Source organism: Lampetra planeri, chromosome 48, assembly GCF_965212315.1.
Source record: "Lampetra planeri chromosome 48, kcLamPlan1.2.h2, whole genome shotgun sequence".
Taxonomy (NCBI): Eukaryota; Metazoa; Chordata; class Hyperoartia; order Petromyzontiformes; family Petromyzontidae; genus Lampetra; species Lampetra planeri.
The window spans coordinates 343,782-482,598 of record NC_136154.1 but is presented as its reverse complement, the minus strand read 5'-3'; the positions used below and the strand labels follow the sequence as shown (position 1 = coordinate 482,598).

Below are 138,817 nucleotides of genomic sequence, written 5' to 3'. Positions count from 1 at the left end.
AACACGGTTTTGTTACTACGCTCGAGATTTTATTAGCCCTTGCTAACCAACCGAGCCACCCGTGTGTGTGTGCGAGCCAGCAAGGCGCTTCTAACCCACACTCTGGTGCCGTGTAGCCCTATTCTATGCTGCGCTCTCTGCCAAACCGCTTTCCTACTCGTCCTTACCCCGAACTAACCCTCTCCCACGGATCCTACTCTCCGCTCTGAGGTGTTGTAAGGCGCGCAACACGATACCGTCTGTAGTCCTTGGTGACCTTGCGGCGCTCAGATCGTCCTGCAGACAATCTAGCGGCTCGCCCGATGACTCCTTCGTCGCTGACCCCGTGTCCAAACTCCAGAAGAAGAGAGTTCCCTACTGCCCCTGCGTTTTCTTTTAAACTATTTACATCAAAGGCTAGGCGCCCCCGTCCCGACCGCCTTGGTCTCTCGACCAATCCTGAGCCCAGGATTTCCCGCTCCCCTGCGATCCCGCCGGCCTTTGAACTTTCGACCAATCAGTCGTCCCGGGTCCTGATCCCAGCTATCTGCCTTGCTGACCCGTGTTTGTGTTTGTATGCGTTTCTAACTGCGGGGCTCTCTGAGCTCGCCGTGGTCGTGCGATCTCAAATCCGCCCACGGCGCCGCAGTGTTACTTGGCCTGGGAAGGGTCCTGTCCAATTCCCTGGCCCTGAGAAACCGTGGGGTAACCCCCCTAGGGGGCCCTCGGGTGAAAACTCAGGGTAGGTGACCCGACCACGAGGCCCTACGTGGGTGCGGGTGCGTGTTTATGTGGGGGGGGGGGTGATGGGGGGCAGTGCGGCGGTGGAAGCCGGGCGGCTCCCTGGCTCGGCCGAGCGGCCCCGTCGCTGTGGCACCACAGGTGCTGATGTGCGGCTCGCTCGCGTGCAACACGCGCCGCCGGCGCCTCACCTGCAAGGTGCGCGGGTGCACACAGTGCGTCCCGGTAACCCCGGGGCCTGCCACGCGCATTCATGGTGCACACAGCACACGGATGTTAGCCTCTCGCCGCACTACCATCATCGTATCGCAGTCATCTACGGTTGGCCACGTACGGTGCGAAAGAAGTTCTATCACCACTGCCATCATTACAAAGATGCTCACCGCCATCGTCGTCAGCCAATTCCTATCGTCCGTCCTCACCACCCCCATGATTAGGCAGCTAATCTCCGTCTCTCATGATTGTCATCCAATGTCAACCATCTGCCGAGACTTGTCATAATCATAACTTCTTTCCCGCCGTACGTAGAACACGTGCTGATCGGGGGTGCGGGGGTTGGACAACAAACTAAATAGGATTGGTTCAAGTGTCGCTCATGTTAACCTTGGCTGAGAATCAAACTTAGGGTCACGGAGTTTTCATGAGTGGTACGTGTTAAATGCTACTGTACTGCTCCACCCAAACAATTACAGCAACAAAACTTATTGAGTTGGTTATTTATGCATGTCGTGATGTTTTAAAGTGAGGTTTGTGTTTATATTATGCTGATAAAACGATAGCGGTATAGAGAACGGATCAGAGAATTATGTCGATTCACTCACGCGCTTTACTTAAGTGTTAATTTCTTCATCGGGATGCTGTCGGTAACTACCCCCAGACCAATATGCTGCCTTGCCCAAATCTTTTTTTCTATCACAGTTGCTTAGCACAGGCCCAAAATTCCCATCGGCCATCAACAAACATCACTCCTGAAGTTGAAAAAAATAATTAATATATTTCTTGCATTGAGCGAGGCTACAAGATCTTGTGAAAGAGACGATGGGAGGGAATGCCGGCATCACGGTCAAAATTTTGGAAATTGTCTGCAAAAAACACTCATTGGGAGAAATGCACAGCAACATCGCCCCCCCACCTTCCCCCGCGAAACTCCTGCGGGTCTGCGAGACAGAGCAAATTCGATTCGATCGTCGCTTATAAATGCTAGCGGATCGCGAGAGGCGAAGGAGTGGCGTTGTGGCACTCTGGCTGCGCTCACCCTGGCGGTTGTAGCAGTCCTCGGCCATGCAGCTGTGCTGCTGCCCGGAAGGGCGCGCGGCACTGTGCGTTTTGGGGCGATGCACGCGCGTGGGGCACACGCCGACCTGGCACTGGTAGCACGGCGATGGCACGCCCATCTGTCCCCAGCCGCTGCTCACAAACAAGCAGAAGCACAATATTTATTTATACCGGAGGAATCCGATGAGCTATGAAGCTCTTTTTCACAGATGTCCAGTTAGGGGCGGGTCAGAACGTTACTGTGGTGCCACAGCGACGGGGCCGCTCTGCCGAGCCAGGGAGCCGCCCGGCTTCCCCCACCGCACTGCCCCCCATCACCCCCCCCCCCCCCACATAAGCACACACCCGCACGCATTTCCCCCCCCCCCCCCCATAGAGCTGGAAGGGAAGGTCACCTGATCGACCGGTTTTTATCCGAGAAACCCTTATCGGGGTTAACTCTCACGGTTTCCGGCGATCAGGGAATTGGACGACCTCCCCCATGCTACGTTGCGCCGCGGCGCTGCGACCAGCCTTAATATGGTGTGGTCGCGGCATGGGGCATTCGGCCACCGCGGTTGAGGCGCATTTTCCCCCCACACACACCCCCACGGGTCGACGAGACAGGCGGAGGGAGGGGACAGCATGAATAGCGGGACCGCAGGGGCTCTTGCGCATAGTCATGGAGGGTTGGGATCATTACGCTTGAGCGCGCAGGCCCCATTGTTAGGAAGGGTAAAGGAGTAATTAGGATTTACGCCGCGCACGCCGCTCACTGATTAGCATATCACAGGTGCCCGGAACCGCCGTGTGCGTGCTCGAGGTGCGCGAGCCCATTGTTCAGCGCAGCATCCTTTTGAGGTAGGGAGGATAAATAGGGGGGGCGGAAAGGGGAAAGCGCGCTCTTCTCTCCAGGCCAGCGGACCAGCAGCAGCTCCAGCCAGCGACCCGGACGTCCGTGCGACGTATCGAGGTACGCTGTTAGCGCAGAGAGCAGCGAACCTCCGCGGGCGCCAAACAGTGAGTGGGGAGGTGAGGTAGGATAATAGCCGATAAATAGGGAATAGGTACCGGTTTAGTGGAATAGGCCAGCCTCGTCGACTCACTGATTCAACATTAGTTACCAGGTAATAAATCATTAATAGCGAAGCGTGGTCTCGCGTGATCTTGTCGTGCAGTGTGAGCGTGTGGGTGCGCGTGTGTACGCAGTGATTCTGTAATGCGGGCGAAAGCGACCTTCCGGATGTGACGTCACGAGGAGGCGGAGCCAGGTGACGTGGGTGAAAGGTAGGGGGTCCTTAAGCGGGTAAACCGGAAGGAGAAGGCAGTCGGGGTGTGAATGGAAAGGTGTGGGGCCACGCGGGCGTACGAGCCGAGGGGGCACCGTCAGAAGCGGGAGCCAACCCTGGGAACAGTAGGGAGCTACTGGGAGGTGTAAAGCTGCAGACAGAGTTAGGCAGTAAGGCTGTGTGTGAGGGGCAGCGAGGTGGCTGCCAAGAGTCGCAGGAGCAACGAGAAGGCGAGACAGCACGAGGCTGTCAGAGCTGCAGCAGGAACAGCCAAGGGAGCTGTGTGAGAGTACAGCAGCGGAGCTGCTGTGGGGCTGCAAGAGCGACAAGAACAGCAGCGGGGCTGCTGATGTGGACTGGAGTGACATCGGAACCAGCACAGAGAGAATAAGAGAGACAGCCGTGTGGGAACGCAGTACGGACCGAATAAAGGACACTGAGCCAGAGATCGTGGTCAAGTCTTTTATTACAATTCTGTAGCGCTGCGGCTCGCCTCGGGGGAGCGCTGCGCAGAGCGGTGCGAGAGTGGGTGTCGCGTGTGTTCACTCCGTGTGTGATACAGGTGCGCGATCATAACGTGAGTGGAGTTGGAGTGCGCGGAGCGGCGTGTGTGTGGGAGTGCGCATACGTTCGTTACGTGTCGGATACGGATGCGCATTGGTAACGTGCCGCACAGGGCTATACTGCGAGCACGGCGTTTGATTGATGATGATGTGCGCACGTATGCTCGCAGCGTGGGAGCGCGGCGTGAGGCTGTAACAGTAGGGGCGTCGCGTTCGAATGCCGGCGAAACCGTAGCGGGTAATAGGGAGGTGGGGTAACGTAAACGAAATAGGGGATGGAGGCGGGAGGGACCTCGGGGGCTAGCGACCCCTACATTACATTTACCTGAGGTGACGTTACCTCCCGCGAGGTAAAGTTACTTCACCTGAGGTAATGTTACCTCGCATGAGGTAAAGTTACCTTCGCCTAACGTTATATTACATCACTTGAGGTAAAGTTACCTCACGTGAGGTAAAGTTATCTCATTTGAGATTAAGTTACCTCTTCCTAATGCAATCTTACTTCACTTGAGGTAAAGTTACTTCTACCTGAAGTAAAGTTATTTCACCTGAGGTAAAGTTATCCGTGTGACTCCGTCTCCGTGACTGCGTCTGACCGTCGTCCGCGTCTCGTCCCTCCGTGTCTCTGCGCCTCAGCAGCAGCAGCAGGAGATGGGCGACTTCCGAGACATCAGAGGCTTCTTCACCAAGGCCGAGTGGAGCGATCTGGCCGAGTGCGAGAAGCGGCGCTACAGGAACATCAAGCAGAACCACGCCGTCCTGCTGAACCTCGGTGGGTACGGCAGGCCGAGCCTCTTCGCAACTAAACTAATTGTCGCAGTAATTATAATGATGAGACCAAGACGTCGTAGCAGAGTGGCATGCATGGGGCGCCACGGTGGCGAGATGTTAACTACCTCGCCTGGTCTACAGGAGGTCGTGGGTTCGATGCCGACTCTGACGATGCCTGTCATATATCTGGAGTCTGCGTGTGTCCCCGATGAGATGTTAACTACCTCTCATGGTCTACAGGAGGTCGTAGGTTCGATGCCGACCCTGACGATGCCTGTCAAATATCTGGAGTCTGCGTGTGTCTCTCCCCGGTGAGATGTTAACTACCTCGCCTGGTCTACAGGAGGTCGTGGGTTCGATGGCGACCCTGACGATGCCAGTCATATATCTGGAGTCTGCGTGTGTCTCTCCCCGGTGAGATGTTAACTTCCTCTCATGGTCTTCAGGAGGTCATGGGTTCGATGCCGACCCTGACGATGCCTGTCATATATCTGGAGTCTGCGTGTGTCTCTTCCCGGTGAGATGTTAACTACCTCGCCTGGTCTACAGGAGGTCATGGGTTCGATCCCGGTCCTCCGTGTTTTCGCTCCACAATGTAGAATCAACATCACGCGTTTAACGTATTTGGCTGCTGCTATAAATGTCCACGTGGTAAGCCACTTGGTTGAGCTATCAAAGACAGCAATTTCTGTAGTGAGGCTGCAACCGAGACACGATTAAGTGGGCATGGAATGATTATTCACCTCCGCGTGTCCGTGAATTGGCACAATTCAGGGTCACAATTTGATCCACGCTGTTTTATGCCATCGTGGTGCACGTTGAATCTATTAGTGGTACCAAACTATCGGGATCCACAGTGTTATAAACAGAAGATATTCGATTCTCACACGCGCAATTATATACGTCCCTTGTGATGCCATTCATCGACATTGACTCTTCAGCTCACAAAAAACGTGCGTCGGATGGCATGTGCGGGAATCGATATTTTTGAACTTGCACACCGTATGTATGTGTAGTGGTGGTATTGACGTGCGCCGACTGTGACAGTGATGGATCACGGGGCGGCGCGGGGTGCGGGGTTGGGCACGCGTTGTGGGCGTGGTGTGGACGCGCGCGCCGGGAGTGACAGATGACGGGGCGGCGCGGCGTGAGTGGTGAGGCACGATGAGATGTGGGAAAAGAGGATCGTAGCCAGCGCCCGGCGATTGGTCGAATAAGTGGGTGCTCGCAGCGACGTCCGCAGGTGGGGTATAAAGGGGGACGCGCGAGAGCACTCGGGGAGAGTTACCCAGTTGAAGACCCGAAGACGGAGCTGAAGACCTAGTGCCACGAGACCCCTAGTCCCGCCGTCCTTGTGGGGACCGGGGCCCTGTGTGGCTCGGAGGCGAGGCTGTGGGACCCGGGGTCCGACGCCCCCGTGGGTCGGGCTGGGGACCCACAGTCGAGACGGATACCCCGGGCAGGGAGTGTCCCGAGTAGCTCAGGGGCGTTAGTCGCCGAGTAGCTAAGTGGATGTTGGTCATCCGAGTAGCTCAGTGGCGTTAGTCGCCGAGTAGCTAAGTGGGTGTTTGTCACCCGAGATACTAAGTGGATGTTGGTCATCCGAGTAGCTCAGTGGGCGTTAGTCGCCAAGTAGCTAAGTGGGTGTTTGTCACCCGAGATACTAAGTGGGTGTTTGTCACCCGAGATACTAAGTGGGTGTTTGTCACCCGAGATACAAAGTAGGTGTTAGTCACCTGTGAACGAGTTTGATAAAATAAAGAGTGTGTTACCCGTGAAGTCGTCTCCCGCCGAGTTACTACATTACAACTGGCGTCAGAAGTAAACCTGTCTTCAAGAAGTATGGACACAAGGAAGACTACCCGTACCCACGAGCGAGGTCGGGATGACGACGGCGTACCGGGGACACCGACCTCGGGAGTAGAGGACGAGGAGTTGCCGCCGATGCAGCACTTCGCGGTGATGGCCGACGCTCCGCTTGCCTCCGACACCAGCCTCCAGGACGCGCACTCCCGGTTGGCGGAGTTGCTACTCGCCGCCGCCGCTGTCTTGGCCGACATCTCCGTTCCGGCGAGCGGAAAAAACGGCTGCGGGGGTCGTGGAGGAAGCGACGTTGGAGGATTCCCGCCAAACGGCGCTTCGCGCCAAAAGTCTGGAAGTTGCCGCCGTTTTTGGGGGGCCGCCACCGATTGGCGGGAAAGACGGACGCCACGTGGCCGGACACCTCCGCGCAGCGCAGCCCACGTCATCAGCGCGCGCCGGAGCCCTCCATTTTGCGCCTGACAACCGAGCCGACATTTTACACAACTCCAGCGGAGCGCGGGAAAATCTCTCCGACGTCGACGACGATCGGGTCCTCCAGCAAAGATTGCCCGCGCTGTCGGCGTTCAAGGCGGATGGGGGCGACTGGGGAGCCTTCCAACGAAGGTTCCTCGCTCATCAGGAGATGTCGGGGTGGTCCGACACCACTGCCCTGCGTGCGTTGCCAGCGATGCTTGACGACGACGCGCTTGCAGCCTTCACATCTGCTGCAAGGTCGTCCCGCTCTACGCTCCAGGCCGCACTACACCTGATGGCGAAGGTGTTCGGGCCGCCCTCCACGTGTCGCCACCAGTTCTACGATCGGCGGAAGGTGGCTGGGGAAACGACGCTAGCCTACCGCACGGCACTACTCGCCTTGGCGGACGCAGCTTTTCCCCGCATGGATAAGGAGGGGAAGGACGCCATGGTGACGGAGCAGCTGCTGGTGTTGGCCCACGAGTTGGGGGTCCCCATCAACGTGGCAGACGAGATGGATATCTGCTCCCTGGCGATCGCCACGAGCATTCACGCGTACGAGGTCCTCAAACACAAGCCGGGGGTCGTCTGCAAATGGGCGGGGAACGCGGCACTGGCCGCCACGATCGCCGAACCTCAGCCAGCTGCGGTGCAGGAGCAGGCCTTCGCTGCATCGCGTCCGGGGGAGTGGAGAACGGGAGGTCGTTCGCCCACACGTTCGCCCCGCAAGCTGGAGCAACCGAAACCTACGACGTCCGTCGTCTGCTACAACTGCGGCCTTCGGGGTCACGTCGCAGCCGGGTGCCGGGCCCCGCGTCAGCGCGCCACAGGACCACATCGGGACGACGACCAGGGCCACAAGTCATCCCAACAAAACCCGGCAAGTCGCGGCACCTCACACGTTCGGTCCACAAACACGGCACATTCGGGTCGCCGCTTCGCGGTGGGGGGTTCGCGGCTGGGTGCCGGGGGTTCAATTCGGCGAGGGGGGTCCGTACGCGGCCCGCAAGCAGTCGAGTGGTCCGAATTGGCCCACAGGATCGTGGCTGCGTCGGCCGGGTCGTCCGTGGTAACGGGGTTCATTGACGGGGTTGAGGTCCGGGTGCTTGTTGACACGGGTGCGTCGGCCACCATCATCTCGGACCTTATTTATAACATTCTTCCCGTCCAAAGTAGACCCCTTCTGCCAGTAGACGTGCCATTTTATGCGGCGAATGGGGGATCCCTGGGGATCATCGGCCAGATTCGGGCGACTATTTGCATTGGTGACATTAAATTAGCGGGCCCTATTTTTGTATCATCATCGCTGGCCGTTCCCTGTTTGCTAGGTACGGACTTTTTGTCCAAAATGCCCATCAAAATTCTTATAGATCAGGCCTGCATAGAGCTTCCGTCAGGTCGGCGGGTTGCGTTCTTGTCGAGCCCTACCAAAGTGCGCACGGTTTGTGCGACGGTGCAGGCGCTGGCGACTCACACTGTACGGGTGCCCCCGGGATCGCAAATGTTAGTACCCCTTCGGTTCAGGAAGCCACTCGAGGTGGGTGCGGAGGCACAGGGGGTGCTGTTGGGGCCGTCAAACAGAGCCAGTAAGGGCCTCGACTTAGCGGTTGCTCAAACCATGGTGAGAGGGGACAGTGAGCCGTTCGTAATGGTCCTGAATACGGGGTCGCGGCCGGCCGTAATTGCGCAGGGAACGGTGCTGGCTCACGCCGCGCCGCTACCCGTTGAGGAACGGCTCGTGGCTCAAGCAGATTTCACTGTCAAGTCGCATCCTCAAAGTGATGAGGGGACTGAGTGGTTGGACTCGCTGTGTGCGGGTTCTGCTAACTTGTCCGGGGTGCAATTGGGAGCATTGAGGGGTTTGCTCATCGAGTTTGCTGACGTGTTCAGCAAACATAAGTACAATATCGGCTGCACTGACCTGTTGCGCCACCACATAGCTACAGGGGACGCGGCCCCTATTCGTCAGAATCCCTTCCGGCTCAGCCCAGCCGAGAAGGAACATGTGCAATCGGCGGTTAATGATATGTTGGCGGCCGATATCATTTCGCCCTCTTCTAGTCCGTGGGGTGCTCCTATTGTCCTAGTAAAGAAACAGGACGGGTCCTTGCGGTTTTGTGTCGATTTCCGCCGCTTAAACAAAATCTCGATGGCGGATGCGTATCCGCTCCCCAGGATGGATGAGTCGCTGGATGCCTTGGCGGGAGCGCAGTTTTTTTCCACACTCGATCTGCTTTCTGGATTTTGGCAATTGCCACTCGATAACGAGTCTAAACCTAAAACTGCTTTCCGGACACCTGGGGGCCTATTTGAATTCAACCGTTTGCCCATGGGCTTACATTCCGCTCCCGCCACGTTCCAGAGACTCATGGAATTGGTTTTGTCGGGCCTCCAATGGGATACCTGTTTGATTTATCTTGACGATATCATCGTCTTTAGTCGGACTTTCGAGGAGCACCTCCAGCGACTGAGAGCGGTGTTCCTCAGGATGCGTTCCGCTAAGCTTAAATTTAAACCGGCTAAATGTTTTCTGCTTCGGGAATCGGTCAGGTATTTGGGCCATATCGTGAGTCGTTCAGGGATCTCGACGGACCCTGCTAAGACGCATTGCGTCAGCTCATGGCCAACGCCAACCTCGGTCACGGAGGTTCGTAGTTTCATTGGTTTTGCCTCCTATTACCGTCGTTTTGTCAAGCAATTTGCCACCATAGCCAAGCCCCTGCACGCTTTGACGGCTAAGGGTGTGAGGTTTCACTGGGGGGCGGAAGAGGAGGCTGCGTTCTGCTCCCTCCGTGACGCCTTGGTGCAGGCTCCCCCCTTGTGTTACCCCGATTTCACACAACCGTTTTTGCTTGACACGGACGCCAGCAATACGGGTATCGGGGGGGTGCTCTCACAGGTGGTCGGGGGGGTTGAACGGGTGGTCGCCTACGGTAGTAGGGTTCTTTCCCCCGCAGAACAACGCTATTGCGTAACTCGTCGTGAATTGTTAGCCATTGTGTTTTTTACACAGCAATTCAGGCCGTATCTTTACGGCCGTCATTTTACGGTCCGGACGGACCATGCGGCTCTACAATACGCTATGCGCGTGGCACAGCCATCGGGCCAATTGTCCCGATGGTTGGAGGTCCTTCAAGACTACCAATTCACGACGATTTACCGCAAGGGGTTGCGACACTCAAACGCGGACGCCTTGTCGCGGTTGCCGCCGTGCACGGACTGCACATGTTTGTTGGGATCGGCGCGGTGCAAACCCCCGGTCGCCGGCACCCCGGGAGTTGCGCTCGCCGCCACTGACACCCCGGGAGAGGACGCCCCCACGAGGAGGGATTCGCTGTTGTCGTTGCCCCTCATTGAGTGGGGCCGCCTCCAGATGTCCGACAGCTCCCTACTTACGCTACGTCGGAAAGTTGGCGCTCCCGAAGAAGGGGAGGCGCGGGTCGGTTCCTGGGTGTGCAGACAGGGCCTTTTGATGAGGTGGGACAACATGTCCCGGCGTCACGTGCTCGTTGTGCCTGTTGCTATGCGGGGTAGGGTTGTTCTGGCAGCTCATGAACGGCTCATGCATCTGGGTTTTCACAAAACGCTCGCCCTAATCCAGCGAGACTATTATTGGCCGGGGATGGGTAACGACGTGGCGAATATTCTTAAGGGATGCGTAGGGTGCGCCAAAAGGAAACCGCCACCATTGGCAGCTAATCCACCGCTGCAATCCATTCAGGTTTCGCGTATAAACGAATTGGTAGCGTTGGACATCTTGGGGCCCTTTCCGGCTACACCAAGGGGAAATAGGTTCCTGCTGGTTGGCGTGGAATACTTCACCCGATGGCCTATGGCATGGCCGCTCGCCAACCAGTCGGCTGCGGCGGTGGCGGACGCCTTTGTCCAGGGTTATGTGTTGGACAAGGGCGCCCCCGAACGCTTGCTGACGGATCAAGGGAAGAATTTTTCGAGCGTTTTGTTGCGCGAGGTGTGCGACCTGTTGGGTACAAAGAAAGTGCGTACTTCCCCCTACCACCCGCAGACTGACGGGATGGTTGAGCGTCTGAACAGGACGATTACGTCTATGTTGTGCCAACAGGTCTGCGACGATCAGGTTGATTGGGACTTACAGGTGCCGGGGGTACTCGCGGCCTATCGAATGGCCCCTCATGCGGCGACGGGGTTTTCCCCATTTTTTCTTATGTATGGGCGGGAGGCCGATCCGGCCATGGACGTCCAACTGGGGATTTCCCAGCCACGTGCAAAATCTAAATTGGCAGACCACATCAAATTTAATATCGCCAAATTGACTGAAGCGCGGGAGGCGGCAAGGTTGAATTCGCGGTCGCGGCAAATTGCAAACGAGAAATTGCATGAGCGGAGGGTGCATACGCATGATTGGAAACCAGGCGATAAGGCCTGGCTGCATTGTCCACATGCACCGTTGGCTACGTCCCCCAAGTTGTTGAGACCTTGGAGGGGACCGGTGGAAATTGTGCGGGTTGCACGACCCCAGAGTATACAGATTAAATGGGGGAAACGCCTTGACAGTGAAATCTGCTTGAGCCACGAGCCGTTCCTCAACGGGTAGCGGCGCGGCGTGAGCCAGCACCGTTCCCTGCGCAATTACGGCCGGCCGCGACCCCGTATTCAGGACCATTACGAACGGCTCACTGTCCCCTCTCACCATGGTTTGAGCAACCGCTAAGTCGAGGCCCTTACTGGCTCTGTTTGACGGCCCCAACAGCACCCCCTGTGCCTCCGCACCCACCTCGAGTGGCTTCCTGAACCGAAGGGGTACTAACATTTGCGATCCCGGGGGCACCCGTACAGTGTGAGTCGCCAGCGCCTGCACCGTCGCACAAACCGTGCGCACTTTGGTAGGGCTCGACAAGAACGCAACCCGCCGACCTGACGGAAGCTCTATGCAGGCCTGATCTATAAGAATTTTGATGGGCATTTTGGACAAAAAGTCCGTACCTAGCAAACAGGGAACGGCCAGCGATGATGATACAAAAATAGGGCCCGCTAATTTAATGTCACCAATGCAAATAGTCGCCCGAATCTGGCCGATGATCCCCAGGGATCCCCCATTCGCCGCATAAAATGGCACGTCTACTGGCAGAAGGGGTCTACTTTGGACGGGAAGAATGTTATAAATAAGGTCCGAGATGATGGTGGCCGACGCACCCGTGTCAACAAGCACCCGGACCTCAACCCCGTCAATGAACCCCGTTACCACGGACGACCCGGCCGACGCAGCCACGATCCTGTGGGCCAATTCGGACCACTCGACTGCTTGCGGGCCGCGTACGGACCCCCCTCGCCGAATTGAACCCCCGGCACCCAGCCGCGAACCCCCCACCGCGAGGCGGCGACCCGAATGTGCCGTGTTTGTGGACCGAACGTGTGAGGTGCCGCGACTTGCCGGGTTTTGTTGGGATGACTTGTGGCCCTGGTCGTCGTCCCGACGTGGTCCTGTGGCGCGCTGACGCGGGGCCCGGCACCCAGCTGCGACGTGACCCCGAAGGCCGCAGTTGTAGCAGACGACGGACGTCGTAGGTTTCGGTTGCTCCAGCTTGCGGGGCGAACGTGTGGGCGAACGACCTCCCGTTCTCCACTCCCCCGGACGCGATGCAGCGAAGGCCTGCTCCTGCACCGCAGCTGGCTGAGGTTCGGCGATCGTGGCGGCCAGTGCCGCGTTCCCCGCCCATTTGCAGACGACCCCCGGCTTGCGTTTGAGGACCTCGTACGCGTGAATGCTCGTGGCGATCGCCAGGGAGCAGATATCCATCTCGTCTGCCACGTTGATGGGGACCCCCAACTCGTGGGCCAACACCAGCAGCTGCTCCGTCACCATGGCGTCCTTCCCCTCCTTATCCATGCGGGGAAAAGCTGCGTCCGCCAAGGCGAGTAGTGCCGTGCGGTAGGCTAGCGTCGTTTCCCCAGCCACCTTCCGCCGATCGTAGAACTGGTGGCGACACGTGGAGGGCGGCCCGAACACCTTCGCCATCAGGTGTAGTGCGGCCTGGAGCGTAGAGCGGGACGACCTTGCAGCAGATGTGAAGGCTGCAAGCGCGTCGTCGTCAAGCATCGCTGGCAACGCACGCAGGGCAGTGGTGTCGGACCACCCCGACATCTCCTGATGAGCGAGGAACCTTCGTTGGAAGGCTCCCCAGTCGCCCCCATCCGCCTTGAACGCCGACAGCGCGGGCAATCTTTGCTGGAGGACCCGATCGTCGTCGACGTCGGAGAGATTTTCCCGCGCTCCGCTGGAGTTGTGTAAAATGTCGGCTCGGTTGTCAGGCGCAAAATGGAGGGCTCCGGCGCGCGCTGATGACGTGGGCTGCGCTGCGCGGAGGTGTCCGGCCACGTGGCGTCCGTCTTTCCCGCCAATCGGTGGCGGCCTCCCAAAAACGGCGGCAACTTCCAGACTTTTGGCGCGAAGCGCCTTTTGGCGGGAATCCTCCAACGTCGCTTCCTCCACGACCCCCGCAGCCGTTTTTTCCGCTCGCCGGAACGGAGATGTCGGCCAAGACAGCGGCGGCGGCGAGTAGCAACTCCGCCAACCGGGAGTGCGCGTCCTGGAGGCTGGTGTCGGAGGCAAGCGGAGCGTCGGCCATCACCGCGAAGTGCTGCATCGGCGGCAACTCCTCGTCCTCTACTCCCGAGGTCGGTGTCCCTGGTACGCCGTCGTCATCCCGACCTCGCTCGTGTGTACGGGTAGTCTTCCTTGTGTCCATACTTCTTGAAGACAGGTTTACTTCTGACGCCAGTTGTAATGTAGTAACTCGGCGGGAGACGACTTCACGGGTAACACACTCTTTATTTTATCAAACTCGTTCACAGGTGACTAACACCTACTTTGTATCTCGGGTGACAACCACCCACTTAGTATCTCGGGTGACAAACACCCACTTAGCTACTTGGCGACTAACGCCCACTGAGCTACTCGGATGACCAACATCCACTTAGTATCTCGGGTGACAAACACCCACTTAGCTACTCGGCGACTAACGCCACTGAGCTACTCGGATGACCAACATCCACTTAGCTACTCGGCGACTCTCCCTGCCCGGGGTATCCGTCTCGACTGTGGGTCCCCAACCCGACCCACGGGGGCGTCGGACCCCGGGTCCCACAGCCTCGCCTCCGAGCCACACAGGGCCCCGGTCCCCACAAGGACGGTGGGACTAGGGGTCTCGGGGCACTAGGTCTTCAGCTCCGTCTTCGGGTCTTCAACTGGGTAACTCTCCCCGAGTGCTCTCGCGCGTCCCCCTTTATACCCCACCTGCGGACGTCGCTGCGAGCACCCACTTATTCGACCAATCGCTGGGCGCTGGCTACGATCCTGTTTTCCCACATCTCATCGTGCCTCACCACTCACGCCGCGCCGCCCCGTCATCTGTCACTCCCGGCGCGCGCGTCCACACCACGCCCACAACGCGTGCCCAACCCCGCACCCCGCGCCGCCCCGTGATCCATCACTGTCACAGTCGGCGCACGTCAATACCACCACTACATATGCATAAAGGCCGTGGTCTCTGTACGATTGTGCGGGTACGGAGGTGTGTGCGTTAACGCCCGGGGAGAGCACTTTTGTGTGTCGGCGTGTGCCCCGCTTGCGTGTGCTCGTTACTTGCGTAAAGTGCGGCGCGGTGGTGGACCTCTGACCCCCGACCCCACGGCTCGAGCGCGTAATCGGCTGCGCATTGTTGTACGGTTTGTCTCGCGCGCACGGCGGCGGCGGCTTGAGTCGTTGTGTCGGCGTGTGCCCCGCTTGCGTGCGCTCGTTACTTGCGTAAGCTCTCGGCGTGCGTAATCGGCGTACCCCAGGTGCGCGATCGTAACGTGAGCGGCCAGCGCGGCGCAGAGCGGCGCAAGAGTGGGTATCGCGTGTGGAGCTGTATGTGTGTGCGCGCACGTTCACGACGTGTGTAACACAGGTGCGCGATCCTAACGTGAGTGGTCAGTGTTGGGTGAGTGCCGTGCAGAGCTGTGTGTGGGTGTGCGCGTACGTGGTTAACTATGCCTGCTACGCGGACCCGCGGTGGAGGGGAATCCTCGGGTGACGGCTCCCACACCATGGGTGAGGAGCTTAGCGGCGGTTCGCTTAGCAGCGGGGGGGCGATTGATGATGTTAGTCCGGCCGTTAGTATTATCGAGGGAGGGATCTCGGGGGCTAGCGACCCCCACAGAAGGCTGTCTCTGGGGTAGACCAATCAGTTTCAAAGACAATGATTAAATATTATCAAAGCATGTTTGTTTGCGTGTTTACCAAAAGTACGCGTGGTTGATGCAGTCACCTGATTCCTTGCAAAAGCTATAATCTATCTGGTGTTTGAACATCTTAACACCTCCTGTTTCATTCCCATGAAGCGTAAAACCTATTCTTATTTTTCATAGTCCCGACGATGTCGCTGTTGCACTTAGATTCAGCAGCCGCGTCCCCCATTCCGAACGTGCGGTGGCGACACCACGAGTCGTATCGAGGAACCGTCCGACCGAGTCTCTAGGGGCACGAGGAGTCCAATCTTGCCACTGGAACCGATCGTCATCAGACTGGGCGCCGCTGTACGGCAACAGACTTCGAAGCTTCGTGTTCAGTGCTGCTCATGTCACGTTCCGTCTTCCCACCGCTTGGGCATCACGACAACTGATTTTGACGCACTACCACCACCACCCCGAAATATCCTTCTGACCGTGGTCGTGAATCGCGAGGAAATTAAATAATTTTTGCCAAAAATGTGCTGCTTATTTCATACAGCGCAACGGTGTACCGCCACTACCTTCATTTATATTATTTGGCTGCTACAACAACACCAAGCAATACAATAAACACGATAGGAGTTATTATGCCGTGTGATATGAAAATCTTTTGTCCATGTTGGAGACGCAACAATTATTTAATTCGTGCATTTAGACCCTGTTCATGCGCTCACCGTCAGAGGGGTAACGATTCAACTGAAGAATTTATTTTGTTAAGTTCTTACATTCCTGTTGAATTGGACACTAGTGGCTGCATGGATCACGTGAGTGCATTACATGCATACATACGGTGTGCAAGTTAGCAGCGGGGGGGGCGATTGATGATGTTAGTCCGGCCGTTAGTATTATCGAGAGATCAGATCATTTTTGGGGCTCGCCACCTATTATCGTCGATTTGTAAAGGGATTCAGCGAGATTGCACGCCCTCTCACCCAACTCACCTCCCCTAAGCACCCCTACCAGTGGACGGGGGCCTGCCAGACGGCCTTCACCACTCTCAAAGATCACCTCACCCACGCCCCCACCCTCGCTTTCCCCGATTTTACCACCGATTTCATTTTGGACACCGACGCCTGCAGCAGCGGGCTGGGCGCGGTGTTGTCACAGGTACAGGAGGGGACGGAACGAGTCATCGCGTACGCCAGCCGGACCCTGAGTGGGGCCGAGCTGAACTATTGCGTGACCCGCCAAGAGTTGTACGCCGTAATTTTCGCATGCAAACAGTTCCGGCCGTATTTGTACGGCAGGAGATGTCGCGTACGCACTGACCATTATGCTCTGCAGTTCCTTCTTACATTCAAGGAGCCGCGGGGGCAGATGGCCCGGTGGTTGGCGCAGTTGCAGGAGTACAACCTGCAAATCGAGTATCGGGCTGGCCGGACGCATGCAAACGCGGACGCCTTGTCGAGGCGACCCACGGTGTTCGCCGAGACGAGGGCGGAGGAGGCCTGCCCGTGTTTCACGGGGGGACGCTGCCGGCAGGCAACGGACCCCCGAGCGGCCGCGGCCACTGACCCCCCCCCAGCGAGAGAGAGTGCAGTGTGCGCCACAGAGACCCTCGCAGGTGGCACCGAGGATCCCGTCGACCGCCCGGCAAGCGCGGGACCCGCAGCTCGGGACCCGATCGGACGGATCCAGGAGGATGTCGGCTGCGCCTTCCCGGGCCTGAACGACGAGCAGCTGAGACAGACCCAGCAGCGAGATCCGGATCTGGCGGCGGTGGAGGCGGCACTGCGAGAGAAGGAGGATGCACTACCAGGGCCCTGGAGCGGTTTGTATGCCCGGTTGTGTGTGGAAAACGGGGTGGTGAGGGAACTGGCCGACGCTGGGCAGCCTGGGTGCATCTGCGTTCCCGCCCATGTGCGACCCCAACTACTACGACTGGTACACGACCACCCGCTCGGGGGCCATGATGGGGAACGGCGCACCCGGGAGACTCTGCGTCGCCAGTATCTCTGGCCTAAATTGGCGCAAGATGTGGCCACCTGGGTGCAGGGCTGCCGGGCCTGTCAGCAGTGTGGGCAAAAGCCGGCGAGGTACCAGGTACCCCTGAGGCCGTTCCGAGTCAGTCGGACGAATCAGTTGGTCGGAATCGACCTGCAGGGGCCCTTTCCACGATCCCACCGGGGCAACCGATATATTCTTGTAGCGGTGGAGTACTTCACCCGCTACCCCGTGGCGGTGGCTATCCCGGATAAAACAGCCCTCGTAGTGGCCCGGGCCTTCGTGGAAAACTACGTACTTAAGTGCGGGATCCCCGAACGAGTCATTACCGACCAGGGTAGTGAATTCGAGGCCGAACTATTCCAGGCGCTGTGCCGAGAGTTCGGGATCCAGAAGGACCGAACCACGGCATATCACCCCCAGGTGAACGGGATGGTAGAGAGGATGAACCAGACTCTGGCCGGGAAGCTTAAACGCATGGCGGCCGCGAATCAACAGGACTGGGACGAACACCTCCCCTATGCCCTGTTCGCCTACACCACCGCCGTTCACACATCTACAGGACAGACCCCGTTCCTAATGATGTTTGGTCGCGAGTCTCGCCTGCCCGCAGATCTGCTGTTCGGTGTCCCTCCGCCGCAACGGGAGGAAGGGAGCCACCCCGTGGAGCACTTGCTGGAGACCCTGCGAGGGGCCAGGGGCCGAGCCTACCCGAACGGAGAGGCCGCGCACCAGCGGCAAGAGCAGGGCGCCCGACCCCGTATGGAGCCCCCCTTCTACACTGCGGGCTCCGAGGTGTGGCTGTACACTCCCCGCGTCGGTGCCGGACAGGTGGGGAAGCTGACCACCTACTGGCGAGGACCCTGGATTGTGAGACGGCAGATCTCACCATGGACGGTGCTGATTCAGGGAGGAGAGAGGGGCCGGGAGATGGTGGTCAACATCCGCCGACTGAAGCCGTGGCGAGCAGCCCCCGAGGGGGGGAGCCCCGCCGTCCAAGTACCCCGAAACCCCGGGGTCCCCCCACCCCCCGTGCCCGGGGGCCTCGCGCAGTATATGGGCCCCACGGAGCCCCGGGCTCCGAGGGGCCCCGGGCGGGGCCGGGGGCGACGAGGACGGCGACCCTTAAACCCCACCGCCTCTGAGTTTGTTCCCCAGCCCGCAAGTGCCAGAGACCGAGGGGAGCCGTTGGAATGGAGGAGGAGACCACCGCCGGAGCCCCAGGAGACGGAGCCGCCACCCCCGAGGCCAGCCACAAGGGCCGGGCGAATCCCGCGGACCCCGCGGCGATACCTCGTGGGGGCAACCCAGGCGAGGTGCTCCAGTCAACCCGGGACGGGGACTGGCACCCCGGGGGGCTATGTGGTGCCACAGCGACGGGGCCGCTCGGCCGAGCCAGGGAGCCGCCCGGCTTCCACCGCCGCACTGCCCCCCATCACCCCCCCCACATAAACACGCACCCGCACCCACGTAGGGCCTCGTGGTCGGGTCACCTACCCTGAGTTTTCACCCGAGGGCCCCCTAGGGGGGTTACCCCACGGTTTCTCAGGGCCAGGGAATTGGACAGGACCCTTCCCAGGCCAAGTAACACTGCGGCGCCGTGGGCGGATTTGAGATCGCACGACCACGGCGAGCTCAGAGAGCCCCGCAGTTAGAAACGCATACAAACACAAACACGGGTCAGCAAGGCAGATAGCTGGGATCAGGACCCGGGACGACTGATTGGTCGAAAGTTCAAAGGCCGGCGGGATCGCAGGGGAGCGGGAAATCCTGGGCTCAGGATTGGTCGAGAGACCAAGGCGGTCGGGACGGGGGCGCCTAGCCTTTGATGTAAATAGTTTAAAAGAAAACGCAGGGGCAGTAGGGAACTCTCTTCTTCTGGAGTTTGGACACGGGGTCAGCGACGAAGGAGTCATCGGGCGAGCCGCTAGATTGTCTGCAGGACGATCTGAGCGCCGCAAGGTCACCAAGGACTACAGACGGTATCGTGTTGCGCGCCTTACAACACCTCAGAGCGGAGAGTAGGATCCGTGGGAGAGGGTTAGTTCGGGGTAAGGACGAGTAGGAAAGCGGTTTGGCAGAGAGCGCAGCATAGAATAGGGCTACACGGCACCAGAGTGTGGGTTAGAAGCGCCTTGCTGGCTCGCACACACACACGGGTGGCTCGGTTGGTTAGCAAGGGCTAATAAAATCTCGAGCGTAGTAACAAAACCGTGTTGTTGGGTGTTTTTGGAACGTGGTATTAGCGTGCACTGCATTCGCGAGTGTGTGGTCGTTCTATGCATAAAGGCCGTGGTCTCTGTACGATTGTGCGGGTACGGAGGTGTGTGCGTTAACGCCCGGGGGGAGCACTTTTGTGTGTTGGCGTGACTACGCAGCCGTGTGAGAGGAGAATCGTCCTTGTACGATATTTGTGTTGACGTGCACGCGCGAGTGGGGGAGGGGACGAGTCGTCGTGTCGGCGTGTGCCCCGCTTGCGTGTGCTCGTTACTTGCGTAAAGTGCGGCGCGGTGGTGGACCCCTGACCCCCGACCCCGCCGCTCGAGCGCGTAATCGGCTGCGCATTGTTGTACGGTTTGTCTCGCGCGCACGGCGGCGGCGGCTTGAGTCGTTGTGTCGGCGTGTGCCCCGCTCGCGTGTGCTCGTTACTTGCGTAAGCTCTCGGCGTGCGTAATCGGCGTACCCCAGGTGCGCGATCGTAACGTGAGCGGCCAGCGTTGGGTGAGTGCCGTGCAGAGCTGTGTGTGGGTGTGCGCGTACGTGGTTAACCATGCCTGCTACGCGGACCCGCGGTGGAGGGGAATCCTCGGGTGACGGCTCCCACACCATGGGTGAGGAGCCTAGCGGCGGTTCGCTTAGCAGCGGGGGGGGCGATTGATGATGTTAGTCCGGCCGTTAGTATTATCGAGGGAGGGATCTCGGGGGCTAGCGACCCCCACACACCCAACAACACGGTTTTGTTACTACGCTCGAGATTTTATTAGCCCTTGCTAACCAACCGAGCCACCCGTGTGTGTGTGCGGGCCAGCAAGGCGCTTCTAACCCGCACTCTGGTGCCGTGTAGCCCTATTCTATGCTGCGCTCTCTGCTAAACCGCTTTCCTACTCGTCCTTACCCCGAACTAACCCTCTCCTACGGATCCTACTCTCCGCTCTGAGGTGTTGTAAGGCGCGCAACACGATACCGTCTGTAGTCCTTGGTGACCTTGCGGCGCTCAGATCGTCCTGCAGACAATCTAGCGGCTCGCCCGATGACTCCTTCGTCGCTGACCCCGTGTCCAAACTCCAGAAGAAGAGACCTCCCTACTGCCCCTGCGTTTTCTTTTAGACTATTCACATCAAAGGCTAGGCGCCCCCGTCCCGACCGCCTTGGTCTCTCGACCAATCCTGAGCCTAGGATTTCCCGCTCTTTTGCGATCCCGCCGGCCTTTGAACTTTCGACCAATCAGTCGTCCCGGGTCCTGATCCCAGCTATCTGCCTTGCTGACCCGTGTTTGTGTTGGTATGCGTTTCTAACTGCGGGGCTCTCTGAGCTCGCCGTGGTCGTGCGATCTCAAATCCGCCCACGGCGCCGCAGTGTTACTTGGCCTGGGAAGGGTCCTGTCCAATTCCCTGGCCCTGAGAAACCGTGGGGTAACCCCCCTAGGGGGCCCTCGGGTGAAAACTCAGGGTAGGTGACCCGACCACGAGGCCCTACGTGGGTGCGGGTGCGTGTTTATGTGGGGGGGGTGATGGGGGGCAGTGCGGCGGTGGAAGCCGGGCGGCTCCCTGGCTCGGCCGAGCGGCCCCGTCGCTGTGGCACCACACTTCTTCATGGCCTAGTATCACCAGTGTCAGACCAGAGAACAACACCAAAAGGCGACCGGTACAAAGACAATGCAGTGTCAAGAGCATTTATAGCTCGGGGTGAACAGCTATATCATGGGACCTTTTTGCCAGTATCAAAGTATGAAAAATAAGAATCGGTTTTACCCTTTCTGGCAATAAAACAGGAGGTGTTAAGATGTTCACACACCAGATACATTATTCCTTTTGCCAAGAATCAAGTTACTGCATTAACCACGCGTACTTGTGGTGAACACGCAAACAAACACGCTCTGATAATAATCACATCGTCAGGACTGTGTTACGAGGACCCGGTGTGTTGCTACGCTGCACCGGTGTACCGCCAATACGTCCAAATAACAATGACCGACTGCCTCCTTGCGCAGGGATGAACCCGGCCCAGCCCGAGTTAATGCGCGCACGCGGCAAGCGCAGGGCGAGGGGGAATGGAGCGGAGTGCGGGCGGTCGAGCGACTCCAACGAGGAGTGGACGGGGAGGAGGAAGAGGAAGGAGGTGGCGATGCACGGAGGACGAAGAGGCGGAGGCAAACGTAAAAGGGCGCTTGCAGACCGTGCAGAGATCCCCTGTAGACTCACGCAGAGACCCCCTGTAGACTCACGCAGAGACCCCCTGTAGACTCACGCAGAGACCCCCTGTAGACTCACGCAGAGACCCCCTGTAGACTCACACAGAGACCCTCTGTAGACTCACGCAGAGACCCCCTGTAGACTCACACAGAGACCCCCTGTAGACTCACACAGAGACCCCTGTAGACTCACACAGAGACCCCCTGTAGACTCAGACAGACCCCTGTAGACTCACACAGAGACCCCCTATAGACTCACACAGAGACCCCATGTAGACTCACACAGAGACCTCCTGGAGACTCACACAGATACCCCCTGTAGACTCACGCAGAGACCCCTGTAGACTCACGCAGAGACCCCCTGTAGACTCACACGGAGCCCCCTGTAGACTCACACAGAGACCCCCTGTAGACTCACACTGAGACCCCCTGTAGACTCAAGCAGAGACCCCCTGTAGACTCACACAGAGACCCCCTGTAGACTCACGCAGAGACCCCCTGTAGACTCACACAGAGACCCCCTGTAGACTCACACAGAGATCCCCTGTAGACTCACACAGACACCCCCTGTAGACTCACAGAGACCCCCTGTAGACTCACACAGAGACCTGTAGACTCACACAGACACCCCTGTAGCCTCACACAGAGACCCCCTGTAGACTCACACAGAGACCCCCTGTAGCCTCACACAGAGACCCCCTGTAGACTCACACAGAGACCCCCTGTAGATTCACACAGAGACCCCTGTAGACTCACACAGAGACCCCTGTAGACTCACACAGACCCCTGTAGACTCACACAGAGACCCCCTATAGACTCACACAGAGACCCCATGTAGACTCACACAGAGACCTCCTGTAGACTCACACAGATACCCCCTGTAGACTCACGCAGAGACCCATGTAGACTCACGCAGAGACCCCCTGTAGACTCACACGGAGCCCCCTGTAGACTCACACAGAGACCCCCTGTAGACTCACACTGAGACCCCCTGTAGACTCAAGCAGAGACCCCCTGTAGACTCACACAGAGACCCCCTGTAGACTCACACAGAGACCCCCTGTAGACTCACACAGAGACCCCCTGTAGACTCACACAGAGATCCCCTGTAGACTCACACAGACACCCCCTGTAGACTCACAGAGACCCCCTGTAGACTCACACAGAGACATGTAGACTCACACAGACACCCCTGTAGCCTCACACAGAGACCCCCTGTAGACTCACACAGAGACCCCCTGTAGACTCACGCAGAGACCCCCTGTAGACTCACGCAGAGACCCCCTGTAGACTCACGCAGAGACCCCCTGTAGACTCACACAGAGACCCTCTGTAGACTCACGCAGAAACCCCCTGTAGACTCACACAGAGACCCCCTGTAGACTCACACAGAGACCCCTGTAGACTCACACAGAGACCCCTGTAGACTCACACAGAGACCCCCTGTAGACTCACACAGAGACCCCCTATTGACTCACACAGAGACCCCATGTAGACTCACACAAAGACCTCCTGTAGACTCACACAGATACCCCCTGTAGACTCACGCAGAGACCCCTGTAGACTCACGCAGAGACCCCCTGTAGACTCACACGGAGCCCCCTGTAGACTCACACAGAGACCCCCTGTAGACTCACACTGAGACCCCCTGTAGACTCAAGCAGAGACCCCCTGTAAACTCACACAGAGACCCCCTGTAGACTCACGCAGAGACCCCCTGTAGACTCACACAGAGACCCCCTGTAGACTCACACAGAGATCCCCTGTAGACTCACACAGACACCCCCTGTAGACTCACAGAGACCCCCTGTAGACTCACACAGAGACCTGTAGACTCACACAGACACCCCTGTAGCCTCACACAGAGACCCCCTGTAGACTCACACAGAGACCCCCTGTAGCCTCACACAGAGACCCCCTGTAGACTCACACAGAGACCCCCTGTAGATTCACACAGAGACCCCTGTAGACTCACACAGAGACCCCTGTAGACTCACACAGACCCCTGTAGACTCACACAGAGACCCCCTATAGACTCACACAGAGACCCCATGTAGACTCACACAGAGACCTCCTGTAGACTCACACAGATACCCCCTGTAGACTCACGCAGAGACCCCTGTAGACTCACGCAGAGACCCCCTGTAGACTCACACGGAGCCCCCTGTAGACTCACACAGAGACCCCCTGTAGACTCACACTGAGACCCCCTGTAGACTCAAGCAGAGACCCCCTGTAGACTCACACAGAGACCCCCTGTAGACTCACGCAGAGACCCCCTGTAGAATCACACAGAGACCCCCTGTAGACTCACACAGAGATCCCCTGTAGACTCACACAGACACCCCCTGTAGACTCACAGAGACCCCCTGTAGACTCACACAGAGACCTGTAGACTCACACAGACACCCCTGTAGCCTCACACAGAGACCCCCTGTAGACTCACACAGAGACCCCCTGTAGCCTCACACAGAGACCCCCTGTAGACTCACACAGAGACCCCCTGTAGATTCACACAGAGACCCCTGTAGACTCACACAGAGACCCCTGTAGACTCACACAGAGACCTCCTGTAGACTCACACAGAGACCTCCTGTAGACTCACACAGAGACCTCCTGTAGACTCACACAGAGACCCCCTCTAGACTCACACAGAGATCCCCTGTAGACTCACACAGAGACCTCTGTAGAATCACACAAAGACCCCCTGTAGACTCACACAGAGACCTCCTGTAGACTCACACAGAGACCCCCTTTAGACTCGCACAGAGACCCTGTAGACTCACACAGAGACCTCCTGTAGACTTACACAGAGACCCCTGTAGACTCACACAGAGACCCCCTGTAGACTCACGCAGAGACCCCCTGTAGACTCACGCAGAGACCCCCTGTAGACTCACACAGAGACCCCCTGTAGACTCACACAGAGACCTCCTGTAGACTCACACAGAGACCCCCTTTAGACTCACACAGAGACCCTGTAGACTCACACAGAGACCTCCTGTAGACTCACACAGAGACCCTTGTAGACTCACACAGAGACCCCCTCTAGATTAACAAAGAGACCCCCTGTACACTCACACAGAGACCCCTGTAGACTCGCTTGATGAAGCTGGTTGTAATCACCAGTAGAACGTCACAGTACCATACTCGAATTGTGAATGTTGTGGGTTTACTGTCCAACACACAACCGGTTAGTGCTGAACTTGTAACTAATTGGCACGTTTTGTTTACCTGACAAACCTTACGGATTGGCTGCGTCGGGTGGTGACGGGTTTAACGATATATTCATATTTACGTGATATACCCCAAAAAAACCTTAATTAATAATAATATTGGTCGCGAAATCCTACATGTATAACCGGTTAGTAATCTGCGCTATGAACCCGGCGACCCAAGTTAGATTCCCGCTCATGGCCAACACCAGTGATGACGATCTGAACCGGTCCTGGGCCTCCCCTATGTCGGTTCAGCCTCAAAATGAGTACCCGGTGCAGTGGTGTGTAGTAAACATCGCCACTGGGGATACAAAGACGGTCGGGCGTGGTGCTAGCCGCCCATCCCCTCGTGTGCCGTGCCGGCCTTCATAGGTGCTCACTAACAGCACTTGCCCCTACAGTCTGTTAAGGCTATACGGGAGATCTTTGTCTTTGCATATGTTCATGCGTGTCTGTGTGTTCACACGTGTGTGCGTGCGTTCACGCGCGTGCGTGTGTTCACGTGTGTGCGTGTGTTCACGTGTGTGCGTGTGTTCACGTGTGTGCATGTTCACGTGTGTGTGTGTTCACGTGCGTGCGTGTGTTCACGTGTGTTCACGTGTGTGCGTGTGTTCACGTGCGTTCGTGTGTTCACGTGTGTTCACGTGTGTGCGTGTGTTCACGTGTGTGCGTGTGTTCACGCAGGAGGAGGCAAGGGGGCTGCTTCACGCTGGGCCACCGTGGGAGAGTCTCACGCGAGGGCAGCTCCCAGCAAGCGCAAGGTCTCTGTGCACAGCGCACGGCACTCCTCTCGTTACAGCTGCTGCTGCTGCTGTTGTTGTCTTTAGTTTGTTGTCCTTCCCCCGTACCTCCCATTAGCGAGGTTGGCTACGTACGGTTCCAAAGAAATTCAACGTACATACATACTACTAAACACTGCTATACCAGGGACGTGCGATCAGGGGAGGCAGGCGAGGCAGAGCCTCACCTGTCATATTCTCCAATGGAAATAGCTGTAAGGGACCGTCCATAAATGACGTCACGTGATTTTTGACGATTTCTGACCCCCCCCCCCCTCGTCACACGGCGTCACAAAAAGTCAGACCCCCCCTCAAATATGACGTCACAAAGCTCTGCCCCCCCCCCCCCCAAAAAAAAAATAAAACATGCTTCAAATCGCTTTAAACTATTGTCATTGTAGTGCGTATTTAATGTGGCGCTGCACTCTTATGTTGTAGGAGAAAACATTTATTTAAAAGTCGATTTAATTAAGTAGAACGTGTTGTCTATATTTATTTAAAGTTGTGCATTTTGATGTGTCGTCATATTTCTCACCCCCCTTTCCCTCTTCACACATCGTCACAAATGTCTGACCACCCCTCCCCCCCAGGTGCGTGACGTCATTTATGGACGGCCCCTTACGAAAGTGAAAAAAATGTTCCACTGATTTGTGTTATAAATGTCATTTCTGTATAATTCCAATCATTACAGAGAGATAGTAACAGGCACGCGCTTATTGCCCGCGCTCCATCCAGTTTCTGAGGGGTTGCGCAATCAGAGGGGAGGCTGAGCTCGTCGCTGCCTCACCTCTCGTCTCCCTGTATTTGCAGCGGAGCTCCGCAAATTTGGCGATTTTGACTATCAAAATGATTGGAATCATACAGAAATAACGTAACACAGATCAATGGAAAAATCTTAATTTTTACTTTATTATTTTGTACTTTTTCCATTGGAGTATAACAGGTGAGACTGTGCCTCCCCTAACTCGCCTCACCATGGGGAGAGAGAAAAAAAGACGAAGACTCCAAATATACAGCAGCAGGCGTCAGGGTTAGGATCGAACCCATGACCTCCTGCGTACCAGGAGAGGTTGTTAACATCTCCTAGCCACCATGCCCCCCTGCATGTCACTCTGGTACAACTGTAATAATCCTTCAGGAGACGGCTTCGGAATCGGTCCTTTTTATTTTCACTTCACGATACACCTTGCTCACTCACTCTCCGTTGCTGGCAGACAACGGAGAGAGGACAGACCACCCACTAAGTCCCCGCCGCGCACGTGGCAACCCCTGGCCCCGTCCGCGCGTGACCCTGCTCTCCTCCTGCTCCAGTCTGCTCCCGATCGTTCTCCTCCCCTCGCTCTTAACACCTCCGTCACGTGGTTCCCCCAGCCAATCATCCATGGACAGCTCCGACCATTCTCGATGGTTCCCTGTCAATCCCGGGACCACGCCCCTCATCCGGCTCCCCATTAGCTGGGGCCCCGAATGGCTAAGCCCATCCCCCTGATGGCCTGTCATGATGACGCATGGGCCATGGTCCCTATCTCAACCCTTATTGGCTACGAGCAGGACCGGCAAGCCAATCCCCACGTGAACCCTCTGTGGCTGTTATTACACAACGTTTGGGCTTATTATTATAATTAGTTTATTAATTAGTTTAGTTGTGAAGAGGCTTGGCCTGCCATACCCACCGAGGTTCAGCATGACGGCATGGTTCTACTTGATGTATGGAATCAGACGTACAGAATCAGAATATCAGAATTAGAATATATATTGTACTGGAGGAAACCGATGAGGTGTCAGGGTCGAGATCGAACCCGCGACCTCCTGCGTACCAGGCAAGGGAGTTAACATCTCCTAGCCACCGCTGGTCACCGCACCAACTCTGCCCCCACACCCCCTCCGCCCCCGCACCCCACCGTCCCCTCCGCTCAGACTAAAGCGGAAGCCCTGGAGCACGTGTGGAGCATCTTGCAGGGCGTGGAGGAGGAGGAGCAGCAGCAGGAGGAGGAGGAGTTCAGGGGATTTGAGCTGAGGGAGGTGCACAAGGCCAGGATGGCGATGTTCAGGCTGGAGCGCAGAGCCACCGCCTGCAAGGAGGCCCTGAGGGTGGCGCTCCAGAGGATACGTGGAGGTGCGTAGCCTGCAGCAGTGATTTCTATTCACACCGCAACTCCACGCTCCCCTCTATTCTCACCGGAACTCCACGCTCCCCTCTATTCTCACCGGAACTCCACACTCCCCTCTATTCTCACCAGAACTCCACGCTCCCCTCTATTCTCACCAGAACTCCACGCTCCCCTCTATTCTCACCGGAACTCCACACTCCCCTCTATTCTCACCGGAACTCCACACTCCCCTCTATTCCCACCGGAACTCCACACTCCCCTCTATTCTCACTAGAACTCCACACTCCCCTCTATTCTCACCGGAACTCCACACTCCCCTCTATTCACACCGGAACTCCACGCTCCCCTCTATTCTCACCAGAACTCCGCAATCTTCTGTTACTGCTGATGGAATTCGCCACTGCTGTTGATGCTACTGCTACATGTGCTCCTGTCAGTGCTGCTGCTGGTACTGATGCAGCCTATAAACTAAACGATGTTAACACCATTGGAACCTCATTTGCCAGTAAAAAATATGATAATTGTTTTTTTACCCTTCTATCTGGCAACAAAACTGACACCTTTTTTTACAAGGAGTCATGTTTGCATAGACCACAATACCTGCAGTTATAATGCAAATAAAAAAACATAACTCTGATAATGTGCACTGTCCTTGAAGTTGATTGGTCCACACCCGAGACAGCTTTCCTTAGAGCCTAGTCTCACATGGGTTGGACCAGATGACGCCAAAAGGCGCACAACTCAAAGACAATGCACCATCAGAGTATGAGAGCTCGGGGTAAGCATTTACACCATTGGAACCTCATTTGCCAGTAAAAGATATGATAATTGTTTTTTCACCCTTCTATCTGGCAACAAGGACAGTGCACATTATCAGAGTTATGTTTTTTGTTTGCATTATGACTGCAGGTATTGTGGTCTATGCAAACATGACTTCTTGTAAAAAAGGTGTCAGTTTTGTTGCCAGATAGAAGGGTAAATAAACAATTATCATAAACGATGTTTATTTTACCAGGGTAAGCCGCACTGAGCTGTGTAGCTGTTCTTCAGAAGCGACCTGGCTATCACAAATGAGAGTTCAACGAAGTGACTTGTCATCATCGTCATTGCGTGGACATTTTTATAGCAGCCAAATACTCTCAACGCGTGACGTTGATTCTAAATGTCGTGGGAAAAAATCGGAGGTCCCGGAGAAAAATCCACGCAACCATGAAAGTTTGCACAAACAAGGAATTTACTATGGCCGGAAGGTGCATACATTCAACATGTAGGAATAAGTGGTATACAGTCTAACTATACTAAAATTACAAAGTCTGACTAATACTAAGGGGCTAAAGTATGTAAAATTGTGAATAAGTGTACAATATAAAATGTAAACTAGCCGTAATATACAATCTAAAAATACAAAAATACAAATAGGGTAACATGTTGTAAACTATACAGTCGGGATGGAACCCACGACCTCCTGTAGACCATGCGAGTGAGTTAACATCTCGCCACGGAGGAGAGAGAGAGACACGCAGACTCCAAATATACAGCAGGCTTCGTCAGGGTCGGGATAAAACCCACGACCTCCCGTATACCAGGAGAGGTAGCCAACATCTCGCCGTGTTTGCCTGCAGGCTCCTCCGTGCCGCCGGCCTCCGCCCAGGCTGTGGCGGTGTCGCGCAGCGCTCGCTCTCGCTACGGCCTGCGTCCGCGCGAGAGGAAAGTTTACACCGAGGTGGAGGAGCCCCAGGACGACGACTTCTTCTGAGACCCCCTGCTCTCTCTCACTCTCTCTCTCACTTTCTCTCACTCTCTCTCTCAACTTCGCCTGCGCGCAAGCGAAGATGGCGGTGTACAGAACGAGGAAAAAGATGCTGGAGGGTGATACTGACGGCTGCTCTGTGCTTCCGGTGTTCAGAGGCCTGCTTAAGGCGCGGCTCCGGCTGGAGCACGCGTACCACACACACGTCGGTGATGTGCACGTATTTTTCGAACGCTGGGGAGCCGGAAAGGCCCTTTGCACCAGCGTGGATGGCACCCCCTCGTGTTCACTTTCTGAAATGCTCGCTCGTCACCGTGACGTGCGCGATGACACCACAACCACGTGACTTTTGTGTTGTGTGCGGTGCTCTCAGCACCACAGCACGTAGATTTGTAACCATTATGTAACGTTTGTTTTCTTTTCGGTTGCTGGTGACTGGTTTTCGTATTGGAGTCGCCTCCGGTGCTTTTTTGCTGTTGGTGGCAATAAAAGTAGTTCAAAAGTCAAAAGTCTCTCACTGTCACTTTCTCACTCTCTCTCACTTTCTCACTCTCTCTCTCACACTGTCACTTTCTCACTCTCTCTCACACTGTCACTTTCTCACACTCTCACTGTCACTTTCTCACACTGTCACTTTCTCTCTCTCTCTCGGTGCATGCTGGGAAGAGGGTGTGTCTACCTGTGCTCCTGGAGAAACATTACCTGCCAGTGAGGGCCTAGTTTCATGTACGCATCCTAGCCCCACCTAACTTCGTTGTTTGCAGTTTCCTGCGACCTCTCTAAATCTCCGAGCACCATCGAGTGCTCATCTTCTCTCCTCCACCTCTGTGAGTGCCTCCAACAACACAGGGTCGTTCTGTCTCACTCTTCTTTATCTCTTCCTCCTCTCATCACACTCGTTTACTCGCCAGGCCTGCGGCCTACTCACAGCTCAGCACCCCATTACCTTTTCCTTCCCCCTCTCTTACATCCTTCCTATTCTTCTGCTTTACTGCAAACATAAAAATCGCTATTTTTTTCTCACCCCTCTCCTCTCTGCTCTGTTCTGAACCTCTCTCTGCACACTGCTGTTCCCTGCCCCCACAGCACCCGTCACGCCACGGGACGCTAGTGACAACACCTGTTCACTGACCCCCCTCTCTCCTGTCTCCACCCTGCGCCCCCCCCCCCCCCACTCTTATTTTATGCCATCTTCTTCTTGTCTTGTTCTCTCCTTTCATCCCTGCAGCTAACGAAGGTTATTTATTTGGTTATTGAACTATTTATTTATTTATTTCGGCAATGCCAAGCCATGCTGTTCCGGAGGTTCCTGGAACCCCCCAACACGGACTGTTCTGCTTCCCGCCACCTGAGATAAAGGTGGACGACGTGATAGAAGCTGCAGAACAGTGTGTGGGGAAGCGGAACGTCATCGCTGCGGCTCCCATGAACCGTGGCTACGTGGTCCTCTTCACCAACGCGGAGATGGTGGCACGTGTCATCGCCACGGGGCTCACCTTCAGGGGGGAGATATTTGTGCAATAGACACACCTCTCCTCCCCCGCGTGAAAAGTGCTCATCTCCAACGCACCACCTTTCCTCAAAACTGCCGACCTACAACGAGATTTTGAGCGGTTCGGCAAAGTTGTGTCCCGAAGAATTCTGCTGCCCTTGTGCACACGGGACACAGAAATGGCGCACGTCTTGTCATTTAAGAGACAAACATTCATGATTTTAAACGGCAACAACACGGAACTCAACGTGAACTTTAAGTACACTGCGGAAGAATACACCTACACCGTGTACGTGTCCACCGCGTTGCCACGCTGCTATGTGTGCGGTGGCTTCGGCCATGCCCGTGCAAACTGCACGGGGAAACCAAAAGGGAAAAACATGCAGCCTGCAGTAAACGCCACGCAACAGCAGCAGCAGCGCCAGCAGCAACAGCAGCAGCGCCAGCAGCAACAGCAGCCACAACAGCCTCAGCAGCGCCGGCAAAAGCAGCTACAGCAGCAGTCGCCGCAGCCCGCGCAGCAGCAGCAGCAGCAACTGCAACAGCAGGAGCAGCAGCAGCCGCAGCAGCAACCGCAGAAGGAGCAGCCGCAGCAGCCGCAGCTGCCACAGCCACAGCAGCAGCAGCCACCACTGCACGAGTGCCAGCTGTTGCAACAGCAGGACGCTGAAGCGGCGGCCAGTTGCACAAAGCCGCCCACCGACAACGAGGATGCTGAGGGCTTCACCCTTGTCACCTCCCGCAAGCGCAGGGTAAAGCCCGCCCTCGGCGGAGGAGGCCACGCGGCCCCTAACCCTAATCGCGCGGCCACCGCCGATCACGAGCCCTACCCAAAACTCGCAGAGCAGGACGACCAACCGCCCCCCTCGAGCGCCATCCCAGACGCCGTTGCAGGGGGTCAATATGAAGACATGCTCGATGATGACCCGCCTGAGGACAGCACGGTGGGACAAGGGCCGCCAACACCCCCGCCGAACGCCGCCACAGCATCCTCAGAGCAAGAGGATGCACCAGACGGTGCGGCGCCTGAAGGCGCCACACTGCGGGAAGGCGAGGAAGGCCGGCTCACCTCACCCGAAGGAAGGGCAAAAGACCCTCCACTACCAGAGGACAGCCACCCTCTTCCTAATGAGGCCCTGCCATCGCCAACGGCAAACGAGGCCTCTGCCGAGTCAGAGTATGACGAGCTGGAGAACTCGGACGACGAGGTGTCAGAGACCGAAGGAGAAGACACCATGAGTGATTCCAGCTGCTCACAAGTCAACAGCAAGTTCGATTGCACACCTGGGGGCATCCAAAAATTCCTCGAGAAAACTTTCAGGAAGCGTAAAGTTAAGGTCGGGGCCCATTTCACTGACCCCGCCGCTTTCCTCACAACGTCCCAACAAACTTGCCGTAACAGCGAGAGTTTGGGTTTCTCAGCTCAGGAATGCTACCGGCTAAAAGCGTTCATGCGCAAGGCGAAGAAGGAGCTTATTTCTGCCCAGAAGTAACCCAACCCCCCGCAACTACTGTTAACACTACCACCATCACCACCACAAAACTACATGATGGCTTCAGCTATTAAGGCTGCTAGTCTGAACTGTAACAGCGCTCGCAGTGACAAGAGGTGGGACCAGATCTGCCGCTTGGTCAGGGAACACAAAGCAGATGTGACTCTCCTCCAGGAAACCCACCTCGACGCCACTCTGGAGGCCCAACGCCAGCCTTTCCTAGGGGGCCGGGCTTTCTTCAGCCATGCCGAGGACAACCTCGCCGGCGTGGCAATTGTGCTCAGTTCGTGGTTTGCACCAGAGAATGTCTCCTTCAAAGAAATCGTCAAAGGTCACTTGATTTCTGTGGAATTCGTCCTGAATAAATCTAGCCTCAGGTGCTTTAACGTGTACTCGCCGAGCAAGGCCCCCGAGAGGAAGCTCTTCTTCGGCGCTCTGCGGGACGCACTCGCGACAGACGACGTGGACGACGTGCTCACCGTCGTGGGGGGAGACTTTAACTGCACCCTCGACCCGGCTCTCGACCGCAACACTGCCGAACCTCACCCTGAATCCGCACGGCCGCTAGCCGACCTCGTGCGGAGACTGGATCTGCGTGACGTGTGGCGACTACAGCATCCAGCCCAGCGGCAGTACTCCTGGTGCCGCTGCGGCTCGCAAGGCAGGATAAGCCTTGCCAGGCTCGACCGACTGTACGTCAACGCCAGCAGCGTTAACCTGCTCGGGGACAGCAAAATCGTACCCTCCGGTTTTTCAGATCACCACCTGGTCTCTGTGCTGCTGCGAATTCCCAGAGCGGAGCAGCACAGCGCCTACTGGAGACTCAACGTACAGCTGCTTGATGACACCGACTTCAGATAAACCTTCAAAGCCTTTTGGGCTCAGTGGCTGCCTGCCAAAGGAAGTTTCAGCTCCCACCAGTTATGGTGGGACAACACAAAGGCACAGGTCAGGGTTCTCTGTCAGCAGTTCATGAGCCAGCATGCCGCCGCCAAGAATGAGGTGGCGCGCCAACTGCAAAACGAGCTGCTGGCACTCGAGGCAGAGCTGAGCTCATCCCACGACACGCAGCTGGGTGAGACGCTACTGGAGAAGCAGTGGCTTTTCCGGTCCATCACAGACGAGCAGGCACATCGTGCTTTTGTGCACAAAAAGATGCAGCACCTGTCGCAGATGGACTCTCCCTCTAAATTTTTCTTCCGCTTAAACAAAACACCGGCCAACACCACAAAAATTTCCAGTTTGCGAACCCCAGATGGACAAACAGCAACATCTGAGAGCGAGATCGCCAAGACCGCCAGGGATTTCTACTCACAACTTTTTGCCGCCGAAACCATACACGACGAGGCTGTCCGGGAGTTACTGGACGGGGGCCCTACCTTAGGAGTCCCCGAGCGGGATCGTCTGGACAGCCCCGTCACCCTGCAGGAGCTCCACACCGCTGTGAAAGGGCTCGCAGCTGGTAAAGCCCCGGGGATTGACGGCCTGCCGGCTGAATTTTATGCGGCCTTCTGGGATGAGCTTGGCCCTCCACTACTACAACTGTTGACTGAGAGCCTGCAGAAGGGTGAACTCCCACAGAGCTGCAGGAGAGCGGTGGTCTCCCTGCTACCTAAGAAGGGGGACCTGCGGCTCGTTGAGAATTGGCGACCCATCTCCCTCTTGTGCGCCGACTACAAAATCTTCTCCAAGGTACTGGCAAACCGTCTCAAGACAGTGCTAGGTCAGCTGATCCTGCCGGAACAGTCGTATTGCATCCCCGGCCGGTGCATATACGACAACATCGGTACGGTCAGAGACATAATCTCCCTTGCAGAAGCGCACAACATGGACTTAGGCCTCCTCTTCTTGGCTTTGGTCAGGCCTTCATCTCGCATGTCAGGCTCCTGTACACAGGCACGTCCAGCCTGTTGAAGATAAACCAGCGGCTCGGCGCCTCTTTCCCTGTGACGAGGGGGGTCAGACAGGGATGCCCCCTCTCGGGGCTGCTGTACACCCTGTCCATTGAGTCACTGCTACGCCACCTGAGACGAAATCTGTCTGGCTTCAAAGTCCCGGGACCTGAGAACACAGTCGTCAAACTCTCGGCTTACGCAGACGACATATGCGTCGTCCTCAACGGCGCACATGACGTATCCACGCTCTGCCAGGCGGTTGCAGTGTACGAGAGGGCCTCCTCCGCCAGGGTCAACTGGCCCAAGTGCGAGGCCCTGTGTTTAGGGCCGCAAGGCGGCATTCGCTCTGTGCTACTCCCAGGAGGAGTCATTTGGCGGGACGATGGAGTCAAGTACCTGGGGATTTACCTGGGGAAACCACATGTTGCTCTGAACAACTGGACCGAGCTAGCCGACACAATCGAAGCTAAATTACTGACATGGGCACGCCTCGCGCCGCAGATGTCATTCAGGGGACGAGTGCTTGTCGCTAACACCCTGGCTGCATCCGTGCTGTGGCACAAGGCCAAGGCCCTCCAGCCTCCTGCTTGGCTACTCGCCAGAGTCAACCGCTCACTCGCTCACTTCGTCTGGCACGGGAAGCACTGGCTCAGGCCGGGCGTTCTCTGCCTGCCGGTGAGCGAGGGCGGCCAGGGTCTGGTGGACGTCACCGCCAGGATCATAAGTTTCAGGCTCATGGCTGTCAGACGGCTGCTGTACGACCGAGAGGATCTACCCTGGAAGTCGCCGGCCCTCGCCCTGCTGAGAAATGCAGGGGGGTGCCTGGGGTACGGAAAGGAGCCTTTCCTGATGGACCTGAGCCTGGTCGACTACACGAGGCTGCCAAGTTATCACCAGAGCCTCTTGGACGCGTGGCGGAGCCTCGAGTGGAGCAGAACACGCGCGCCCTACGACCTCGCGCAGTTCCTGAACGAGCCCTTGTTCTGCTCGCTGGGGAGAAGCTGCTGCGTGACGTACTCCACGCCATGAAGGAGCTGCGCCTTAAGCTGGAAGCACCCGGGGATGGTGGCGGCCCCCCCCCCCACCCTCCTCTTTCCCAGAGTTATGTTTTTCCTGCGCCAAGCCCCATGGTCACAGCGACTCCGGCAAGCTCCTGAAGCTCCGAAGCTGCAGCAACGTGCCCCTCAAGAGTGCCCCAAACACAGCGCTCTACACGTGCTGCGTAAAGGCGATGCATTCCCGGGACCTGGCCGACCTACCGGACACAAAATGGAGAGACCATTTCTCTCCCCTCATAGCAGCCGCCCCTCAGTGGAAACTAATGTACAAGTCTCCCGTAGCCAAACGCTGCGGTGACCTCCAGTGGAGGTTGGCACACTGCACGTTGCCATCGGCCGTGTGGCTCAGCCGAATCTCGCCAGGGGTAACAGACTTGTGCATTTCCTGTGGTGCCAGGGAGGATCTGCCCCACCAATACTTACACTGCCAGCGGCTCAAGCCAATGTTCCGCCTTTTGGGGGACATCTTCAGGAAACTGAGGGTGCCCTTCTACAACAGCAGCTTCGTATATGGAGTGCCTTACCTGGCAAACAAGCGCCATGACCTCGCCAACTTCGCCTGCGCGCAAGCGAAGATGGCGGTGTACAGAACGAGGAAAAAGATGCTGGAGGGTGATACTGACGGCTGCTCTGTGCTTCCAGTGTTCAGAGGCCTGCTTAAGGCGCGGCTCCCGGCTGGAGCACGCGTACCACACACACGTTGGTGATGTGCACGTATTATTTGAACGCTGGGGAGCCGGAAAGGCCCTCTGCACCAGCGTGGACGGCACCCTCGTGTTCACCTTCTAAAGCGCTCGCTCGTCACCGTGGCGTGCGCGATGACACCACAACCACGTGACTTTTTTCTTTTGTGTTGTGTGCAGTGCTTTCAGCACTACAGCACGTGGATTTGTAACGATATGTAACGTTTGTTTTCTTTCGTTTGCTGGTGACTGTATTTCATATTGAAATCGCCTCCGGTGCTTTTGCTGCTGGCGGCAATAAAAGTTGTTTAAAAGTCAAAAAAGTCTGACACTGTCACTTTCTCACACTCTCTTAGGGGCCATCCATTAATGGTGTCACACGATTTTGGACCCCCCCCCCCCCATCGTCACACGGCATCACAAAAAGTCAGACCCCCCCTTAAATGTGATGTCACAAAGCTCTGCACCCCACCCAAAAGAACATTTAATTTGCTTCAAATCGCTTGAAACTATTGTCATCATAGTGCGTATTTAATGGGGCGCTGCACTCTGATGTTGTAGGAGGAAACATTTATTAAAAAGTCTATTTAATTAAGTAGAACGTGTTGTTTATATTTATTTAAAGTTGCGCATTTTGATGTGACGTCACATTTCTCAACCTCCCCCCCCCTCGTCACACATCGTCACAAATGTCTGACCCCCCCCCCCTCCCAGGTGCGTGACGTCATTTATGGACGGCCCCTTACTCTAACTTTCTCACACTCTCTCTCACACAGTCACTTTCTCACACTCTCTTTCTCAATATGTGACACTCTCCCTTTCTCACACTCTCACCTATCTCTCTCTATTGCTCCCACGCTCTCACTCGATATATTCCACTTGCTCCCTCTCACTCTCTCCCCCTTTCTCTCCCTCTCACTTGCTCCCTTTCTCGTACTCTCACTTACCTCTCTCTCTTTTGCTCCCTCACTCAGGGATGCAGGGAGGGAGCAGGGAGGGTGACAGGGATTACATCTCCGATGAGCGAGCTAAAGAAGTTCCCCATGCAGAGAGGGAAGGGAGGGAGGCATCTGTCTGGAGCGCTCCTCACCCTCTCACTCTCTCACACTGCCACTGCTGCTGCTGTTGCTACTGCGTTTCACCCTCCTCCCGCTGCTGCTGTGGCTCTCAGTCTGCGAGCTGTGCAGGGATTTCTACCTGGGGGAGTGCTCCGTGCACGGCCCGCCAGAGTTCATCGCGGACGCGGCCGTGGCCCCGGGAGTGGCCAACAGGGCCCGGCTCAGCCTGCCCCAGGGCCTCACCGTCGGCGCCTCCTCCATCGCCGGCGCCGGCCTCGGGGTGTGGAGCAACAGGAAGAAGCTGCCCAAGGAGGTGATGTTTGGGCCCTACCAGGGAGAGGTGTCTGAGGAGAACCCCATGAGCGAGTACTGCTGGCTGGTGAGCTGCTGCTGCTGCTGCCACTGCCACTGCTGCAGCCTCCTCCTATTCCTACATCATCATCGTGTGTGTGGAGAGGAAGCTCGTGAAGGAGATACAGAGAAACTCATAGCTTCACACAGTCACCCACAGACTCAGGCAGAGACCCAGAGACTCGCACAGAGAGACCCATATACTCACACAGAGGCTCAGGGAATCGCACAGAGAGATCCACAGTCTCACACAGAGACCCATAGATTCGCACAGATACCTTAGAGACTCGCACAGAGACCCAGAGCCCCACACAGAGACCCATAGATTCGTACAGAGACCTAGAGACTCACCCAAAGAATTTCAGAGAGACCCCCAGAATCACAGAGAGACCCAAAAATTAACGTAATTATAATTTCAACTTGTAACACACAGCAAAAACGGTGGTCACCGCATGGCGCGGCGCTTTCAGATGCACTTTTGCAGCCGTCTGGAAGGCTCTTCCTTCCAATGCTAGGAAGCATCTGGGAGCTATGCACTTTTAAATCTTGTAGATTGAAAATGCATTTCTTTAGAACTGCTTTTAGTGTTTAGTTTGTTGTCCTTCCCCCGCACCTCCGATCAGCACGGTTGGCTACGTACGGTACGAAAGAAGTTCAACTTACATTCCAACTCACATTAATTATCCGTGGATCTGCTCGTGTGCTTATGTGTGTTTCAGATTTACAAAAACAAAAAGGATCGTGAATATGTTGATGCTCAGGATGAATCTAAATCAAACTGGATGAGGTGATTTTTGTCTTAAGGACCACTACACAGAGATCAGAACCACTACACAGAGACCAGAACCACTACACACAGAGACCAGAACCACCACACACAGAGACCAGAACCACTACACACAGAGACCAGAACCACCACACACAGAGACCAGAACCACTACACACAGAGACCAGAACCACTACACACAGAGACCAGAACCACTACACACAGAGACCAGAACCACCACACACAGAGACCAGAACCACTACACACAGAGACCAGAACCACTACACACAGAGACCAGAACTACCACACACAGAGACCAGAACCACCACACACAGAGACCAGAACCACTACACACAGAGACCAGAACCACCACACACAGAGACCAGAACCACCACACACAGAGACCAGAACCACTACACACAGAGACCAGAACCACCACACACAGAGACCAGAACCACTACACACAGAGACCAGAACCACCACACACAGAGACCAGAACCACTACACACAGAGACCAGAACCACCACACACAGAGACCAGAACCACTACACAGAGACAAGAACCACCACACACAGAGACCAGAACCACCACACACAGAGACCAGAACCACCACACACAGAGACCAGAACCACTACACACAGAGACCAGAACCACCACACACAGAGACCAGAACCACTACACACAGAGACCAGAACCACCACACACAGAGACCAGAACCACCACACACAGAGACCAGAACCACTACACACAGAGACCAGAACCACCACACACAGAGACCAGAACCACTACACACAGAGACCAGAACCACTACACACAGAGACAAGAACCACTACACACAGAGACCAGAACCACTACACACAGAGACCCGAACCACTACACACAGAGACAAGAACCACTACACACAGAGACCAGAACCACTACACACAGAGACCAGAACCACTACACACAGAGACCAGAACCACTACACACAGAGACCAGAACCACCACACAGAGAGACCAGAACCACTACACACAGAGACCAGAACCACTACACACAGAGACCAGACCCACTACACACAGAGACCAGAACCGCCACACACAGAGACAAGAACCACAACACACAGAGACCAAAACCACCACACACAGAAACCAGAACCACCACACACAGAGACCACGACCACTACACACAGAGACCAGAACCACTACACACAGAGACCAGAACCACTACACACAGAGACCTGAACAACTACACACAGAGACCAGAACCACTACACACAGAGACCAGATCCACCACACACAGAGACCAGAACCACCACACACAGAGACCAGAACCACCACACACAGAGACCAGAACCACCACACACAGAGACCAACCCTGGGCCTCCCCTTGGTCGACTCTGCATCAAATGAGCACCCGGTACGGAGCGTGGTTCCAGCCACACCACCCCCACGTAGCGCCCAGTGCCGGCCCTTAATAGGCGCTCGCTAACGGCGCCCACCCCGCCCCCGCGTCTGCCCGCGCAGGTTCGTCAACTGCGCGAGGAATGAGCAGGAGCAGAACCTGGTGGCCTTCCAGCACCGGGGGCAGATTTACTACCGCACGTTCCGTGCCGTGGGGCCCGGCTCTGAGCTGCTGGTCTGGTACGGCGAGGAGTTCGCCCAGGAGCTGGGCATCGCCTGCGAGGCCGGGCCCTCGCGACGCCGCAGCAGCAGCAGCAACGAGATGGCTCCCAGGGCCACCGCCAGAGACCTGCAGCCCGTGCAGCCTCCACCAAGCGAGGAACACTGTGAGCACCGCTCACCAGAGACTCGCCACTGCTCACCAGACTATAGCCACCACTCACCAGAGATGATAGCCACTACTCACCAGAGATGATAGCCACCACTCACCAAAGATAGAAGCCACTGCTCACCAGAGATGATAGCCACCACTCACCAAAGATGGGAGCCACCACTCACCAGAGACAATAGCCAACACTCACCAGAGATGATAGCCTCCACTCACCAGAGATGATAGCCACCACTCACCAGAGATGATAGCCACCACTCACCAGAGATGATAGCCACCACTCACCAGAGATGACAGCCACCGTTCACCAGAGATGATAACCTCCACTCACCAGATATGACAGCCACCACTCACCAGAGATGATAGCCACCGCTCACCAGAGATGACAGCCACCGTTCACCAGAGATGATAGCCTCCACTCACCAGAGATGATAGCCACCACTCACCAGAGATGATAGCCACCACTCACCAGAGATGATAGCCACCACTCACCAGAGATGACAGCCACCGTTCACCAGAGATGATAGCCTCCACTCACCAGATATGACAGCCACCACTCACCAGAGATGATAGCCACCGCTCACCAGAGATGACAGCCACCGTTCACCAGAGATGATAGCCTCCACTCACCAGAGATGATAGCCACCACTCACCAGAGATGATAGCCACCACTCACAACAGATGATAGCCACCACTCACCAGAAATGATAGCCACCACTCACCAGAGATGATAGGCACCACCCACACTGATAAGGTGCAAATGAGTAACTGGTGTGGTGTGTAGTAGTAAACATCGCCACTGGGGAGACAAATGCGGCCATGTGTGGTGCTGGCCACCCTCCCACTCATGTGCCATGCTGGCTTTCATACAGTGAGGGAAAAAAGGATTTGATCCCTTGCTGATTTTGTACGTTTGCCCACTGACAAAGAAATTATCAGTCTATAATTTTAATGGTAGGTTTATTTGAACAGTGAGAGACAGAATAACAACAACAAAAAATCCAGAAAAACGCATGTCAAAAATGTTATAAATTGATTTGCATTTTTTAAAATCAGCAGGGGATCAAATACTTTTTTCCCTCACTGTAGGTGCCCGATAACAGCACTTGTCCCAAAAGTATATACAGGCTATACGGGGTTTCTTCGTCTTTGTGTGTATATATAATGGAGCCCACTGCACTACGAATCCGGCCACCTGAGTTCGATTCCCACTCACGGCCAACGTCAGTGGTGAATATTTAGGCCTCCCCTAGGCTGACTCAGCCTCAAATGAGTACCTAGCTTAAACGTGGAAACATCGCCACTGGAGAGACAAAGGCGGCCGGGCCTGCTGTTGGCCACCTACTCCCTCGTGTGCCATGCCGGCCTTCATAGGTACTCGCAAACAGCACTTGCCCAACAGTCTGATATGGCTGTTGGGGACCTTTACCTTTGTATGTACACACACACGTGTGCAAGAGAGTTAATGTCTCGGTGTTGGTGTGTGCGCGTTTGTCTTGTTCCTCTGGTATGATGCAGGTGGAGTGGGTGTGGAGGTCACAAGGCTGCCGTGTCCTGCCTGCAACCGTCAGTTCATCTGCCGCTCTAGTCTACAGCATCACGTGCAGAGGAGACACCCCACTAAGCCCAGTAACAAAAGTCATCAGTGTGACCAATGTCCATACAGCACAGACTACAAGGGTAACTTGAAGAAACACCAGAGAACACACACGGGAGAGAAGCCGTTCAAGTGCACCGTGTGTGAGAAGGCGTTTACACTGCTCTCAAATCTTTACAGGCACCAGAGAACACACACGGGAGAGAAGCCGTTCAAGTGCACCGTGTGTGAGAAGGCGTTTGCACATTTACAACATTTTCACAGCCACCAGAGAACACACACGGGAGAGAAGCCGTTCAAGTGCACCGTGTGTGAGAAGGCGTTTGTACAGCTATCAACTCTTCACAGTCACCAGAGAACACACACGGGAGAGAAGCCGTTCAAGTGCACCGTGTGTGAGAAGGCGTTTGCAGACCCATCAACTCTTCGCGGACACCAGAGAACACACACCGGCCAGAATGCATTTTCTCATTCCCGTGGAAACAGAAAAGTCAGCCATCCTGAGCAAAAAGCGCACAGCGCCGAGCTGTGAATTAGTTTTAAACAACAGGCCACGTGATTAGCCGAGGCTGTGCCACTCTTGAAACTGATTTTGAATGTGAACACGGAAACCTACGAACCCTCCTACACCTGCCTCACACTCTGTGGGGGGTGGGAGATTAAACCGACCCGGCCACCCCTCGATTGCAAGTGCGGAGTTCTAGGTTCCAACCACTGCACGTATCCCCCCCACCCCCATCACCTGTGGGTCCCTGTGTGTGTGGAGGCAGTCGCCCTCCGACAACAACGGAGGGCGGAGGAGCGACGCTCACAACAACGAGCGGAGCGCCGGGTGGCTAAAGCACAGCAAGTTGGCACAGTAGGGGGCACAGGTGGTGCATCAGCCAGTCATCTCGGTCATCTCGGTCAGTCGACCCGTGGCACCTGGGTCTGCCCCGTGACCTCCTGCCAGCGGGCGTTCGACACTTCACGTGGCCTCAGGGTGCACATGGCCTGGCACAAGCGTCGTGGTGACGTCACCGCCACTTAGTGGCGAATGGCGGTTGTTGTTGTTGAGTGTGCAGAGTCCCCCGTGCAGAGCTGTACTGTTGTTACCCTAGAGGGGGGCACCGCAGGGTGATCCACCTACAGACACCCCAGTCTGCACGTCTCCCGCCGGTCTCCATGCACACCGCGTGCCGTCTCGTAGCCCTGCCCCGTGAGACGTATGTGGGGGTCGCTAGCCCCCGAAATCCCTCCCTCGATAATGCTAACGGCCGGGCTAACATCATCAATCGCCCCCCCCGCTGCTAAGCGAACCGCTGCTAGGCTCCTCACCCATGGTGTGGGAGCCGTCGCCGGAGGATTCCCCTCCACCGCGAGTCCGCGTAGCAGGCATGGTTAATTACGTACGCGCACACCCACACACAGCTCCACACGCGATACCCACTCTTGCGCCGCTCTGCGCCGCGCTGGCCGCTCACGTTACGATCGCGCACCTGGGGTACGCCGATTACGCACGCCGAGAGCTTACGCAAGTAACGAGCACACGTAAGCGGGGCACACGCCGACACAACGACTCAAGTTGCCGCCGCCGTGCGCGCGAGACAAACCGTACAACAATGCGCAGCCGATTACGCGCTCGAGCCGCGGGGTTGGGGGTCAGGGGCCCACCACCGCGCCGCACTTTACGCAAGTAATGAGCACACGCAAGCGGGGCACACGCCGACACAACGACTCAAGCCGCCGCCGCCGCCGTGCGCGCGAGACAAACCGTACAACAATGCGCAGCCGATTACGCGCTCGAGCCGCGGGGTTGGGGGTCAGGGGCCCACCACCGCGCCGCACTTTACGCAAGTAACGAGCACACGCAAGCTCGCACAAAGCTAACAGCTTCACTGCGCACCGCGGTTTCGCACACGCGAGCGGGGCGCACGCCGACACGACGACTCGTCCCCTCCCGCACTCGCGCGTGCACGTCAACACAAGTATCGTACAAGGACGATTCTCCTCTCACACGGCTGCGTAGGCACGCCAACACACAAAAGTGCTCTCCCCGGGCGTTAACACACACACCTCCGTACCCGCACAATCGTACAGAGACCACGGCCTTTACGCATACAACGACCACACACCCGCGAATGCAGTGCACGCTAATACCACGTTCAAAAACACCCAACAACACGGTTTTGTTACTACGCTCGAGATTTTATTAGCCCTTGTTAACCCACCGAGCCACCCGTGTGTGTGTGCGGGCCAGCAAGGCGCTTCTAACCCACTCTCTGGTGGCGTGCAGCCCTATTCTATGCCGCGCTCTCTGTTAAACCGCTTTCCTACTCGTCCTTACCCCGAACTAACCCTCTCCTACTGATCCTACTCTCCACTCTGAGGTGTTGTAAGGCGCGTAATACGATACCGTCTGTAGTTCTTGGTGACCTTGCGGCGCTCAGATCGTCCTGCAGACAATCTAGCGGCTCGCCCGATGACTCCCTCGTCGCTGACTCCGTGTCAAAACTCCAGAAGAAGAGAGTTCCCTACTGCCCCTGCGTTTTCTTTTAAACTATTCACATCAAAGGCTAGGCGCCCCCGTCCCGACCGCCTTGGTCTCTCGACCAATCCTGAGCCTAGGATTTCCCGCTCTTTTGCGATCCCGCCGGCCTTTGACCTTTCGACCAATCAGTCGCCCCGGGTCCTGATCCCAGCTATCTGCCCTGCTGACCCGTGTTTGTGTTTGTATGCGTTTCTAACTGCGGGGCTCTCTGAGCTCGCCGTGGTCGTGCGATCTCAAATCCGCCCACGGCGCCGCAGTGTTACTTTGCCTGGGAAGGGTCCTGTCCAATTCCCTGGCCCTGAGAAACCGTGGGGTAACCCCCGAGGGGGTCCTCGGGTGAAAACTCAGGGTAGGTGACCCGACCACGAGGCCCTACGTGGGTGCGGGTGCGTGCTTATGTGGGGGGGGGTGATGGGGGGCAGTGCGGTGGTGGAAGCCGGGCGGCTCCCTGGCTCGGCAGAGCGGCCCCGTCGCTGTGGCACCACACGTACGTATAGTACGTACAGTACGTACCCATCCAGCGGTAGACTGAACCGTGGCCGATGACGAAGGTGGCATCCGCTCACAAATCTCCGAACACTCAGTCCAGAGGTCGCAATCAGGTACCCGATACCGGGTACGGGTACCTGTTTACGACGCTGGTGCGGCCGGGTACGGGTAAGGAATCAAAACCCGTTTGCGACCTCTGAATCAGTACCGTAGCCCCGAGCCATCGCTTGCGCGATATTCACTTTGCTGCTGAGAGGAAAGGTACGGGGAGGAGGTGGGGGGGGCTAGGAGAGGACATCTGTGGAACGGCTAGAGATCTGCGAAGAAGAGCTTCATAGCTCATCGGATTCCTGCGGTCTGAAAAAATATTCCGAGGGGGCGTTGGGAGGGGGGTGTAGGTATGAGTGGGGCATCTGCACTTGGATCACCCTGCGTGTTGTTGCTGCCTCCTCCGTTGAAAATGTTCCCAGCGTGAACTTAACCCTTTGCAGTTGCGACGACGCCGCGTGCCGTGCGTGAACGTCGTCGTCGGAACAACAAAACGCAGTAAAAACTAAAGTAACTTTATCGGTACCGAGGCTCCCACAGGGCCACGCGGGGCAGGGAGTGTGGCACAGTTTTGGCGCCGGCTAGCGCAGAGTGGCGGCGGTCGTGTCGCTACGCTTCTCTGCGGTGAGCAACGACGTCTTTATAACAACAACAACAGCAGTGCTGCTGCTGCTGCCACTGCTGCGCCTCTCTAAATAGAATTAACGAGGGCGAGCCGCGCGCTCGATTCGCGGGATTCTGCGGTGAACGGTGACACCCACCCCGTGAACGGTGACACCCACCCCGTGAACGGTGACACCCACCACGTGAACGGTGACACCCACCGACCCTGGAACTCTGCAGACGTCTCGGACGTGGGAAAGGGTTGAGAGATTCTCTGCGTCCCGGTTGCTCGCGTGATGTCGCACGGTGGTGGCGCGCGTTGACTCTTACACGTTTAAGAAAGTTGAGCGTTAGTTTGTGATTCTGTTTACAATTATATATGTACATACTTAAACTAACAAAAATTTTCTTGGGATTTTACCAAATAAGGTCCAACTGGATACGTAGTAGCTCTTTTATCAGACGTGACCACCTGGCCATCACGAATGAAAGCTCAACGAAGTGGCTTATCATTGTGTGGACATTTATAGCGGCCAAATACTTTGACTGCGTGATCTCGATTCTAAATGTCGAGGGAAAACCGGAGGACCTGGAGAAAAATCCACACGACCACGGGGAGAGAGAGAGACGCGCAAACTCAAAATATACAGCAGGCGTCAGGGTCGGAATCGAACCAACGATCTCCTGTATACCAGGAGAGGTAGTTAACATCTCAACATGCGTTCAGAGTATTTGGCTGCAGTGAATGTCACGTGATGAGCCACTTCGGTGCGCTGCTGTCATTTGTGATAGCCAGGTCTCTACTACACAGCTCAGTGGGGGCCTTACCTGGAAAAGTAAAGTGAAGTAAAACTAAAATCTACTATATTCTTGGTTCTTTCGGTAAAGTCACGTAGAAGGGAAATAATAAAATAATAAAAATAAAACATAATAAATTATATTCTAATATTATTTTATGTTATTTGATTATATTATTATTTTATATTACTTTATTATAGTAATCTATTCTATTATTTTATTATTATAATATTAAATATATTATATTATATTTTTTTATTACGTTTTATTTTCATTATTTTATTATTTACCTTCTACGTGACTTTACCGAAAGAACCAAGAAGATGAATCCCTGCAGTCACGAAAGCTTTAAATCGAAATTTTACATAGACTTTGATTGCTTCAACCAGAAAAACTTTAATAATAACCCTAACCCTAAAAATGCTTAAATTGATCAAATTGAGATTCTTACTTCCATTTATACGCTTTTTAGATGTCGATTGAAGTTCGTTGTCGGCTGTTCTCTGTATGGATAATTGCCTTTGAACTTTCACATGGGGCATATTCTGCCCTGGAGAGGGGTATGGTCTGGACCAGTCTAGTTTAAACCCCCGGGGGTATAGTTTAGCCTAGGACACTTTATCCCCCCGGGTATACTCTGGCCTGAGCCAAACTATACCCGGGTTTAATCGGGGCAGGGTTTTTTTTTTAAATCCTTTATATTAAGTTCACTTGCTTGCTTGCTTGCGCACTTACGACCGTGCAAATCTTTCAGTCGTTTTTTAACCCACTTCCCGTGATCCAATCGAGCTGACATTTTGCACACAGACTCGTTGTGCGTGACAATTTATTTTCGTGGAAATTTTTTTCCAAAATTTTACACTTTTTTGGAAAAAAAATTATATTTAATTACCAATTGCTTAATGGTGGCAGGCAATCATCTGACCCATAGGTGGCAGCCATGTCAAGCCAGAGGACGAGAGGACTCTAGCCGCCACGCATATAAAGGATTTATAGTGAAAAACTTTGTTTTTACGGGTTAATTTTTTTTAGCCTGTTACACCGGTATCTCCAGGAGGTCGGAGCGACTTGCTCTGTGGTGACACTTTTCCGTGACAGAGGTTTGGTTTTTGTTGTTGTTGTTGTTGGGTTAGAGATCTCGTGAACATCAACATTGTGTCGTTAACCCACCACCACCCACCACCATCGCCTGACACGGCCATTCAGTCAGGGTTTGTCACGTAAACGAAACGTGCCAATTGGTTACCAACTTCAGCACACACAGCGCTTGTGTGTCGGGGAGAGTGAACCCACAACAGCATTTACAATTGGAGTACCGGTGACGTTTCGCCGGTGATTACAAACAACGGCGACCGGTTTCATCGGGCGATGTGCCAGGATTGTGATCCAACGCCATCTGTGGTGCCACAGCGACGGGGCCGCTCTGCCGAGCCAGGGAGCCGCCCGGCTTCCACCACCGCACTGCCCCCCATCACCCCCCCCACATAAGCACGCACCCGCACCCACGTAGGGCCTCGTGGTCGGGTCACCTACCCTGAGTTTTCACCCGAGGGCCCCCTCGGGGGGTTACCCCACGGTTTCTCAGGGCCAGGGAATTGGGACAGGACCCTTCCCAGGCCAAGTAACACTGCGGCGCCGTGGGCGGATTTGAGATCGCACGACCACGGCGAGCTCAGAGAGCCCCGCAGTTAGAAACGCATACAAACACAAACACGGGTCAGCAGGGCAGATAGCTGGGATCAGGACCCGGGGCGACTGATTGGTCGAAAGGTCAAAGGCCGGCAGGATCGCAAAAGAGCGGGAAATCCTAGGCTCAGGATTGGTCGAGAGACCAAGGCGGTCGGGACGGGGGCGCCTAGCCTTTGATGTGAATAGTTTAAAAGAAAACGCAGGGGCAGTAGGGAACTCTCTTCTTCTGGAGTTTTGACACGGAGTCAGCGACGAGGGAGTCATCGGGCGAGCCGCTAGATTGTCTGCAGGACGATCTGAGCGCCGCAAGGTCACCAAGAACTACAGACGGTATCGTATTACGCGCCTTACAACACCTCAGAGTGGAGAGTAGGATCAGTAGGAGAGGGTTAGTTCGGGGTAAGGACGAGTAGGAAAGCGGTTTAACAGAGAGCGCGGCATAGAATAGGGCTGCACGCCACCAGAGAGTGGGTTAGAAGCGCCTTGCTGGCCCGCACACACACACGGGTGGCTCGGTGGGTTAACAAGGGCTAATAAAATCTCGAGCGTAGTAACAAAACCGTGTTGTTGGGTGTTTTTGAACGTGGTATTAGCGTGCACTGCATTCGCGGGTGTGTGGTCGTTGTATGCGTAAAGGCCGTGGTCTCTGTACGATTGTGTGGGTACGGAGGTGTGTGTGTTAACGCCCGGGGAGAGCACTTTTGTGTGTTGGCGTGCCTACGCAGCCGTGTGAGAGGAGAATCGTCCTTGTACGATACTTGTGTTGACGTGCACGCGCGAGTGCGGGAGGGGACGAGTCGTCGTGTCGGCGTGCGCCCCGCTCGCGTGTGCGAAACCGCGGTGCGCAGTGAAGCTGTTAGCTTTGTGTGAGCTTGCGTGTGCTCGTTACTTGCGTAAAGTGCGGCGCGGTGGTGGGCCCCTGACCCCCAACCCCGCGGCTCGAGCGCGTAATCGGCTGCGCATTGTTGTACGGTTTGTCTCGCACGCATGGCGGCGGCGGCTTGAGTCGTTGTGTCGGCGTGTGCCCCGCTTGCGTGTGCTCGTTACTTGCATAAAGTGCGGCGCTGTGGTGGGCCCCTGACCCCCAACCCCGCGGCTCGAGCGCGTAATCGGCTGCGCATTGTTGTACGGTTTGTCTCGCGCGCACGGCGGCGGCAACTTGAGTCGTTGTGTCGGCGTGTGCCCCGCTTACGTGTGCTCGTTACTTGCGTAAGCTCTCGGCGTGCGTAATCGGCGTACCCCAGGTGCGCGATCGTAACGTGAGCGGCCAGCGCGGCGCAGAGCGGCGCAAGAGTGGGTATCGCGTGTGGAGCTGTGTGTGGGTGTGCGCGTACGTAATTAACCATGCCTGCTACGCGGACCCGCGGTGGAGGGGAATCCTCGGGCGACGGCTCCCACACCATGGGTGAGGAACCTAGCAGCGGTTCGCTTAGCAGCGGGGGGGCGATTGATGATGTTAGCCCGGCCGCTAGCATTATCGAGGGAGGGATCTCGGGGGCTAGCAACCCCCACAGATTGGTGTCAGAAGCGGTACGGACCCCCGCGTTACCTCACGCTAAAATAAGACTAATATTTACCGGCCGGGGGGCCCCTTCGTGGAAGGCATTCGCCCGCAATCTCTTAGGGGCCAAGGAAATTAATGGATAAACGGATGCGCAGGCAGTACGTCAACTTAATATGAATCTTGATGGGCGGGCAGCCGATTTTGTAGAAGCGTTACCCGCGAGCGCACAGACACAGCTAGAGGAGCTGATGCGCCGACTCGATCAGCGTTTTGGCACGCGTGACGAGGAGGAAGCAAAATCGGCCTTAGAGGCGCGCCGTCGTCAACCTGGCGAGGATCTACATGATTACGCCGAGGATGTGCGCCAGTTAACAAAGATCGCACGCCCTGGGTACGCAACTGATGTTATTGTAATGCAGGCGTAAAGGGCTTGGCGGATGTGACGTCATGTGGGGGAGGAGTCAGGGTCACGTGAGAGGGAGATGGTATAGCGGTGAGACAGGAAGAGATCGGGGCAGTCGGGCGAAAACTACGTACTTAAGTGCGGGATCCCCGAACGAGTCATTACCGACCAGGGTAGTGAATTCGAGGCCGAACTATTCCAGGCGCTGTGCCGAGAGTTCGGGATCCAGAAGGACCGAACCACGGCATATCACCCCCAGGCGAACGGGATGGTAGAGAGGATGAACCAGACTCTGGCCGGGAAGCTTAAACGCATGGCGGCCGCGAATCAACAGGACTGGGACGAACACCTCCCCTATGCCCTGTTCGCCTACACCACCGCCGTTCACACATCTACAGGACAGACCCCGTTCCTAATGATGTTTGGTCGCGAGTCTCGCCTGCCCGCAGATCTGCTGTTCGGTGTCCCTCCGCCGCAACGGGAGGAAGGGAGCCACCCCGTGGAGCACTTGCTGGAGACCCTGCGAGGGGCCAGGGGCCGAGCCTACCCGCACGGAGAGGCCGCGCACCAGCGGCAAGAGCAGGGCGCCCGACCCCGTATGGAGCCCCCCTTCTACACTGCGGGCTCCGAGGTGTGGCTGTACACTCCCCGCGTCGGTGCCGGACAGGTGGGGAAGCTGACCACCTTCTGGCGAGGACCCTGGATTGTGAGACGGCAGATCTCACCATGGACGGTGCTGATTCAGGGAGGAGAGAGGGGCCGGGAGATGGTGGTCAACATCCGCCGACTGAAGCCGTGGCGAGCAGCCCCCGAGGGGGGGAGCCCCGCCGTCCAAGTACCCCGAAACCCCGGGGTCCCCCCACCCCCCGTGCCCGGGGGCCTCGCGCAGTATATGGGCCCCACGGAGCCCCGGGCTCCGAGGGGCCCCGGGCGGGGCCGGGGGCGACGAGGACGGCGACCCTTAAACCCCACCGCCTCTGAGTTTGTTCCCCAGCCCGCAGGTGCCAGAGACCGAGGGGAGCCGTTGGAATGGAGGAGGAGACCACCGCCGGAGCCCCAGGAGACGGAGCCGCCACCCCCGAGGCCAGCCACAAGGGCCGGGCGAATCCCGCGGACCCCGCGGCGATACCTCGTGGGGGCAACCCAGGCGAGGTGCTCCAGTCAACCCGGGACGGGGACTGGCACCCCGGGGGGCTATGTGGTGCCACAGCAACGGGGCCGCTCGGCCGAGCCAGGGAGCCGCCCGGCTTCCACCGCCGCACTGCCCCCCATCACCCCCCCCACATAAACACGCACCCGCACCCACGTAGGGCCTCGTGGTCGGGTCACCTACCCTGAGTTTTCACCCGAGGGCCCCCTAGGGGGGTTACCCCACGGTTTCTCAGGGCCAGGGAATTGGACAGGACCCTTCCCAGGCCAAGTAACACTGCGGCGCCGTGGGCGGATTTGAGATCGCACGACCATGGCGAGCTCAGAGAGCCCCGCAGTTAGAAACGCATACAAACACAAACACGGGTCAGCAAGGCAGATAGCTGGGATCAGGACCCGGGACGACTGATTGGTCGAAAGTTCAAAGGCCGGCGGGATCGCAAAAGAGCGGGAAATCCTAGGCTCAGGATTGGTCGAGAGACCAAGGCGGTCGGGACGGGGGCGCCTAGCCTTTGATGTGAATAGTTTAAAAGAAAACGCAGGGGCAGTAGGGAACTCTCTTCTTCTGGAGTTTGGACACGGGGTCAGCGACGAAGGAGTCATCGGGCGAGCCGCTAGATTGTCTGCAGGACGATCTGAGCGCCGCAAGGTCACCAAGGACTACAGACGGTATCGTGTTGCGCGCCTTACAACACCTCAGAGCGGAGGGTAGGATCCGTAGGAGAGGGTTAGTTCGGGGTAAGGACGAGTAGGAAAGCGGTTTAGCAGAGAGCGCAGCATAGAATAGGGCTACACGGCACCAGAGTGTGGGTTAGAAGCGCCTTGCTGTCCCGCACACACACACGGGTGGCTCGGTTGGTTAGCAAGGGCTAATAAAATCTCGAGCGTAGTAACAAAACCGTGTTGTTGGGTGTTTTTGGAACGTGGTATTAGCGTGCACTGCATTCGCGAGTGTGTGGTCGTTGTACGCATAAAGGCCGTGGTCTCTGTACGATTGTGCGGGTACGGAGGTGTGTGCGTTAACGCCCGGGGAGAGCACTTTTGGTGTGTTGGCGTGACTACGCAGCCGTGTGAGAGGAGAATCGTCCTTGTACGATATTTGTGTTGACGTGCACGCGCGAGTGGGGGAGGGGACGAGTCGTCGTGTCGGCGTGTGCCCCGCTTGCGTGCGCTCGTTACTTGCGTAAACTCTCGGCGTGCGTAATCGGCGTGCCCAAGGTGCGCGATCGTAACGTGGGCGGCCAGCGCGGCGCAGAGCGGCGCAGGAGTGGGTATCGCGTGTGGAGCTGTATGCGTGTGTGCGCGCACGTTCACGACGTGTGTAACACAGGTGCGCGATCCTAACGTGAGTGGTCAGGGTTGGGTGAGTGCCGTGCAGAGCTGTGTGTGGGTGTGCGCGTGCGTGGTTATCCATGCCTGCTACGCGGACCCGCGGTGGAGGGGAATCCTCGGGTGACGGCTCCCACACCCTGGGTGAGGAGCCTAGCGGCGGTTCGCTTAGCAGCGGGGGGGCGATTGATGATGTTAGTCCGGCCGTTAGTATTATCGAGGGAGGGATCTCGGGGGCTAGCGACCCCACAAATTGGTGTCAGAAGCGGTACGGACCCCCGCGTTACCTCACGCTAAAATAAGACTAATATTTACCGGCAGGGGGGCCCCTTCGTGGAAGGCATTCGCCCGCAATCTCTTAGGGGCTAAGGAAATTAATGGATGGACGGACGTGCAGGCAGTACGTCAACTTAATATGAATCTTGATGGGCGGGCAGCCGATTTTGTAGAAGCGTTACCCGCGAGCGCACAGACACAGCTAGAGGAGCTGATGCGCCGACTCGATCAGCGTTTTGGCACGCGTGACGAGGAGGAAGCAAAATCGGCCTTAGAGGCGCGCCGTCGCCAACCTGGCGAAGATCTCCGTGATTACGCCGAGGATGTGCGCGAGTTAACAAAGATCGCACGCCCGGGGTACGCAACGGAGGTTATTGAGGAACTGGCTGCCGAGAAAATCCAGCGGTACCTGTCTCGCACGGCGTGGTGGCAGCCAGACCTGAGCTGCCCACGTCTTCCCTTTAACACCCTTGTCTCGCGCGCACGGCGGCGGCGGCTTGAGTCGTTGTGTCGGCGTGTGCCCCGCCCGCGTGTGCTCGTTACTTGCGTAAGCTCTCGGCGTGCGTAATCGGCGTACCCCAGGTGCGCGATCGTAACGTGAGCGGCCAGCGTTGGGTGAGTGCCGTGCAGAGCTGTGTGTGGGTGTGCGCGTACGTGGTTAACCATGCCTGCTACGCGGACCCGCGGTGGAGGGGAATCCTCGGGTGACGGCTCCCACACCATGGGTGAGGAGCCTAGCGGCGGTTCGCTTAGCAGCGGGGGGGCGATTGATGATGTTAGTCCGGCCGTTAGTATTATCGAGGGAGGGATCTCGGGGGCTAGCGACCCCCACACACCCTCAAGCGCCAGGGCCGCACTCTCTACGGCTTCGGAGGCTGAGCGCCCATCTCTCGCACACTAAGCCAACCCAAAGGCTCTTTTCAGAGCCACCCACCTCTTCGAAACTGCTTGCGCCAGTGTTTGCAAACACTTTCTAAATGGAGCACATGTCCTGGGTTGTTGCGCGCCAATTCCTCGTGAGCGTGGTGGACGTTTGCTTGTTGAGTTGGCGAATCTTCATCTGCTTCCACATGAATGAAAGAAATCATGATATTCACGACACGTCACATTTAACAAGGCGTAATTCTTGAACGCGTTAATACAGTACCCATTTCTGGTATTTTTGCGTTAATTATTTCCAGCTGCAGCCGATTCCGATATTACGTGGAGCATTTGGCGCCACAATCTTACAGCACACTCGTCCTAATTGACGTAGCGTGCCGGAATGCTAATCTCCACCTGTACAGCACAACAGCGAAGTTATTTTTCTCCACCGAGCGCTTGTATTTTTCCAAATTGCGTTCATAAAACGCCCGTGCGCCGTATTAGACGAGTGGTGAAACAATCCCTCGTAAGAAACAAAAAAACCCACGCTCAAAACACAATATACTGTATTGGGTATTCTCGTCATCCTTTTTAAAACAAAGGCAATGCCATGGCTGCAATTCACTAATATACATGTTTGGACATTACATTGTGTTATATTTGCAGTAAAAATCGATATTAAAGTGAACATCGCGTCCGCGTTTCTCATTGGACGCTGATGGAGAGGGATGGTACTAAAAGAGCCACTCAGCAGCGCCGCGCACTACGATCCTCTGATTTGCATCTCGCCTCCTATAAAAGGAGCTCAACGCGCGACCGACATCCACATTCGCTTCCCGTCTGTTCTGACCTGAAGCTGCCTACAACGCGTCGACATGCCCGATCCTCCCGCATCAAAGAGCGCTGGGCCGGCCAAGGTTCCTGCTCCCAAGAAGGGCTCCAAGAAGGCTGTGACCAAGGCTACGCGCAAGGATGGCAAGAAGCGACGCCACCGCAGGAAGGAGAGCTACGCCATTTACATCTACAAGGTGATGAAGCAGGTGCACCCCGATACCGGCATCTCGTCCAAGGCAATGAGCATCATGAACTCGTTCGTCAACGACATCTTCGAGCGCATCGCTTCCGAGGCGTCCCGCCTGGCGCACTACAACAAGCGCTCCACCATCACTTCTCGGGAGATCCAGACCGCAGTGCGACTGCTGCTCCCCGGCGAGCTGGCCAAGCACGCCGTGTCGGAGGGCACCAAGGCCGTCACCAAGTACACAAGCTCCAAGTGAAGCCTCGACTCCACCATTAATTACAAAGGCTCTTTTCAGAGCCACCCACCTCAACGAACCTGCTTGTACCAGTCCTAGCAGGAGTACAAAACGAAACTTCCAACAAAGCCCCGGTTCACGCGGGGACATTGTTCGCTCATTGAGTGAAGTGGAGAGATCGAACGCATTTTAACATGTTTCCACGTGAATAAAAGCGATAACAATATTCATGGCACATCATATTCACCAGCAGGCATTTCTTGGACTTGTTTGTCCATTGATTTCATCTGCAGCCCATTCAGATATTACATTGGATGTTTGGCGCCAAAACCTTGCAATGCAATATATTTAATTCGTGGTTGTATTTTCGGGCAGGAACTAACATTTTGCACGTGTACATATATGTAAAAGTAAGCGCCTAGCATGGATGACTCGTGCAGTATAATTGATCATCATCTCAATGCCAAGAGAATATATATCTATTCCTGTGATCACCTCTTTCCGACATTTTTACGTATTACTGTTTCCAATGAAGTGCAGTTTCTTAACACTTTATTTAGATCATGCAGAGCACTGTAAAGTTGTTTTCGGAAAGGTGTTTGCTTGAGAAAATAACATCCGTTAAAGACATCGACGGCGCTCAAAGGGTACTACTGCATCGTGATGCGGCATTCTGAAATGATCCAAACTGTGAACATTTTGTTGATTAAGAAGAGTTGACGACTCGAGATCATTGCACGCTGACAACCAATCAGCACGCTCCCCTTCTTCGCACGTCACGACTCCGCTGACCAGTGAGCGCGCGCTCTGGGCTACATAAGCCGCCTTCTCCCCGCCTGTGAGAATCTTTGCCCTCACCAAGCCATGGCTCGCACCAAGCAGACGGCTCGCAAGTCCACGGGCGGCAAGGCCCCCCGCAAGCAACTCGCCACCAAGGCGGCCCGAAAGAGCGCTCCGGCCACGGGCGGCGTCAAGAAGCCTCACCGCTACAGGCCCGGCACCGTCGCTCTGCGCGAGATCCGCCGCTACCAGAAGTCCACCGAGCTGCTCATCCGCAAACTGCCCTTCCAGCGCCTCGTCAGGGAGATCGCGCAGGACTTCAAGACCGACCTGCGCTTCCAGAGCTCCGCTGTCATGGCTCTGCAGGAGGCCAGCGAAGCGTACCTTGTCGCGCTCTTCGAGGACACCAACCTGTGCGCCATCCACGCCAAGCGCGTCACCATCATGCCCAAGGACATTCAGCTCGCCCGCCGCATTCGTGGCGAGCGCGCTTGAACGCCCAGCTCGGCCCTCAAAGCACAACACAAAGGCTCTTTTCAGAGCCACCACTTACTCATGAAAACGCTTCCATGTGTGTTCTTCAAAGTTCGGGTGCCGGAAACCTTCGTTTGCTGGTCACGGCTCTCACGAGTCGTCAGGCGTAAGCGACAATGAAGTTCATTTTCTATACCCCGCCGCTCATATTTTTCAACATCACACGTTGGTGTCGTATATAAGCGTTGTGAAACCATGCTTACATAATGTTCAACAAAAGGGTTATTTTGGTGAAATATTAACTATTAAACCCAAAGAAATTGGTTTATGTTGTTTCAAGCCCGAGCTGATAAGAAGTTCACATTTTGCAAACTAAGAGACTGAATTATTCACGCACATATATTTTTAGGCATTGCCCGAACAGGCGGTTAAAGGAAAATATATATACACCGTATAGGCACGTGGGCGATCAATCACGAGCTCAAGGCTATCACAATGATTTCTTATAACCAATGCGGTCCCTCAAAATGATTATTATAATCAATAATACATTGATATTTGCGGAATCCGCTTATAAGTTTGACTTGCCAGCACGTGCCCATTAATTAACTCTATCATGCTTAAAACTTGAACCTATTAAGTACGTGTATCGCATTGTTTCATTCATAAGATGCGTGCCCGCATTAAAATATATATGGATACAAATAATTAAAGTCAACATCGAATCCTCGCGTCCCGGCTTTTCATTGGTGGCTCAAGGAGAGGGCGGGACTCGACCGAGAGGAGCCAATCAGCAGCGGCGCGCTCTACGATCCTCGTCTCCGCTATAAAAGCCGCTCCGGTGGTGCGTGTTAACGTCACAAATCGTTCGTACTTTGTCTCCAGTGCGTTTTGCATCCTAGGTCGCTTAACAATGTCTGGACGCGGCAAGACCGGTGGCAAGTCTCGCGCCAAGGCAAAGTCCCGCTCTTCCCGCGCCGGCCTGCAGTTCCCCGTGGGTCGCGTTCACAGGCTGCTCCGCAAGGGCAATTACGCCCAGCGGGTCGGCGCTGGAGCACCCGTCTACCTGGCCGCCGTGCTCGAGTACCTTTCTGCCGAGATCCTCGAGCTGGCTGGCAATGCCGCCCGCGACAACAAGAAGACGAGGATCATCCCCCGACACCTGCAGCTCGCCGTGCGAAACGACGAGGAGCTCAACAAGCTCATGGGCGGCGTGACTATCGCCCAGGGCGGTGTGCTGCCCAACATCCAGGCCGTGCTGCTGCCCAAGAAGACCTCTCAGGCAAAGAAGTGAACGCGCCGCCGCCTCTACCACCACAACAACGGCTCTTTTCAGAGCCACCCACTTACTTGCAAAGAGCTCGGACAGTCGTACACAGGAGTTTTGTTATACTGGTAGGAACGAAGTGGACCAGACCACCAATAGATTAATGTGTCCGTCCGTCAACATCGCCCCCTACTGCAAACATTTGGCATGACCCTACGAAAACCTTGACTCAGTGACGCTATCCTGGCTAAACAAGTGTAACATTCCCTTATAATTCCCTCAGCTTTTAATTAAAACATTTAAATTAATGAGGCTTTCCTGGCTAAACACGTGTAACATTCCCTAATAATTCCCTGAGATAGCTTTTAATTAAAACTTTGAAATTAAATAAAACAACTAACAGCGCCCTAATAATTCCCTGAGATAGCTTTTAATTAAAACTTTGAAATTAAAAAAAAACTCACAGCGCCCTAAAGCCTACAGCTAGGCCTAAAGCCTAGAACTAGGCCTGAAACTCTCCATTCGTGTCGTACCCCCGCGTGTGTGAAAGGGAGTTATGTTTAACAATGTTACATTCCCTCATGTTTTTAAATAGAAACATTTAAATTTAAAGCTTTTACATGAATCATTAAATCATTTAAATTAAAAATTAACTCACAGCGCCCTAAAGCATACAGCTAGGCCTAAAGCCTAGAACTAGGCCTCAATCTCTCCCTTCGTATCGTCCGATTAGGTGTAGCAACATCGCCCCCTACTGCAAACACTTGGCAGGACCCTACAAAAACCTTTTGACTCAGTGGGGCTTTCCTGGCTTAACAAGTGTAATAATACATTATGTTTATATTATTTGGTTATTCGTTCCTACCAGCCCACCCCGCAGGGTCCTGTTTAATAAGGACACCGTCGTCGAGTTGCCCTCGTCCCAAATTGCTCGCAATTAAACGAATGCTCTGCTCATTCCAGATACCCTTTATGTCTAATTTAGGAACGGTATTTGAGCAGCATTCCAACATTGCATCAATCATGGAACATGGTTTAGAATAAATTGGGATGCCTATTGGAAGAAAGAATCGTGTTTTTTAAAGAATAAAACTCGCTCTTTTTGAGCGGTCAGAAAAGGGATCAAATGAGCACATCAGCTCAGGGTTGTGGCCGGTGTTAGCTGATAGTAAGCAAAAAAGTACTGGTAAACGCTGGGGATGTCAACACTCGGTAAAGTATAATATTACTTGTCAAATAAGATGGTACAAATATGTGTAGTTAAATATTTTTTACATGGTTAATAACATCTTTCCAATGATTACTCATTCGTGTTACTTAGTGCAGTAAATACGTGTTACTTATTGCAGTAAAAACAACCCATCGGATGAACCATCCTGCGCTCCTAGAATATCAACTCTGTCGGTGCATTAAACGTAAGATTATATATTTTCTTTAAACATTCGACTGCAGAGTCACTTGAGTTGAATTTGAGTGGTGATGATTGTGCACCGTGCCTCGATCTTGTTCAAGGCGCGCGACCCTTCTGCAGTGCGTGAGCTACTCACCTCTTGCCACGTAAAATGTTAAACTTTCTATTTAATGTCGGTTAATTTTGAGTAAATTTCTTCAGTTTGTTGTCCATCTGAAAATCCATATATTTATTCATTTCAAAGTTCGATTAAAACGTCCAGTTAAAAGTTCGGTGACAAGGGACTGTTGACATGGCGCGCAGTCCTCACCATAGCGCGAGAGGAGGAATCGCGAGCGCGCGAGGCAAAACTTAAATAGAAAATATTTCGTTGGAATTAAATATGAGTAGTCTGTTGAAGCATCTTGTCTTGCAAAAAATTCGAGTGCGTTTTAAATAGTGTTCATCAGTAACACTTTTGAAAACCGACAATCGTCATAGCATGCCCTGACCGAACAATGTCTCCCAAATGTTGGTTGTTCACTTGTTTTGAATTATAATTTATATCGTGAGCATTGTCGTATATTGCATAAGTAACGTACATTAAAGAAGTGATCTTCGTGATAATGTATCAACTAGATGCATGTAAGTATGAACGTTACGGGAGTAATCGAGCCCAAAGGCAGGCGTGATAAACACAGTGAGTATGGTGGCAACTCCCTCACCAGAGCTGAGTTCTGGATGATCTCAGCGACGTCCGCATTCAGTACGCCGCTTCTATAATAACCTCGGGCCTGGAGAACACTCGTTTCGAATTCGTGAGAGCGCTGATTTCGATTTCAAAGAGGCGAGGCGATAAAAGCGACGTCTTGAGATGGCGGAAACTGCTCCTGCTCAACCACCAGCTGCGGCTACTTCAGCGCCTAAAAGCCCCAAGAAGAAGCGCGCCGCTCCAAAGGCCAAGAAGGTCGGCCCCAGCGTGTCCGAGCTCATCCTCAAGGCTCTGGCCAGCAGCAAGGAGAGGAACGGCGTGTCTCTTCCTGCGCTCAAAAAGTCGCTTGCTGCCGGAGGATACGACGTGGAGAAGAACAATGCCCGCGTGAAGTTGGCCATCAAGAAGCTCGTGGCCAAAGACGCCGTGGCGCAAGTGAAGGGCAGCGGCGCGTCTGGCTCTTTCAAACTCAACAAGGAAAAGGCTGCCGCAAAGGCGAAGCCCAAGTCGTCAACGGCAAAGCCCGCAGCTAAAAAGCCCGCGGCAGCCAAGAAGGTGAAGAAGCCCGCGGCAGCCAAGAAGACCGCGCCCAAGAAGTCTCCCAAGAAAGCAAAGAAGCCCGCGGCTGCCAAGGCGGCCAAGAGCCCCAAAAAGGTGAAGTTGGCTGTTAAGCCCAAGAAGGCGGCGAAGAGCCCAGCCAAGCCCAAGGCTGCGAAGCCCAAGGTCGCTAAGCCCAAGACCGTCAAGGCCAAGGCCGCCAAACCCAAGGTGGCCAAGCCCAAGAAGGCCGCGGCCAAGCCCAAGAAGACTGCGCCAAAGAAGTGAATCCGATCGGACGACGCTCGATTCACTCCACCTCAACGGCTCTTTTCAGAGCCACCCACTTAGTTAAAAAAGTGAACCAGATGCTGCTGCGCTTCCATTAGTTCATCGGTAACACATGACAGTGTATTACGTTGCTGTTGAATGCGTGCCATATTCTGTAAGTCAAACCCATTTACGGCGTGGCGATGGTTGCTCGCCTTGCCTCGGCCCTGATCAAGGAGCTCGACGCTTGGTGCAGTTCAATCGTGAGGATTTGTGTAGATTGGATAAGTTACGTACATTCGCCAAATTAACTATAACATTTTACCCACTCGATGTGTTTTAAGCATTGATGTGATGGGAGTAATCGAGCCCGAAAGCAGGGATCACAAACACAGGCGAGGCGGGTGGCAGCTCCCTCACTCGAACGGAGTGCAGAGTAATCTCAGCGACGTCCGAATTATGTGTTGCACCTCTTCATTCCGTCATCATGTTACTGGTGCCAAATATGGAATTTAGTCTAAAAAGGTATTGATTCCAGACAGCTTTACTCAATTTGCCTTCATTCGCTCGTTCTCGCCTTTTCACTTTGTTTTGTAAACATTGCGGTGCTCCATCTAAACTTCTCTATTAAAATTAATTTCTATACGTAAATATCGCATTGTTTGCAATGTCTTTCTTACTTTGGGAGAACTAGTTGGTGACGTTCACTCAACTATTGTGTTGGAAGCCGTTTAGCTTCACACGATTATAAAGTTAGTTCATCTTGTTCACTTGAAAACAAGACCTTACACCGATTATTCACTCCATGTGCAATCTTGCAACAGATCGCGTTCCTCTCGCGTTCGCTGCGGGTGTGCCAATATCATTACAGAGTGCTTCGAAGAAGGGTCATTGCCCAAAACGTCGCATATTATACATGTCAAGGAAGTGTTATTGACGACAGTGGAGGGTTTTCTTCGTCACAGAGGTTAAAGGTCTAAGGTTTAAGGCGGAGCCATCGCGGAGGGCAGGGGTGGTCGGTGACGTCACCACGCTTCGGGTATAAAGGCGGCTGCTGCTGCAAGCTGAGCGCGCAGTCTCTCGCGAGCTTTGTCAGAAGTAGTCGGAATGTCTGGACGCGGTAAAGGCGGTAAGGGGCTCGGCAAGGGAGGCGCAAAACGCCATCGCAAGGTGCTGCGCGACAACATCCAGGGCATCACCAAGCCCGCCATCCGCCGCCTCGCTCGCCGCGGCGGTGTGAAGCGCATCTCGGGCCTCATCTACGAGGAGACCCGCGGCGTCCTGAAGGTCTTCCTTGAGAACGTCATCCGCGACGCCGTCACCTACACGGAGCACGCCAAGCGCAAGACCGTCACCGCCATGGACGTGGTCTACGCCCTCAAGCGCCAGGGCCGCACTCTCTACGGCTTCGGAGGCTGAGCGCCCATCTCTCGCACACTAAGCCAACCCAAAGGCTCTTTTCAGAGCCACCCACCTCTTCGAAACTGCTTGCGCCAGTGTTGCCAAACACTTTCTAAATGGAGCACATGTCCTGGGTTGTTGCGCGCCAATTCCTCGTGAGCGTGGTGGACGTTTGCTTGTTGAGTTGGCGAATCTTCATCTGCTTCCACATGAATGAAAGAAATCATGATATTCACGACACGTCACATTTAACAAGGCGTAATTCTTGAACGCGTTAATACAGTACCCATTTCTGGTATTTTTGCGTTAATTATTTCCAGCTGCAGCCGATTCCGATATTACGTGGAGCATTTGGCGCCACAATCTTACAGCACACTCGTCCTAATTGACGTAGCGTGCCGGAATGCTAATCTCCACCTGTACAGCACAACAGCGAAGTTATTTTTCTCCACCGAGCGCTTGTATTTTTCCAAATTGCGTTCTTAAAACGCCCGTGCGCCGTATTAGACGAGTGGTGAAACAATCCCTCGTAAGAAACAAAAAAACCCACGCTCAAAACACAATATACTGTATTGGGTTTTCCAGTCATCCTTATTAAAACAAAGGCAATGGCCATGGCTGCAATTCACTAATATACATGTTTGGACATTACATTGTGTTATATTCACAAGTCCTTTTTGCAGTAAAAACGATATTAAAGTGAGCATCGCGTCCGCGTTTCTCATTGGAGGCTGATGGAGAGGGATGGTACTAAAAGAGCCACTCAGCAGCGCCGCGCACTACGATCCTCTGATTTGCATCTCGCCTCCTATAAAAGGAGCTCATCGCCCGACCGACATCCACATTCGCTTCCCGTCTGTTCTGACCTGAAGCTGCCTACAACGCGTCGACATGCCCGATCCTCCCGCATCAAAGAGCGCTGGGCCGGCCAAGGTTCCTGCTCCCAAGAAGGGCTCCAAGAAGGCTGTGACCAAGGCAACGCGCAAGGATGGCAAGAAGCGACGCCACCGCAGGAAGGAGAGCTACGCCATTTACATCTACAAGGTGATGAAGCAGGTGCACCCCGATACCGGCATCTCGTCCAAGGCAATGAGCATCATGAACTCGTTCGTCAACGACATCTTCGAGCGCATCGCTTCCGAGGCGTCCCGCCTGGCGCACTACAACAAGCGCTCCACCATCACTTCTCGGGAGATCCAGACCGCAGTGCGACTGCTGCTCCCCGGCGAGCTGGCCAAGCACGCCGTGTCGGAGGGCACCAAGGCCGTCACCAAGTACACAAGCTCCAAGTGAAGCCTCGACTCCACCATTAATTACAAAGGCTCTTTTCAGAGCCACCCACCTCTCCGAACCTGCTTGTACCAGTCCTAGCAGGAGTACAAAACGAAACTTCCAACAAAGCCCCGGTTCACGCGGGGACATTGTTCGCTCATTGAGTGAAGTGGAGAGATCGAACGCATTTTAACATGTTTCCACGTGAATAAAAGCGATAACAATATTCATGGCACATCATATTTACCAGCAGGCATTTCTTGGACTTGTTTGTCCATTGATTTCATCTGCAGCCCATTCAGATATTACATTGGATGTTTGGCGCCAAAACCTTGCAATGCAATATATTTAATTCGTGGTTGTATTTTCGGGCAGGAACTAACATTTTGCACGTGTACATATATGTAAAAGTAAGCGCCTAGCATGGATGACTCGTGCAGTATAATTGATCATCATCTCAATGCCAAGAGAATATATATCTATTCCTGTGATCACCTCTTTCCGACATTTTTACGTATTACTGTTTCCAATGAAGTGCAGTTTCTTAACACTTTATTTAGATCATGCAGAGCACTGTAAAGTTGTTTTCGGAAAGGTGTTTGCTTGAGAAAATAACATCCGTTAAAGACATCGACGGCGCTCAAAGGGTACTACTGCATCGTGATGCGGCATTCTGAAATGATCCAAACTGTGAACATTTTGTTGATTAAGAAGAGTTGACGACTCGAGATCATTGCACGCTGCCAACCAATCAGCACGCTCCCCTTCTTCGCACGTCACGACTCCGCTGACCAGTGAGCGCGCGCTCTGGGCTACATAAGCCGCCTTCTCCCCGCCTGTGAGAATCTTTGCCCTCACCAAGCCATGGCTCGCACCAAGCAGACGGCTCGCAAGTCCACGGGCGGCAAGGCCCCCCGCAAGCAACTCGCCACCAAGGCGGCCCGAAAGAGCGCTCCGGCCACGGGCGGCGTCAAGAAGCCTCACCGCTACAGGCCCGGCACCGTCGCTCTGCGCGAGATCCGCCGCTACCAGAAGTCCACCGAGCTGCTCATCCGCAAACTGCCCTTCCAGCGCCTCGTCAGGGAGATCGCGCAGGACTTCAAGACCGACCTGCGCTTCCAGAGCTCCGCTGTCATGGCTCTGCAGGAGGCCAGCGAAGCGTACCTTGTCGCGCTCTTCGAGGACACCAACCTGTGCGCCATCCACGCCAAGCGCGTCACCATCATGCCCAAGGACATTCAGCTCGCCCGCCGCATTCGTGGCGAGCGCGCTTGAACGCCCAGCTCGGCCCTCAAAGCACAACACAAAGGCTCTTTTCAGAGCCACCACTTACTCATGAAAACGCTTCCATGTGTGTTCTTCAAAGTTCGGGTGCCGGAAACCTTCGTTTGCTGGTCACGGCTCTCACGAGTCGTCAGGCGTAAGCGACAATGAAGTTCATTTTCTATACCCCGCCGCTCATATTTTTCAACATCACACGTTGGTGTCGTATATAAGCGTTGTGAAACCATGCTTACATAATGTTTAACAAAAGGGTTATTTTGGTGAAATATATTAACTATTAAACCCAAAGATATTGGTTTATGTTGTTTCAAGCCCGAGCTGATAAGAAGTTCACATTTTGCAAACTAAGAGATTGAATTATTCACGCACATATATTTTTAGGCATTGCCCGAACAGGCGGTTAAAGGAAAATATATATACACCGTATAGGCACGTGGGCGATCAATCACGAGCTCAAGGCTATCACAATGATTTCTTATAACCAATGCGGTCCCTCAAAATGATTATTATAATCAATAATACATTGATATTTGCGGAATCCGCTTATAAGTTAGACTTGCCAGCACGTGCCCATTAATTAACTCTATCATGCTTAAAACTTGAACCTATTAAGTACGTGTATCGCATTGTTTCATTCATAAGATGCGTGCCCGCATTAAAATATATATGGATACAAATAATTAAAGTCAACATCGAATCCTCGCGTCCCGGCTTTTCATTGGTGGCTCAAGGAGAGGGCGGGACTCGACCGAGAGGAGCCAATCAGCAGCGGCGCGCTCTACGATCCTCGTCTCCGCTATAAAAGCCGCTCCGGTGGTGCGTGTTAACGTCACAAATCGTTCGTACTTTGTCTCCAGTGCTTTTTGCATCCTAGGTCGCTTAACAATGTCTGGACGCGGCAAGACCGGTGGCAAGTCTCGCGCCAAGGCAAAGTCCCGCTCTTCCCGCGCCGGCCTGCAGTTCCCCGTGGGTCGCGTTCACAGGCTGCTCCGCAAGGGCAATTACGCCCAGCGGGTCGGCGCTGGAGCACCCGTCTACCTGGCCGCCGTGCTCGAGTACCTTTCTGCCGAGATCCTCGAGCTGGCTGGCAATGCCGCCCGCGACAACAAGAAGACGAGGATCATCCCCCGACACCTGCAGCTCGCCGTGCGAAACGACGAGGAGCTCAACAAGCTCATGGGCGGCGTGACTATCGCCCAGGGCGGTGTGCTGCCCAACATCCAGGCCGTGCTGCTGCCCAAGAAGACCTCTCAGGCAAAGAAGTGAACGCGCCGCCGCCTCTACCACCACAACAACGGCTCTTTTCAGAGCCACCCACTTACTTGCAAAGAGCTCGGACAGTCGTACACAGGAGTTTTGTTATACTGGTAGGAACGAAGTGGACCAGACCACCAATAGATTAATGTGTCCGTCAACATCGCCCCCTACTGCAAACATTTGGCATGACCCTACGAAAACCTTGACTCAGTGACGCTATCCTGGCTAAACAAGTGTAACATTCCCTTATAATTCCCTCAGCTTTTAATTAAAACATTTAAATTAATGAGGCTTTCCTGGCTAAACACGTGTAACATTCCCTAATAATTCCCTGAGATAGCTTTTAATTAAAACTTTGAAATTAAATAAAACAACTGTGGTGCCACAGCGACGGGGCCGCTCGGCCGAGCCAGGGAGCCGCCCGGCTTCCACCGCCGCACTGCCCCCCATCACCCCCCCCACATAAACACGCACCCGCACCCACGTAGGGCCTCGTGGTCGGGTCACCTACCCTGAGTTTTCACCCGAGGGCCCCCTAGGGGGGTTACCCCACGGTTTCTCAGGGCCAGGGAATTGGACAGGACCCTTCCCAGGCCAAGTAACACTGCGGCGCCGTGGGCGGATTTGAGATCGCACGACCACGGCGAGCTCAGAGAGCCCCGCAGTTAGAAACGCATACAAACACAAACACGGGTCAGCAAGGCAGATAGCTGGGATCAGGACCCGGGACGACTGATTGGTCGAAAGTTCAAAGGCCGGCGGGATCGCAAAAGAGCGGGAAATCCTAGGCTCAGGATTGGTCGAGAGACCAAGGCGGTCGGGACGGGGGCGCCTAGCCTTTGATGTGAATAGTTTAAAAGAAAACGCAGGGGCAGTAGGGAGGTCTCTTCTTCTGGAGTTTGGACACGGGGTCAGCGACGAAGGAGTCATCGGGCGAGCCGCTAGATTGTCTGCAGGACGATCTGAGCGCCGCAAGGTCACCAAGGACTACAGACGGTATCGTGTTGCGCGCCTTACAACACCTCAGAGCGGAGGGTAGGATCCGTAGGAGAGGGTTAGTTCGGGGTAAGGACGAGTAGGAAAGCGGTTTAGCAGAGAGCGCAGCATAGAATAGGGCTACACGGCACCAGAGTGTGGGTTAGAAGCGCCTTGCTGTCCCGCACACACACACGGGTGGCTCGGTTGGTTAGCAAGGGCTAATAAAATCTCGAGCGTAGTAACAAAACCGTGTTGTTGGGTGTTTTTGGAACGTGGTATTAGCGTGCACTGCATTCGCGAGTGTGTGGTCGTTGTACGCATAAAGGCCGTGGTCTCTGTACGATTGTGCGGGTACGGAGGTGTGTGCGTTAACGCCCGGGGAGAGCACTTTTGGTGTGTTGGCGTGACTACGCAGCCGTGTGAGAGGAGAATCGTCCTTGTACGATATTTGTGTTGACGTGCACGCGCGAGTGGGGGAGGGGACGAGTCGTCGTGTCGGCGTGTGCCCCGCTTGCGTGCGCTCGTTACTTGCGTAAGCTCTCGGCGTGCGTAATCGGCGTGCCCAAGGTGCGCGATCGTAACGTGGGCGGCCAGCGCGGCGCAGAGCGGCGCAGGAGTGGGTATCGCGTGTGGAGCTGTATGCGTGTGTGCGCGCACGTTCACGACGTGTGTAACACAGGTGCGCGATCCTAACGTGAGTGGTCAGGGTTGGGTGAGTGCCGTGCAGAGCTGTGTGTGGGTGTGCGCGTGCGTGGTTATCCATGCCTGCTACGCGGACCCGCGGTGGAGGGGAATCCTCGGGTGACGGCTCCCACACCCTGGGTGAGGAGCCTAGCGGCGGTTTGCTTAGCAGCGGGGGGGCGATTGATGATGTTAGTCCGGCCGTTAGTATTATCGAGGGAGGGATCTCGGGGGCTAGCGACCCCCACAAATTGGTGTCGGAAGCGGTACGGACCCCCGCGTTACCTCACGCTAAAATAAGACTGATATTTACCGGCCGGGGGGCCCCTTCGTGGAAGGCATTCGCCCGCAATCTCTTAGGGGCCAAGGAAATTAATGGATGGACGGACGCGCAGGCAGTACGTCAACTTAATATGAATCTTGATGGGCGGGCAGCCGATTTTGTAGAAGCGTTACCCGCGAGCGCACAGACACAGCTAGAGGAGCTGATGCGCCGACTCGATCAGCGTTTTGGCACGCGTGACGAGGAGGAAGCAAAATCGGCCTTAGAGGCGCGCCGTCGCCAACCTGGCGAAGATCTCCGTGATTACGCCGAGGATGTGCGCGAGTTAACAAAGATCGCACGCCCGGGGTACGCAACTGAGGTTATTGAGGAACTGGCTGCCGAGAAAATCCAGCGGTACCTGTCTCGCACGGCGTGGTGGCAGCCAGACATGAGCTGCCCACGTCTTCCCTTTAACACCCTTGTCGAGCGCGCACGTAAGTGTGAAAGAATTCACAGCGAACGCGCGCAGCTCCGGGGGCTGGGACGAGAGCGCGCCATTGCGAGCCTGCTCTCGGAAGACGAGGAGGAGGAACAGGAGCTCGCGAGGACGGTAAGGGGCCGGGAAAGAGAACCTCCAGTGTCCCGCGAGACAACCCCGGGATGGGTTGCCGGTATACAAACGGGTATAAAGGATGTCTCCGGCCAGGTAACCCAGGTACGCGAGGAAACGAACAAAAATATGACCCAATTGCAATCCTCCGTTGAGACCATCCGATCTGAAATGGGGGACCTACGCGCCACGGTGGGAGGGTTATCTGGGAGGGTAGCCCGACTAGAGGCGGAGGGTGGACAGCGGCGTAATGGGGGGGGAGGGAGTGGGCGGGGGGCCCACTACGGAGCCGCCCCCCCTCCCCGGGCATGTTATATGTGCGATCGCCGAGGGCATCTAGTGAGAGACTGTCCTGAAATCACCCGAGCTAGGCAGGCGCGGGGGTTAAACTCCAACGCCTCCTAGTGAGCGGACCAACTAGGGGTGCAATCGACGCGGTCCCGATACAAATAGACGGTAATGGTAATAATGGCGAGCGAGTGATCTCCACACAGGTTCCAACAACAACGCCCACGGAAACGGTGACTCCTGGCGACTGGCTACGGGAGCTGGTGGCGGGGATCACGGGGGCCACGTCGCTGGTGGAAGGGGAGGTACACGGAGTGCGTACCCGAATTCTGCTGGACACGGGGGCGGTGGCCTCGCTCGTGAGCGCAGCGCACTGCAGCGCGATCGGGGTCGACGTGCGTCACCTGCAGGCACCGGACCGCGCGCTGCACACGGCGAGCGGAGCCGGAATGGGGCTGCTGGGGAGAGCCACCCTAGAGGTCCGCATAGGAAACCAGGTGTGCACACAGGAATTCTACGTTTCGAGTGTGTTGTGCCACGAGTGCATTGCAGGAACGGACCTCCTGGAAAAGTTGGGACTTAACGTACAGCCCCGGCAACGATGCGCTACGGTGGAGGGCAGCGGGGAGCGGATTCCGTTCCTAGGACAGGAGCCGAATCGCCCACGCTTCACACCCGTGGCCGCTACGCTGGTGTCGGCCGTCACCATCGGGCCTCTCGCCGAGATGCTGGTGCCAGTGGCAACCCTCTCCACCGACCCAACCCACCGACCATCGGGCGAGGTAATGCTGACTCCTCACCCGGAGTTGGCATCGCGATACGGGGTGGTAGGGTCAGCCACACTGGTAAACGCAGATGGGGGCCGGCTGTTTATACGTGTGTTTAACCCACACAGTACCCCGGCAATGATACGACGACGCACCCCGGTAGCCACCGTACACCCCCTGCACGCTCGCCACTCGAACGACTCGGTGTTCGCACTCTGGGCGGAGGACCCTGGCCGCCCCGAGGACAGCCAGGATCTGGCCTGGCGGGTCGGCCCGACCCCCCGAGCCGAGATTGTTCCCCTGCAGGATGCGTTACATGTGCCTTGGGCAGCCTTACCTAAGGGGGAGGCCGATCAGCTGCGCGGGTTATTGCGGGAGTACGCCGACGTGTTCAGTGAGCACGATTCGGACGTGGGCCGGACCGACCTGGTCAAGCACCAAATTGACACAGGTGCAGCCCGACCCATCAAACTCCCCGCATACCGAGTGGGCGCGCCTGAACGGACCCAGATCAAAGAGGCAGTCACGGATATGCTACGCGATAACATAATCCAGCCCTCCGCGAGCCCTTGGTCTGCCCCGGTGGTACTGGTAACGAAAAAGGACGGATCGACTCGGTTCTGCGTTGATTACCGAAAATTGAACGCAGTCACCCTCGGCGACGCTTTTCCCATCCCACGCATCGACGACACCTTCGACAGTCTCGCAGGAGCGCGGTATTTTTCCACCCTCGATCTGGCGTCCGGTTACTGGCAGGTGGAGATGACGGAGGAGGATCGGCCAAAAACAGCATTCACCACCCCGATGGGCCTGTTTGAGTTTCGAGTGTTGCCGTTCGGACTCACTAACGCGCCCGCGACGTTCCAGCGGTTGATGGAGTTGGTGATGCGGGGCTTGCAGTGGGAACAGTGCCTGATTTACCTGGACGACGTAATAGTGTTCAGTAGGTCGCTGTCCGAACACTGGTCCAGGCTGCGGGAAGTATTCCAGCGACTGCGAGCAGCCCATCTCAAGCTCAAGCCACGTAAGTGTTACATTGCGCAACGCGAGGTGGGGTACCTCGGACACCGAGTCAGCGAGGCAGGGGTGACTACCGATCCCGAGAAGGTGCGTGCCGTAGTGGATTGGCCGCGGCCGAGGAACCTGACGGAGATCAGGTCATTCTTGGGACTCGCCACTTATTACCGTCGATTTGTAAAGGGATTCAGTGAGATTGCACGCCCCCTCACCCAACTCACCTCCCCTAAGAACCCCTATCAGTGGTCGGAGGCCTGCCAGACGGCTTTCACCACACTCAAAGACCACCTCACCCACACCCCCACCTTGGCTTTCCCAGATTTCACCACCGATTTTATTTTGGACACTGACGCCTGCAGCAGTGGGCTGGGCGCGGTGCTGTCGCAAGTGCAGGGTGGGACGGAGCGGGTCATCGCATACGCCAGTCGGACCCTGAGCGGGGCCGAACTGAACTATTGTGTAACCCGTCAGGAACTGTATGCTGTAATTTTCGCGTGTAAACAGTTCCGACCGTACTTGTACGGCAGGAAATGTCGTGTGCGCACCGATCATTATGCACTGCAGTTCCTCCTTACATTCAAGGAACCGCGGGGGCAGATGGCTCGATGGCTGGCGCAGCTGCAGGAGTACAACCTGCAGATCGAGTACCGAGCGGGGCGAACACACGCGAACGCGGACGCCTTGTCAAGACGGCCCGCGGTGCGCGCTGAGACGAGGGAGGGAGACGCCTGCCCGTGCTTCACGGGGGGACGCTGCCGCCAGGCAGCAGAACCCAAGGAGCGCGCGGAAACTAAACTCCCCCCCCCGAGAGAGAGTGCAGTGTGCGCCGCAGGAACCCCTGCAGAAGGAGCCCGGGGACAGACGGATCATCCCACCCCAACCGGGCGGATCCAAGAGGATGTCGGCTGCGCCTTCCCGGGCTTGGACGACGAGCAGCTGCGACAAACCCAGCAGCGGGATCCGGATCTGGCGGCGGTGGAGGCGGCACTGCGAGGGAGGAAGGATGCACTACCAGGGCCCTGGAGCGGTTTGTATGCCCGGTTGTGTGTAGAAAACGGGGTGGTGAGGGAACTGGCCGACGCTGGGCAGCCGGGGTGCATCTGCGTTCCCGCCCATGTGCGGCCCCAACTACTACGACTGGTACACGACCACCCGCTCGGGGGCCATGATGGGGAACGGCGCACCCGGGAGACTCTGCGTGGCCAGTATCTCTGGCCTAAATTAGCGCAAGATGTGGCCGCCTGGGTGCAGGGCTGCCGGGCCTGTCAGCAGTGTGGGCAAAAGCCGGCGAGGTACCAGGTACCCCTGAGGCCGTTCCGAGTCAGTCGGACGAATCAGTTGGTCGGAATCGACCTGCAGGGGCCCTTTCCACGATCCCACCGGGGCAACCGATATATTCTTGTAGCGGTGGAGTACTTCACCCGCTACCCCGTGGCGGTGGCTATCCCGGATAAAACAGCCCTCGTAGTGGCCCGGGCCTTCGTGGAAAACTACGTACTTAAGTGCGGGATCCCCGAACGAGTCATTACCGACCAGGGTAGTGAATTCTAGGCCGAACTATTCCAGGCGCTGTGCCGAGAGTTCGGGATCCAGAAGGACCGAACCACGGCATATCACCCCCAGGCGAACGGGATGGTAGAGAGGATGAACCAGACTCTGGCCGGGAAGCTTAAACGCATGGCGGCCGCGAATCAACAGGACTGGGACGAACACCTCCCCTATGCCCTGTTCGCCTACACCACCGCCGTTCACACATCTACAGGACAGACCCCGTTCCTAATGATGTTTGGTCGCGAGTCTCGCCTGCCCGCAGATCTGCTGTTCGGTGTCCCTCCGCCGCAACGGGAGGAAGGGAGCCACCCCATGGAGCACTTGCTGGAGACCCTGCGAGAGGCCAGGGGCCGAGCCTACCCGCACGGAGAGGCCGCGCACCAGCGGCAAGAGCAGGGCGCCCGACCCCGTATGGAGCCCCCCTTCTACACTGCGGGCTCCGAGGTGTGGCTGTACACTCCCCGCGTCGGTGCCGGACAGGTGGGGAAGCTGACCACCTACTGGCGAGGACCCTGGATTGTGAGACGGCAGATCTCACCATGGACGGTGCTGATTCAGGGAGGAGAGAGGGGCCGGGAGATGGTGGTCAACATCCGCCGACTGAAGCCGTGGCGAGCAGCCCCCGAGGGGGGGAGCCCCGCCGTCCAAGTACCCCGAAACCCCGGGGTCCCCCCACCCCCCGTGCCCGGGGGCCTCGCGCAGTATATGGGCCCCACGGAGCCCCGGGCTCCGAGGGGCCCCGGGCGGGGCCGGGGGCGACGAGGACGGCGACCCTTAAACCCCACCGCCTCTGAGTTTGTCCCCCAGCCCGCAGGTGCCGGAGACCGAGGGGAGCCGTTGGAATGGAGGAGGAGACCACCGCCGGAGCCCCAGGAGACGGAGCCGCCACCCCGGAGGCCAGCCACAAGGGCCGGGCGAATCCCGCGGACCCCGCGGCGATACCTCGTGGGGGCAACCCAGGCGAGGTGCTCCAGTCAACCCGGGACGGGGACTGGCACCCCGGGGGGCTATGTGGTGCCACAGCGACGGGGCCGCTCGGCCGAGCCAGGGAGCCGCCCGGCTTCCACCGCCGCACTGCCCCCCATCACCCCCCCCACATAAACACGCACCCGCACCCACGTAGGGCCTCGTGGTCGGGTCACCTACCCTGAGTTTTCACCCGAGGGCCCCCTAGGGGGGTTACCCCACGGTTTTTCAGGGCCAGGGAATTGGACAGGACCCTTCCCAGGCCAAGTAACACTGCGGCGCCGTGGGCGGATTTGAGATCGCACGACCACGGCGAGCTCAGAGAGCCCCGCAGTTAGAAACGCATACAAACACAAACACGGGTCAGCAAGGCAGATAGCTGGGATCAGGACCCGGGACGACTGATTGGTCGAAAGTTCAAAGGCCGGCGGGATCGCAAAAGAGCGGGAAATCCTAGGCTCAGGATTGGTCGAGAGACCAAGGCGGTCGGGACGGGGGCGCCTAGCCTTTGATGTGAATAGTTTAAAAGAAAACGCAGGGGCAGTAGGGAACTCTCTTCTTCTGGAGTTTGGACACGGGGTCAGCGACGAAGGAGTCATCGGGCGAGCCGCTAGATTGTCTGCAGGACGATCTGAGCGCCGCAAGGTCACCAAGGACTACAGACGGTATCGTGTTGCGCGCCTTACAACACCTCAGAGCGGAGGGTAGGATCCGTAGGAGAGGGTTAGTTCGGGGTAAGGACGAGTAGGAAAGCGGTTTAGCAGAGAGCGCAGCATAGAATAGGGCTACACGGCACCAGAGTGTGGGTTAGAAGCGCCTTGCTGTCCCGCACACACACACGGGTGGCTCGGTTGGTTAGCAAGGGCTAATAAAATCTCGAGCGTAGTAACAAAACCGTGTTGTTGGGTGTTTTTGGAACGTGGTATTAGCGTGCACTGCATTCGCGAGTGTGTGGTCGTTGTACGCATAAAGGCCGTGGTCTCTGTACGATTGTGCGGGTACGGAGGTGTGTGCGTTAACGCCCGGGGAGAGCACTTTTGGTGTGTTGGCGTGACTACGCAGCCGTGTGAGAGGAGAATCGTCCTTGTACGATATTTGTGTTGACGTGCACGCGCGAGTGGGGGAGGGGACGAGTCGTCGTGTCGGCGTGTGCCCCGCTTGCGTGCGCTCGTTACTTGCGTAAGCTCTCGGCGTGCGTAATCGGCGTGCCCAAGGTGCGCGATCGTAACGTGGGCGGCCAGCGCGGCGCAGAGCGGCGCAGGAGTGGGTATCGCGTGTGGAGCTGTATGCGTGTGTGCGCGCACGTTCACGACGTGTGTAACACAGGTGCGCGATCCTAACGTGAGTGGTCAGGGTTGGGTGAGTGCCGTGCAGAGCTGTGTGTGGGTGTGCGCGTGCGTGGTTATCCATGCCTGCTACGCGGACCCGCGGTGGAGGGGAATCCTCGGGTGACGGCTCCCACACCCTGGGTGAGGAGCCTAGCGGCGGTTCGCTTAGCAGCGGGGGGGCGATTGATGATGTTAGTCCGGCCGTTAGTATTATCGAGGGAGGGATCTCGGGGGCTAGCGACCCCCACACAACTAACAGCGCCCTAATAATTCCCTGAGATAGCTTTTAATTAAAACTTTGAAATTAAAAAAAAACTCACAGCGCCCTAAAGCCTACAGCTAGGCCTAAAGCCTAGAACTAGGCCTGAAACTCTCCATTCGTGTCGTACCCCCGCGTGTGTGAAAGGGAGTTATGTTTAACAATGTTACATTCCCTCATGTTTTTAAATAGAAACATTTAAATTTAAAGCTTTTACATGAATCATTAAATCATTTAAATTAAAAATTAACTCACAGCGCCCTAAAGCATACAGCTAGGCCTAAAGCCTAGAACTAGGCCTCAATCTCTCCCTTCGTATCGTCCGATTAGGTGTAGCAACATCGCCCCCTACTGCAAACACTTGGCAGGACCCTACAAAAACCTTTTGACTCAGTGGGGCTTTCCTGGCTTAACAAGTGTAATAATACATTATGTTTATATTATTTGGTTATTCGTTCCTACCAGCCCACCCCGCAGGGTCCTGTTTAATAAGGACACCGTCGTCGAGTTGCCCTCGTCCCAAATTGCTCGCAATTAAACGAATGCTCTGCTCATTCCAGATACCCTTTATGTCTAATTTAGGAACGGTATTTGAGCAGCATTCCAACATTGCATCAATCATGGAACATGGTTTAGAATAAATTGGGATGCCTATTGGAAGAAAGAATCGTGTTTATTAAAGAATAAAACTCGCTCTTTTTGAGCGGTCAGAAAAGGGATCAAATGAGCACATCAGCTCAGGGTTGTGGCCGGTGTTAGCTGATAGTAAGCAAAAAAGTACTGGTAAACGCTGGGGATGTCAACACTCGGTAAAGTATAATATTACTTGTCAAATAAGATGGTACAAATATGTGTAGTTAAATATTTTTTACATGGTTAATAACATCTTTCCAATGATTACTCATTCGTGTTACTTAGTGCAGTAAATACGTGTTACTTATTGCAGTAAAAACAACCCATCGGATGAACCATCCTGCGCTCCTAGAATATCAACTCTGTCGGTGCATTAAACGTAAGATTATATATTTTCTTTAAACATTCGACTGCAGAGTCACTTGAGTTGAATTTGAGTGGTGATGATTGTGCACCGTGCCTCGATCTTGTTCAAGGCGCGCGACCCTTCTGCAGTGCGTGAGCTACTCACCTCTTGCCACGTAAAATGTTAAACTTTCTATTTAATGTCGGTTAATTTTGAGTAAATTTCTTCAGTTTGTTGTCCATCTGAAAATCCATATATTTATTCATTTCAAAGTTCGATTAAAACGTCCAGTTAAAAGTTCGGTGACAAGGGACTGTTGACATGGCGCGCAGTCCTCACCATAGCGCGAGAGGAGGAATCGCGAGCGCGCGAGGCAAAACTTAAATAGAAAATATTTCGTTGGAATTAAATATGAGTAGTCTGTTGAAGCATCTTGTCTTGCAAAAAATTCGAGTGCGTTTTAAATAGTGTTCATCAGTAACACTTTTGAAAACCGACAATCGTCATAGCATGCCCTGACCGAACAATGTCTCCCAAATGTTGGTTGTTCACTTGTTTTGAATTATAATTTATATCGTGAGCATTGTCGTATATTGCATAAGTAACGTACATTAAAGAAGTGATCTTCGTGATAATGTATCAACTAGATGCATGTAAGTATGAACGTTACGGGAGTAATCGAGCCCAAAGGCAGGCGTGATAAACACAGTGAGTATGGTGGCAACTCCCTCACCAGAGCTGAGTTCTGGATGATCTCAGCGACGTCCGCATTCAGTACGCCGCTTCTATAATAACCTCGGGCCTGGAGAACACTCGTTTCGAATTCGTGAGAGCGCTGATTTCGATTTCAAAGAGGCGAGGCGATAAAAGCGACGTCTTGAGATGGCGGAAACTGCTCCTGCTCAACCACCAGCTGCGGCTACTTCAGCGCCTAAAAGCCCCAAGAAGAAGCGCGCCGCTCCAAAGGCCAAGAAGGTCGGCCCCAGCGTGTCCGAGCTCATCCTCAAGGCTCTGGCCAGCAGCAAGGAGAGGAACGGCGTGTCTCTTCCTGCGCTCAAAAAGTCGCTTGCTGCCGGAGGATACGACGTGGAGAAGAACAATGCCCGCGTGAAGTTGGCCATCAAGAAGCTCGTGGCCAAAGACGCCGTGGCGCAAGTGAAGGGCAGCGGCGCGTCTGGCTCTTTCAAACTCAACAAGGAAAAGGCTGCCGCAAAGGCGAAGCCCAAGTCGTCAACGGCAAAGCCCGCAGCTAAAAAGCCCGCGGCAGCCAAGAAGGTGAAGAAGCCCGCGGCAGCCAAGAAGACCGCGCCCAAGAAGTCTCCCAAGAAAGCAAAGAAGCCCGCGGCTGCCAAGGCGGCCAAGAGCCCCAAAAAGGTGAAGTTGGCTGTTAAGCCCAAGAAGGCGGCGAAGAGCCCAGCCAAGCCCAAGGCTGCGAAGCCCAAGGTCGCTAAGCCCAAGACCGTCAAGGCCAAGGCCGCCAAACCCAAGGTGGCCAAGCCCAAGAAGGCCGCGGCCAAGCCCAAGAAGACTGCGCCAAAGAAGTGAATCCGATCGGACGACGCTCGATTCACTCCACCTCAACGGCTCTTTTCAGAGCCACCCACTTAGTTAAAAAAGTGAACCAGATGCTGCTGCGCTTCCATTAGTTCATCGGTAACACATGACAGTGTATTACGTTGCTGTTGAATGCGTGCCATATTCTGTAAGTCAAACCCATTTACGGCGTGGCGATGGTTGCTCGCCTTGCCTCGGCCCTGATCAAGGAGCTCGACGCTTGGTGCAGTTCAATCGTGAGGATTTGTGTAGATTGGATAAGTTACGTACATTCGCCAAATTAACTATAACATTTTACCCACTCGATGTGTTTTAAGTGTGGTGCCACAGCGACGGGGCCGCTCGGCCGAGCCAGGGAGCCGCCCGGCTTCCACCGCCGCACTGCCCCCCATCACCCCCCCCACATAAACACGCACCCGCACCCACGTAGGGCCTCGTGGTCGGGTCACCTACCCTGAGTTTTCACCCGAGGGCCCCCTAGGGGGGTTACCCCACGGTTTCTCAGGGCCAGGGAATTGGACAGGACCCTTCCCAGGCCAAGTAACACTGCGGCGCCGTGGGCGGATTTGAGATCGCACGACCACGGCGAGCTCAGAGAGCCCCGCAGTTAGAAACGCATACAAACACAAACACGGGTCAGCAAGGCAGATAGCTGGGATCAGGAACCGGGACGACTGATTGGTCGAAAGTTCAAAGGCCGGCGGGATCGCAAAAGAGCGGGAAATCCTAGGCTCAGGATTGGTCGAGAGACCAAGGCGGTCGGGACGGGGGCGCCTAGCCTTTGATGTGAATAGTTTAAAAGAAAACGCAGGGGCAGTAGGGAACTCTCTTCTTCTGGAGTTTGGACACGGGGTCAGCGACGAAGGAGTCATCGGGCGAGCCGCTAGATTGTCTGCAGGACGATCTGAGCGCCGCAAGGTCACCAAGGACTACAGACGGTATCGTGTTGCGCGCCTTACAACACCTCAGAGCGGAGAGTAGGGTCCGTAGGAGAGGGTTAGTTCGGGGTAAGGACGAGTGGGAAAGCGGTTTAGCAGAGAGCTCAGCATAGAAGAGGGCTACACGGCACCAGAGTGTGGGTTAGAAGCGCCTTGCGGGCCCGCACACACACACGGGTGGCTCGGTTGGTTAGCAAGGGCTAATAAAATCTCGAGCGTAGTAACAAAACCGTGTTGTTGGGTGTTTTTGGAACGTGGTATTAGCGTGCACTGCATTCGCGAGTGTGTGGTCGATGTATGCATAAAGGCCGTGGTCTCTGTACGATTGTGCGGGTACGGAGGTGTGTGCGTTAACGCCCGGGGAGAGCACTTTTGTGTGTTGGCGTGACTACGCAGCCGTGTGAGAGGAGAATCGTCCTTGTACGATATTTGGGTTGACGTGCACGCGCGAGTGGGGGAGGGGACGAGTCGTCGTGTCGGCGTGTGCCCCGCTTGCGTGTGCTCGTTACTTGCGTAAGCTCTCGGCGTGCGTAATCGGCGTACTCCAGGTGCGCGATCGTAACGTGAGCGACCAGCGCGGCGCAGAGCGGCGCAAGAGTGGGTGTCGCGTGGGGAGCTGCGTGTGTGTGCGTGCGACCACCCCGTGTGCGATACAGGTGCGCGATCATAACGCGAGTTGAGTTGGAGTGCGCGGAGCGGCGTGTGTGTGTGTGGGCGTGCGTACGTTCGCTCCGTGTGGGTTGCAGGCGCGCGATTAGGACAGGGAGGTATCGTAGTAGGGAGGGGCAGAATACTACTCGGTAATTAGCCATGCCGGCTACGCGGACCCGCGGGGGAGGGGAATCCTCGGGCGATGGTTCCCACGCCACGGGTGAGGAACCTAGCAGCGGGGGGGCGATTGATGATGCTAGCCCGGCCGTTAGCATTATCGAGGGAGGGATCTCGGGGGCTAGCGACCCCCACAAATTGGTGTCGGAAGCGGTACGGACCCCCGCGTTACCTCACGCTAAAATAAGACTGATATTTACCGGCCGGGGGGCCCCTTCGTGGAAGGCATTCGCCCGCAATCTCTTAGGGGCCAAGGAAATTAATGGATGGACGGACGCGCAGGCAGTACGTCAACTTAATATGAATCTTGATGGGCGGGCAGCCGATTTTGTAGAAGCGTTACCCGCGAGCGCACAGACACAGCTAGAGGAGCTGATGCGCCGACTCGATCAGCGTTTTGGCACGCGTGACGAGGAGGAAGCAAAATCGGCCTTAGAGGCGCGCCGTCGCCAACCTGGCGAAGATCTCCGTGATTACGCCGAGGATGTGCGCGAGTTAACAAAGATCGCACGCCCGGGGTACGCAACTGAGGTTATTGAGGAACTGGCTGCCGAGAAAATCCAGCGGTACCTGTCTCGCACGGCGTGGTGGCAGCCAGACATGAGCTGCCCACGTCTTCCCTTTAACACCCTTGTCGAGCGCGCACGTAAGTGTGAAAGAATTCACAGCGAACGCGCGCAGCTCCGGGGGCTGGGACGAGAGCGCGCCATTGCGAGCCTGCTCTCGGAAGACGAGGAGGAGGAACAGGAGCTCGCGAGGACGGTAAGGGGCCGGGAAAGAGAACCTCCAGTGTCCCGCGAGACAACCCCGGGATGGGTTGCCGGTATACAAACGGGTATAAAGGATGTCTCCGGCCAGGTAACCCAGGTAGGTGACAGGGTAACCCAAGTAGACAACAAGGTAACCCAAGTACGGGCACACATGACTGCGCTGGAGACAATGGTAGAGACGGTCCAGGCCGAGGTAGGAGGATTAACTGGGAGAGTGGCTCGACTGGAGGCAGAGTCGGGGCAGCGGCGTGCCGGAGGGGGGATAGGGAACGGACGGGGGGGCTCCTACGGGACGGCCCCCCGTGCGTGTTACCTGTGTGACCGGCGAGGGCATCTCGTGAGAGACTGTCCGCAGATCGCCCGCGCTAGAAACGCGCCGGGGTTAAACCCCAACGCCCCCTAGAGAGTGGACCATCTGGGGGTGCATTCGAAGCGGTCCCGATGCAAAAAGACGGTAATAATGGCGAGCGAGTGATCTCCACACAGGTTCCAACAACAACGCCCACGGAAACGGTGACTCCTGGCGACTGGCTACGGGAGCTGGTGGCGGGGATCACGGGGGCCACGTCGCTGGTGGAAGGGGAGGTAAACGGAGTGCGTACCCGAATTCTGCTGGACACGGGGGCGGTGGCCTCGCTCGTGAGCGCAGCGCACTGCAGCGCGATCGGGGTCGACGTGCGTCACCTGCAGGCACCGGACCGCGCGCTGCACACGGCGAGCGGAGCCGGAATGGGGCTGCTGGGGAGAGCCACCCTAGAGGTCCGCATAGGCAGTCAGGTGTGCACCCAGGAGTTCTACGTGTCGAGTGCGTTGTGTCACGAGTGTATCGCAGGTACCGACCTCTTAGAACGGCTGGGACTCAACGTGCAACCCCGCCAGCGATGCGCCACCATGGAGAGCAACGGCGAGCGGATACCGTTCCTGGGACGAGAACCAACGCGCCCCCGCTTCGCACCTGTGGCCGCTACGCTGGTGTCGGCCGTCACCATCGGGCCTCTCGCCGAGATGCTGGTGCCAGTGGCAACCCTCTCCACCGACCCAACCCACCGACCATCGGGCGAGGTAATGCTGACTCCTCACCCGGAGTTGGCATCGCGATACGGGGTGGTAGGGTCAGCCACACTGGTAAACGCAGATGGGGGCCGGCTGTTTATACGTGTGTTTAACCCACACAGTACCCCGGCAATGATACGACGACGCACCCCGGTAGCCACCGTACACCCCCTGCATGCTCGCCACTCGAACGACTCGGTGTTCGCACTCTGGGCGGAGGACCCTGGCCGCCCCGAGGACAGCCAGGATCTGGCCTGGCGGGTCGGCCCGACCCCCCGAGCCGAGATTGTTCCCCTGCAGGATGCGTTACATGTGCCTTGGGCAGCCTTACCTAAGGGGGAGGCCGATCAGCTGCGCGGGTTATTGCGGGAGTACGCCGACGTGTTCAGTGAGCACGATTCGGACGTGGGCCGGACCGACCTGGTCAAGCACCAAATTGACACAGGTGCAGCCCGACCCATCAAACTCCCCGCATACCGAGTGGGCGCGCCTGAACGGACCCAGATCAAAGAGGCAGTCACGGATATGCTACGCAATAACATAATCCAGCCCTCCGCGAGCCCTTGGTCTGCCCCGGTGGTACTGGTAACGAAAAAGGACGGATCGACTCGGTTCTGCGTTGATTACCGAAAATTGAACGCAGTCACCCTCGGCGACGCTTTTCCCATCCCACGCATCGACGACACCTTCGACAGTCTCGCAGGAGCGCGGTATTTTTCCACCCTCGATCTGGCGTCCGGTTACTGGCAGGTGGAGATGACGGAGGAGGATCGGCCAAAAACAGCATTCACCACCCCGATGGGCCTGTTTGAGTTTCGAGTGTTGCCGTTCGGACTCACTAACGCGCCCGCGACGTTCCAGCGGTTGATGGAGTTGGTGATGCGGGGCTTGCAGTGGGAACAGTGCCTGATTTACCTGGACGACGTAATAGTGTTCAGTAGGTCGCTGTCCGAACACTGGTCCAGGCTGCGGGAAGTATTCCAGCGACTGCGAGCAGCCCATCTCAAGCTCAAGCCACGCAAGTGTTACATTGCGCAACGCGAGGTGGGGTACCTCGGACACCGAGTCAGCGAGGCAGGGGTGAGCACCGATCCCGAGAAGGTGCGTGCCGTAGTGGATTGGCCGCGGCCGAGGAACCTGACGGAGATCAGGTCATTCTTGGGACTCGCCACTTATTACCGTCGATTTGTAAAGGGATTCAGTGAGATTGCACGCCCCCTCACCCAACTCACCTCCCCTAAGAACCCCTATCAGTGGTCGGAGGCCTGCCAGACGGCTTTCACCACACTCAAAGACCACCTCACCCACACCCCCACCTTGGCTTTCCCAGATTTCACCACCGATTTTATTTTGGACACTGACGCCTGCAGCAGTGGGCTGGGCGCGGTGCTGTCGCAAGTGCAGGGTGGGACGGAGCGGGTCATCGCGTACGCCAGTCGGACCCTGAGCGGGGCCGAACTGAACTATTGTGTAACCCGTCAGGAACTGTATGCTGTAATTTTCGCGTGTAAACAGTTCCGACCGTACTTGTACGGCAGGAAATGTCGTGTGCGCACCGATCATTATGCACTGCAGTTCCTCCTTACATTCAAGGAACCGCGGGGGCAGATGGCTCGATGGCTGGCGCAGCTGCAGGAGTACAACCTGCAGATCGAGTACCGAGCGGGGCGGACACACGCGAACGCGGACGCCTTGTCAAGACGGCCCGCGGTGCGCGCTGAGACGAGGGAGGGAGACGCCTGCCCGTGCTTCACGGGTGGACGCTGCCGCCAGGCAGCAGAACCCAAGGAGCGCGCGGAAACTAAACTCCCCCCCCCGAGAGAGAGTGCAGTGTGCGCCACAGAGACCCTCGCAGGTGGCACTGAGGATCCCGTCGACCGCCCGGCAAGCGCGGGACCCGCGGCTCGGGACCCGATCGGACGGATCCAGGAGGACGTCGGCTGTGCCTTCCCGGGCCTAAACGACGAGCAGCTGAGACAGACCCAGCAGCGAGATCCGGATCTGGCGGCAGTGGAGGCGGCACTGCGGGAGGAAAAGAGCGCCCTACCAGGACCCTGGAGCGGTTTGTATGCCCGGTTGTGTGTACAGAACGGAGTGGTACGGGAGTTAACCGAGGCCGGCCAGCCGGGGTGTATCTGTGTTCCTGCCCAGGTGCGACCCCAGCTGCTACGACTGGTACACGACCACCCGCTCGGGGGCCATGATGGGGAACGGCGCACCCGGGAGACTCTGCGTCGCCAGTATCTCTGGCCTAAATTGGCGCAAGATGTGGCCGCCTGGGTGCAGGGCTGCCGGGCCTGTCAGCAGTGTGGGCAAAAGCCGGCGAGGTACCAGGTACCCCTGAGGCCGTTCCGAGTCAGTCGGACGAATCAGTTGGTCGGAATCGACCTGCAAGGGCCCTTTCCACGATCCCACCGGGGCAACCGATATATTCTTGTAGCGGTGGAGTACTTCACCCGCTACCCCGTGGCGGTGGCTATCCCGGATAAAACAGCCCTCGTAGTGGCCCGGGCCTTCGTGGAAAACTACGTACTTAAGTGCGGGATCCCCGAACGAGTCATTACCGACCAGGGTAGTGAATTCGAGGCCGAACTATTCCAGGCGCTGTGCCGAGAGTTCGGGATCCAGAAGGACCGAACCACGGCATATCACCCCCAGGCGAACGGGATGGTAGAGAGGATGAACCAGACTCTGGCCGGGAAGCTTAAACGCATGGCGGCCGCGAATCAACAGGACTGGGACGAACACCTCCCCTATGCCCTGTTCGCCTACACCACCGCCGTTCACACATCTACAGGACAGACCCCGTTCCTAATGATGTTTGGTCGCGAGTCTCGCCTGCCCGCAGATCTGCTGTTCGGTGTCCCTCCGCCGCAACGGGAGGAAGGGAGCCACCCCGTGGAGCACTTGCTGGAGACCCTGCGAGGGGCCAGGGGCCGAGCCTACCCGCACGGAGAGGCCGCGCACCAGCGGCAAGAGCAGGGCGCCCGACCCCGTATGGAGCCCCCCTTCTACACTGCGGGCTCCGAGGTGTGGCTGTACACTCCCCGCGTCGGTGCCGGACAGGTGGGGAAGCTGACCACCTACTGGCGAGGACCCTGGATTGTGAGACGGCAGATCTCACCATGGACGGTGCTGATTCAGGGAGGAGAGAGGGGCCGGGAGATGGTGGTCAACATCCGCCGACTGAAGCCGTGGCGAGCAGCCCCCGAGGGGGGGAGCCCCGCCGTCCAAGTACCCCGAAACCCCGGGGTCCCCCTACCCCCCGTGCCCGGGGGCCTCGCGCAGTATATGGGCCCCACGGAGCCCCGGGCTCCGAGGGGCCCCGGGCGGGGCCGGGGGCGACGAGGACGGCGACCCTTAAACCCCACCGCCTCTGAGTTTGTTCCCCAGCCCGCAAGTGCCAGAGACCGAGGGGAGCCGTTGGAATGGAGGAGGAGACCACCGCCGGAGCCCCAGGAGACGGAGCCGCCACCCCCGAGGCCAGCCACAAGGGCCGGGCGAATCCCGCGGACCCCGCGGCGATACCTCGTGGGGGCAACCCAGGCGAGGTGCTCCAGTCAACCCGGGACGGGGACTGGCACCCCGGGGGGCTATGTGGTGCCACAGCGACGGGGCCGCTCGGCCGAGCCAGGGAGCCGCCCGGCTTCCACCGCCGCACTGCCCCCCATCACCCCCCCCACATAAACACGCACCCGCACCCACGTAGGGCCTCGTGGTCGGGTCACCTACCCTGAGTTTTCACCCGAGGGCCCCCTAGGGGGGTTACCCCACGGTTTCTCAGGGCCAGGGAATTGGACAGGACCCTTCCCAGGCCAAGTAACACTGCGGCGCCGTGGGCGGATTTGAGATCGCACGACCACGGCGAGCTCAGAGAGCCCCGCAGTTAGAAACGCATACAAACACAAACACGGGTCAGCAAGGCAGATAGCTGGGATCAGGAACCGGGACGACTGATTGGTCGAAAGTTCAAAGGCCGGCGGGATCGCAAAAGAGCGGGAAATCCTAGGCTCAGGATTGGTCGAGAGACCAAGGCGGTCGGGACGGGGGCGCCTAGCCTTTGATGTGAATAGTTTAAAAGAAAACGCAGGGGCAGTAGGGAACTCTCTTCTTCTGGAGTTTGGACACGGGGTCAGCGACGAAGGAGTCATCGGGCGAGCCGCTAGATTGTCTGCAGGACGATCTGAGCGCCGCAAGGTCACCAAGGACTACAGACGGTATCGTGTTGCGCGCCTTACAACACCTCAGAGCGGAGAGTAGGGTCCGTAGGAGAGGGTTAGTTCGGGGTAAGGACGAGTGGGAAAGCGGTTTAGCAGAGAGCTCAGCATAGAAGAGGGCTACACGGCACCAGAGTGTGGGTTAGAAGCGCCTTGCGGGCCCGCACACACACACGGGTGGCTCGGTTGGTTAGCAAGGGCTAATAAAATCTCGAGCGTAGTAACAAAACCGTGTTGTTGGGTGTTTTTGGAACGTGGTATTAGCGTGCACTGCATTCGCGAGTGTGTGGTCGATGTATGCATAAAGGCCGTGGTCTCTGTACGATTGTGCGGGTACGGAGGTGTGTGCGTTAACGCCCGGGGAGAGCACTTTTGTGTGTTGGCGTGACTACGCAGCCGTGTGAGAGGAGAATCGTCCTTGTACGATATTTGGGTTGACGTGCACGCGCGAGTGGGGGAGGGGACGAGTCGTCGTGTCGGCGTGTGCCCCGCTTGCGTGTGCTCGTTACTTGCGTAAGCTCTCGGCGTGCGTAATCGGCGTACTCCAGGTGCGCGATCGTAACGTGAGCGACCAGCGCGGCGCAGAGCGGCGCAAGAGTGGGTGTCGCGTGGGGAGCTGCGTGTGTGTGCGTGCGACCACCCCGTGTGCGATACAGGTGCGCGATCATAACGCGAGTTGAGTTGGAGTGCGCGGAGCGGCGTGTGTGTGTGTGGGCGTGCGTACGTTCGCTCCGTGTGGGTTGCAGGCGCGCGATTAGGACAGGGAGGTATCGTAGTAGGGAGGGGCAGAATACTACTCGGTAATTAGCCATGCCGGCTACGCGGACCCGCGGGGGAGGGGAATCCTCGGGCGATGGTTCCCACGCCACGGGTGAGGAACCTAGCAGCGGGGGGGCGATTGATGATGCTAGCCCGGCCGTTAGCATTATCGAGGGAGGGATCTCGGGGGCTAGCGACCCCCACATAAGCATTGATGTGATGGGAGTAATCGAGCCCGAAAGCAGGGATCACAAACACAGGCGAGGCGGGTGGCAGCTCCCTCACTCGAACGGAGTGCAGAGTAATCTCAGCGACGTCCGAATTATGTGTTGCACCTCTTCATTCCGTCATCATGTTACTGGTGCCAAATATGGAATTTAGTCTAAAAAGGTATTGATTCCAGACAGCTTTACTCAATTTGCCTTCATTCGCTCGTTCTCGCCTTTTCACTTTGTTTTGTAAACATTGCGGTGCACCATCTAAACTTCTCTATTAAAATTAATTTCTATACGTAAATATCGCATTGTTTGCAATGTCTTTCTTACTTTGGGAGAACTAGTTGGTGACGTTCACTCAACTATTGTGTTGGAAGCCGTTTAGCTTCACACGATTATAAAGTTAGTTCATCTTGTTCACTTGAAAACAAGACCTTACACCGATTATTCACTCCACGTGCAATCTTGCAACAGATCGCGTTCCTCTCGCGTTCGCTGCGGGTGTGCCAATATCATTACAGAGTGCTTCGAAGAAGGGTCATTGCCCAAAACGTCGCATATTATACATGTCAAGGAAGTGTTATTGACGACAGTGGAGGGTTTTCTTCGTCACAGAGGTTAAAGGTCTAAGGTTTAAGGCGGAGCCATCGCGGAGGGCAGGGGTGGTCGGTGACGTCACCACGCTTCGGGTATAAAGGCGGCTGCTGCTGCAAAGCTGAGCGCGCAGTCTCTCGCGAGCTTTGTCAGAAGTAGTCGGAATGTCTGGACGCGGTAAAGGCGGTAAGGGGCTCGGCAAGGGAGGCGCAAAACGCCATCGCAAGGTGCTGCGCGACAACATCCAGGGCATCACCAAGCCCGCCATCCGCCGCCTCGCTCGCCGCGGCGGTGTGAAGCGCATCTCGGGCCTCATCTACGAGGAGACCCGCGGCGTCCTGAAGGTCTTCCTTGAGAACGTCATCCGCGACGCCGTCACCTACACGGAGCACGCCAAGCGCAAGACCGTCACCGCCATGGACGTGGTCTACGCCCTCAAGCGCCAGGGCCGCACTCTCTACGGCTTCGGAGGCTGAGCGCCCATCTCTCGCACACTAAGCCAACCCAAAGGCTCTTTTCAGAGCCACCCACCTCTTCGAAACTGCTTGCGCCAGTGTTGCCAAATACTTTCTAAATGGAGCACATGTCCTGGGTTGTTGCGCGCCAATTCCTCGTGAGCGTGGTGGACGTTTGCTTGTTGAGTTGGCGAATCTTCATCTGCTTGCACATGCATGAAAGAAATCAAGGTATTCGCGACACGTCACATTTAACAAGGCGTGATTCTTGAACGCGTTAATACAGTACCCATTTCTGGTATTTCACCGAGCGCTTGTATTTTTCCAAATTGCGTTCATAAAACGCCCGTGCGCCGTATTAGACGAGTGGTGAAACAATCCCTCGTAAGAAACAAAAAAACCCACGCTCAAAACACAATATACTGTATTGGGTATTCTCGTCATCCTTTTTAAAACAAAGGCAATGCCATGGCTGCAATTCACTAATATACATGTTTGGACATTACATTGTGTTATATTTGCAGTAAAAATCGATATTAAAGTGAACATCGCGTCCGCGTTTCTCATTGGACGCTGATGGAGAGGGATGGTACTAAAAGAGCCACTCAGCAGCGCCGCGCACTACGATCCTCTGATTTGCATCTCGCCTCCTATAAAAGGAGCTCAACGCGCGACCGACATCCACATTCGCTTCCCGTCTGTTCTGACCTGAAGCTGCCTACAACGCGTCGACATGCCCGATCCTCCCGCATCAAAGAGCGCTGGGCCGGCCAAGGTTCCTGCTCCCAAGAAGGGCTCCAAGAAGGCTGTGACCAAGGCTACGCGCAAGGATGGCAAGAAGCGACGCCACCGCAGGAAGGAGAGCTACGCCATTTACATCTACAAGGTGATGAAGCAGGTGCACCCCGATACCGGCATCTCGTCCAAGGCAATGAGCATCATGAACTCGTTCGTCAACGACATCTTCGAGCGCATCGCTTCCGAGGCGTCCCGCCTGGCGCACTACAACAAGCGCTCCACCATCACTTCTCGGGAGATCCAGACCGCAGTGCGACTGCTGCTCCCCGGCGAGCTGGCCAAGCACGCCGTGTCGGAGGGCACCAAGGCCGTCACCAAGTACACAAGCTCCAAGTGAAGCCTCGACTCCACCATTAATTACAAAGGCTCTTTTCAGAGCCACCCACCTCAACGAACCTGCTTGTACCAGTCCTAGCAGGAGTACAAAACGAAACTTCCAACAAAGCCCCGGTTCACGCGGGGACATTGTTCGCTCATTGAGTGAAGTGGAGAGATCGAACGCATTTTAACATGTTTCCACGTGAATAAAAGCGATAACAATATTCATGGCACATCATATTCACCAGCAGGCATTTCTTGGACTTGTTTGTCCATTGATTTCATCTGCAGCCCATTCAGATATTACATTGGATGTTTGGCGCCAAAACCTTGCAATGCAATATATTTAATTCGTGGTTGTATTTTCGGGCAGGAACTAACATTTTGCACGTGTACATATATGTAAAAGTAAGCGCCTAGCATGGATGACTCGTGCAGTATAATTGATCATCATCTCAATGCCAAGAGAATATATATCTATTCCTGTGATCACCTCTTTCCGACATTTTTACGTATTACTGTTTCCAATGAAGTGCAGTTTCTTAACACTTTATTTAGATCATGCAGAGCACTGTAAAGTTGTTTTCGGAAAGGTGTTTGCTTGAGAAAATAACATCCGTTAAAGACATCGACGGCGCTCAAAGGGTACTACTGCATCGTGATGCGGCATTCTGAAATGATCCAAACTGTGAACATTTTGTTGATTAAGAAGAGTTGACGACTCGAGATCATTGCACGCTGCCAACCAATCAGCACGCTCCCCTTCTTCGCACGTCACGACTCCGCTGACCAGTGAGCGCGCGCTCTGGGCTACATAAGCCGCCTTCTCCCCGCCTGTGAGAATCTTTGCCCTCACCAAGCCATGGCTCGCACCAAGCAGACGGCTCGCAAGTCCACGGGCGGCAAGGCCCCCCGCAAGCAACTCGCCACCAAGGCGGCCCGAAAGAGCGCTCCGGCCACGGGCGGCGTCAAGAAGCCTCACCGCTACAGGCCCGGCACCGTCGCTCTGCGCGAGATCCGCCGCTACCAGAAGTCCACCGAGCTGCTCATCCGCAAACTGCCCTTCCAGCGCCTCGTCAGGGAGATCGCGCAGGACTTCAAGACCGACCTGCGCTTCCAGAGCTCCGCTGTCATGGCTCTGCAGGAGGCCAGCGAAGCGTACCTTGTCGCGCTCTTCGAGGACACCAACCTGTGCGCCATCCACGCCAAGCGCGTCACCATCATGCCCAAGGACATTCAGCTCGCCCGCCGCATTCGTGGCGAGCGCGCTTGAACGCCCAGCTCGGCCCTCAAAGCACAACACAAAGGCTCTTTTCAGAGCCACCACTTACTCATGAAAACGCTTCCATGTGTGTTCTTCAAAGTTCGGGTGCCGGAAACCTTCGTTTGCTGGTCACGGCTCTCACGAGTCGTCAGGCGTAAGCGACAATGAAGTTCATTTTCTATACCCCGCCGCTCATATTTTTCAACATCACACGTTGGTGTCGTATATAAGCGTTGTGAAACCATGCTTACATAATGTTCAACAAAAGGGTTATTTTGGTGAAATATATTAACTATTAAACCCAAAGAAATTGGTTTATGTTGTTTCAAGCCCGAGCTGATAAGAAGTTCACATTTTGCAAACTAAGAGACTGAATTATTCACGCACATATATTTTTAGGCATTGCCCGAACAGGCGGTTAAAGGAAAATATATATACACCGTATAGGCACGTGGGCGATCAATCACGAGCTCAAGGCTATCACAATGATTTCTTATAACCAATGCGGTCCCTCAAAATGATTATTATAATCAATAATACATTGATATTTGCGGAATCCGCTTATAAGTTTGACTTGCCAGCACGTGCCCATTAATTAACTCTATCATGCTTAAAACTTGAACCTATTAAGTACGTGTATCGCATTGTTTCATTCATAAGATGCGTGCCCGCATTAAAATATATATGGATACAAATAATTAAAGTCAACATCGAATCCTCGCGTCCCGGCTTTTCATTGGTGGCTCAAGGAGAGGGCGGGACTCGACCGAGAGGAGCCAATCAGCAGCGGCGCGCTCTACGATCCTCGTCTCCGCTATAAAAGCCGCTCCGGTGGTGCGTGTTAACGTCACAAGTCGTTCGTACTTTGTCTCCAGTGCGTTTTGCATCCTAGGTCGCTTAACAATGTCTGGACGCGGCAAGACCGGTGGCAAGTCTCGCGCCAAGGCAAAGTCCCGCTCTTCCCGCGCCGGCCTGCAGTTCCCCGTGGGTCGCGTTCACAGGCTGCTCCGCAAGGGCAATTACGCCCAGCGGGTCGGCGCTGGAGCACCCGTCTACCTGGCCGCCGTGCTCGAGTACCTTTCTGCCGAGATCCTCGAGCTGGCTGGCAATGCCGCCCGCGACAACAAGAAGACGAGGATCATCCCCCGACACCTGCAGCTCGCCGTGCGAAACGACGAGGAGCTCAACAAGCTCATGGGCGGCGTGACTATCGCCCAGGGCGGTGTGCTGCCCAACATCCAGGCCGTGCTGCTGCCCAAGAAGACCTCTCAGGCAAAGAAGTGAACGCGCCGCCGCCTCTACCACCACAACAACGGCTCTTTTCAGAGCCACCCACTTACTTGCAAAGAGCTCGGACAGTCGTACACAGGAGTTTTGTTATACTGGTAGGAACGAAGTGGACCAGACCACCAATAGATTAATGTGTCCGTCCGTCAACATCGCCCCCTACTGCAAACATTTGGCATGACCCTACGAAAACCTTGACTCAGTGACGCTATCCTGGCTAAACAAGTGTAACATTCCCTTATAATTCCCTCAGCTTTTAATTAAAACATTTAAATTAATGAGGCTTTCCTGGCTAAACACGTGTAACATTCCCTAATAATTCCCTGAGATAGCTTTTAATTAAAACTTTGAAATTAAATAAAACAACTAACAGCGCCCTAATAATTCCCTGAGATAGCTTTTAATTAAAACTTTGAAATTAAAAAAAAACTCACAGCGCCCTAAAGCCTACAGCTAGGCCTAAAGCCTAGAACCAGGCCTGAAACTCTCCATTCGTGTCGTACCCCCGCGTGTGTGAAAGGGAGTTATGTTTAACAATGTTACATTCCCTCATGTTTTTAAATAGAAACATTTAAATTTAAAGCTTTTACATGAATCATTAAATCATTTAAATTAAAAATTAACTCACAGCGCCCTAAAGCATACAGCTAGGCCTAAAGCCTAGAACTAGGCCTCAATCTCTCCCTTCGTATCGTCCGATTAGGTGTAGCAACATCGCCCCCTACTGCAAACACTTGGCAGGACCCTACAAAAACCTTTTGACTCAGTGGGGCTTTCCTGGCTTAACAAGTGTAATAATACATTATGTTTATATTATTTGGTTATTCGTTCCTACCAGCCCACCCCGCAGGGTCCTGTTTAATAAGGACACCGTCGTCGAGTTGCCCTCGTCCCAAATTGCTCGCAATTAAACGAATGCTCTGCTCATTCCAGATACCCTTTATGTCTAATTTAGGAACGGTATTTGAGCAGCATTCCAACATTGCATCAATCATGGAACATGGTTTAGAATAAATTGGGATGCCTATTGGAAGAAAGAATCGTTTTTATTAAAGAATAAAACTCGCTCTTTTTGAGCGGTCAGAAAAGGGATCAAATGAGCACATCAGCTCAGGGTTGTGGCCGGTGTTAGCTGATAGTAAGCAAAAAAGTACTGGTAAACGCTGGGGATGTCAACACTCGGTAAAGTATAATATTACTTGTCAAATAAGATGGTACAAATATGTGTAGTTAAATATTTTTTACATGGTTAATAACATCTTTCCAATGATTACTCATTCGTGTTACTTAGTGCAGTAAATACGTGTTACTTATTGCAGTAAAAACAACCCATCGGATGAACCATCCTGCGCTCCTAGAATATCAACTCTGTCGGTGCATTAAACGTAAGATTATATATTTTCTTTAAACATTCGACTGCAGAGTCACTTGAGTTGAATTTGAGTGGTGATGATTGTGCACCGTGCCTCGATCTTGTTCAAGGCGCGCGACCCTTCTGCAGTGCGTGAGCTACTCACCTCTTGCCACGTAAAATGTTAAACTTTCTATTTAATGTCGGTTAATTTTGAGTAAATTTCTTCAGTTTGTTGTCCATCTGAAAATCCATATATTTATTCATTTCAAAGTTCGATTAAAACGTCCAGTTAAAAGTTCGGTGACAAGGGACTGTTGACATGGCGCGCAGTCCTCACCATAGCGCGAGAGGAGAAATCGAGAGCGCGCGAGGCAAAACTTAAATAGAAAATATTTCGTTGGAATTAAATATGAGTAGTCTGTTGAAGCATCTTGTCTTGCAAAAAATTCGAGTGCGTTTTAAATAGTGTTCATCAGTAACACTTTTGAAAACCGACAATCGTCATAGCATGCCCTGACCGAACAATGTCTCCCAAATGTTGGTTGTTCACTTGTTTTGAATTATAATTTATATCGTGAGCATTGTCGTATATTGCATAAGTAACGTACATTAAAGAAGTGATCTTCGTGATAATGTATCAACTAGATGCATGTAAGTATGAACGTTACGGGAGTAATCGAGCCCAAAGGCAGGCGTGATAAACACAGTGAGTATGGTGGCAACTCCCTCACCAGAGCTGAGTTCTGGATGATCTCAGCGACGTCCGCATTCAGTACGCCGCTTCTATAATAACCTCGGGCCTGGAGAACACTCGTTTCGAATTCGTGAGAGCGCTGATTTCGATTTCAAAGAGGCGAGGCGATAAAAGCGACGTCTTGAGATGGCGGAAACTGCTCCTGCTCAACCACCAGCTGCGGCTACTTCAGCGCCTAAAAGCCCCAAGAAGAAGCGCGCCGCTCCAAAGGCCAAGAAGGTCGGCCCCAGCATGTCCGAGCTCATCCTCAAGGCTCTGGCCAGCAGCAAGGAGAGGAACGGCGTGTCTCTTCCTGCGCTCAAAAAGTCGCTTGCTGCCGGAGGATACGACGTGGAGAAGAACAATGCCCGCGTGAAGTTGGCCATCAAGAAGCTCGTGGCCAAAGACGCCGTGGCGCAAGTGAAGGGCAGCGGCGCGTCTGGCTCTTTCAAACTCAACAAGGAAAAGGCTGCCGCAAAGGCGAAGCCCAAGTCGTCAACGGCAAAGCCCGCAGCTAAAAAGCCCGCGGCAGCCAAGAAGGTGAAGAAGCCCGCGGCAGCCAAGAAGACCGCGCCCAAGAAGTCTCCCAAGAAAGCAAAGAAGCCCGCGGCTGCCAAGGCGGCCAAGAGCCCCAAAAAGGTGAAGTTGGCTGTTAAGCCCAAGAAGGCGGCGAAGAGCCCAGCCAAGCCCAAGGCTGCGAAGCCCAAGGTCGCTAAGCCCAAGACCGTCAAGGCCAAGGCCGCCAAACCCAAGGTGGCCAAGCCCAAGAAGGCCGCGGCCAAGCCCAAGAAGACTGCGCCAAAGAAGTGAATCCGATCGGACGACGCTCGATTCACTCCACCTCAACGGCTCTTTTCAGAGCCACCCACTTAGTTAAAAAAGTGAACCAGATGCTGCTGCGCTTCCATTAGTTCATCGGTAACACATGACAGTGTATTACGTTGCTGTTGAATGCGTGCCATATTCTGTAAGTCAAACCCATTTACGGCGTGGCGATGGTTGCTCGCCTTGCATCGGCCCTGATCAAGGAGCTCGACGCTTGGTGCAGTTCAATCGTGAGGATTTGTGCAGATTGGATAAGTTACGTACATTCGCCAAATTAACTATAACATTTTACCCACTCGATGTGTTTTAAGCATTGATGTGATGGGAGTAATCGAGCCCGAAAGCAGGGATCACAAACACAGGCGAGGCAGGTGGCAGCTCCCTCACTCGAACGGAGTGCAGAGTAATCTCAGCGACGTCCGAATTATGTGTTGCACCTCTTCATTCCGTCATCATGTTGTGGTGCCACAGCGACGGGGCCGCTCGGCCGAGCCAGGGAGCCGCCCGGCTTCCACCGCCGCACTGCCCCCCATCACCCCCCCCACATAAACACGCACCCGCACCCACGTAGGGCCTCGTGGTCGGGTCACCTACCCTGAGTTTTCACCCGAGGGCCCCCTAGGGGGGTTACCCCACGGTTTCTCAGGGCCAGGGAATTGGACAGGACCCTTCCCAGGCCAGGTAACACTGCGGCGCCGTGGGCGGATTTGAGATCGCACGACCACGGCGAGCTCAGAGAGCCCCGAAGTTAGAAACGCATACCAACACAAACACGGGTCAGCAAGGCAGATAGCTGGGATCAGGACCCGGGACGACTGATTGGTCGAAAGTTCAAAGGCCGGCGGGATCGCAAAAGAGCGGGAAATCCTAGGCTCAGGATTGGTCGAGAGACCAAGGCGGTCGGGACGGGGGCGCCTAGCCTTTGATGTGAATAGTCTAAAAGAAAACGCAGGGGCAGTAGGGAGGTCTCTTCTTCTGGAGTTTGGACACGGGGTCAGCGACGAAGGAGTCATCGGGCGAGCCGCTAGATTGTCTGCAGGACGATCTGAGCGCCGCAAGGTCACCAAGGACTACAGACGGTATCGTGTTGCGCGCCTTACAACACCTCAGAGCGGAGGGTAGGATCCGTAGGAGAGGGTTAGTTCGGGGTAAGGACGAGTAGGAAAGCGGTTTAGCAGAGAGCGCAGCATAGAATAGGGCTACACGGCACCAGAGTGTGGGTTAGAAGCGCCTTGCTGGCCCGCACACGCACACGGGTGGCTCGGTTGGTTAGCAAGGGCTAATAAAATCTCGAGCGTAGTAACAAAACCGTGTTGTTGGGTGTTTTTGGAACGTGGTATTAGCGTGCACTGCATTCGCGAGTGTGTGGTCGTATGCATAAAGGCCGTGGTCTCTGTACGATTGTGCGGGTACGGGGGTGTGTGCGTTAACGCCCGGGGAGAGCACTTTTGTGTGTCGGCGTGTGCCCCGCTTGCGTGTGCTCGTTACTTGCGTAAAGTGCGGCGCGGTGGTGGATCCCTGACCCCCGACCCCACGGCTCGAGCGCGTAATCGGCTGCGCATTGTTGTACGGTTTGTCTCGCGCGCACGGCGGCGGCCGCTTGAGTCGTTGTGTCGGCGTGTGCCCCGCTTGCGTGTGCTCGTTACTTGCGTAAGTTCACGACGTGTGTAACACAGGTGCGCGATCCTAACGTGAGTGGTCAGTGTTGGGTGAGTGCCGTGCAGAGCTGTGTGTGGGTGTGCGCGTACGTGGTTAACTATGCCTGCTACGCGGACCCGCGGTGGAGGAGAATCCTCGGGTGACGGCTCCCACACCATGGGTGAGGAGCTTAGCGGCGGTTCGCTTAGCAGCGGGGGGGCGATTGATGATGTTAGTCCGGCCGTTAGTATTATCGAGGGAGGGATCTCGGGGGCTAGCGACCCCCACAAATTGGTGTCAGAAGTAGGATGGACCCCCACGTTACCTCACGCTAAAATAAGACTAATATTTACCGGCAGGGGGGCCCCTTCGTGGAAGGCATTCGCCCGCAATCTCTTAGGGGCTAAGGAAATTAATGGATGGACGGACGTGCAGGCAGTACGTCAACTTAATATGAATCTTGATGGGCGGGCAGCCGATTTTGTAGAAGCGTTACCCGCGAGCGCACAGACACAGCTAGAGGAGCTGATGCGCCGACTCGATCAGCGTTTTGGCACGCGTGACGAGGAGGAAGCAAAATCGGCCTTAGAGGCGCGCCGTCGCCAACCTGGCGAAGATCTCCGTGATTACGCCGAGGATGTGCGCGAGTTAACAAAGATCGCACGCCCGGGGTACGCAACGGAGGTTATTGAGGAACTGGCTGCCGAGAAAATCCAGCGGTACCTGTCTCGCACGGCGTGGTGGCAGCCAGACCTGAGCTGCCCACGTCTTCCCTTTAACACCCTTGTCGAGCGCGCACGTAAGTGTGAAAGAATTCACAGCGAACGCGCGCAGCTCCGGGGGCTGGGCCGAGAGCGCGCCATTGCGAGCCTGCTCTCGGAAGACGAGGAGGAGGAACAGGAGCTCGCGAGGACGGTAAGGGGCCGGGAAAGAGAGCCTCCAGTGTCCCGCGAGACAACCCCGGGATGGGTTGCCGGTATACAAACGGGTATAAAGGATGTCTCCGGCCAGGTAACCCAGATAGACAACAAGGTAAACCAAGTAGGTGAGGAAACGAATAAAAATATGGCCAAACTGCAATCCTCCGTTGAGACCATCCGATCCGAAATGGGGGACCTACGCGCCACGGTGGGAGGGTTATCTGGGAGGGTAGCCCGACTAGAGGCGGAGGGTGGACAGCGGCGTAATGGGGGGGGAGGGAGTGGGCAGGGGGCCCACTACGGAGCCGCCCCCCCTCCCCGGGCATGTTATATGTGTGATCGCCGAGGGCATCTAGTGAGAGACTGTCCTGAAATCACCCGAGCTAGGCAGGCGCGGGGGTTAAACTCCAACGCCTCCTAGTGAGCGGACCAACTAGGGGTGCAATCGACGCGGTCCCGATACAAATAGACGGTAATGAGAATAATGGCGAGCGAGTGATCCATAAACAGGTTACAACAACAACACCCAAGGGCGCGGGGACCTCGGGCGATTGGCTGCGGGAGCTGGTGGCAGGGATAACGGGAGCCACGTCGCTGGTGGAAGGCCAGGTGAACGGGCAGCGCACCCGGATCCTGCTGGACACGGGCGCCGTGGCCTCTCTCATGAGCGCCGCGCACTGCAGCATGCTCGGGGTGGACGTGGGCTGCCTGCAGGCCCCGGATCGCGCGCTGCACACGGCAAGCGGAGCCGGGATGGGGTTGCTGGGGAAGGTCTCCCTCGAGGTCCGTCTAGGAAACCAGGTGTGCACACAGGAATTCTACGTTTCGAGTGTGTTGTGCCACGAATGCATTGCAGGAACGGACCTCCTGGAAAAGTTGGGACTTAACGTACAGCCCCGGCAACGATGCGCTACGGTGGAGGGCAGCGGGGAGCGGATTCCGTTCCTAGGACAGGAGCCGAATCGCCCACGCTTCACACCCGTGGCCGCTACGCTGGTGTCGGCCGTCACCATCGGGCCTCTCGCCGAGATGCTGGTGCCAGTGGCAACCCTCTCCACCGACCCAACCCACCGACCATCGGGCGAGGTAATGCTGACTCCTCACCCAGAGTTGGCATCGCGATACGGGGTGGTAGGGTCAGCCACACTGGTAAACGCAGATGGGGGCCGGCTGTTTATACGTGTGTTTAACCCACACAGTACCCCGGCAATGATACGACGACGCACCCCGGTAGCCACCGTACACCCCCTGCATGCTCGCCACTCGAACGACTCGGTGTTCGCACTCTGGGCGGAGGACCCTGGCCGCCCCGAGGACAGCCAGGATCTGGCCTGGCGGGTCGGCCCGACCCCCCGAGCCGAGATTGTTCCCCTGCAGGATGCGTTACATGTGCCTTGGGCAGCCTTACCTAAGGGGGGGGCCGATCAGCTGCGCGGGTTATTGCGGGAGTACGCCGACGTGTTCAGTGAGCACGATTCGGACGTGGGCCGGACCGACCTGGTCAAGCACCAAATTGACACAGGTGCAGCCCGACCCATCAAACTCCCCGCATACCGAGTGGGCGCTCCTGAACGGACCCAGATCAAAGAGGCAGTCACGGATATGCTACGCGATAACATAATCCAGCCCTCCGCGAGCCCTTGGTCTGCCCCGGTGGTACTGGTAACGAAAAAGGATGGGTCAACCCGGTTCTGCGTCGATTACCGTAAACTAAATGCAGTCACGCTCGGCGATGCCTTCCCCATACCCCGCATCGACGACACCTTCGACAGTCTCGCAGGAGCGCGGTATTTTTCCACCCTCGATCTGGCGTCCGGTTACTGGCAGGTGGAGATGACGGAGGAAGATCGGCCGAAAACCGCATTCACCACCCCGATGGGACTATTCGAGTTTCGAGTACTCCCGTTCGGACTCACCAATGCGCCTGCGACGTTCCAGCGGCTGATGGAGTTGGTGATGCGGGGCTTGCAGTGGGAACAGTGCCTGATTTACTTGGACGACGTGATAGTGTTCAGTAGATCTTTGTCTGAGCATTGGTCCAGGCTTCGAGAGGTGTTCCAGCGACTGCGAGCGGCTCATCTCAAGCTCAAGCCACGTAAGTGTTACATCGCACAACGCGAGGTGGGGTACCTCGGGCATCGCGTCAGCGAGGCAGGCGTGCACACCGATCCAAAGAAGGTACGCGCCGTAGTGGAGTGGCCACGGCCAAGGAATCTGACGGAGATCAGATCATTTTTGGGGCTCGCCACCTATTATCGTCGATTTGTAAAGGGATTCAGCGAGATTGCACGCCCTCTCACCCAACTCACCTCCCCTAAGCACCCCTACCAGTGGACGGGGGCTATGTGGTGCCACAGCGACGGGGCCGCTCGGCCGAGCCAGGGAGCCGCCCGGCTTCCACCGCCGCACTGCCCCCCATCACCCCCCCCACATAAACACGCACCCGCACCCACGTAGGGCCTCGTGGTCGGGTCACCTACCCTGAGTTTTCACCCGAGGGCCCCCTAGGGGGGTTACCCCACGGTTTCTCAGGGCCAGGGAATTGGACAGGACCCTTCCCAGGCCAAGTAACACTGCGGCGCCGTGGGCGGATTTGAGATCGCACGACCACGGCGAGCTCAGAGAGCCCCGCAGTTAGAAACGCATACAAACACAAACACGGGTCAGCAAGGCAGATAGCTGGGATCAGGACCCGGGACGACTGATTGGTCGAAAGTTCAAAGGCCGGCGGGATCGCAAAAGAGCGGGAAATCCTAGGCTCAGGATTGGTCGAGAGACCAAGGCGGTCGGGACGGGGGCGCCTAGCCTTTGATGTGAATAGTTTAAAAGAAAACGCAGGGGCAGTAGGGAACTCTCTTCTTCTGGAGTTTGGACACGGGGTCAGCGACGAAGGAGTCATCGGGCGAGCCGCTAGATTGTCTGCAGGACGATCTGAGCGCCGCAAGGTCACCAAGGACTACAGACGGTATCGTGTTGCGCGCCTTACAACACCTCAGAGCGGAGGGTAGGATCCGTAGGAGAGGGTTAGTTCGGGGTAAGGACGAGTAGGAAAGCGGTTTAGCAGAGAGCGCAGCATAGAATAGGGCTACACGGCACCAGAGTGTGGGTTAGAAGCGCCTTGCTGTCCCGCACACACACACGGGTGGCTCGGTTGGTTAGCAAGGGCTAATAAAATCTCGAGCGTAGTAACAAAACCGTGTTGTTGGGTGTTTTTGGAACGTGGTATTAGCGTGCACTGCATTCGCGAGTGTGTGGTCGTTGTACGCATAAAGGCCGTGGTCTTTGTACGATTGTGCGGGTACGGAGGTGTGTGCGTTAACGCCCGGGGAGAGCACTTTTGGTGTGTTGGCGTGACTACGCAGCCGTGTGAGAGGAGAATCGTCCTTGTACGATATTTGTGTTGACGTGCACGCGCGAGTGGGGGAGGGGACGAGTCGTCGTGTCGGCGTGTGCCCCGCTTGCGTGCGCTCGTTACTTGCGTAAGCTCTCGGCGTGCGTAATCGGCGTGCCCAAGGTGCGCGATCGTAACGTGGGCGGCCAGCGCGGCGCAGAGCGGCGCAGGAGTGGGTATCGCGTGTGGAGCTGTATGCGTGTGTGCGCGCACGTTCACGACGTGTGTAACACAGGTGCGCGATCCTAACGTGAGTGGTCAGGGTTGGGTGAGTGCCGTGCAGAGCTGTGTGTGGGTGTGCGCGTGCGTGGTTATCCATGCCTGCTACGCGGACCCGCGGTGGAGGGGAATCCTCGGGTGACGGCTCCCACACCCTGGGTGAGGAGCCTAGCGGCGGTTCGCTTAGCAGCGGGGGGGTGATTGATGATGTTAGTCCGGCCGTTAGTATTATCGAGGGAGGGATCTCGGGGGCTAGCGACCCCCACAAATTGGTGTCGGAAGCGGTACGGACCCCCGCGTTACCTCACGCTAAAATAAGACTGATATTTACCGGCCGGGGGGCCCCTTCGTGGAAGGCATTCGCCCGCAATCTCTTAGGGGCCAAGGAAATTAATGGATGGACGGACGCGCAGGCAGTACGTCAACTTAATATGAATCTTGATGGGCGGGCAGCCGATTTTGTAGAAGCGTTACCCGCGAGCGCACAGACACAGCTAGAGGAGCTGATGCGCCGACTCGATCAGCGTTTTGGCACGCGTGACGAGGAGGAAGCAAAATCGGCCTTAGAGGCGCGCCGTCGCCAACCTGGCGAAGATCTCCGTGATTACGCCGAGGATGTGCGCGAGTTAACAAAGATCGCACGCCCGGGGTACGCAACTGAGGTTATTGAGGAACTGGCTGCCGAGAAAATCCAGCGGTACCTGTCTCGCACGGCGTGGTGGCAGCCAGACATGAGCTGCCCACGTCTTCCCTTTAACACCCTTGTCGAGCGCGCACGTAAGTGTGAAAGAATTCACAGCGAACGCGCGCAGCTCCGGGGGCTGGGACGAGAGCGCGCCATTGCGAGCCTGCTCTCGGAAGACGAGGAGGAGGAACAGGAGCTCGCGAGGACGGTAAGGGGCCGGGAAAGAGAACCTCCAGTGTCCCGCGAGACAACCCCGGGATGGGTTGCCGGTATACAAACGGGTATAAAGGATGTCTCCGGCCAGGTAACCCAGGTACGCGAGGAAACGAACAAAAATATGACCCAATTGCAATCCTCCGTTGAGACCATCCGATCTGAAATGGGGGACCTACGCGCCACGGTGGGAGGGTTATCTGGGAGGGTAGCCCGACTAGAGGCGGAGGGTGGACAGCGGCGTAATGGGGGGGGAGGGAGTGGGCGGGGGGCCCACTACGGAGCCGCCCCCCCTCCCCGGGCATGTTATATGTGCGATCGCCGAGGGCATCTAGTGAGAGACTGTCCTGAAATCACCCGAGCTAGGCAGGCGCGGGGGTTAAACTCCAACGCCTCCTAGTGAGCGGACCAACTAGGGGTGCAATCGACGCGGTCCCGATACAATTATACGGTAATGGTAATAATGGCGAGCGAGTGATCTCCACACAGGTTCCAACAACAACGCCCACGGAAACGGTGACTCCTGGCGACTGGCTACGGGAGCTGGTGGCGGGGATCACGGGGGCCACGTCGCTGGTGGAAGGGGAGGTACACGGAGTGCGTACCCGAATTCTGCTGGACACGGGGGCGGTGGCCTCGCTCGTAAGCGCAGCGCACTGCAGCGCGATCGGGGTCGACGTGCGTCACCTGCAGGCACCGGACCGCGCGCTGCACACGGCGAGCGGAGCCGGAATGGGGCTGCTGGGGAGAGCCACCCTAGAGGTCCGCATAGGAAACCAGGTGTGCACACAGGAATTCTACGTTTCGAGTGTGTTGTGCCACGAGTGCATTGCAGGAACGGACCTCCTGGAAAAGTTGGGACTTAACGTACAGCCCCGGCAACGATGCGCTACGGTGGAGGGCAGCGGGGAGCGGATTCCGTTCCTAGGACAGGAGCCGAATCGCCCACGCTTCACACCCGTGGCCGCTACGCTGGTGTCGGCCGTCACCATCGGGCCTCTCGCCGAGATGCTGGTGCCAGTGGCAACCCTCTCCACCGACCCAACCCACCGACCATCGGGCGAGGTAATGCTGACTCCTCACCCGGAGTTGGCATCGCGATACGGGGTGGTAGGGTCAGCCACACTGGTAAACGCAGATGGGGGCCGGCTGTTTATACGTGTGTTTAACCCACACAGTACCCCGGCAATGATACGACGACGCACCCCGGTAGCCACCGTACACCCCCTGCACGCTCGCCACTCGAACGACTCGGTGTTCGCACTCTGGGCGGAGGACCCTGGCCGCCCCGAGGACAGCCAGGATCTGGCCTGGCGGGTCGGCCCGACCCCCCGAGCCGAGATTGTTCCCCTGCAGGATGCGTTACATGTGCCTTGGGCAGCCTTACCTAAGGGGGAGGCCGATCAGCTGCGCGGGTTATTGCGGGAGTACGCCGACGTGTTCAGTGAGCACGATTCGGACGTGGGCCGGACCGACCTGGTCAAGCACCAAATTGACACAGGTGCAGCCCGACCCATCAAACTCCCCGCATACCGAGTGGGCGCGCCTGAACGGACCCAGATCAAAGAGGCAGTCACGGATATGCTACGCGATAACATAATCCAGCCCTCCGCGAGCCCTTGGTCTGCCCCGGTGGTACTGGTAACGAAAAAGGACGGATCGACTCGGTTCTGCGTTGATTACCGAAAATTGAACGCAGTCACCCTCGACGACGCTTTTCCCATCCCACGCATCGACGACACCTTCGACAGTCTCGCAGGAGCGCGGTATTTTTCCACCCTCGATCTGGCGTCCGGTTACTGGCAGGTGGAGATGACGGAGGAGGATCGGCCAAAAACAGCATTCACCACCCCGATGGGCCTGTTTGAGTTTCGAGTGTTGCCGTTCGGACTCACTAACGCGCCCGCGACGTTCCAGCGGTTGATGGAGTTGGTGATGCGGGGCTTGCAGTGGGAACAGTGCCTGATTTACCTGGACGACGTAATAGTGTTCAGTAGGTCGCTGTCCGAACACTGGTCCAGGCTGCGGGAAGTATTCCAGCGACTGCGAGCAGCCCATCTCAAGCTCAAGCCACGTAAGTGTTACATTGCGCAACGCGAGGTGGGGTACCTCGGACACCGAGTCAGCGAGGCAGGGGTGAGCACCGATCCCGAGAAGGTGCGTGCCGTAGTGGATTGGCCGCGGCCGAGGAACCTGACGGAGATCAGGTCATTCTTGGGACTCGCCACTTATTACCGTCGATTTGTAAAGGGATTCAGTGAGATTGCACGCCCCCTCACCCAACTCACCTCCCCTAAGAACCCCTATCAGTGGTCGGAGGCCTGCCAGACGGCTTTCACCACACTCAAAGACCACCTCACCCACACCCCCACCTTGGCTTTCCCAGATTTCACCACCGATTTTATTTTGGACACTGACGCCTGCAGCAGTGGGCTGGGCGCGGTGCTGTCGCAAGTGCAGGGTGGGACGGAGCGGGTCATCGCATACGCCAGTCGGACCCTGAGCGGGGCCGAACTGAACTATTGTGTAACCCGTCAGGAACTGTATGCTGTAATTTTCGCGTGTAAACAGTTCCGACCGTACTTGTACGGCAGGAAATGTCGTGTGCGCACCGATCATTATGCACTGCAGTTCCTCCTTACATTCAAGGAACCGCGGGGGCAGATGGCTCGATGGCTGGCGCAGCTGCAGGAGTACAACCTGCAGATCGAGTACCGAGCGGGGCGAACACACGCGAACGCGGACGCCTTGTCAAGACGGCCCGCGGTGCGCGCTGAGACGAGGGAGGGAGACGCCTGCCCGTGCTTCACGGGGGGACGCTGCCGCCAGGCAGCAGAACCCAAGGAGCGCGCGGAAACTAAACTCCCCCCCCCGAGAGAGAGTGCAGTGTGCGCCGCAGGAACCCCTGCAGAAGGAGCCCGGGGACAGACGGATCATCCCACCCCAACCGGGCGGATCCAAGAGGATGTCGGCTGCGCCTTCCCGGGCTTGGACGACGAGCAGCTGCGACAAACCCAGCAGCGGGATCCGGATCTGGCGGCGGTGGAGGCGGCACTGCGAGAGAGGAAGGATGCACTACCAGGGCCCTGGAGCGGTTTGTATGCCCGGTTGTGTGTAGAAAACGGGGTGGTGAGGGAACTGGCCGACGCTGGGCAGCCGGGGTGCATCTGCGTTCCCGCCCATGTGCGGCCCCAACTACTACGACTGGTACACGACCACCCGCTCGGGGGCCATGATGGGGAACGGCGCACCCGGGAGACTCTGCGTCGCCAGTATCTCTGGCCTAAATTAGCGCAAGATGTGGCCGCCTGGGTGCAGGGCTGCCGGGCCTGTCAGCAGTGTGGGCAAAAGCCGGCGAGGTACCAGGTACCCCTGAGGCCGTTCCGAGTCAGTCGGACGAATCAGTTGGTCGGAATCGACCTGCAGGGGCCCTTTCCACGATCCCACCGGGGCAACCGATATATTCTTGTAGCGGTGGAGTACTTCACCCGCTACCCCGTGGCGGTGGCTATCCCGGATAAAACAGCCCTCGTAGTGGCCCGGGCCTTCGTGGAAAACTACGTACTTAAGTGCGGGATCCCCGAACGAGTCATTACCGACCAGGGTAGTGAATTCGAGGCCGAACTATTCCAGGCGCTGTGCCGAGAGTTCGGGATCCAGAAGGACCGAACCACGGCATATCACCCCCAGGCGAACGGGATGGTAGAGAGGATGAACCAGACTCTGGCCGGGAAGCTTAAACGCATGGCGGCCGCGAATCAACAGGACTGGGACGAACACCTCCCCTATGCCCTGTTCGCCTACACCACCGCCGTTCACACATCTACAGGACAGACCCCGTTCCTAATGATGTTTGGTCGCGAGTCTCGCCTGCCCGCAGATCTGCTGTTCGGTGTCCCTCCGCCGCAACGGGAGGAAGGGAGCCACCCCATGGAGCACTTGCTGGAGACCCTGCGAGAGGCCAGGGGCCGAGCCTACCCGCACGGAGAGGCCGCGCACCAGCGGCAAGAGCAGGGCGCCCGACCCCGTATGGAGCCCCCCTTCTACACTGCGGGCTCCGAGGTGTGGCTGTACACTCCCCGCGTCGGTGCCGGACAGGTGGGGAAGCTGACCACCTACTGGCGAGGACCCTGGATTGTGAGACGGCAGATCTCACCATGGACGGTGCTGATTCAGGGAGGAGAGAGGGGCCGGGAGATGGTGGTCAACATCCGCCGACTGAAGCCGTGGCGAGCAGCCCCCGAGGGGGGGAGCCCCGCCGTCCAAGTACCCCGAAACCCCGGGGTCCCCCCACCCCCCGTGCCCGGGGGCCTCGCGCAGTATATGGGCCCCACGGAGCCCCGGGCTCCGAGGGGCCCCGGGCGGGGCCGGGGGCGACGAGGACGGCGACCCTTAAACCCCACCGCCTCTGAGTTTGTCCCCCAGCCCGCAGGTGCCGGAGACCGAGGGGAGCCGTTGGAATGGAGGAGGAGACCACCGCCGGAGCCCCAGGAGACGGAGCCGCCACCCCCGAGGCCAGCCACAAGGGCCGGGCGAATCCCGCGGACCCCGCGGCGATACCTCGTGGGGGCAACCCAGGCGAGGTGCTCCAGTCAACCCGGGACGGGGACTGGCACCCCGGGGGGTTATGTGGTGCCACAGCGACGGGGCCGCTCGGCCGAGCCAGGGAGCCGCCCGGCTTCCACCGCCGCACTGCCCCCCATCACCCCCCCCACATAAACACGCACCCGCACCCACGTAGGGCCTCGTGGTCGGGTCACCTACCCTGAGTTTTCACCCGAGGGCCCCCTAGGGGGGTTACCCCACGGTTTCTCAGGGCCAGGGAATTGGACAGGACCCTTCCCAGGCCAAGTAACACTGCGGCGCCGTGGGCGGATTTGAGATCGCACGACCACGGCGAGCTCAGAGAGCCCCGCAGTTAGAAACGCATACAAACACAAACACGGGTCAGCAAGGCAGATAGCTGGGATCAGGACCCGGGACGACTGATTGGTCGAAAGTTCAAAGGCCGGCGGGATCGCAAAAGAGCGGGAAATCCTAGGCTCAGGATTGGTCGAGAGACCAAGGCGGTCGGGACGGGGGCGCCTAGCCTTTGATGTGAATAGTTTAAAAGAAAACGCAGGGGCAGTAGGGAACTCTCTTCTTCTGGAGTTTGGACACGGGGTCAGCGACGAAGGAGTCATCGGGCGAGCCGCTAGATTGTCTGCAGGACGATCTGAGCGCCGCAAGGTCACCAAGGACTACAGACGGTATCGTGTTGCGCGCCTTACAACACCTCAGAGCGGAGGGTAGGATCCGTAGGAGAGGGTTAGTTCGGGGTAAGGACGAGTAGGAAAGCGGTTTAGCAGAGAGCGCAGCATAGAATAGGGCTACACGGCACCAGAGTGTGGGTTAGAAGCGCCTTGCTGTCCCGCACACACACACGGGTGGCTCGGTTGGTTAGCAAGGGCTAATAAAATCTCGAGCGTAGTAACAAAACCGTGTTGTTGGGTGTTTTTGGAACGTGGTATTAGCGTGCACTGCATTCGCGAGTGTGTGGTCGTTGTACGCATAAAGGCCGTGGTCTCTGTACGATTGTGCGGGTACGGAGGTGTGTGCGTTAACGCCCGGGGAGAGCACTTTTGGTGTGTTGGCGTGACTACGCAGCCGTGTGAGAGGAGAATCGTCCTTGTACGATATTTGTGTTGACGTGCACGCGCGAGTGGGGGAGGGGACGAGTCGTCGTGTCGGCGTGTGCCCCGCTTGCGTGCGCTCGTTACTTGCGTAAGCTCTCGGCGTGCGTAATCGGCGTGCCCAAGGTGCGCGATCGTAACGTGGGCGGCCAGCGCGGCGCAGAGCGGCGCAGGAGTGGGTATCGCGTGTGGAGCTGTATGCGTGTGTGCGCGCACGTTCACGACGTGTGTAACACAGGTGCGCGATCCTAACGTGAGTGGTCAGGGTTGGGTGAGTGCCGTGCAGAGCTGTGTGTGGGTGTGCGCGTGCGTGGTTATCCATGCCTGCTACGCGGACCCGCGGTGGAGGGGAATCCTCGGGTGACGGCTCCCACACCCTGGGTGAGGAGCCTAGCGGCGGTTCGCTTAGCAGCGGGGGGGTGATTGATGATGTTAGTCCGGCCGTTAGTATTATCGAGGGAGGGATCTCGGGGGCTAGCGACCCCCACAGCCTGCCAGACGGCCTTCACCACTCTCAAAGACCACTTCACCCACGCCCCCACCCTCGCTTTCCCCGATTTTACCACCGATTTAATTTTGGACACCGACGCCTGCAGCAGCGGGCTGGGCGCGGTGTTGTCACAGGTACAGGAGGGGACGGAACGAGTCATCGCGTACGCCAGCCGGACCCTGAGTGGGGCCGAGCTGAACTATTGCGTGACCCGCCAAGAGTTGTACGCCGTAATTTTCGCATGCAAACAGTTCCGGCCGTATTTGTACGGCAGGAGATGTCGCGTACGCACTGACCATTATGCTCTGCAGTTCCTTCTTACATTCAAGGAGCCGCGGGGGCAGATGGCCCGGTGGTTGGCGCAGTTGCAGGAGTACAACCTGCAAATCGAGTATCGGGCTGGCCGGACGCATGCAAACGCGGACGCCTTGTCGAGGCGACCCACGGTGTTCGCCGAGACGAGGGCGGAGGAGGCCTGCCCGTGTTTCACGGGGGGACGCTGCCGGCAGGCAACGGACCCCCGAGCGGCCGCGGCCACTGACCCCCCCCCAGCGAGAGAGAGTGCAGTGTGCGCCACAGAGACCCTCGCAGGTGGCACCGAGGATCCCGTCGACCGCCCGGCAAGCGCGGGACCCGCAGCTCGGGACCCGATCGGACGGATCCAGGAGGACGTCGGCTGCGCCTTCCCGGGCCTGAACGACGAGCAGCTGAGACAGACCCAGCAGCGAGATCCGGATCTGGCGGCGGTGGAGGCGGCACTGCGAGAGAAGGAGGATGCACTACCAGGGCCCTGGAGCGGTTTGTATGCCCGGTTGTGTGTGGAAAACGGGGTGGTGAGGGAACTGGCCGACGCTGGGCAGCCTGGGTGCATCTGCGTTCCCGCCCATGTGCGACCCCAACTACTACGACTGGTACACGACCACCCGCTCGGGGGCCATGATGGGGAACGGCGCACCCGGGAGACTCTGCGTCGCCAGTATCTCTGGCCTAAATTGGCGCAAGATGTGGCCGCCTGGGTGCAGGGCTGCCGGGCCTGTCAGCAGTGTGGGCAAAAGCCGGCGAGGTACCAGGTACCCCTGAGGCCGTTCCGAGTCAGTCGGACGAATCAGTTGGTCGGAATCGACCTGCAGGGGCCCTTTCCACGATCCCACCGGGGCAACCGATATATTCTTGTAGCGGTGGAGTACTTCACCCGCTACCCCGTGGCGGTGGCTATCCCGGATAAAACAGCCCTCGTAGTGGCCCGGGCCTTCGTGGAAAACTACGTACTTAAGTGCGGGATCCCCGAACGAGTCATTACCGACCAGGGTAGTGAATTCGAGGCCGAACTATTCCAGGCGCTGTGCCGAGAGTTCGGGATCCAGAAGGACCGAACCACGGCATATCACCCCCAGGCGAACGGGATGGTAGAGAGGATGAACCAGACTCTGGCCGGGAAGCTTAAACGCATGGCGGCCGCGAATCAACAGGACTGGGACGAACACCTCCCCTATGCCCTGTTCGCCTACACCACCGCCGTTCACACATCTACAGGACAGACCCCGTTCCTAATGATGTTTGGTCGCGAGTCTCGCCTGCCCGCAGATCTGCTGTTCGGTGTCCCTCCGCCGCAACGGGAGGAAGGGAGCCACCCCGTGGAGCACTTGCTGGAGACCCTGCGAGGGGCCAGGGGCCGAGCCTACCCGCACGGAGAGGCCGCGCACCAGCGGCAAGAGCAGGGCGCCCGACCCCGTATGGAGCCCCCCTTCTACACTGCGGGCTCCGAGGTGTGGCTGTACACTCCCCGCGTCGGTGCCGGACAGGTGGGGAAGCTGACCACCTACTGGCGAGGACCCTGGATTGTGAGACGGCAGATCTCACCATGGACGGTGCTGATTCAGGGAGGAGAGAGGGGCCGGGAGATGGTGGTCAACATCCGCCGACTGAAGCCGTGGCGAGCAGCCCCCGAGGGGGGGAGCCCCGCCGTCCAAGTACCCCGAAACCCCGGGGTCCCCCCACCCCCCGTGCCCGGGGGCCTCGCGCAGTATATGGGCCCCACGGAGCCCCGGGCTCCGAGGGGCCCCGGGCGGGGCCGGGGGCGACGAGGACGGCGACCCTTAAACCCCACCGCCTCTGAGTTTGTTCCCCAGCCCGCAGGTGCCAGAGACCGAGGGGAGCCGTTGGAATGGAGGAGGAGACCACCGCCGGAGCCCCAGGAGACGGAGCCGCCACCCCCGAGGCCAGCCACAAGGGCCGGGCGAATCCCGCGGACCCCGCGGCGATACCTCGTGGGGGCAACCCAGGCGAGGTGCTCCAGTCAACCCGGGACGGGGACTGGCACCCCGGGGGGCTATGTGGTGCCACAGCGACGGGGCCGCTCGGCCGAGCCAGGGAGCCGCCCGGCTTCCACCGCCGCACTGCCCCCCATCACCCCCCCCACATAAACACGCACCCGCACCCACGTAGGGCCTCGTGGTCGGGTCACCTACCCTGAGTTTTCACCCGAGGGCCCCCTAGGGGGGTTACCCCACGGTTTCTCAGGGCCAGGGAATTGGACAGGACCCTTCCCAGGCCAGGTAACACTGCGGCGCCGTGGGCGGATTTGAGATCGCACGACCACGGCGAGCTCAGAGAGCCCCGCAGTTAGAAACGCATACCAACACAAACACGGGTCAGCAAGGCAGATAGCTGGGATCAGGACCCGGGACGACTGATTGGTCGAAAGTTCAAAGGCCGGCGGGATCGCAAAAGAGCGGGAAATCCTAGGCTCAGGATTGGTCGAGAGACCAAGGCGGTCGGGACGGGGGCGCCTAGCCTTTGATGTGAATAGTCTAAAAGAAAACGCAGGGGCAGTAGGGAGGTCTCTTCTTCTGGAGTTTGGACACGGGGTCAGCGACGAAGGAGTCATCGGGCGAGCCGCTAGATTGTCTGCAGGACGATCTGAGCGCCGCAAGGTCACCAAGGACTACAGACGGTATCGTGTTGCGCGCCTTACAACACCTCAGAGCGGAGAGTAGGATCCGTAGGAGAGGGTTAGTTCGGGGTAAGGACGAGTAGGAAAGCGGTTTAGCAGAGAGCGCAGCATAGAATAGGGCTACACGGCACCAGAGTGTGGGTTAGAAGCGCCTTGCTGGCCCGCACACGCACACGGGTGGCTCGGTTGGTTAGCAAGGGCTAATAAAATCTCGAGCGTAGTAACAAAACCGTGTTGTTGGGTGTTTTTGGAACGTGGTATTAGCGTGCACTGCATTCGCGAGTGTGTGGTCGTATGCATAAAGGCCGTGGTCTCTGTACGATTGTGCGGGTACGGGGGTGTGTGCGTTAACGCCCGGGGAGAGCACTTTTGTGTGTCGGCGTGTGCCCCGCTTGCGTGTGCTCGTTACTTGCGTAAGTTCACGACGTGTGTAACACAGGTGCGCGATCCTAACGTGAGTGGTCAGTGTTGGGTGAGTGCCGTGCAGAGCTGTGTGTGGGTGTGCGCGTACGTGGTTAACTATGCCTGCTACGCGGACCCGCGGTGGAGGAGAATCCTCGGGTGACGGCTCCCACACCATGGGTGAGGAGCTTAGCGGCGGTTCGCTTAGCAGCGGGGGGGCGATTGATGATGTTAGTCCGGCCGTTAGTATTATCGAGGGAGGGATCTCGGGGGCTAGCGACCCCCACAATGTTACTGGTGCCAAATATGGAATTTAGTCTAAAAAGGTATTGATTCCAGACAGCTTTACTCAATTTGCCTTAATTCGCTCGTTCTCGCCTTTTCACTTTGTTTTGTAAACATTGCGGTGCACCATCTAAACTTCTCTATTAAAATTAATTTCTATACCTAAATATCGCATTGTTTGCAATGTCTTTCTTACTTTGGGAGAACTAGTTGGTGACGTTCACTCAACTATTGTGTTGGAAGCCGTTTAGCTTCACACGATTATAAAGTTAGTTCATCTTGTTCACTTGAAAACAAGACCTTACACCGATTATTCACTCCACGTGCAATCTTGCAACAGATCGCGTTCCTCTCGCGTTCGCTGCGGGTGTGCCAATATCATTACAGAGTGCTTCGAAGAAGGGTCATTGCCCAAAACGTCGCATATTATACATGTCAAGGAAGTGTTATTGACGACAGTGGAGGGTTTTCTTCGTCACAGAGGTTAAAGGTCTAAGGTTTAAGGCGGAGCCATCGCGGAGGGCAGGGGTGGTCGGTGACGTCACCACGCTTCGGGTATAAAGGCGGCTGCTGCTGCAAAGCTGAGCGCGCAGTCTCTCGCGAGCTTTGTCAGAAGTAGTCGGAATGTCTGGACGCGGTAAAGGCGGTAAGGGGCTCGGCAAGGGAGGCGCAAAACGCCATCGCAAGGTGCTGCGCGACAACATCCAGGGCATCACCAAGCCCGCCATCCGCCGCCTCGCTCGCCGCGGCGGTGTGAAGCGCATCTCGGGCCTCATCTACGAGGAGACCCGCGGCGTCCTGAAGGTCTTCCTTGAGAACGTCATCCGCGACGCCGTCACCTACACGGAGCACGCCAAGCGCAAGACCGTCACCGCCATGGACGTGGTCTACGCCCTCAAGCGCCAGGGCCGCACTCTCTACGGCTTCGGAGGCTGAGCGCCCATCTCTCGCACACTAAGCCAACCCAAAGGCTCTTTTCAGAGCCACCCACCTCTTCGAAACTGCTTGCGCCAGTGTTGCCAAATACTTTCTAAATGGAGCACATGTCCTGGGTTGTTGCGCGCCAATTCCTCGTGAGCGTGGTGGACGTTTGCTTGTTGAGTTGGCGAATCTTCATCTGCTTGCACATGCATGAAAGAAATCAAGGTATTCGCGACACGTCACATTTAACAAGGCGTGATTCTTGAACGCGTTAATACAGTACCCATTTCTGGTATTTCACCGAGCGCTTGTATTTTTCCAAATTGCGTTCATAAAACGCCCGTGCGCCGTATTAGACGAGTGGTGAAACAATCCCTCGTAAGAAACAAAAAAACCCACGCTCAAAACACAATATACTGTATTGGGTATTCTCGTCATCCTTTTTAAAACAAAGGCAATGCCATGGCTGCAATTCACTAATATACATGTTTGGACATTACATTGTGTTATATTTGCAGTAAAAATCGATATTAAAGTGAACATCGCGTCCGCGTTTCTCATTGGACGCTGATGGAGAGGGATGGTACTAAAAGAGCCACTCAGCAGCGCCGCGCACTACGATCCTCTGATTTGCATCTCGCCTCCTATAAAAGGAGCTCAACGCGCGACCGACATCCACATTCGCTTCCCGTCTGTTCTGACCTGAAGCTGCCTACAACGCGTCGACATGCCCGATCCTCCCGCATCAAAGAGCGCTGGGCCGGCCAAGGTTCCTGCTCCCAAGAAGGGCTCCAAGAAGGCTGTGACCAAGGCTACGCGCAAGGATGGCAAGAAGCGACGCCACCGCAGGAAGGAGAGCTACGCCATTTACATCTACAAGGTGATGAAGCAGGTGCACCCCGATACCGGCATCTCGTCCAAGGCAATGAGCATCATGAACTCGTTCGTCAACGACATCTTCGAGCGCATCGCTTCCGAGGCGTCCCGCCTGGCGCACTACAACAAGCGCTCCACCATCACTTCTCGGGAGATCCAGACCGCAGTGCGACTGCTGCTCCCCGGCGAGCTGGCCAAGCACGCCGTGTCGGAGGGCACCAAGGCCGTCACCAAGTACACAAGCTCCAAGTGAAGCCTCGACTCCACCATTAATTACAAAGGCTCTTTTCAGAGCCACCCACCTCAACGAACCTGCTTGTACCAGTCCTAGCAGGAGTACAAAACGAAACTTCCAACAAAGCCCCGGTTCACGCGGGGACATTGTTCGCTCATTGAGTGAAGTGGAGAGATCGAACGCATTTTAACATGTTTCCACGTGAATAAAAGCGATAACAATATTCATGGCACATCATATTCACCAGCAGGCATTTCTTGGACTTGTTTGTCCATTGATTTCATCTGCAGCCCATTCAGATATTACATTGGATGTTTGGCGCCAAAACCTTGCAATGCAATATATTTAATTCGTGGTTGTATTTTCGGGCAGGAACTAACATTTTGCACGTGTACATATATGTAAAAGTAAGCGCCTAGCATGGATGACTCGTGCAGTATAATTGATCATCATCTCAATGCCAAGAGAATATATATCTATTCCTGTGATCACCTCTTTCCGACATTTTTACGTATTACTGTTTCCAATGAAGTGCAGTTTCTTAACACTTTATTTAGATCATGCAGAGCACTGTAAAGTTGTTTTCGGAAAGGTGTTTGCTTGAGAAAATAACATCCGTTAAAGACATCGACGGCGCTCAAAGGGTACTACTGCATCGTGATGCGGCATTCTGAAATGATCCAAACTGTGAACATTTTGTTGATTAAGAAGAGTTGACGACTCGAGATCATTGCACGCTGCCAACCAATCAGCACGCTCCCCTTCTTCGCACGTCACGACTCCGCTGACCAGTGAGCGCGCGCTCTGGGCTACATAAGCCGCCTTCTCCCCGCCTGTGAGAATCTTTGCCCTCACCAAGCCATGGCTCGCACCAAGCAGACGGCTCGCAAGTCCACGGGCGGCAAGGCCCCCCGCAAGCAACTCGCCACCAAGGCGGCCCGAAAGAGCGCTCCGGCCACGGGCGGCGTCAAGAAGCCTCACCGCTACAGGCCCGGCACCGTCGCTCTGCGCGAGATCCGCCGCTACCAGAAGTCCACCGAGCTGCTCATCCGCAAACTGCCCTTCCAGCGCCTCGTCAGGGAGATCGCGCAGGACTTCAAGACCGACCTGCGCTTCCAGAGCTCCGCTGTCATGGCTCTGCAGGAGGCCAGCGAAGCGTACCTTGTCGCGCTCTTCGAGGACACCAACCTGTGCGCCATCCACGCCAAGCGCGTCACCATCATGCCCAAGGACATTCAGCTCGCCCGCCGCATTCGTGGCGAGCGCGCTTGAACGCCCAGCTCGGCCCTCAAAGCACAACACAAAGGCTCTTTTCAGAGCCACCACTTACTCATGAAAACGCTTCCATGTGTGTTCTTCAAAGTTCGGGTGCCGGAAACCTTCGTTTGCTGGTCACGGCTCTCACGAGTCGTCAGGCGTAAGCGACAATGAAGTTCATTTTCTATACCCCGCCGCTCATATTTTTCAACATCACACGTTGGTGTCGTATATAAGCGTTGTGAAACCATGCTTACATAATGTTCAACAAAAGGGTTATTTTGGTGAAATATATTAACTATTAAACCCAAAGATATTGGTTTATGTTGTTTCAAGCCCGAGCTGATAAGAAGTTCACATTTTGCAAACTAAGAGACTGAATTATTCACGCACATATATTTTTAGGCATTGCCCGAACAGGCGGTTAAAGGAAAATATATATACACCGTATAGGCACGTGGGCGATCAATCACGAGCTCAAGGCTATCACAATGATTTCTTATAACCAATGCGGTCCCTCAAAATGATTATTATAATCAATAATACATTGATATTTGCGGAATCCGCTTATAAGTTTGACTTGCCAGCACGTGCCCATTAATTAACTCTATCATGCTTAAAACTTGAACCTATTAAGTACGTGTATCGCATTGTTTCATTCATAAGATGCGTGTCCGCATTAAAATATATATGGATACAAATAATTAAAGTCAACATCGAATCCTCGCGTCCCGGCTTTTCATTGGTGGCTCAAGGAGAGGGCGGGACTCGACCGAGAAGAGCCAATCAGCAGCGGCGCGCTCTACGATCCTCGTCTCCGCTATAAAAGCCGCTCCGGTGGTGCGTGTTAACGTCACAAATCGTTCGTACTTTGTCTCCAGTGCTTTTTGCATCCTAGGTCGCTTAACAATGTCTGGACGCGGCAAGACCGGTGGCAAGTCTCGCGCCAAGGCAAAGTCCCGCTCTTCCCGCGCCGGCCTGCAGTTCCCCGTGGGTCGCGTTCACAGGCTGCTCCGCAAGGGCAATTACGCCCAGCGGGTCGGCGCTGGAGCACCCGTCTACCTGGCCGCCGTGCTCGAGTACCTTTCTGCCGAGATCCTCGAGCTGGCTGGCAATGCCGCCCGCGACAACAAGAAGACGAGGATCATCCCCCGACACCTGCAGCTCGCCGTGCGAAACGACGAGGAGCTCAACAAGCTCATGGGCGGCGTGACTATCGCCCAGGGCGGTGTGCTGCCCAACATCCAGGCCGTGCTGCTGCCCAAGAAGACCTCTCAGGCAAAGAAGTTAACGCGCCGCCGCCTCTACCACCACAACAACGGCTCTTTTCAGAGCCACCCACTTACTTGCAAAGAGCTCGGACAGTCGTACACAGGAGTTTTGTTATACTGGTAGGAACGAAGTGGACCAGACCACCAATAGATTAATGTGTCCGTCCGTCAACATCGCCCCCTACTGCAAACATTTGGCATGACCCTACGAAAACCTTGACTCAGTGACGCTATCCTGGCTAAACAAGTGTAACATTCCCTTATAATTCCCTCAGCTTTTAATTAAAACATTTAAATTAATGAGGCTTTCCTGGCTAAACACGTGTAACATTCCCTAATAATTCCCTGAGATAGCTTTTAATTAAAACTTTGAAATTAAATAAAACAACTAACAGCGCCCTAATAATTCCCTGAGATAGCTTTTAATTAAAACTTTGAAATTAAAAAAAAACTCACAGCGCCCTAAAGCCTACAGCTAGGCCTAAAGCCTAGAACTAGGCCTGAAACTCTCCATTCGTGTCGTACCCCCGCGTGTGTGAAAGGGAGTTATGTTTAACAATGTTACATTCCCTCATGTTTTTAAATAGAAACATTTAAATTTAAAGCTTTTACATGAATCATAAAATCATTTAAATTAAAAATTAACTCACAGCGCCCTAAAGCATACAGCTAGGCCTAAAGCCTAGAACTAGGCCTCAATCTCTCCCTTCGTATCGTCCGATTAGGTGTAGCAACATCGCCCCCTACTGCAAACACTTGGCAGGACCCTACAAAAACCTTTTGACTCAGTGGGGCTTTCCTGGCTTAACAAGTGTAATAATACATTATGTTTATATTATTTGGTTATTCGTTCCTACCAGCCCACCCCGCAGGGTCCTGTTTAATAAGGACACCGTCGTCGAGTTGCCCTCGTCCCAAATTGCTCGCAATTAAACGAATGCTCTGCTCATTCCAGATACCCTTTATGTCTAATTTAGGAACGGTATTTGAGCAGCATTCCAACATTGCATCAATCATGGAACATGGTTTAGAATAAATTGGGATGCCTATTGGAAGAAAGAATCGTGTTTATTAAAGAATAAAACTCGCTCTTTTTGAGCGGTCAGAAAAGGGATCAAATGAGCACATCAGCTCAGGGTTGTGGCCGGTGTTAGCTGATAGTAAGCAAAAAAGTACTGGTAAACGCTGGGGATGTCAACACTCGGTAAAGTATAATATTACTTGTCAAATAAGATGGTACAAATATGTGTAGTTAAATATTTTTTACATGGTTAATAACATCTTTCCAATGATTACTCATTCGTGTTACTTAGTGCAGTAAATACGTGTTACTTATTGCAGTAAAAACAACCCATCGGATGAACCATCCTGCGCTCCTAGAATATCAACTCTGTCGGTGCATTAAACGTAAGATTATATATTTTCTTTAAACATTCGACTGCAGAGTCACTTGAGTTGAATTTGAGTGGTGATGATTGTGCACCGTGCCTCGATCTTGTTCAAGGCGCGCGACCCTTCTGCAGTGCGTGAGCTACTCACCTCTTGCCACGTAAAATGTTAAACTTTCTATTTAATGTCGGTTAATTTTGAGTAATTTTCTTCAGTTTGTTGTCCATCTGAAAATCCATATATGTATTCATTTCAAAGTTCGATTAAAACGTCCAGTTAAAAGTTCGGTGACAAGGGACTGTTGACATGGCGCGCAGTCCTCACCATAGCGCGAGAGGAGGAATCGCGAGCGCGCGAGGCAAAACTTAAATAGAAAATATTTCGTTGGAATTAAATATGAGTAGTCTGTTGAAGCATCTTGTCTTGCAAAAAATTCGAGTGCGTTTTAAATAGTGTTCATCAGTAACACTTTTGAAAACCGACAATCGTCATATCATGCCCTGACCGAACAATGTCTCCCAAATGTTGGTTGTTCACTTGTTTTGAATTATAATTTATATCGTGAGCATTGTCGTATATTGCATAAGTAACGTACATTAAAGAAGTGATCTTCGTGATAATGTATCAACTAGATGCATGTAAGTATGAACGTTACGGGAGTAATCGAGCCCAAAGGCAGGCGTGATAAACACAGTGAGTATGGTGGCAACTCCCTCACCAGAGCTGAGTTCTGGATGATCTCAGCGACGTCCGCATTCAGTACGCCGCTTCTATAATAACCTCGGGCCTGGAGAACACTCGTTTCGAATTCGTGAGAGCGCTGATTTCGATTTCAAAGAGGCGAGGCGATAAAAGCGACGTCTTGAGATGGCGGAAACTGCTCCTGCTCAACCACCAGCTGCGGCTACTTCAGCGCCTAAAAGCCCCAAGAAGAAGCGCGCCGCTCCAAAGGCCAAGAAGGTCGGCCCCAGCGTGTCCGAGCTCATCCTCAAGGCTCTGGCCAGCAGCAAGGAGAGGAACGGCGTGTCTCTTCCTGCGCTCAAAAAGTCGCTTGCTGCCGGAGGATACGACGTGGAGAAGAACAATGCCCGCGTGAAGTTGGCCATCAAGAAGCTCGTGGCCAAAGACGCCGTGGCGCAAGTGAAGGGCAGCGGCGCGTCTGGCTCTTTCAAACTCAACAAGGAAAAGGCTGCCGCAAAGGCGAAGCCCAAGTCGTCAACGGCAAAGCCCGCAGCTAAAAAGCCCGCGGCAGCCAAGAAGGTGAAGAAGCCCGCGGCAGCCAAGAAGACCGCGCCCAAGAAGTCTCCCAAGAAAGCAAAGAAGCCCGCGGCTGCCAAGGCGGCCAAGAGCCCCAAAAAGGTGAAGTTGGCTGTTAAGCCCAAGAAGGCGGCGAAGAGCCCAGCCAAGCCCAAGGCTGCGAAGCCCAAGGTCGCTAAGCCCAAGACCGTCAAGGCCAAGGCCGCCAAACCCAAGGTGGCCAAGCCCAAGAAGGCCGCGGCCAAGCCCAAGAAGACTGCGCCAAAGAAGTGAATCCGATCGGACGACGCTCGATTCACTCCACCTCAACGGCTCTTTTCAGAGCCACCCACTTAGTTAAAAAAGTGAACCAGATGCTGCTGCGCTTCCATTAGTTCATCGGTAACACATGACAGTGTATTACGTTGCTGTTGAATGCGTGCCATATTCTGTAAGTCAAACCCATTTACGGCGTGGCGATGGTTGCTCGCCTTGCCTCGGCCCTGATCAAGGAGCTCGACGCTTGGTGCAGTTCAATCGTGAGGATTTGTGTAGATTGGATAAGTTACGTACATTCGCCAAATTAACTATAACATTTTACCCACTCGATGTGTTTTAAGCATTGATGTGATGGGAGTAATCGAGCCCGAAAGCAGGGATCACAAACACAGGCGAGGCGGGTGGCAGCTCCCTCACTCGAACGGAGTGCAGAGTAATCTCAGCGACGTCCGAATTATGTGTTGCACCTCTTCATTCCGTCATCATGTTACTGGTGCCAAATATGGAATTTAGTCTAAAAAGGTATTGATTCCAGACAGCTTTACTCAATTTGCCTTCATTCGCTCGTTCTCGCCTTTTCACTTTGTTTTGTAAACATTGCGGTGTGTGGTGCCACAGCGACGGGGCCGCTCGGCCGAGCCAGGGAGCCGCCCGGCTTCCACCGCCGCACTGCCCCCCATCACCCCCCCCACATAAACACGCACCCGCACCCACGTAGTGCCTCGTGGTCGGGTCACCTACCCTGAGTTTTCACCCGAGGGCCCCCTAGGGGGGTTACCCCACGGTTTCTCAGGGCCAGGGAATTGGACAGGACCCTTCCCAGGCCAAGTAACACTGCGGCGCCGTGGGCGGATTTGAGATCGCACGACCACGGCGAGCTCAGAGAGCCCCGCAGTTAGAAACGCATACAAACACAAACACGGGTCAGCAAGGCAGATAGCTGGGATCAGGAACCGGGACGACTGATTGGTCGAAAGTTCAAAGGCCGGCGGGATCGCAAAAGAGCGGGAAATCCTAGGCTCAGGATTGGTCGAGAGACCAAGGCGGTCGGGACGGGGGCGCCTAGCCTTTGATGTGAATAGTTTAAAAGGAAACGCAGGGGCAGTAGGGAACTCTCTTCTTCTGGAGTTTGGACACGGGGTCAGCGACGAAGGAGTCATCGGGCGAGCCGCTAGATTGTCTGCAGGACGATCTGAGCGCCGCAAGGTCACCAAGGACTACAGACGGTATCGTGTTGCGCGCCTTACAACACCTCAGAGCGGAGGGTAGGATCCGTAGGAGAGGGTTAGTTCGGGGTAAGGACGAGTAGGAAAGCGGTTTAGCAGAGAGCGCAGCATAGAATAGGGCTACACGGCACCAGAGTGTGGGTTAGAAGCGCCTTGCTGTCCCGCACACACACACGGGTGGCTCGGTTGGTTAGCAAGGGCTAATAAAATCTCGAGCGTAGTAACAAAACCGTGTTGTTGGGTGTTTTTGGAACGTGGTATTAGCGTGCACTGCATTCGCGAGTGTGTGGTCGTTGTACGCATAAAGGCCGTGGTCTCTGTACGATTGTGCGGGTACGGAGGTGTGTGCGTTAACGCCCGGGGAGAGCACTTTTGGTGTGTTGGCGTGACTACGCAGCCGTGTGAGAGGAGAATCGTCCTTGTGTGGTGCCACAGCGACGGGGCCGCTCGGCCGAGCCAGGGAGCCGCCCGGCTTCCACCGCCGCACTGCCCCCCATCACCCCCCCCCACATAAACACGCACCCGCACCCACGTAGGGCCTCGTGGTCGGGTCACCTACCCTGAGTTTTCACCCGAGGGCCCCCTAGGGGGGTTACCCCACGGTTTCTCAGGGCCAGGGAATTGGACAGGACCCTTCCCAGGCCAAGTAACACTGCGGCGCCGTGGGCGGATTTGAGATCGCACGACCACGGCGAGCTCAGAGAGCCCCGCAGTTAGAAACGCATACAAACACAAACACGGGTCAGCAAGGCAGATAGCTGGGATCAGGAACCGGGACGACTGATTGGTAGAAAGTTCAAAGGCCGGCGGGATCGCAAAAGAGCGGGAAATCCTAGGCTCAGGATTGGTCGAGAGACCAAGGCGGTCGGGACGGGGGCGCCTAGCCTTTGATGTGAATAGTTTAAAAGAAAACGCAGGGGCAGTAGGGAACTCTCTTCTTCTGGAGTTTGGACACGGGGTCAGCGACGAAGGAGTCATCGGGCGAGCCGCTAGATTGTCTGCAGGACGATCTGAGCGCCGCAAGGTCACCAAGGACTACAGACGGTATCGTGTTGCGCGCCTTACAACACCTCAGAGCGGAGGGTAGGATCCGTAGGAGAGGGTTAGTTCGGGGTAAGGACGAGTAGGAAAGCGGTTTAGCAGAGAGCGCAGCATAGAATAGGGCTACACGGCACCAGAGTGTGGGTTAGAAGCGCCTTGCTGTCCCGCACACACACACGGGTGGCTCGGTTGGTTAGCAAGGGCTAATAAAATCTCGAGCGTAGTAACAAAACCGTGTTGTTGGGTGTTTTTGGAACGTGGTATTAGCGTGCACTGCATTCGCGAGTGTGTGGTCGTTGTACGCATAAAGGCCGTGGTCTCTGTACGATTGTGCGGGTACGGAGGTGTGTGCGTTAACGCCCGGGGAGAGCACTTTTGGTGTGTTGGCGTGACTACGCAGCCGTGTGAGAGGAGAATCGTCCTTGTACGATATTTGTGTTGACGTGCACGCGCGAGTGGGGGAGGGGACGAGTCGTCGTGTCGGCGTGTGCCCCGCTTGCGTGCGCTCGTTACTTGCGTAAGCTCTCGGCGTGCGTAATCGGCGTGCCCAAGGTGCGCGATCGTAACGTGGGCGGCCAGCGCAGCGCAGAGCGGCGCAGGAGTGGGTATCGCGTGTGGAGCTGTACGCGTGTGTGCGCGCACGTTCACGACGTGTGTAACACAGGTGCGCGATCCTAACGTGAGTGGTCAGGGTTGGGTGAGTGCCGTGCAGAGCTGTGTGTGGGTGTGCGCGTGCGTGGTTATCCATGCCTGCTACGCGGACCCGCGGTGGAGGGGAATCCTCGGGTGACGGCTCCCACACCCTGGGTGAGGAGCCTAGCGGCGGTTCGCTTAGCAGCGGGGGGGCGATTGATGATGTTAGTCCGGCCGTTAGTATTATCGAGGGAGGGATCTCGGGGGCTAGCGACCCCCACAAATTGGTGTCGGAAGCGGTACGGACCCCCGCGTTACCTCACGCTAAAATAAGACTGATATTTACCGGCCGGGGGGCCCCTTCGTGGAAGGCATTCGCCCGCAATCTCTTAGGGGCCAAGGAAATTAATGGATGGACGGACGCGCAGGCAGTACGTCAACTTAATATGAATCTTGATGGGCGGGCAGCCGATTTTGTAGAAGCGTTACCCGCGAGCGCACAGACACAGCTAGAGGAGCTGATGCGCCGACTCGATCAGCGTTTTGGCACGCGTGACGAGGAGGAAGCAAAATCGGCCTTAGAGGCGCGCCGTCGCCAACCTGGCGAAGATCTCCGTGATTACGCCGAGGATGTGCGCGAGTTAACAAAGATCGCACGCCCGGGGTACGCAACTGAGGTTATTGAGGAACTGGCTGCCGAGAAAATCCAGCGGTACCTGTCTCGCACGGCGTGGTGGCAGCCAGACATGAGCTGCCCACGTCTTCCCTTTAACACCCTTGTCGAGCGCGCACGTAAGTGTGAAAGAATTCACAGCGAACGCGCGCAGCTCCGGGGGCTGGGACGAGAGCGCGCCATTGCGAGCCTGCTCTCGGAAGACGAGGAGGAGGAACAGGAGCTCGCGAGGACGGTAAGGGGCCGGGAAAGAGAACCTCCAGTGTCCCGCGAGACAACCCCGGGATGGGTTGCCGGTATACAAACGGGTATAAAGGATGTCTCCGGCCAGGTAACCCAGGTAGGTGACAGGGTAACCCAGGTAGGTGACAGGGTAACCCAAGTAGACAACAAGGTAACCCAAGTACGGGCACACATGACTGCGCTGGAGACAATGGTAGAGACGGTCCAGGCCGAGGTAGGAGGATTAACTGGGAGGATAGCCCGACTAGAAGCAGAGTATGAGCAACAGCGCACGGGGGGAGGAGGGAGTGGGCAGAAAGTTCGCCACAGAGCCGCCACTCCTCCCAGGACGTGTTATGTGTGCGACCGTCGAGGGCATCTCATGAGGGACTGCCCTCAGCGCGCCCGTGCGAGGCCGATGCATAGGTCAAACACTAAGCCCCCCCTAGAGAGGGGACCACCAGGGGATGAAATCGACGTAGACCCGACCCAAACCAGCTGTAATAATAATGGCGAGCGAGTGATCCATAAACAGGTTACAACGACAACACCCAAGGGCGCATGGACCTCGGGCGATTGGCTGCGGGAGCTGGTGGCAGGGATAACGGGAGCCACGTCGCTGGTGGAAGGCCAGGTGAACGGGCAGCGCACCCGGATCCTGTTGGACACGGGCGCCGTGGCCTCTCTCCTGAGCGCCGCGCACTGCAGCATGCTCGGGGTGGACGTGGGCTGCCTGCAGGCCCCGGATCGCGCGCTGCACACGGCAAGCGGAGCCGGGATGGGGTTGCTGGGGAAGGTCTCCCTCGAGGTCCGTCTAGGAAACCAGGTGTGCACACAGGAATTCTACGTTTCGAGTGTGTTGTGCCACGAGTGCATTGCAGGAACGGACCTCCTGGAAAAGTTGGGACTTAACGTACAGCCCCGGCAACGATGCGCTACGGTGGAGGGCAGCGGGGAGCGGATTCCGTTCCTAGGACAGGAGCCGAATCGCCCACGCTTCACACCCGTGGCCGCTACGCTGGTGTCGGCCGTCACCATCGGGCCTCTCGCCGAGATGCTGGTGCCGGTGGCAACCCTCTCCACCGACCCAACCCACCGACCATCGGGCGAGGTAATGCTGACTCCTCACCCGGAGTTGGCATCGCGATACGGGGTGGTAGGGTCAGCCACACTGGTAAACGCAGATGGGGGCCGGCTGTTTATACGTGTGTTTAACCCACACAGTACCCCGGCAATGATACGACGACGCACCCCGGTAGCCACCGTACACCCCCTGCATGCTCGCCACTCGAACGACTCGGTGTTCGCACTCTGGGCGGAGGACCCTGGCCGCCCCGAGGACAGCCAGGATCTGGCCTGGCGGGTCGGCCCGACCCCCCGAGCCGAGATTGTTCCCCTGCAGGATGCGTTACATGTGCCTTGGGCAGCCTTACCTAAGGGGGAGGCCGATCAGCTGCGCGGGTTATTGCGGGAGTACGCCGACGTGTTCAGTGAGCACGATTCGGACGTGGGCCGGACCGACCTGGTCAAGCACCAAATTGACACAGGTGCAGCCCGACCCATCAAACTCCCCGCATACCGAGTGGGCGCGCCTGAACGGACCCAGATCAAAGAGGCAGTCACGGATATGCTACGCAATAACATAATCCAGCCCTCCGCGAGCCCTTGGTCTGCCCCGGTGGTACTGGTAACGAAAAAGGACGGATCGACTCGGTTCTGCGTTGATTACCGAAAATTGAACGCAGTCACCCTCGGCGACGCTTTTCCCATCCCACGCATCGACGACACCTTCGACAGTCTCGCAGGAGCGCGGTATTTTTCCACCCTCGATCTGGCGTCCGGTTACTGGCAGGTGGAGATGACGGAGGAGGATCGGCCAAAAACAGCATTCACCACCCCGATGGGCCTGTTTGAGTTTCGAGTGTTGCCGTTCGGACTCACTAACGCGCCCGCGACGTTCCAGCGGTTGATGGAGTTGGTGATGCGGGGCTTGCAGTGGGAACAGTGCCTGATTTACCTGGACGACGTAATAGTGTTCAGTAGGTCGCTGTCCGAACACTGGTCCAGGCTGCGGGAAGTATTCCAGCGACTGCGAGCAGCCCATCTCAAGCTCAAGCCACGTAAGTGTTACATTGCGCAACGCGAGGTGGGGTACCTCGGACACCGAGTCAGCGAGGCAGGGGTGAGCACCGATCCCGAGAAGGTGCGTGCCGTAGTGGATTGGCCGCGGCCGAGGAACCTGACGGAGATCAGGTCATTCTTGGGACTCGCCACTTATTACCGTCGATTTGTAAAGGGATTCAGTGAGATTGCACGCCCCCTCACCCAACTCACCTCCCCTAAGAACCCCTATCAGTGGTCGGAGGCCTGCCAGACGGCTTTCACCACACTCAAAGACCACCTCACCCACACCCCCACCTTGGCTTTCCCAGATTTCACCACCGATTTTATTTTGGACACTGACGCCTGCAGCAGTGGGCTGGGCGCGGTGCTGTCGCAAGTGCAGGGTGGGACGGAGCGGGTCATCGCGTACGCCAGTCGGACCCTGAGCGGGGCCGAACTGAACTATTGTGTAACCCGTCAGGAACTGTATGCTGTAATTTTCGCGTGTAAACAGTTCCGACCGTACTTGTACGGCAGGAAATGTCGTGTGCGCACCGATCATTATGCACTGCAGTTCCTCCTTACATTCAAGGAACCGCGGGGGCAGATGGCTCGATGGCTGGCGCAGCTGCAGGAGTACAACCTGCAGATCGAGTACCGAGCGGGGCGGACACACGCGAACGCGGACGCCTTGTCAAGACGGCCCGCGGTGCGCGCTGAGACGAGGGAGGGAGACTGTGGGGGTCGCTAGCCCCCGAGATCCCTCCCTCGATAATACTAACGGCCGGACTAACCTCATCAATCGCCCCCCCGCTGCTAAGCGAACCGCCGCTAGGCTCCTCACCCAGGGTGTGGGAGCCGTCACCCGAGGGTTCCCCTCCCCCGCGGGTCCGCGTAGCAGGCATGGATAACCACGCACGCGCACACCCACACACAGCTCTGCACGGCACTCACCCAACCCTGACCACTCACGTTAGGATCGCGCACCTGTGTTACACACGTCGTGAACGTGCGCGCACACACGCATACAGCTCCACACGCGATACCCACTCCTGCGCCGCTCTGCGCCGCGCTGGCCGCCCACGTTACGATCGCGCACCTTGGGCACGCCGATTACGCACGCCGAGAGCTTACGCAAGTAACGAGCGCACGCAAGCGGGGCACACGCCGACACGACGACTCGTCCCCTCCCCCACTCGCGCGTGCACGTCAACACAAATATCGTACAAGGACGATTCTCCTCTCACACGGCTGCATAGTCACGCCAACACACCAAAAGTGCTCTCCCCGGGCGTTAACGCACACACCTCCGTACCCGCACAATCGTACAGAGACCACGGCCTTTATGCGTACAACGACCACACACTCGCGAATGCAGTGCACGCTAATACCACGTTCCAAAAACACCCAACAACACGGTTTTGTTACTACGCTCGAGATTTTATTAGCCCTTGCTAACCAACCGAGCCACCCGTGTGTGTGTGCGGGACAGCAAGGCGCTTCTAACCCACACTCTGGTGCCGTGTAGCCCTATTCTATGCTGCGCTCTCTGCTAAACCGCTTTCCTACTCGTCCTTACCCCGAACTAACCCTCTCCTACGGATCCTACCCTCCGCTCTGAGGTGTTGTAAGGCGCGCAACACGATACCGTCTGTAGTCCTTGGTGACCTTGCGGCGCTCAGATCGTCCTGCAGACAATCTAGCGGCTCGCCCGATGACTCCTTCGTCGCTGACCCCGTGTCCAAACTCCAGAAGAAGAGAGTTCCCTACTGCCCCTGCGTTTTCTTTTAAACTATTCACATCAAAGGCTAGGCGCCCCCGTCCCGACCGCCTTGGTCTCTCGACCAATCCTGAGCCTAGGATTTCCCGCTCTTTTGCGATCCCGCCGGCCTTTGAACTTTCGACCAATCAGTCGTCCCGGCTCCTGATCCCAGCTATCTGCCTTGCTGACCCGTGTTTGTGTTTGTATGCGTTTCTAACTGCGGGGCTCTCTGAGCTCGCCGTGGTCGTGCGATCTCAAATCCGCCCACGGCGCCGCAGTGTTACTTGGCCTGGGAAGGGTCCTGTCCAATTCCCTGGCCCTGAGAAACCGTGGGGTAACCCCCCTAGGGGGCCCTCGGGTGAAAACTCAGGGTAGGTGACCCGACCACGAGGCCCTACGTGGGTGCGGGTGCGTGTTTATGTGGGGGGGGTGATGGGGGGCAGTGCGGCGGTGGAAGCCGGGCGGCTCCCTGGCTCGGCCGAGCGGCCCCGTCGCTGTGGCACCACATAGCCCCCCGGGGTGCCAGTCCCCGTCCCGGGTTGACTGGAGCACCTCGCCTGGGTTGCCCCCACGAGGTATCGCCGCGGGGTCCGCGGGATTCGCCCGGCCCTTGTGGCTGGCCTCGGGGGTGGCGGCTCCGTCTCCTGGGGCTCCGGCGGTGGTCTCCTCCTCCATTCCAACGGCTCCCCTCGGTCTCTGGCACCTGCGGGCTGGGGAACAAACTCAGAGGCGGTGGGGTTTAAGGGTCGCCGTCCTCGTCGCCCCCGGCCCCGTCCGGGGCCCCTCGGAGCCCGGGGCTCCGTGGGGCCCATATACTGCGCGAGGCCCCCGGGCACGGGGGGTAGGGGGACCCCGGGGTTTCGGGGTACTTGGACGGCGGGGCTCCCCCCCTCGGGGGCTGCTCGCCACGGCTTCAGTCGGCGGATGTTGACCACCATCTCCCGGCCCCTCTCTCCTCCCTGAATCAGCACCGTCCATGGTGAGATCTGCCGTCTCACAATCCAGGGTCCTCGCCAGTAGGTGGTCAGCTTCCCCACCTGTCCGGCACCGACGCGGGGAGTGTACAGCCACACCTCGGAGCCCGCAGTGTAGAAGGGGGGCTCCATACGGGGTCGGGCGCCCTGCTCTTGCCGCTGGTGCGCGGCCTCTCCGTGCGGGTAGGCTCGGCCCCTGGCCCCTCGCAGGGTCTCCAGCAAGTGCTCCACGGGGTGGCTCCCTTCCTCCCGTTGCGGCGGAGGGACACCGAACAGCAGATCTGCGGGCAGGCGAGACTCGCGACCAAACATCATTAGGAACGGGGTCTGTCCTGTAGATGTGTGAACGGCGGTGGTGTAGGCGAACAGGGCATAGGGGAGGTGTTCGTCCCAGTCCTGTTGATTCGCGGCCGCCATGCGTTTAAGCTTCCCGGCCAGAGTCTGGTTCATCCTCTCTACCATCCCGTTCGCCTGGGGGTGATATGCCGTGGTTCGGTCCTTCTGGATCCCGAACTCTCGGCACAGCGCCTGGAATAGTTCGGCCTCGAATTCACTACCCTGGTCGGTAATGACTCGTTCGGGGATCCCGCACTTAAGTACGTAGTTTTCCACGAAGGCCCGGGCCACTACGAGGGCTGTTTTATCCGGGATAGCCACCGCCACGGGGTAGCGGGTGAAGTACTCCACCGCTACAAGAATATATCGGTTGCCCCGGTGGGATCGTGGAAAGGGCCCTTGCAGGTCGATTCCGACCAACTGATTCGTCCGACTGACTCGGAACGGCCTCAGGGGTACCTGGTACCTCGCCGGCTTTTGCCCACACTGCTGACAGGCCCGGCAGCCCTGCACCCAGGCGGCCACATCTTGCGCCAATTTAGGCCAGAGATACTGGCGACGCAGAGTCTCCCGGGTGCGCCGTTCCCCATCATGGCCCCCGAGCGGGTGGTCGTGTACCAGTCGTAGCAGCTGGGGTCGCACCTGGGCAGGAACACAGATACTGTGGGGGTCGCTAGCCCCCGAGATCCCTCCCTCGATAATACTAACGGCCGGACTAACATCATCAATCGCCCCCCCGCTGCTAAGCGAACCGCCGCTAGGCTCCTCACCCAGGGTGTGGGAGCCGTCACCCGAGGGTTCCCCTCCACCGCGGGTCCGCGTAGCAGGCATGGATAACCACGCACGCGCACACCCACACACAGCTCTGCACGGCACTCACCCAACCCTGACCACTCACGTTAGGATCGCGCACCTGTGTTACACACGTCGTGAACGTGCGCGCACACACGCATACAGCTCCACACGCGATACCCACTCCTGCGCCGCTCTGCGCCGCGCTGGCCGCCCACGTTACGATCGCGCACCTTGGGCACGCCGATTACGCACGCCGAGAGCTTACGCAAGTAACGAGCGCACGCAAGCGGGGCACACGCCGACACGACGACTCGTCCCCTCCCCCACTCGCGCGTGCACGTCAACACAAATATCGTACAAGGACGATTCTCCTCTCACACGGCTGCGTAGTCACGCCAACACACCAAAAGTGCTCTCCCCGGGCGTTAACGCACACACCTCCGTACCCGCACAATCGTACAGAGACCACGGCCTTTATGCGTACAACGACCACACACTCGCGAATGCAGTGCACGCTAATACCACGTTCCAAAAACACCCAACAACACGGTTTTGTTACTACGCTCGAGATTTTATTAGCCCTTGCTAACCAACCGAGCCACCCGTGTGTGTGTGCGGGACAGCAAGGCGCTTCTAACCCACACTCTGGTGCCGTGTAGCCCTATTCTATGCTGCGCTCTCTGCTAAACCGCTTTCCTACTCGTCCTTACCCCGAACTAACCCTCTCCTACGGATCCTACCCTCCGCTCTGAGGTGTTGTAAGGCGCGCAACACGATACCGTCTGTAGTCCTTGGTGACCTTGCGGCGCTCAGATCGTCCTGCAGACAATCTAGCGGCTCGCCCGATGACCCCTTCGTCGCTGACCCCGTGTCCAAACTCCAGAAGAAGAGAGTTCCCTACTGCCCCTGCGTTTTCTTTTAAACTATTCACATCAAAGGCTAGGCGCCCCCGTCCCGACCGCCTTGGTCTCTCGACCAATCCTGAGCCTAGGATTTCCCGCTCTTTTGCGATCCCGCCGGCCTTTGAACTTTCGACCAATCAGTCGTCCCGGTTCCTGATCCCAGCTATCTGCCTTGCTGACCCGTGTTTGTGTTTGTATGCGTTTCTAACTGCGGGGCTCTCTGAGCTCGCCGTGGTCGTGCGATCTCAAATCCGCCCACGGCGCCGCAGTGTTACTTGGCCTGGGAAGGGTCCTGTCCAATTCCCTGGCCCTGAGAAACCGTGGGGTAACCCCCCTAGGGGGCCCTCGGGTGAAAACTCAGGGTAGGTGACCCGACCACGAGGCCCTACGTGGGTGCGGGTGCGTGTTTATGTGGGGGGGGTGATGGGGGGCAGTGCGGCGGTGGAAGCCGGGCGGCTCCCTGGCTCGGCCGAGCGGCCCCGTCGCTGTGGCACCACATAGCCCCCCGGGGTGCCAGTCCCCGTCCCGGGTTGACTGGAGCACCTCGCCTGGGTTGCCCCCACGAGGTATCGCCGCGGGGTCCGCGGGATTCGCCCGGCCCTTGTGGCTGGCCTCGGGGGTGGCGGCTCCGTCTCCTGGGGCTCCGGCGGTGGTCTCCTCCTCCATTCCAACGGCTCCCCTCGGTCTCTGGCACCTGCGGGCTGGGGAACAAACTCAGAGGCGGTGGGGTTTAAGGGTCGCCGTCCTCGTCGCCCCCGGCCCCGCCCGGGGCCCCTCGGAGCCCGGGGCTCCGTGGGGCCCATATACTGCGCGAGGCCCCCGGGCACGGGGGGTAGGGGGACCCCGGGGTTTCGGGGTACTTGGACGGCGGGGCTCCCCCCCTCGGGGGCTGCTCGCCACGGCTTCAGTCGGCGGATGTTGACCACCATCTCCCGGCCCCTCTCTCCTCCCTGAATCAGCACCGTCCATGGTGAGATCTGCCGTCTCACAATCCAGGGTCCTCGCCAGTAGGTGGTCAGCTTCCCCACCTGTCCGGCACCGACGCGGGGAGTGTACAGCCACACCTCGGAGCCCGCAGTGTAGAAGGGGGGCTCCATACGGGGTCGGGCGCCCTGCTCTTGCCGCTGGTGCGCGGCCTCTCCGTGCGGGTAGGCTCGGCCCCTGGCCCCTCGCAGGGTCTCCAGCAAGTGCTCCACGGGGTGGCTCCCTTCCTCCCGTTGCGGCGGAGGGACACCGAACAGCAGATCTGCGGGCAGGCGAGACTCGCGACCAAACATCATTAGGAACGGGGTCTGTCCTGTAGATGTGTGAACGGCGGTGGTGTAGGCGAACAGGGCATAGGGGAGGTGTTCGTCCCAGTCCTGTTGATTCGCGGCCGCCATGCGTTTAAGCTTCCCGGCCAGAGTCTGGTTCATCCTCTCTACCATCCCGTTCGCCTGGGGGTGATATGCCGTGGTTCGGTCCTTCTGGATCCCGAACTCTCGGCACAGCGCCTGGAATAGTTCGGCCTCGAATTCACTACCCTGGTCGGTAATGACTCGTTCGGGGATCCCGCACTTAAGTACGTAGTTTTCCACGAAGGCCCGGGCCACTACGAGGGCTGTTTTATCCGGGATAGCCACCGCCACGGGGTAGCGGGTGAAGTACTCCACCGCTACAAGAATATATCGGTTGCCCCGGTGGGATCGTGGAAAGGGCCCTTGCAGGTCGATTCCGACCAACTGATTCGTCCGACTGACTCGGAACGGCCTCAGGGGTACCTGGTACCTCGCCGGCTTTTGCCCACACTGCTGACAGGCCCGGCAGCCCTGCACCCAGGCGGCCACATCTTGCGCCAATTTAGGCCAGAGATACTGGCGACGCAGAGTCTCCCGGGTGCGCCGTTCCCCATCATGGCCCCCGAGCGGGTGGTCGTGTACCAGTCGTAGCAGCTGGGGTCGCACCTGGGCAGGAACACAGATACACCCCGGCTGGCCGGCCTCGGTTAACTCCCGTACCACTCCGTTCTGTACACACAACCGGGCATACAAACCGCTCCAGGGTCCTGGTAGGGCGCTCTTTTCCTCCCGCAGTGCCGCCTCCACTGCCGCCAGATCCGGATCTCGCTGCTGGGTCTGTCTCAGCTGCTCGTCGTTTAGGCCCGGGAAGGCACAGCCGACGTCCTCCTGGATCCGTCCGATCGGGTCCCGAGCCGCGGGTCCCGCGCTTGCCGGGCGGTCGACGGGATCCTCAGTGCCACCCGCGAGGGTCTCTGTGGCGCACACTGCACTCTCTCTCGGGGGGGGGAGTTTAGTTTCCGCGCGCTCCTTGGGTTCTGCTGCCTGGCGGCAGCGTCCCCCCGTGAAGCACGGGCAGGCGTCTCCCTCCCTCGTCTCAGCGCGCACCGCGGGCCGTCTTGACAAGGCGTCCGCGTTCGCGTGTGTCCGCCCCGCTCGGTACTCGATCTGCAGGTTGTACTCCTGCAGCTGCGCCAGCCATCGAGCCATCTGCCCCCGCGGTTCCTTGAATGTAAGGAGGAACTGCAGTGCATAATGATCGGTGCGCACACGACATTTCCTGCCGTACAAGTACGGTCGGAACTGTTTACACGCGAAAATTACAGCATACAGTTCCTGACGGGTTACACAATAGTTCAGTTCGGCCCCGCTCAGGGTCCGACTGGCGTACGCGATGACCCGCTCCGTCCCACCCTGCACTTGCGACAGCACCGCGCCCAGCCCACTGCTGCAGGCGTCAGTGTCCAAAATAAAATCGGTGGTGAAATCTGGGAAAGCCAAGGTGGGGGTGTGGGTGAGGTGGTCTTTGAGTGTGGTGAAAGCCGTCTGGCAGGCCTCCGACCACTGATAGGGGTTCTTAGGGGAGGTGAGTTGGGTGAGGGGGCGTGCAATCTCACTGAATCCCTTTACAAATCGACGGTAATAAGTGGCGAGTCCCAAGAATGACCTGATCTCCGTCAGGTTCCTCGGCCGCGGCCAATCCACTACGGCACGCACCTTCTCGGGATCGGTGCTCACCCCTGCCTCGCTGACTCGGTGTCCGAGGTACCCCACCTCGCGTTGCGCAATGTAACACTTACGTGGCTTGAGCTTGAGATGGGCTGCTCGCAGTCGCTGGAATACTTCCCGCAGCCTGGACCAGTGTTCGGACAGCGACCTACTGAACACTATTACGTCGTCCAGGTAAATCAGGCACTGTTCCCACTGCAAGCCCCGCATCACCAACTCCATCAACCGCTGGAACGTCGCGGGCGCGTTAGTGAGTCCGAACGGCAACACTCGAAACTCAAACAGGCCCATCGGGGTGGTGAATGCTGTTTTTGGCCGATCCTCCTCCGTCATCTCCACCTGCCAGTAACCGGACGCCAGATCGAGGGTGGAAAAATACCGCGCTCCTGCGAGACTGTCGAAGGTGTCGTCGATGCGTGGGATGGGAAAAGCGTCGCCGAGGGTGACTGCGTTCAATTTTCGGTAATCAACGCAGAACCGAGTCGATCCGTCCTTTTTCGTTACCAGTACCACCGGGGCAGACCAAGGGCTCGCGGAGGGCTGGATTATGTTATCGCGTAGCATATCCGTGACTGCCTCTTTGATCTGGGTCCGTTCAGGCGCGCCCACTCGGTATGCGGGGAGTTTGATGGGTCGGGCTGCACCTGTGTCAATTTGGTGCTTGACCAGGTCGGTCCGGCCCACGTCCGAATCGTGCTCACTGAACACGTCGGCGTACTCCCGCAATAACCCGCGCAGCTGATCGGCCTCCCCCTTAGGTAAGGCTGCCCAAGGCACATGTAGCGCATCCTGCAGGGGAACAATCTCGGCTCGGGGGGTCGGGCCGACTCGCCAGGCCAGATCCTGGCTGTCCTCGGGGCGGCCAGGGTCCTCCGCCCAGAGTGCGAACACCGAGTCGTTCGAGTGGCGAGCGTGCAGGGGGTGTACGGTGGCTACCGGGGTGCGTCGTCGTATCATTGCCGGGGTACTGTGTGGGTTAAACACACGTATAAACAGCCGGCCCCCATCTGCGTTTACCAGTGTGGCTGACCCTACCACCCCGTATCGCGATGCCAACTCCGGGTGAGGAGTCAGCATTACCTCGCCCGATGGTCGGTGGGTTGGGTCGGTGGAGAGGGTTGCCACTGGCACCAGCATCTCGGCGAGAGGCCCGATGGTGACGGCCGACACCAGCGTAGCGGCCACGGGTGTGAAGCGTGGGCGATTCGGCTCCTGTCCTAGGAACGGAATCCGCTCCCCGCTGCCCTCCACCGTAGCGCATCGTTGCCGGGGCTGTACGTTAAGTCCCAACTTTTCCAGGAGGTCCGTTCCTGCAATGCACTCGTGGCACAACACACTCGAAACGTAGAATTCCTGTGTGCACACCTGGTTTCCTAGACGGACCTCGAGGGAGACCTTCCCCAGCAACCCCATCCCGGCTCCGCTTGCCGTGTGCAGCGCGCGATCCGGGGCCTGCAGGCAGCCCACGTCCACCCCGAGCATGCTGCAGTGCGCGGCGCTCATGAGAGAGGCCACGGCGCCCGTGTCCAACAGGATCCGGGTGCGCTGCCCGTTCACCTGGCCTTCCACCAGCGACGTGGCTCCCGTTATCCCTGCCACCAGCTCCCGCAGCCAATCGCCCGAGGTCCATGCGCCCTTGGGTGTTGTCGTTGTAACCTGTTTATGGATCACTCGCTCGCCATTATTATTACAGCTGGTTTGGGTCGGGTCTACGTCGATTTCATCCCCTGGTGGTCCCCTCTCTAGGGGGGGCTTAGTGTTTGACCTATGCATCGGCCTCGCACGGGCGCGCTGAGGGCAGTCCCTCATGAGATGCCCTCGACGGTCGCACACATAACACGTCCTGGGAGGAGTGGCGGCTCTGTGGCGAACTTTCTGCCCACTCCCTCCTCCCCCCGTGCGCTGTTGCTCATACTCTGCTTCTAGTCGGGCTATCCTCCCAGTTAATCCTCCTACCTCGGCCTGGACCGTCTCTACCATTGTCTCCAGCGCAGTCATGTGTGCCCGTACTTGGGTTACCTTGTTGTCTACTTGGGTTACCCTGTCACCTACCTGGGTTACCCTGTCACCTACCTGGGTTACCTGGCCGGAGACATCCTTTATACCCGTTTGTATACCGGCAACCCATCCCGGGGTTGTCTCGCGGGACACTGGAGGTTCTCTTTCCCGGCCCCTTACCGTCCTCGCGAGCTCCTGTTCCTCCTCCTCGTCTTCCGAGAGCAGGCTCGCAATGGCGCGCTCTCGTCCCAGCCCCCGGAGCTGCGCGCGTTCGCTGTGAATTCTTTCACACTTACGTGCGCGCTCGACAAGGGTGTTAAAGGGAAGACGTGGGCAGCTCATGTCTGGCTGCCACCACGCCGTGCGAGACAGGTACCGCTGGATTTTCTCGGCAGCCAGTTCCTCAATAACCTCAGTTGCGTACCCCGGGCGTGCGATCTTTGTTAACTCGCGCACATCCTCGGCGTAATCACGGAGATCTTCGCCAGGTTGGCGACGGCGCGCCTCTAAGGCCGATTTTGCTTCCTCCTCGTCACGCGTGCCAAAACGCTGATCGAGTCGGCGCATCAGCTCCTCTAGCTGTGTCTGTGCGCTCGCGGGTAACGCTTCTACAAAATCGGCTGCCCGCCCATCAAGATTCATATTAAGTTGACGTACTGCCTGCGCGTCCGTCCATCCATTAATTTCCTTGGCCCCTAAGAGATTGCGGGCGAATGCCTTCCACGAAGGGGCCCCCCGGCCGGTAAATATCAGTCTTATTTTAGCGTGAGGTAACGCGGGGGTCCATCCCACTTCTGACACCAATTTGTGGGGGTCGCTAGCCCCCGAGATCCCTCCCTCGATAATACTAACGGCCGGACTAACATCATCAATCGCCCCCCCGCTGCTAAGCGAACCGCCGCTAGGCTCCTCACCCAGGGTGTGGGAGCCGTCACCCGAGGGTTCCCCTCCACCGCGGGTCCGCGTAGCAGGCATGGATAACCACGCACGCGCACACCCACACACAGCTCTGCACGGCACTCACCCAACCCTGACCACTCACGTTAGGATCGCGCACCTGTGTTACACACGTCGTGAACGTGCGCGCACACACGCATACAGCTCCACACGCGATACCCACTCCTGCGCCGCTCTGCGCCGCGCTGGCCGCCCACGTTACGATCGCGCACCTTGGGCACGCCGATTACGCACGCCGAGAGCTTACGCAAGTAACGAGCGCACGCAAGCGGGGCACACGCCGACACGACGACTCGTCCCCTCCCCCACTCGCGCGTGCACGTCAACACAAATATCGTACAAGGACGATTCTCCTCTCACACGGCTGCGTAGTCACGCCAACACACCAAAAGTGCTCTCCCCGGGCGTTAACGCACACACCTCCGTACCCGCACAATCGTACAGAGACCACGGCCTTTATGCGTACAACGACCACACACTCGCGAATGCAGTGCACGCTAATACCACGTTCCAAAAACACCCAACAACACGGTTTTGTTACTACGCTCGAGATTTTATTAGCCCTTGCTAACCAACCGAGCCACCCGTGTGTGTGTGCGGGACAGCAAGGCGCTTCTAACCCACACTCTGGTGCCGTGTAGCCCTATTCTATGCTGCGCTCTCTGCTAAACCGCTTTCCTACTCGTCCTTACCCCGAACTAACCCTCTCCTACGGATCCTACCCTCCGCTCTGAGGTGTTGTAAGGCGCGCAACACGATACCGTCTGTAGTCCTTGGTGACCTTGCGGCGCTCAGATCGTCCTGCAGACAATCTAGCGGCTCGCCCGATGACCCCTTCGTCGCTGACCCCGTGTCCAAACTCCAGAAGAAGAGAGTTCCCTACTGCCCCTGCGTTTTCTTTTAAACTATTCACATCAAAGGCTAGGCGCCCCCGTCCCGACCGCCTTGGTCTCTCGACCAATCCTGAGCCTAGGATTTCCCGCTCTTTTGCGATCCCGCCGGCCTTTGAACTTTCGACCAATCAGTCGTCCCGGTTCCTGATCCCAGCTATCTGCCTTGCTGACCCGTGTTTGTGTTTGTATGCGTTTCTAACTGCGGGGCTCTCTGAGCTCGCCGTGGTCGTGCGATCTCAAATCCGCCCACGGCGCCGCAGTGTTACTTGGCCTGGGAAGGGTCCTGTCCAATTCCCTGGCCCTGAGAAACCGTGGGGTAACCCCCCTAGGGGGCCCTCGGGTGAAAACTCAGGGTAGGTGACCCGACCACGAGGCCCTACGTGGGTGCGGGTGCGTGTTTATGTGGGGGGGGTGATGGGGGGCAGTGCGGCGGTGGAAGCCGGGCGGCTCCCTGGCTCGGCCGAGCGGCCCCGTCGCTGTGGCACCACAATACACCCCGGCTGGCCGGCCTCGGTTAACTCCCGTACCACTCCGTTCTGTACACACAACCGGGCATACAAACCGCTCCAGGGTCCTGGTAGGGCGCTCTTTTCCTCCCGCAGTGCCGCCTCCACTGCCGCCAGATCCGGATCTCGCTGCTGGGTCTGTCTCAGCTGCTCGTCGTTTAGGCCCGGGAAGGCACAGCCGACGTCCTCCTGGGTTCGTCCGATCGGGTCCCGAGCCGCGGGTCCCGCGCTTGCCGGGCGGTCGACGGGATCCTCAGTGCCACCTGCGAGGGTCTCTGTGGCGCACACTGCACTCTCTCTCGGGGGGGGGAGTTTAGTTTCCGCGCGCTCCTTGGGTTCTGCTGCCTGGCGGCAGCGTCCCCCCGTGAAGCACGGGCAGGCGTCTCCCTCCCTCGTCTCAGCGCGCACCGCGGGCCGTCTTGACAAGGCGTCCGCGTTCGCGTGTGTCCGCCCCGCTCGGTACTCGATCTGCAGGTTGTACTCCTGCAGCTGCGCCAGCCATCGAGCCATCTGCCCCCGCGGTTCCTTGAATGTAAGGAGGAACTGCAGTGCATAATGATCGGTGCGCACACGACATTTCCTGCCGTACAAGTACGGTCGGAACTGTTTACACGCGAAAATTACAGCATACAGTTCCTGACGGGTTACACAATAGTTCAGTTCGGCCCCGCTCAGGGTCCGACTGGCGTACGCGATGACACGCTCCGTCCCACCCTGCACTTGCGACAGCACCGCGCCCAGCCCACTGCTGCAGGCGTCAGTGTCCAAAATAAAATCGGTGGTGAAATCTGGGAAAGCCAAGGTGGGGGTGTGGGTGAGGTGGTCTTTGAGTGTGGTGAAAGCCGTCTGGCAGGCCTCCGACCACTGATAGGGGTTCTTAGGGGAGGTGAGTTGGGTGAGGGGGCGTGCAATCTCACTGAATCCCTTTACAAATCGACGGTAATAAGTGGCGAGTCCCAAGAATGACCTGATCTCCGTCAGGTTCCTCGGCCGCGGCCAATCCACTACGGCACGCACCTTCTCGGGATCGGTGCTCACCCCTGCCTCGCTGACTCGGTGTCCGAGGTACCCCACCTCGCGTTGCGCAATGTAACACTTACGTGGCTTGAGCTTGAGATGGGCTGCTCGCAGTCGCTGGAATACTTCCCGCAGCCTGGACCAGTGTTCGGACAGCGACCTACTGAACACTATTACGTCGTCCAGGTAAATCAGGCACTGTTCCCACTGCAAGCCCCGCATCACCAACTCCATCAACCGCTGGAACGTCGCGGGCGCGTTAGTGAGTCCGAACGGCAACACTCGAAACTCAAACAGGCCCATCGGGGTGGTGAATGCTGTTTTTGGCCGATCCTCCTCCGTCATCTCCACCTGCCAGTAACCGGACGCCAGATCGAGGGTGGAAAAATACCGCGCTCCTGCGAGACTGTCGAAGGTGTCGTCGATGCGTGGGATGGGAAAAGCGTCGCCGAGGGTGACTGCGTTCAATTTTCGGTAATCAACGCAGAACCGAGTCGATCCGTCCTTTTTCGTTACCAGTACCACCGGGGCAGACCAAGGGCTCGCGGAGGGCTGGATTATGTTATCGCGTAGCATATCCGTGACTGCCTCTTTGATCTGGGTCCGTTCAGGCGCGCCCACTCGGTATGCGGGGAGTTTGATGGGTCGGGCTGCACCTGTGTCAATTTGGTGCTTGACCAGGTCGGTCCGGCCCACGTCCGAATCGTGCTCACTGAACACGTCGGCGTACTCCCGCAATAACCCGCGCAGCTGATCGGCCTCCCCCTTAGGTAAGGCTGCCCAAGGCACATGTAGCGCATCCTGCAGGGGAACAATCTCGGCTCGGGGGGTCGGGCCGACTCGCCAGGCCAGATCCTGGCTGTCCTCGGGGCGGCCAGGGTCCTCCGCCCAGAGTGCGAACACCGAGTCGTTCGAGTGGCGAGCGTGCAGGGGGTGTACGGTGGCTACCGGGGTGCGTCGTCGTATCATTGCCGGGGTACTGTGTGGGTTAAACACACGTATAAACAGCCGGCCCCCATCTGCGTTTACCAGTGTGGCTGACCCTACCACCCCGTATCGCGATGCCAACTCCGGGTGAGGAGTCAGCATTACCTCGCCCGATGGTCGGTGGGTTGGGTCGGTGGAGAGGGTTGCCACTGGCACCAGCATCTCGGCGAGAGGCCCGATGGTGACGGCCGACACCAGCGTAGCGGCCACGGGTGTGAAGCGTGGGCGATTCGGCTCCTGTCCTAGGAACGGAATCCGCTCCCCGCTGCCCTCCACCGTAGCGCATCGTTGCCGGGGCTGTACGTTAAGTCCCAACTTTTCCAGGAGGTCCGTTCCTGCAATGCACTCGTGGCACAACACACTCGAAACGTAGAATTCCTGTGTGCACACCTGGTTTCCTAGACGGACCTCGAGGGAGACCTTCCCCAGCAACCCCATCCCGGCTCCGCTTGCCGTGTGCAGCGCGCGATCCGGGGCCTGCAGGCAGCCCACGTCCACCCCGAGCATGCTGCAGTGCGCGGCGCTCATGAGAGAGGCCACGGCGCCCGTGTCCAACAGGATCCGGGTGCGCTGCCCGTTCACCTGGCCTTCCACCAGCGACGTGGCTCCCGTTATCCCTGCCACCAGCTCCCGCAGCCAATCGCCCGAGGTCCATGCGCCCTTGGGTGTTGTCGTTGTAACCTGTTTATGGATCACTCGCTCGCCATTATTATTACAGCTGGTTTGGGTCGGGTCTACGTCGATTTCATCCCCTGGTGGTCCCCTCTCTAGGGGGGGCTTAGTGTTTGACCTATGCATCGGCCTCGCACGGGCGCGCTGAGGGCAGTCCCTCATGAGATGCCCTCGACGGTCGCACACATAACACGTCCTGGGAGGAGTGGCGGCTCTGTGGCGAACTTTCTGCCCACTCCCTCCTCCCCCCGTGCGCTGTTGCTCATACTCTGCTTCTAGTCGGGCTATCCTCCCAGTTAATCCTCCTACCTCGGCCTGGACCGTCTCTACCATTGTCTCCAGCGCAGTCATGTGTGCCCGTACTTGGGTTACCTTGTTGTCTACTTGGGTTACCCTGTCACCTACCTGGGTTACCCTGTCACCTACCTGGGTTACCTGGCCGGAGACATCCTTTATACCCGTTTGTATACCGGCAACCCATCCTGGGGTTGTCTCGCGGGACACTGGAGGTTCTCTTTCCCGGCCCCTTACCGTCCTCGCGAGCTCCTGTTCCTCCTCCTCGTCTTCCGAGAGCAGGCTCGCAATGGCGCGCTCTCGTCCCAGCCCCCGGAGCTGCGCGCGTTCGCTGTGAATTCTTTCACACTTACGTGCGCGCTCGACAAGGGTGTTAAAGGGAAGACGTGGGCAGCTCATGTCTGGCTGCCACCACGCCGTGCGAGACAGGTACCGCTGGATTTTCTCGGCAGCCAGTTCCTCAATAACCTCAGTTGCGTACCCCGGGCGTGCGATCTTTGTTAACTCGCGCACATCCTCGGCGTAATCACGGAGATCTTCGCCAGGTTGGCGACGGCGCGCCTCTAAGGCCGATTTTGCTTCCTCCTCGTCACGCGTGCCAAAACGCTGATCGAGTCGGCGCATCAGCTCCTCTAGCTGTGTCTGTGCGCTCGCGGGTAACGCTTCTACAAAATCGGCTGCCCGCCCATCAAGATTCATATTAAGTTGACGTACTGCCTGCGCGTCCGTCCATCCATTAATTTCCTTGGCCCCTAAGA

At 56.8% G+C, this 138,817-nt stretch overlaps 19 protein-coding genes across 19 annotated transcripts; all 19 read left to right on the top strand.

The window, feature by feature from the left end:
* The first annotated feature begins 29,933 nt into the window (after nt 1-29,933).
* Nucleotides 29,934-42,177, top strand: LOC144733786 (PR domain zinc finger protein 14-like). Its single transcript, XM_078615804.1, has 5 exons — nt 29,934-30,164; nt 37,130-37,395; nt 38,087-38,154; nt 39,637-39,899; nt 41,420-42,177. Exons 2-5 carry the CDS (start codon nt 37,333-37,335, stop codon nt 42,028-42,030), a joined length of 1,005 nt encoding a protein of 334 aa, XP_078471930.1. The 5' UTR covers nt 29,934-30,164; nt 37,130-37,332; the 3' UTR covers nt 42,031-42,177.
* Nucleotides 42,178-54,055: 11,878 nt separating this feature from the next.
* On the top strand, nt 54,056-54,457 carry LOC144733651 (histone H2B type 3-B). Its single transcript, XM_078615678.1, has one exon. It carries the CDS (start codon nt 54,056-54,058, stop codon nt 54,455-54,457), a length of 402 nt encoding a protein of 133 aa, XP_078471804.1.
* Nucleotides 54,458-55,300: 843 nt separating this feature from the next.
* On the top strand, nt 55,301-57,001 carry LOC144733650 (uncharacterized). Its single transcript, XM_078615677.1, has 2 exons — nt 55,301-55,697; nt 56,524-57,001. Exons 1-2 carry the CDS (start codon nt 55,301-55,303, stop codon nt 56,982-56,984), a joined length of 858 nt encoding a protein of 285 aa, XP_078471803.1. The 3' UTR covers nt 56,985-57,001.
* A 2,157-nt stretch (nt 57,002-59,158) lies between these two features.
* On the top strand, nt 59,159-60,517 carry LOC144733793 (histone H1.2-like). Its single transcript, XM_078615810.1, has one exon. It carries the CDS (start codon nt 59,222-59,224, stop codon nt 59,882-59,884), a length of 663 nt encoding a protein of 220 aa, XP_078471936.1. The 5' UTR covers nt 59,159-59,221; the 3' UTR covers nt 59,885-60,517.
* A 456-nt stretch (nt 60,518-60,973) lies between these two features.
* On the top strand, nt 60,974-61,285 carry LOC144733649 (histone H4). The gene has a single exon (XM_078615676.1). It carries the CDS (start codon nt 60,974-60,976, stop codon nt 61,283-61,285), a length of 312 nt encoding a protein of 103 aa, XP_078471802.1.
* An 836-nt stretch (nt 61,286-62,121) lies between these two features.
* On the top strand, nt 62,122-62,603 carry LOC144733844 (histone H2B type 3-B). The gene has a single exon (XM_078615847.1). It carries the CDS (start codon nt 62,159-62,161, stop codon nt 62,558-62,560), a length of 402 nt encoding a protein of 133 aa, XP_078471973.1. The 5' UTR covers nt 62,122-62,158; the 3' UTR covers nt 62,561-62,603.
* Nucleotides 62,604-63,403: 800 nt separating this feature from the next.
* LOC144733648 (histone H3) lies at nt 63,404-63,814 on the top strand. Its single transcript, XM_078615675.1, has one exon. It carries the CDS (start codon nt 63,404-63,406, stop codon nt 63,812-63,814), a length of 411 nt encoding a protein of 136 aa, XP_078471801.1.
* An 843-nt stretch (nt 63,815-64,657) lies between these two features.
* Nucleotides 64,658-65,132, top strand: LOC144733903 (histone H2A-like). Its single transcript, XM_078615909.1, has one exon. The coding sequence runs from the start codon at nt 64,709-64,711 to the stop codon at nt 65,087-65,089; it is 381 nt and encodes a 126-aa protein (XP_078472035.1). The 5' UTR covers nt 64,658-64,708; the 3' UTR covers nt 65,090-65,132.
* A 10,456-nt stretch (nt 65,133-75,588) lies between these two features.
* Nucleotides 75,589-76,316, top strand: LOC144733792 (histone H1.2-like). The gene has a single exon (XM_078615809.1). It carries the CDS (start codon nt 75,652-75,654, stop codon nt 76,312-76,314), a length of 663 nt encoding a protein of 220 aa, XP_078471935.1. The 5' UTR covers nt 75,589-75,651; the 3' UTR covers nt 76,315-76,316.
* A 9,518-nt stretch (nt 76,317-85,834) lies between these two features.
* Nucleotides 85,835-86,227, top strand: LOC144733602 (histone H4). Its single transcript, XM_078615621.1, has one exon. The coding sequence runs from the start codon at nt 85,862-85,864 to the stop codon at nt 86,171-86,173; it is 312 nt and encodes a 103-aa protein (XP_078471747.1). The 5' UTR covers nt 85,835-85,861; the 3' UTR covers nt 86,174-86,227.
* Nucleotides 86,228-86,885: 658 nt separating this feature from the next.
* On the top strand, nt 86,886-87,332 carry LOC144733601 (histone H2B type 3-B). Its single transcript, XM_078615620.1, has one exon. The coding sequence runs from the start codon at nt 86,886-86,888 to the stop codon at nt 87,285-87,287; it is 402 nt and encodes a 133-aa protein (XP_078471746.1). The 3' UTR covers nt 87,288-87,332.
* A 782-nt stretch (nt 87,333-88,114) lies between these two features.
* LOC144733603 (histone H3) lies at nt 88,115-88,594 on the top strand. The gene has a single exon (XM_078615622.1). It carries the CDS (start codon nt 88,131-88,133, stop codon nt 88,539-88,541), a length of 411 nt encoding a protein of 136 aa, XP_078471748.1. The 5' UTR covers nt 88,115-88,130; the 3' UTR covers nt 88,542-88,594.
* Nucleotides 88,595-88,615: 21 nt separating this feature from the next.
* On the top strand, nt 88,616-89,833 carry LOC144733647 (histone H2A-like). The gene is made up of 2 exons (XM_078615672.1): nt 88,616-88,637; nt 89,356-89,833. The coding sequence occupies exons 1-2, from the start codon at nt 88,616-88,618 to the stop codon at nt 89,814-89,816; spliced, it is 483 nt and encodes a 160-aa protein (XP_078471798.1). The 3' UTR covers nt 89,817-89,833.
* A 2,159-nt stretch (nt 89,834-91,992) lies between these two features.
* LOC144733597 (histone H1.2-like) lies at nt 91,993-92,716 on the top strand. The gene has a single exon (XM_078615616.1). The coding sequence runs from the start codon at nt 92,054-92,056 to the stop codon at nt 92,714-92,716; it is 663 nt and encodes a 220-aa protein (XP_078471742.1). The 5' UTR covers nt 91,993-92,053.
* A 17,478-nt stretch (nt 92,717-110,194) lies between these two features.
* LOC144733791 (histone H4) lies at nt 110,195-111,112 on the top strand. Its single transcript, XM_078615808.1, has one exon. The coding sequence runs from the start codon at nt 110,224-110,226 to the stop codon at nt 110,533-110,535; it is 312 nt and encodes a 103-aa protein (XP_078471934.1). The 5' UTR covers nt 110,195-110,223; the 3' UTR covers nt 110,536-111,112.
* Nucleotides 111,113-111,247: 135 nt separating this feature from the next.
* LOC144733790 (histone H2B type 3-B) lies at nt 111,248-111,694 on the top strand. Its single transcript, XM_078615807.1, has one exon. It carries the CDS (start codon nt 111,248-111,250, stop codon nt 111,647-111,649), a length of 402 nt encoding a protein of 133 aa, XP_078471933.1. The 3' UTR covers nt 111,650-111,694.
* Nucleotides 111,695-112,477: 783 nt separating this feature from the next.
* On the top strand, nt 112,478-112,956 carry LOC144733789 (histone H3). Its single transcript, XM_078615806.1, has one exon. The coding sequence runs from the start codon at nt 112,493-112,495 to the stop codon at nt 112,901-112,903; it is 411 nt and encodes a 136-aa protein (XP_078471932.1). The 5' UTR covers nt 112,478-112,492; the 3' UTR covers nt 112,904-112,956.
* An 815-nt stretch (nt 112,957-113,771) lies between these two features.
* LOC144733646 (histone H2A-like) lies at nt 113,772-114,283 on the top strand. Its single transcript, XM_078615671.1, has one exon. It carries the CDS (start codon nt 113,798-113,800, stop codon nt 114,281-114,283), a length of 486 nt encoding a protein of 161 aa, XP_078471797.1. The 5' UTR covers nt 113,772-113,797.
* A 2,069-nt stretch (nt 114,284-116,352) lies between these two features.
* LOC144733787 (histone H1.2-like) lies at nt 116,353-117,080 on the top strand. The gene has a single exon (XM_078615805.1). It carries the CDS (start codon nt 116,416-116,418, stop codon nt 117,076-117,078), a length of 663 nt encoding a protein of 220 aa, XP_078471931.1. The 5' UTR covers nt 116,353-116,415; the 3' UTR covers nt 117,079-117,080.
* Nucleotides 117,081-138,817: the final 21,737 nt, after the last annotated feature.

Coding starts and splice junctions, on each gene's coding strand:
- LOC144733786 (XM_078615804.1), top strand. CDS start 37,333: ATGTTTGGGCCCTACCAGGGAGAGGTGTCTGAGGAGAACCCCATGAGC. Junction 37,396..38,086: donor TGAGCGAGTACTGCTGGCTG/GTGAGCTGCTGC, acceptor TGTGTGTTTCAG/ATTTACAAAAACAAAAAGGA. Junction 39,900..41,419: donor TCCACCAAGCGAGGAACACT/GTGAGCACCGCT, acceptor GGTATGATGCAG/GTGGAGTGGGTGTGGAGGTC.
- LOC144733651 (XM_078615678.1), top strand. CDS start 54,056: ATGCCCGATCCTCCCGCATCAAAGAGCGCTGGGCCGGCCAAGGTTCCT.
- LOC144733650 (XM_078615677.1), top strand. CDS start 55,301: ATGGCTCGCACCAAGCAGACGGCTCGCAAGTCCACGGGCGGCAAGGCC. Junction 55,698..56,523: donor GCTCGCCCGCCGCATTCGTG/GCGAGCGCGCTT, acceptor CCGCTATAAAAG/CCGCTCCGGTGGTGCGTGTT.
- LOC144733793 (XM_078615810.1), top strand. CDS start 59,222: ATGGCGGAAACTGCTCCTGCTCAACCACCAGCTGCGGCTACTTCAGCG.
- LOC144733649 (XM_078615676.1), top strand. CDS start 60,974: ATGTCTGGACGCGGTAAAGGCGGTAAGGGGCTCGGCAAGGGAGGCGCA.
- LOC144733844 (XM_078615847.1), top strand. CDS start 62,159: ATGCCCGATCCTCCCGCATCAAAGAGCGCTGGGCCGGCCAAGGTTCCT.
- LOC144733648 (XM_078615675.1), top strand. CDS start 63,404: ATGGCTCGCACCAAGCAGACGGCTCGCAAGTCCACGGGCGGCAAGGCC.
- LOC144733903 (XM_078615909.1), top strand. CDS start 64,709: ATGTCTGGACGCGGCAAGACCGGTGGCAAGTCTCGCGCCAAGGCAAAG.
- LOC144733792 (XM_078615809.1), top strand. CDS start 75,652: ATGGCGGAAACTGCTCCTGCTCAACCACCAGCTGCGGCTACTTCAGCG.
- LOC144733602 (XM_078615621.1), top strand. CDS start 85,862: ATGTCTGGACGCGGTAAAGGCGGTAAGGGGCTCGGCAAGGGAGGCGCA.
- LOC144733601 (XM_078615620.1), top strand. CDS start 86,886: ATGCCCGATCCTCCCGCATCAAAGAGCGCTGGGCCGGCCAAGGTTCCT.
- LOC144733603 (XM_078615622.1), top strand. CDS start 88,131: ATGGCTCGCACCAAGCAGACGGCTCGCAAGTCCACGGGCGGCAAGGCC.
- LOC144733647 (XM_078615672.1), top strand. CDS start 88,616: ATGTGTGTTCTTCAAAGTTCGG. Junction 88,638..89,355: donor GTGTGTTCTTCAAAGTTCGG/GTGCCGGAAACC, acceptor CCGCTATAAAAG/CCGCTCCGGTGGTGCGTGTT.
- LOC144733597 (XM_078615616.1), top strand. CDS start 92,054: ATGGCGGAAACTGCTCCTGCTCAACCACCAGCTGCGGCTACTTCAGCG.
- LOC144733791 (XM_078615808.1), top strand. CDS start 110,224: ATGTCTGGACGCGGTAAAGGCGGTAAGGGGCTCGGCAAGGGAGGCGCA.
- LOC144733790 (XM_078615807.1), top strand. CDS start 111,248: ATGCCCGATCCTCCCGCATCAAAGAGCGCTGGGCCGGCCAAGGTTCCT.
- LOC144733789 (XM_078615806.1), top strand. CDS start 112,493: ATGGCTCGCACCAAGCAGACGGCTCGCAAGTCCACGGGCGGCAAGGCC.
- LOC144733646 (XM_078615671.1), top strand. CDS start 113,798: ATGTCTGGACGCGGCAAGACCGGTGGCAAGTCTCGCGCCAAGGCAAAG.
- LOC144733787 (XM_078615805.1), top strand. CDS start 116,416: ATGGCGGAAACTGCTCCTGCTCAACCACCAGCTGCGGCTACTTCAGCG.